Below are 144,179 nucleotides of genomic sequence, written 5' to 3'. Positions count from 1 at the left end.
CATATGCTCTTTGCTTGATAAGAAGTTTCCCGTATTTGGAATATCTCGAAATGCAGGTTTTTAGTGTTTTGACTCGTTTTTTCCTTAATTATTGGTTAGTTATCGTACTTGTGGGATCCTCAAAATCTGAGAATCGACTTCTTGTTATGTTTGTTATATTTTCGATGAAGATGATAGTGATTTGAACTCAAAAGTTTGTCGGTAATGACACTTTATTCCTGCCTTTTTGTTACATATTCTCTTTGTTTATAGAGTTCGACCTATAGAAAAAAATAACGAATATTTTCATCTAGTACCAATTTGCTATTACTAAAATATTTTTATTTTAACTAATAAAATAAATAAACATAAGAAATTTTATTTTCTAGATTTAGAACGTCAAATCAGCAATTTAACTAGTTTTAAAATTCAAAAATCCTAAGAAGCCTATGTAATTATAGCATAACTCTAATCGAAAAGAAAAAGTAATTTTTTTTAAAAAAAAGGTTAAGTAAATTTTGAATAACTTTTATTACTTTTTTAATCATCAGGCACTTTTTGGGTTGTTCAAGTCTTCAACCTTAATCAAGAATAAGCAATCTAGCCTTTTACTATTTAGAGGAATTTTAAAAATGATTTTATCCTTTTAAGAAAAGCAAACATGTTCTATACAGATATATCATGAAGAATTTTCAAGCAAGGATCCGAAACTAGCCAAATCAATCTCTCTTAAGTGTTCCTGAACATACTAACAGAGGAACTTAAAATTGATGTTAGATATCACAAAAATAATTTATTAAAAAACAATAGCATAAAAATCAAATTGAAAAGAACAAAAGGGGCAAACTTTAGGACAAAATTGTACATATATATACAGATTGACCTATAATTGAGGAATAGGGGAAAAAATTGAGCATATATATACAGATTTACCTATAATCGTGGAGAAATGGAGTAGAGTCCAGGAAGGCAGGAAGGACGAATTGACACTATTAGGATTCTTTAGAGTACTAACAATGAAGCCAAGAAAATGAATTTCAAGGAAGGATGGGGGGATTTTGTTTTTGTAAGGCTACTATGTGTATAGAGTTTCTTACTTTTTTTTGTGTTCTTTCTGTGTATATCCTACAATTTTACCTATGATGGATTATATATAGTCCATTCTTGCGTATATTTTACGCTCTTATTTTTTATTTGATAAATAACATTTAATTTTTTTGACCTTTGACTAGATGTATTTTTATTGTAATACGACTAATGATTTGCGTACATTCTACGCTTCATTCTTTGACAAAATATATATACATTTAACCCTTATTTAATCTTTGACTAAATATATTGTTGTTGTAATATAATTAATGGTAATTTTCCATTCAATTACCAAAATGCTAAGATATATTATTGTTCTAATACAATTAATGGTCATTTTCCATCCAATATAAAAAAGCTTTTTTCATTTTAATATGGTCATTTTCCATTCAATATAAAAAAGCTGTTTTCATTTAATTATTATGGTCATTTTCCATTCAATACCAACAACTATTTTTATTTTTGTCAATTAATATTTATGGGTTTTATCATTTAATATTCATATTGTTGTTGCAATATAATTAATGCTCAGTATTTTCCATTCAATACCGAAAATCTCTTTTCATTTTATTAATGGTCATTTTCCATTCAACGCCAAAAGCACTTTTTATTTGCATAAGTAATTTGTGTAAAAAAATCTTTATTCAAGAGAATTAAAACTATGACCTCCCTCTCTACATGACTATTCCTAAACTTTTCACTATGCTCGTGGTCAAACTCCAAATAAGCTTATAATTGTCCTTTGTAACACCTTAAGAACTGTTTCCAATTGTTTTGCCTCTATTCTCTTAATATTCAATAGTGCTACCCTATAAATGAATACCTTAATACAAACAAGACAACACCTGTAACAATTTGAATGTAATATCAATCAAGATCTTATCTTGGAACTTCTCCAGAAAAAAAAAATAGTCATCACAAACTTAAATATCCCTAAATAACCAAACTAAAATAATCAAACTTCACTGTAGTAATCTTGTTTGTTTCAACACATTTTTGACCTTTATAACGATTGGTTGTTTTACATCTATAACAATACTTGACAGTTAAACAATATAATTTCATTATTATAGCAACAATATTCAAAAAGCACTTTTTTTCATCTCTTAATGTTACAAAAAGATATTAATTATTTAAATCTTAAATATCTTAGATATGTTGTTAACCTGATTAAGATTTAATACAAATTCAATAAATTAACTAACTAAATGAAGTTCTCTAAGTGTTGTGTTAAATCTCCTTGAAAATTAAATTCTTACAAAATCGAAACTTTCTACGTAGAATACTTTAATTAAAAGTGTTGAAACATACATTTTATAGAATATCAATGTAACATCTCGTATCTAGAATTAACAAAGTTTAAGCTTAGAAAAACAAGAATAATCAAATTTGGAAATAACCAAGAAATGTTGAAAATTTTCCAGATTTCAAAAGTGAGTTTTTGGTCATTTTCAAACAACAATAACTTCCATCTCAAGAAGATTATGAGTGATTTATTTATATGGATTGAAATATCATCAGAAAATCTTTCCAAAGACACCAAGTTTGCAAAATTTCGAGATCGTATGAGGGAGATATGACTTTCGAAAGTTTGACTATTGGGCAGAGGAAATCCCGAAACCGAATTTGTTAAGGGTGTTTTGGTCTTTTCCTAAATCAATTAATAATTTCGCTTTAAGGGTAATAATTTGGGGTCTAATATTATCCCATTCAGTTTTCACAAATAGAAAATAAGATAGGGCTTTAAAAGAAAGGAGAAAAGAGGAGAAGGGAGAAGAAGATGCAAGAACGCCAAGAATTCGTTGCGTGAATTTCGTCGGGGGTGATCCCTTTGAAGTGTGTGGGATCTATTTGTGTTGGTTTACTTCACCCATACATCAATTTGTTTCAATTCAGCGAAATTGAGGATTTATTCATGTTAGGAGTTAAGTTCTCTGAAGAACGTTTGATTTCTTGTTGATTGGATTGTTGGTTTTCATTGTTGTTTAGATACCAGTGCACCAGAATCAGGCCTCAGTCAAATTAGGCTAGTGCGGCGCGCCACCAGTACCCGGCCTGATTTTTTTCGTCCAGTTTTCATAGTTTAGCCCTTTAAAGTTAACATCCTCCAATGAATTCCAATCACTTCAAATGATCTCTAAATACCTAGAAATCATCTAGGAACTCAAATTGAAACCTTGAATCTATAATCCATTCAAGGAAAGTTAAGATCACTGAGTTGATAGTCAAGTCTAAAGTTAAGTAAGTTAAAGTTAAGTCAGCATGTTTCAGTATTTCTTTATTTTGCATTTATTTTAATTGTGTATATTGAATAAGAGTTAGTAGATCATGAGTTGAACAGAGTCAAGATGAGTATTCAGTCTTACACCCTTTCAAGCCTAAGATTTGTATAGCTTTCAAACACAAATACTCGTACATTCAATTAACTGATGCTAGTTGGCCTGCATCGTTTTATGATGCAGATGCAGGTAACCAGGATCAGCACGCAGCGTTTCGTTGATCCAGATTGAGCTCCAGAGTCACTAGTGAGCTTCCTTACATTCCGGAGGACATCCATTTCTTTTAATCCGTAGTAGTTTAGTTTTAGGATGTTGTGGGGTCTGTCCAACATCCCTCTTCAGTTAGTTTAGAGGCTTCGTAGACACTAGTATTTCAGTTGAGAGTTTATTGTTTCTTGTTGATACTTGACTGACGTCATGGCCAGATATTATAAGAAGTACTTTCCTTTAAACATGTCTTAATTCTTGTTTAAGTTGAGTTTAGTCTTCCGCTGAGTTAAGTAAACCATGCCAAGGGTTCGCTTGAGGGCTAGCAATTGTCTTTGAGTGCCGGCCACGTCGAGGGTGTAGGCTCGGAGCGTGACAACCAAATGCTAACTTCTTCAAACTTTGTATACAAAGAAAAATCTTCATCAATCTCAATTGACAACTAAACTCAACTTTAAAATATGCATTTAAACCACCTAATTTGGGTTGACTTCATTAAACACTTCATCCTCGAGAATGCACATCTAGAATACACCCTCTAAAAGGAGTATATAGATGTGCATTTTAGTAATTATTCATAAAACACTCACAATAAATTGAAGTATCTTGACGATCTGTGGCGAAAACTACCTTTGGTCGAACACGCTTGCTCGGAAAATTACATTATACATAGGTCAAATCGTAATATATATATATATATATATATATATATATATATGTGTGTGTGTGTGTGTGTGTGTGTGTGTGTGTGTGTGTGTGTGTGTGTGTGTGTGTGTGTGTGTGTGTGTGTGTGTATGTATGTATGTATGTATGTATGTATGTATGTATGAATATATAAAAATATCAGCCACATTGGTAGTTGGCTTATGAAGACAACTTCACGAAAAAAAAACAGATCAATTAGAGAATTAACTTTAAAAAAAAAATTAAAAAAAATACACAAAAGTTCAAGGATAAAAGCATACATGTCCGAAAATAACATAATAAATGTACTTTCATTCCTAAATAAATAATTTTATACATTTTTGAATGAATGTAATATTACAAATTTAAGGTTTAAAACTAAAATAACTGGGCTCGATTGAATACGTAACTAACGCATGACTCAGTCCCTACTTATGGGATGAAGCGCAAATGTTAAGAATGACGACGTTAATTTAAGGTAATATTAAGTGTTCTTCAATTTATTAAGGAGAATATTGAAGTATCATCACATTTTGGAAGGTAACACTACTATATTTATTTAATTTGCTTATGGAATTTATGAAAATTTTATGATATAGTATTTGATTATGAACTCAAAACAACACCAAAAGTTTGTTCGATCGCGTATTTCAAAAATCTATACTATCCGATTAATTAGTAATAAATTCTTGAGTAGATATTAGATATCACTATAATCTATCATTCTTTTACAAAATTCAAATTTAAATTATATAATGTTGACATACCCCGTGTCAATACATTAATTTTCAATGTAAAATATCTAAATCTGTATAATATGTGCCATTATGACTGCTTTATGCATAGAAACACATGTAGAAGGTATTTTCATGTAGTTGTGTCACGATCCAAAACGAGCCGCGAGTGGCACCCACACTTATCCTACTATGTGAGCGAACCAACAAATCTAAACCCCAACATTTCAGTCATAATAAATAGAATATAATGCGGAAGACTCAAAATCTTATTAATATAACTAATAAATAAACATTCTAAAGTTTATCAACTTATTATCCCCAAAATCTGGAAGTCATCACACCAAGAACATCTATCCTCAAATTTCTAAGTCTAAGAGTATTCAAGAAACTAAACAAGTAAAAGAGATGACCCATGTACGAACTTCATGACATCAAGACGTGAAGGAGAGAGTCCAGTCTGAGCTAGAAACAGTAGCTCACCCTGAATTCTGATATACTGAAGACTGGCTAGAGTTGCGGACGAGTCGAAGTCGATGGTACGTTTACTGCACTCCACAAATAACAAAGAAGAAAATCACAAGTAGGGGTCAGTACAAGGCACAAGTACTGAGTAGGTATCATCGGCCAACTCACAATAGAAAGCAATATACATTGAGTAATAATATAAAATCAACTACAGTACTCAACAGGTGGCAACAACAAGTACAAGAACCATTGACTACAACACCAAGTACATCTATGAGGACTCAAGCCTCCACACCATACTCATTTGGGAAAAAGGTTCTTTAAGTTAAGTATGTTACCATAATTCAAGATTCATTCTCTTTATTCCTCTTGTGTCGGAACGTGACACTCCGATCCCCTAATACTACGTGTCGGTTCGTGACACCCGATCCCCTAATACTACGTGTCGGTTCGTGACACCCGATCCCCTAATACTACGTGTTGGTTTGTGACACCCGATCCCCTAATACTACGTGTCGGTTCGTGACACCCGATCACCTAATACTATGTGTCGGTTCGTGACACCCGATCCCATAATACTACGTGTCGGTTCGTGACACCCGATCAATTAACCTAATTCGTTTAGTTCATCAAGCCTTCTTTTATATCAAGGCATCATCATTAATAGAGTGGATTTAAGGTTTTTAAGATTCCACAGTATCATCATTGTAATCCATCACCATTTACATAATCACAACATGCAACAACACAATTAAGCATATAGAAGACTTTACAATACCACCCAATACATATCAATCGCTATTTAGAGTTTACTATGAAATAGCATAAACCATAACCTACCTCCACCAAAGAATCGTGATCAAGCAAGCTACTTCTCAAAGCCTTTGCTTCCCTCTTCGCTGCTCTCTTTCTCGCTCATTCTTCCCTCTCTTCTTTCTCTTTTTCTTTTTACCCTAATTATCATATAATTCATTATGATAAAAGTGCCCCATAATTTATTTCAAGGTTACCTCCTTTAACCCCCAAGTAAATAAGTTATTAAACTTACCCACTAATTTCATACAGTTTTTCATAAATAGTCCAAAACTCCCCTTAAAACTTTTAGCATCCGACCCAGTCGAGGTTACGCCGCTCGTGACGGACCGTCGTGCCTGCGATGGTCCATCCTGCAGGGTCGTCACAGAGTTCAGAGAGTCGAATTCATTAAAGAGGTCTGTGACGATCCGTCGTGCCTACGACGGTCCGTGCTGCAATTTCGTCGCAAAGTTCAAAGAGTTGATTCCCCGTACCCAAATTTCAGAGTTTAAGTGTTTTGGCACGAAGACACTCGACGGTCCGTCGTGACCATGATGGTCCGTCGTGTGCTCCGTCGACACAATCAGTTATTATCAAAAGTAATTCTACTGCTCGAAACGACTAATCAGGTCGTTACAAGTTGTAATTATGTAAGGAAGAATTTAGAATTAAATATATCCAATTAGAGCTATATTATCATTATTCATACAATATAGAAAAAATAACCACCAAAAGAGAAAGAAAACAAGGACAAAATTCATTTTACCTTCTCTTTTCCTTTATGCTCACATAAGTGACAAATTATTAGTCAGTTAAAATAAGACAATTACAAAGTAAGCGATGAGAGATCTATTATTCCACACATATATTTAGCTTTAGCATAGTCAAATTAAGAAATTGTCGATCTATTAGCATTCTCTCTAACACCGGACATTCTTACTATAAAATTTTCCTGCTTGACTTCCTCGTGGTGATGAAATGTCATGTCCGAAAACTTTCGAGTTCACGTAATTCTTCAGTAACACTATATACCATTTTCATTGAAAACCTAAGAAAGATAACACAAGGTCAACTCTCAAATTATTGAAATACCAAAAAAGTACGACAAATGAGCCCTATAAGGAAAAAAAGACTAAAAGCACTACAAACCTACATATCAAAATATTTCAAATATGGAAAGATTCTTATCAAGCAAAAAACACATGAACACTTATCATATTCCACCAACAAATGGTTAGGTAGGTAAAATCATTTGATACTATCAGGATGAAAGAGAAGCTTCGTTGGTGCTTCATATCCTTCTTCACTCTGAAGAAGAATATGAAGAACCCACAAGGTTTTCCTTTAATCCTAACAATGTCAAATAATTTTATGTTCCGGATATTTTTTTGGTGGAATCATATAAGCTTTCATATGCTCTTTGCTTGATACGAAGTTTCCCATATTTGAAATATCTCGAAATGCAGGTTTTTAGTGTTTTGACTCGTTTTTTCCTTAATAATTGGTTAGTTATCGTACTTGTGGGATCCTCAAAATCTGAGAGTCGACTTCTTGTTATGTTTTTTATATTTTCAATGAAGATGATAGTGATTTGAACTCAAAAGTTTGTCGGTAATGACACTTTATTCCTGCCTTTTGTTTCATATTCTCTTTGTTTATAGAGCTCGACCTATAGAAAAAAATAATGAATATTTTCATCTAGTACCAATTTTCTATAACTAAAATATTTTTATTTTAACTAATAAAATAAATAAACATAAGAAATTTTATTTTTTCTAGATTTAGAACGTCAAATCAAAAATTTTACTAGTTTTAATATTCAAAAATCCTAAGAAACCTATGTTTATTATAGCATAACTCTAAACGAAAAGAAAAAGTAATTTTTTTATAAAAAAAAAAGGTAAAGTAAACTTTTAATAACTTTTATTAGTGTTTTAATCATCATGCACTTTCTGGGTTGTTCAAGTCTTCAACCTTAATCAAGAATAAGCAATCTAGCCTTTTACTATTTAGAGGAATTTTAAAAATGATTTTATCCTTTCAATAAAAGCAAACATTTTCTATACAGATATATCATGAAGAATTTTCAAGCAAGGATTCGAAGCTAGCCAAATCAATCTCTCTTAAGTGTTCCTGAACATACTAAAAGATGAACTTAAAACTGATGTTAGATATCACAAAAACAATTTATTAAAAAACAATAGCATGAAAATCAAATGGAAAAGAACAAAAGGGGCAAACTTTAGGACAAAATTGAGCATATATATATATATATATATATATATATATATATATATATATATATATATATATATAGAGAGAGAGAGAGAGAGAGAGAGAGATTAGTTTCAGATTTACCTATAATCGTGGAGAAATGGAGTAGTGTCCAGGAAGGCAGGAAGGACAAATTGACACTATTAGGATTCTTTAGTGTACTAACAATGAAGCCAAGAAAATGAATTTCGAGGAAGGATGGGGGGATTTCGTTTTTTTAAGGCTACTATGTGTATAGAGTTTCTTACTTTTTTTAGTGCTCTTTCTCTGTATATCCTACAATTTTACCTATGATGGAATATATATAGTCCATTCTTGCGTATATTTTACGCTCTTATTTTTTATTAGACAAATAACATTTATTTTTTTTTTACCTTTGACTAGATGTATTTATATTGTAATACGACTAATAATTTGCGTACATTCTACGCTTCATTCTTTGACAAAATATATATACATTTACCCCTTATTTAATCTTTGACTAGATATATTGTTGTTATAATATAATTAATGGTCATTTTCCATTAAAGTAACTAAAGGCTAAGATATATTATTGTTCTAATACAGTTAATGGTCATTTTCCATTCAATATAAAAAAGTTTTTTCATTTTATTATGGTCATTTTCCATTCAATATAAAAAAAAGCTTTTTTCATTTAATTATTATGGTCATTTTCCATTCAATACCAACAACTCTTTTTATTTTTTGTCTTTAATGAATTAATATTTATGGGTTTTATCATTTAATATTCATATTGTTGTTGCAATATAATTAATGCTCAATATTTTCCATTCAATACAAAAAAATCTCTTTTCATTTTATTAAGGGCCATTTTCCATTAAACGCCAAAAAACACTTTTTATTTGCATAAGCAATTTGTGTGAAAAAATCTTTATTCAAGAGAATTAAAACTATGACCTCCCTCTCTACATGACTTTTCCTAAACTTTTCACTATGCTCGTGGTCAAACTCCAAATAAGTTTATAATTGTCCTTTATAACACCTTAAGAACTGTTTCCAACTGTTTTGCCTCTATTCTCTTAATATTCAATTGTGCTACCTTATAAATGAATACCTTAATATAAACAAGACAACACCTGTAACAATTTGAATGTAATATCAATCAAGATCTTATCTTGGAACTTCTCCAGAAAAAAAAATAGTCATCACAAACTTAAATAGCCCTAAATAACCAAACTACAATAATCAAACTTCACTGTAGCAATCTTGTTTGTTTCAACAAATTTTTTAACAGTATAACGATTGGTTGTTTTACACCTATAACAATACTTGACAGTTAAATAATATAATTTCACTATTATAGCAACAATATTCAGAAAGCACTTTTTTTCATCTCTTAATGTTACAAAAAGCTATTAAATTATTTAAATCTTAAATATCTTAGATATGTTGTTAACCTGATTAAGATTTAATACAAATTCAATAAATCAACTAACTAAATAAAGTTCTCTAAGAGTTGTGTTAAGTCTCCTTGAAAATTAAATTCTTACAAAACCAAAACTTTCTATGTATAATACTTTAATTTTAAGTGTTGATACATACATTTTATAGAATATCAATGTAACATCTCGTATCTAGAATTAACTAAGTTTAAGCTTAGAAAAACAAGAATAATCAAATTTGGAAATAAGCAAGGAAATCTTGAAAATTTTCCAGATTTCAAAAGTAAGTTTTTGGTCACTTCCACCTCATGAGAATTTTGAGTGAGTTATTTATATGGATTGAAATATCATCATAAAATCTTTCTAAAGATGTCAAGTTTGTAAAATTTCGAGGTCTTATGAGGGAGATATGACTTTCGGAAGTTAGACTGTTGGGCAGAGGAAATCCTGAATCCGAATTTGTTAAGGGTGTTTTGGTCTTTTCCTAAATCAATTAATAATTTCGTTTTAAGGGTAATAAGTAGGGGGTGTAATATGATCCCATTCAGTTTTCACAATTAGAAAATAAGATAGGGCTTTGAAAGAAAGGAGAAAAGAGGAGAAGGGAGAAGAAGATGCAAGAACGCCACGAATTCGTTGCGTGGATTTCATCGGGGGTGATCTCTTTGAAGTGTGGTGGGATCTATTTGTGTTGGTTTACTTCACCCATACATCAATTTGTTTCAGTTCAGCGAAATTGAGGATTTATTCATGTTAGGAGTTAAGTTCTCTAAAGAACGTTTGATTTCTTGTTGATTGAATTGTTGGTTGTCATTGTTGTTTAGATACCAGTGCGCCAGAAACAGGCCTCAGTCAACTTAGGCTGGTGCGGCGTGCCACCAGTACCCGGCCTGGTTTTTTCGTCCAGTTTTCATAGTTTAGCCCTTTAAAGTTAACATCCTCCAATGAATTCCAATCACTTGAAATGATCTCTAAATACCTAGAAATCATCCAGGAACTCAAATTGAAACCGTGAATCTATAATCCATTCAAGGAAAGTTAAGATCAATGAGTTGAGAGTTAAGTCTAAAGTTAAGAAGTAAGTTAAAGTTAAGTAAGCATGTTTCAGTATTTCTTTATATTGCATTTATTTTAATTGCGTATATTAAATAAGAGTTAGTAGATCATGAGTTGAACAGAGTCATGATGAGTATTCATTCTTACACCCTTTCAAGCATAAGATTTGTATAGCTTTCCAACACAAATACTCCTACATTCAATTAACTGATGCTAGTTGGCCTGCATCGTTTTATGATGCAGATGCAGGTAACCAGGATCAGCACGCAGCGTTTCGTTGATCCAGATTAAGCTCCAGAGTCAGTGGTGAGCTTTCTTGCATTCTGGAGGATATCCATTTCTTTTATCCGTAGTAGTTTAGTTTTAGGATGTTGTATGGTCTGTCAAACATCCCTCTTCAGTTAGTTTAGAGGCTTCGTAGACACTAGTATTTCAGTTGAGAGTTTATTGTTTCTTGTTGATACATGACTGACGTCATTGCCAGATATTATAAGAAGTATTTTCCTTTAAACATGTCTTATTTCTTGTTTAAGTTGAGTTTAGTCTTCCGCTGAGTTAAGTAAACCATGCCAAGGGTTCGCTTGAGGGCTAGCAATTGTCTTTGAGTGTCAGCCACGTCAAGGGTGTAGGCTCGGAGCGTGACAACCAAATGCTAACTTCTTCACACTTTGTATACAAAGAAAAATCTTGATCAATCTCAATTGACAACTAAACTCAACTTCAAAATATGCATTTAAACCTCGTAATTTGGGTTGACTTCATTAAACACTTCATCCTCGAGAATGCACATCTAGAATACACCCTCTAAAAGGAGTATATATATGTGAATTTTAGTAATTATTCATAAAACACACTCACAATAAATTGAAGTATCTTGACGATCAGTGGCGAAAACTACCTTCGGTCGAACACCCTTTCTCGTAAAATTACATTATACATAGGTCAAATCGTAATATATATATATATATATATATGTATGTATATATGTATGTATGTATGTATGTATGTATGTATGTATGTATGAATATATAAAAATATCAGCCACATTGGTAGTTGGCTTATGAAGACAACTTCACGAAACAAAAACAGATCAATTAGAGAATTAATTTTTAAAAAAAATTAAAAAAAAATACACACAAGTTCAAGGATAAAATCATACATGTCAGAAAATAACATAATAAATGTACTTTCATTCCTAAATAAATAATTTTATACATTTTGAATGAATTTAATATTACAAATTTAAGGTTTAAAACTAAAATAACTGGGCTCGATTGAATATGTAACTAACGCATTGACTCAGTCCCTACTTATGGGATGAAGCGCAAATGTTAAGAATGACGACGTTAATTTGAGGTAATATTAAGTGTTCTTTAATTTATTAAGGAAAATATTGAAGTATCATCACATTTTGGAAGGTAACACTACTATATTTATTTAATTTGCTTATGGAATTTATGAAATTTTATGATATAGTATTTGATTATAAACTCAAAACAACACCAAAAGTTTGTTGGATTGCGTATTTCAAAAATCTATATTTTTAGAAAAAACTATTCGATTAATTAGTAATAAATTCTTGAGTAGATATATAGATATCACTATAATCTATCATTCTTTTACAAAATTCAAATTTAAATTATATAATGTTGACATAACCCGTGTCAATACATTAATTTTTAATGTAAAATATCTATATCTGTATAATATGTGCCATTATGACTGCTTTATGCATAGAAACATATGTAGAAGGTATTTTCATGTAGTTGTAATTATGTAAGGAAGAATTTAGAATTAAATATATCCAATTAGAGCTATATTCTCATTATTCATACAATATAGAAAAAGTAACCACCAAAAGAGAAAGAAAACAAGGACAAAATTCATTTTACCTTCTCTTTTCCTTTATACTCACATAAATGACAAATTATTAGTCAGTTAAAATAAGACAATTACAAAGTAAGAGTTGAGAGATCTATTATTCCACACATATATTTAGCTTTAGCATAGTCAAATTAAGAAATTGTCGATCTATTAGCATTCTCCCCGACACCGGACATTCTTACTATAAAATTTTCCTGCTTGACTTCCTCGTGGTGATGAAATGTCATGTCCGAAAACTTTCGAGTTCACGTAATTCTTCAGTAACACTATATACCATTTTCATTGAAAACCTAAGAAAGATAACACAAAGTCAACTCTCAAATTATTGAAATACCAAAAAAGTACGACAAATGAGCCCTATAAGGAAAAAAAGACTAAAAGCACTACAAACCTACATATCAAAATATTTCAAATATGGAAAGATTCTTATCAAGCAGAAAACACATGAACACTTATCATATGCTCTTTGCTTGATACGAAGTTTCCCATATTTGGAATATCTCGAAATGCAGGTTTTTAGTGTTTTGACTCTTTTTTTCCTTAATTATTGGTTAGTTATCGTACTTGTGGGATCCTCAAAATCTGAGAGTCAACTTCTTTCTATGTTTGTTATATTTTCGATGAAGATGACAGTGATTTGAACTCAAAAGTTTGTCGGTAATGACACTTTATTCCTGCCTTTTGTTTCATATTCTCTTTGTTTTATAGAGCTCTACCTATAGAAAAAATAATGAATATTTTCATCTAGTACCAATTTTCTATTACTAAAATATTTTTATTTTAACTAATAAAATAAATAAATACAAAAAATTTTATTTTCTAGATTTAGAAAATTTTACTAGTTTTAAAATTCAAAAATCCTAAGAAATCTATGTAATTATAGCATAACTCTAATCGAAGTAATTTTTTTTTTTTAAAAAAAAAAGGTAAAGTAAATTTTGAATAACTTTTATTAGTTTTTTAATCATTAGGCACTTTCTGGGTTGTTTCCACACTACACTTGGCTCTACACATTTACAGAGCTAACCCCTGTCCAGTGCCTGGCAGAGCTAAGGGGAAAACCTCTCCCGACAATTGGAGAAGGAGAAAGTCATTCCTACGGGCCTGCAAGTTATGGAACAATTGAGCTTATTGCTGGGCTGGTTATTCAGAGCCAGCAATTGCTCCGCACCCCCCCCATCAGTTTACTAAAAAGATCCGCTAGGATCTCGGCACCCCTCCTCTGCACTTATTCCATCTATTTAGTCATTGACTCAGCCTTTAGTCTGCTTTGAATGAGAAGTCTTCAACCTTAATCAAGAATAAGCAATCTAGCCTTTTACTATTTAGAGGAAAATTAAAAATGATTTTATCCTTTTAAGAAAATCAAACATGTTCTATACAGATATACCATGAAGAATTTGCAAGCAAGGATCCGAAACTAGCCAAATCAATCACTCTTAAGTGTTCCTGAACATACTAAAAGATGAACTTAAAACTGATGTTAGATATCACAAAAACAATTTATTAAAAAACAATAGCATGAAAATCAAATTGAAAAGAACAAAAGGGGCAAACTTTAGGACAAAATTGAGCATATATATATATATATATATATATATATATAGATTAGTTACAGATTTACCTATAATCGTGGAGAAATGGAGTAGAGTCCAGGAAGGCAGGAAGGACGAATTGACACTATTAGGATGATTTAGTGTACTAACAATGAAGCCAAGAAAATGAATTTCAAGGAAGGATTGTTTTTTTAAGGCTACTATGTGTTTGGAGTTTCTTACTTTTTTTAGTGCTCTTTCTGTGTATATCCTACAATTTTACCTATGATGGAATATATATAGTCCATTGTTGCGTATATTTTACGCTCTTATTTTTTATTAGATAAATAATATTTAATTTTTTTTTACCTTTGACTAGATGTATTTTTATTGTAATACGACAAAGAATTTGTGCACATTCTACGCTTCATTCTTTGACGAAATATATATACATTTAACCCTTATTTAATCTTTGACTAGATATATTATTGTTGTAATATAATTAATGGTCATTTTCCATTCAAGTACCAAAAGTCTAAGATATATTATTGTTCTAATACAATTAATGGTCATTTTCCATTCAATAAAAAAAAGCTTTTTTCATTTTATTACGGTCATTTTCCATTAAATATAAAAAAGCTTTTTTCATTTAATTATGGTCATTTTCCATTCAATACCAACAACTCTTTTTATTTTTGTCTTTAACGAATTTATATTTATGGGTTTTATCATTTAATATTCATATTGTTGTTGCAATATAATTAATGCTCAATATTTTCCATTCAATACCAAAAATCTCTTTTCATTTTATTAATGGTCTTTTTCCATTCAACGCCAAAAAGCTCTTTTTATTTGCATAAGTAATTTGTGTGAAAAAATCTTTATTCAAGAAAATAAAAACTATGACCTATCTCTCTAAATGACTATTCCTAAACTTTTCACTATGCTCGAGGTCAAACTCTAAATAAGATTATAATTGTCCTTTGTAACACCTTAAGAACTGTTTCCAATTGTTTTGCCTCTATTCTCTTAATATTCAATAGTGCTACCTTATAAATGAATACCCAATATAAACAAGACAACACCTGTAACAATTTGAATGTAATATCAATCAAGATCTTATCTTGGAACTTCTCCAGAAAAAAAAATAGTCATCACAAACTTAAATAGCCCTAAATAACCAAACTACAATAATCAAACTTCACTGTAGCAATCTTGTTTGTTTCAACACATTTTTGAATTGTATAATGATTGGTTGTTTTACACCTATAACAATACTTGACAGTTAAATAATATAATTTCACTATTATAGCAACAATATTCAAAAAGCACTTTCTTTTCATTTCTTAATGTCATAAAAAGATATTAAATTATTTAAATCTTAAATATCTTAGATATGTTGTTAACCTGACTAAGTTTTAATACAAATTCAATAAATTAACTAACTAAATGAAGTTCTCTAAGAGTTGTGTTAAATCTCCTTGAAAATTAAATTCTTACAAAATCGAAACTTTCTACGTAGAATACTTTAATTATAAGTGTTGATACATACATTTTATAGAATATCAATGTAACATCTCGTATCTAGAATTAACTAAGTTTTAGCTTAGAAAAAAATGTATAATCAAATTTTGAAATAAGCAAGGAAATCTGGAAAATTTTCCATATTTCAAAAGTAATCTTACTTTAGTCATTTTCAAACGACCATAACTTCCATCTAAAGGACGATTTTGAGTGATTTCTTTATATGGATTGAAATCTCGTCTGAGCATCTTTCCAAAGACGCCAAGTTTGTGAAATTTCGAGGTCGTATGAAGGAGATATGACTTTCGGAAGTTGGACTGTTAGGCAGAGGAAATCCCAAAATCCAAATTTGTTAATGGTGTTTTGGACTTTTCCAAAATAAATTACTAATTTCGTGTTTAGGGTAATAATTTGGGGTCTGATATGATCCCATCCAGTTTTCACAATTAGAAAATAAGTTAGGGCTTTGAAAGAAAGGAGAAAAGAGGAGAAGGGAGAAGAAGACGCAAGAACGCCAAGAATTCGTTGCGTGGATTTCATCGGGGGTGGTCCCTTTGAGGTGTGTGGGATCTATTTGTGTTGGTTTACTTCACCCATGAATCAATTTGTTTCATTTCAGCGAAATAGAGGATTTATTCATGTTAGGAGTTAAGTTCTTGAAAGAACGTTTGATTTCTTGTTGATTGGATTGTTGGTTGTCATTGTTGTTTAGACACTTTTTAATTCGAGTTATTTTGAGTTGAATTTAGTAGTTATTGATAGTATCAATGGTCCCAATCGTTTAGTGAAAGATATAGGAAGTTTTGGAGAGTTCACAGATGAAAAATGAGTTGAAAAATTTGTAAGACACACCTGGGTAGCGGCCTACTGTGCGCCAGGAATTGGCTTCAGTCAACCACGGCGCGGCGCTCCACCTGTGCGCCAGAATCAGGCCTTAGTCAACTTAGGCTGGTGTTGCACGCCACCAGTACCCGACCTGGCATTTTTCGTCCAGTTTTCGTAGTTTAGCCCTTTAAAGTCCTTCAAGGTACATTAACATCCTCCAATGGATTATAATCACTTCAAATGATCTCTAAATACCTAGAAATCATCCATGATCTCAATTTGAAACCTTGAATCCATAATCCATTCAAAGAAAGTTAAGATCAATGAGTTGAGAGTCAAGTCTAAAGTTAAGAAGTAAGTTAAAGTTAAGTCAGCATGTTTCAGTATTTCTTTATATTGCATTTATTTTAATTGCGTATATTGAATAAGAGTTAGTACATCATGAGTTGAACAGAGTCAAGATGAGTATTCATTCTTACACCCTTTCAAGCCTAAGATTTGAATAGCTTTTCAACTCAAATACTCGTACATTGCCTCGTTTTATAATGCAGAAGCAGTTAACCAGGATCAGCACGCGGCGTTTCGTTGATCCAGATTGAGCTCCAAAGTCAGTGGTGAGCTTCCTTGCATTCCTAAGGAAATCCCTTTCTTTTACCCATAGTAGTTTAGTTTTAGGATGTTGTAGGGTCAGTCCCAACATCCCTCTTTAGTTAGTTTAGAGGCTTCGTAAACGCTAGTATTTCAGTTGAGAGTTTATTCTTGCTTGGTCAGACTTGACTGACTTCATGGACAGATATCATAAGAAGTACTTTCCTTTAAACATGTCTTATTTCTTATTTACGTTGAGTTTAGTCTTCCGTTGAGTTAAGTAAGACAGGTCAAGGGTTCGCTTGAGGGCCAGCAATGTCTTTGAGTGTCGGCCATGTCGAGGGTATAGGCTCGGGGCGTGACAACCAAATTCTAACTTCCTTACACTTTGTATACAAAGAAAAATCTTTGTCAATCTCAATTGACAACTAAACTCAACTTCAAAATATGCATTTAAACCTCTTAATTTGGGTTTACTTCATTAAACACTTGATCCTCGAGAATTCAAATCTAGAATACACCCTCTTAAAGGAGTATATAGGTATGCATTTTAGTTATTATTCGTAAAACACACTCGCATTAAATTGAAGTATCTTGAAGATCAGTGGCGAAAACTACCGTCGGTCGAACACCTTTCATCTGAAAATTACATTTATATAGGTCGAATCTTACTTCATATTGGTATATGTAAAATATGTTAAACACCAGCAAAATCAATGGAGACCTATAGCACAAAGAGTAGGGTAATCACTATATATATATATATATATATATATATATATATATATATATATATATATATATAGTACTCATGCCTCCAACTAAACCATTTAGAGAATTGAGTTCTTTGAGATTGAGTACATCCCATTAAATTCAAATCTTTTTCTATTAATGTTACTGTGTCGGAATGTGACACTCCGATCTAATTATATAGTGTCGAAACGTGACACTCCGATCCAATTATATGGTGTCGGAACGTGATATGTCAATCCAATTATATTGTGTCGGAACGTGAAACTCCGATCCAATTATACCGTGTCGGAACGTGACACTCCGATCCAGTTGTACCATTAATTTATTATTTATTATCAGCACATTCGATTCATTAATAATATTTCATCAAGCTTCTTTATTCAAGGCATTACTTTGATACAGAGGGTTCAAGAATAGAAATTTCACGGTCTCGGGATTTCAGATCAATCATAAAATACACAACCAAGCGACACAACCACAAAATCAAGTACATAGAAAACTTCACAATATCATTCAATACATATCAATCGCTATTAAGAGTTTAGTATCAAATAGCATAAAACATAACCTACCTCCACCGAAGAACCGAAGTGAACCAACTACTTCTCCAATGTTTTTCCTTTCCTCAATGCTTCCGAACCTTTCCAATCTAGCAAGTGTATATGCATAATTTGGCAATCCTATAAATACATGTTTATATGTCTAGAAACCTAAAAACTCTCCTGATTCTATAATCGATTTCCTAAAGTTCAAACCTAAGGGTAAGTTTCCATTAGCATAACTTTCATGTACTACACCTTATAATATACTACACCTTATATTTAATTACTATCTCAATATATCAAATTTTTGTTTATAAGATGGTAAAGCTACCATTGTCAAGATACCAGGGGCAGCCAACACATGAACCTACCAAATAAACTAACCAAGGAAAATCAATATCACACTAAAACCAATGAAATCCATTCCAAATCAATTTTGTAAATTTTTCACCAATACTCCACTTATTGTTTTAATAATAATTTACATTACTTTAATGATTCCCCTTCAACCAATCAATTTTAATATTTTCCCCACGTTCAATTATAACAATATATGTACCTACCTGTAACTACTATCTAATAAAATAACAATAAAATGCATTCTCGACTAAACAAATAATCAACATACAACTAGTTGATGTCCCACACTTTTATAGGGATAAAACACAATTGATTAGCTTATTACTTAATGTTCAAATAATATTTTCTTCTAACATATCAGTAATACACAAATTCAAGTATTGAAGTTTCTACCTGAGGAACTCGTCCACCTCCTGCCAATCATGTTGCCATTGCTAAGTTCCTTTTGAGTTTATGACTCAAGATAGGAACCCTGGTTATTATTATGAATAATTATAAAAGTGTGAATTATAGTGTTATTTTCTTTAATCATCAACTAAAAAAATTATTAAAAGTACCCCATTAGTTATATTATTGTAGTGATGAATAGTCCAAAATATTCATTTAGAATATATTGGAAGTATTTTATGAATTAAAATCTCTATTACTCAAAATGACCAAATGGGTCTATTCTCCAGTGTACAAAATATAGAAAGTCATGCAATTTAAGTCATCGAAGTATACTAAACCAAGTATGCAATTAAGTCATCAATGATCATGTTTAAGCACGTCAAAACATTTTTATATAAAACTAATATGTTTTCGCATAGATTTTCCAATTCAATTTCATAAAAAAATTATTAAACCTTAAGCATCTTGTGGCTTATTCTTACATGAACTCCTATTGTGATCTTCCATTCCACAAGTACTATATGTATTTTCCTCTTAGTTCTCGATAACTCTCTTGTTGTTTTTTTGCGAGGCTTATTCTTTCGCCTGCTAGAAGGTCGTTTAAATTTTAAAGGTAAGACTTCATCAGCACATACGCTTTCCGAAATCATTCATACAGTTATATCCGGTAAATGATGCATAGGCATATTATATGTATTCAACATAGTCTTCGATCTGTATAAATCAGAGCAATGGTCATCTGTGTTGGGTTATGGACTTTTTTCCCTTCCTATGTGGATAAATGAAAGCCCAATTTGGACCAACCCATTTTTGCTCATAGGCCCATTCTTATGAGGCAAATATAAGCCTATTTAGGTTTTATTTTCATATACATGGAGAGTTTTTTCAGCAGCCAAAAAGAGAGAAAGAGAGCAGTTTTCGCAGTCAAAATTCAGCCCTAACAGCCAACTTCAAATTGCGATTTCCGCTTCGTTTCTTGTCCGATTGAGCTGATTTTTGGACAGGTTATTATATTCATCTCAATCTTTGATTAGGAACTGACAGAGTTGGATTTGGTGGCCTGCAGCTTCAGTTTTGCTGTTATGAACAGTAGCTGCAAAATTGGTGATTTTGCTCCTTTAATTCTCTAGATTTGGTGCAATCTTATTTTGTTGTTGCTCTTTGTTTGGCACTTGTTTTGTGGCCAATTTGGAGAACAATATTGTAACTCTTGGTGATTATAGTGGAGCTTTTGGTCCCGTGGTTTTTTACTCTTCACATCGAAGGGTTTTCCACGTAAATCTTGGTGTCTTGTGTGATTGGTTTATTATTGTCTTGTTATATTTGTTTGGTTGAATTACTTGCTGCCTTACTATCATATTGCTTGTGGTTGTTTGTCTTCTCTTTGTTCAAATAGATAAGGGAAAGCATAGACTTGGGTATTCTTCCGCTGTTATCGTGTCAGGCATTCTTTGTTAGTGCCTTGTCTTTCCCAACAATCTGGTGGTAGGCTTTTTCACTTCAATACAGTCTAATGATGTTCACAAGGTATTTCCTCATATTGAAATCTTCTTTTCTTTGCGTTTTTTCTTTCTTTTTTATACCTTTCATAGATTCATAGAGGAATTCCATATATTTTCACATCTAGGATTTACATATACAACAGGTGCAAGTTTTTTTTTAAAGACAGACTACATAATATCTTCCATCATCATTAAGATTATGCGCATATTTAGTCGACGGCACAACTTGCTCAAGTATAAAGAAAATAAAAATAATCATTATATACTAATATGTAATGTACAATAAACTAGTTACACATTACTAATTATACAATTCTTTATAAATATTACTGTAATTCTTGTGCTCATTGCTTCATTGTCTGCTAGTATTTCATGATATTTTCCAATTAGTGGTGTAAATATGCATGTTGCCTCCTTCTTGTAGTCATGATTCCATCTTCCAAGCATTAGCCTTACCTCTTCGAGAATTTCAAAAATAGGCAATTCCCTCGCTGAAACAAGTATAACATTGATACTCTCAGCAATATTTGATGCCATGTGTCCTCTATGGACTTATGCATAACACATTACATCTACCTTTTCTACTATATCCATTAAAATATCAAATTAATTATGTGTGCAAGCCTTTGTCATTGTATAGAGTACACCAGATAACTTCTCGTGAGATTTTCTAAACTTTTTGTGAACATTATTCCATAAATGTCACACACACGCATAATGTGGTACATTATCATATACATTTGTAACATCCTTTGTAATGCTCTTATTTCTATCGGACACAACACACATGTACTTCTTTAAGCTGCTCAAAGAACCAAGTCCAAGCAGCATCATTCTCTGAATCAATACTATCATACACCAATGGAAAAATATGTCCTACAAGTAGAGAAATATACAATTTAATTTTCATAACAAAAACATATATTAAACTGTAAATATACAAAGGTTCACGTATATACAAATATAGTAGTTATGCATATACCTACGCCATCTGTCGTGCTTGCTGCAACAAAAGTCCCATTATATGGTCCTTTCAGATGACAACCATTCACCACAACTTCTGCTCTGCAGTGCATAAATCCCCGTATAATGCAACAAATAGATAGAGATCCTGGTAAGTGATATCCATCATATACAAATAAGCAGGTAATTTTGCATATAATCCAGCTGGTGTACCCCTCAAAGATTCCAAAGATTTCTCTTTGGCCGTCCAAGCCAACATATAGTTAACATCAACTCCAAAATCAATCTTAACATCTTTTTAATGTCAGATGGTGTATATTAACGCTTGTGATCTGCCAATTTAGGTTTTCCAATCCCTCTAATCAAATTGCTAGTTGCCTGTCGTTTTGAATAAACTCTATTTTTTAAAGGAAATGTATGCTTTGTGTTGAATGCTCTAATTCTGAACATTCCAGATTTGTTGATATTAGAGGCCTTCATGAACCATTCACATCCCTCAGAATAACATTCCAGTGTATAACTACATTATAGTTTCATCACATTTAATTAAATTATATAGTATACAAATTTATTTTATATTAATGCAATAAAATCATTCATACATTCTAAGAGACAACATTTGAAAGGTGCACTACCCGATTGAATTTGACCTTGTAGTTTTGTATTGAAACCTCTTTGCAATCGCATATTTTTCCATAACTGCTTTAAACATTGATTTGTCCTTGTATACTTGATCAACCTCAACATGTTTGTTAGATGTATCTAAAATCACCCCAGTTGTATCCATCGATACAAATGCAACATTTGTTTTCTCCAATTCAGCAACAGTCATACAATGTGAACCATTTTCTGCAGCAATTGCCAACACCCCAACTTTCCATCTGATAAACTTTGATATTGAGTTTTCTGTCTATCACATAAATCCAAAATAGTTATACAAATTGGAAATTTGTTAAAATCCATGTGATCCTTTTTGAGCATTATGTACACTCTAATACCCATGTCATTATGTATAACCATTGGTTTATTGCTTTCTCCAACCTTATACTAAATCTTCAATATCTTATTATTCATATCAACACCAATCTATGTGGCAATTTGTTGTATAAAACTCAAGAAACGTTGCTTGTTCTTTAAACATTATGCCCTCTATAGTATAATCACTGTAACTTTTTGTATCGTCTCAATTTCTAGAACGCATAACCAAAATAGCCGATGAATATATTATCTGTAGAATTTACAAACAAAACTTTATGTCAAATCATGCATAAATATCATATATACAATTGACATAACATTTTAATACAATCAATTTAATCAGTCATAACAAAATTACATTACACTGATCTTCGTATGCTCATATCCAAATGCTGCATCTAAAACAAAAATCTCATAAATGTATATAATTGTCTCATAAAGCTTTGTATATAATACACTTATATACATTTCAACATAAACATTACTGCAGTTTTTGTATATAAATATTAGAGAGAGAAAATGTACTTTATACAACTATATTATAGGTAACGAAACTAAGCAAAATACTCAAATTTCATAAATATATACAATTTTATCATACGCCTTCGTATACACAAAATTAATATACATTTGAAAATTCACATTATTGCAGTAATTTGTATATAAATGGAGTAGCTAGGGTTTAATTTAATTGTGCTCCATAGTAAACGTTTGCAAAAAATTGTCAGGCGCCTCTTTCCCAAATATCTCGCTCGCCAATCTCTCGCTCGCGTCCTCACTTTTTATACAAACACAAGTGTATAAAAATTGTTTCTAATTGTATAAAGCAGAGAAAATTGTATAAATACATATATTTTTGTTCCCCTCTATCCCCTCTTCCAAATCTCGCTCCCCACTCTCCCAAATATCGCTCGCCACCCTCGCCTTTCTCACTTATACAAATAGAAGCGAAATGTATAAATTGTGTTTCTGTTTGTATAAAACGTGAGAAAATTGTATACACACATGCAAGTACATATATTTTCATCCTATACACTTATAATTATATAATAAAAATACTCCTATCCCAGTTTCTTTTGCCTTTCTCTCTTTCTTGTTTTATACAATTTTCAAATTGTATCTAATTTCTCTCTTTCTCATTTAATACAATTCGATTCAATTGTATATTCCTTGTCAAGTCTCTTTTGTCTTTCTCTCTTTCTCATCTTATACAAATTCAAATTGTATATAATCGTTCTATAGACTTATTATAATACAATTCGTTTTATATACTTCGTTTTTATACAGTTCTCTGCCCAAGTGTTTTTTCTTTCTTGTTTTATACACTTCGTTTTATACAATTTTCTTCAAATGTACATGTATAGCGAATTATACAGTTTATATGTTTATTATGGATCGTAATTATACAAATTTTGCTATAGCATACAAATATGAATTTTTTATTTGCTATATGTAAAAGTTGTCCATACCAATACCCACACAGCGTATACCAGCCGACCCGACCCGACCCAACCCCCACCCGTGTATTCTTCTTCTTCATCACGATGAAACCCAGAACAGCGACCAAATCGCAAACCAGGCGACCCGAATCGCATTCCAATGAACACAAGCCCTAAATCCATCGTGCGTGGCTTCTGTTTCCCTTATTCTCTCCGTACCAAGATCGTTTTGAGAATTGTATAGATGTCAAAATCTCGCCTTCCTGGATCATCCTTGCTCAAAATCAACGCATATCCATTAAAATTCGTACGCTAACAAATTGAAAATCCCTATCTGTTGAGGGATTTTGAAAATTCTCAAAATTACACATCATTTCTTCTTAGAAATTTGGAGATTCTGGGTGTTATAAAAGCCGCTCTCTTCACTGTTCATGGGACGGACTTTTGAGGCTTGAGAGTACCCCTAATAGGTTTTGGGAAATCTCGGTTCAATAGTTCCTTTTTTGTGTGTGTGGTTGTTGAAGTGGTGGATTCGCAACTCGTCGTTTTAGTTCACTGCTCAGCGAAAAGTAATTCTTTGTTCCTTTAAATAAGTTTATTATTTTGTTGTGTGTTGAATGACTGGATTAGATCAGTTTAGTTGTTGTATCTGCTAGTAATTTTGGTTTTTGGTTTTGCTTGTTTGTCCAGATGTTGTTTAGTTCTTTGTCTATTTACCATTAAATCCATATTTTGTTGAAAATATTTTGGTTGCTAAGTTGCTTCATTCTTGTTTATGTGAGATAGCCCTTATTTTTAGCTTCTCTTGTATGTTAAAATGTTCGATAAACACTTTGAGTTATACGTGATTAGCCTTTTGGCAACCTTGTCTTCTGTTCGTTAGCCTTTTGGTTAACTCGCAATTCCATGCTTAGTTGTGGTCTTAGGCCTAACTCACACCCTAAAATCTAGCTCAAAGGGAGGAGGATTGTCCAAGCCTTATAAGGAGTTCACCCATCTCATTAATTACCGATGTGAGACTTTTGTCATTCTTTAACGCTCCACTTCACGCCCAGTGCTTAGCATCTGGTGTGTGCGCAATTTTAATTTTGGGAACCCCAACATTGGGTGAGACAGGCCCCGCTCTGATACCATGTGAAATTAGGTCTTAGGCCTAATTCACACCCCAAAAGCTAGCTCAAAGGGAGGAGGATTGCCCAAGCCTTATAAGGAGTCCACCCATCTCATTAATCACCGATGTGAGACTTTTTGTCATTCTTTAACATTAATTTTCTTTTGTGTCCTGCTATATCGAGAAGGTGATCTGAAGTAGTATGTTTATTTACACTGATTTTAGAGCTTCTATCTCCTGTATTGCAATAGTATGTCCTTGTTGTTGAAATGCCATCTCTGCTTGCCTCTTTGTGAAACTTGCTTTGGGTTTCAATGTTATCCGAGGGCCTGTTTGAGTGAGAAATTGCTTACGTTTGGGGCTGTTCTTTAGCATTTCCAAAAGAGTTAGGCCAGGATGATTGAAAGCTCTCAACCCTTATGCATCCTAATTTTTTTAACTCATTATCCTTGGAGACTCGTGTTTGAATTGGTTGAGATAGAATTTTTGTATTAACTTGTTGTTATGGCTGCCTGCTTGCTCGAATTATTGTCTGTTTTATTCATTTTTATTTCAAAAATCAAAACAGATTTATCTCTAAAGTGAATAATATGAGTAGTAGTCTCTTGCATTTTATAGTTGGTTGTGATTTCTTAAAGACCCTTTTGACATTCTGTTAGATGGGACATGTAATATCAATTGACCTTTTTTTCAAAGTTTTAATTATTCTATGTTTCACAAAGTTGGGTGCTTCAGTTCATTATGGACAAGATTGGTGTTAAATTAGTTAACAAGGAATAAGTTATTGTTAGATTATGAAATATTTGACCAATTTGCTGCATTGAGTTGTTTTATTTTACAAGTATCGGTCCTACTTATTTTTACTTCACTTGTGCTAATTATTTTCTTTATCTTTTTTGCATGAACCTTCTTATCTCTTGCATCTTTCTTTCCTTGAGTCAACCTTTATCGAAATGGTGAAAAGGGTGACATGTTATAATTGGGTTAAAATCCTATAAAAATAGCAGTAACAGTAGCTCCAAAGAGCTGAACTGAAAGAGCAAAAATTGGGTTTAAATCCAAACCAGTGGCAGCAGGGATAGTATCTGAAAATTGGACTTAAAATAAAAAGTCGAATTTCAGCTCAGCAGGAATCAGAAAGGGCCAAAATTCCCTTTTCATCCTAATAACAGATAGTATTAAATAAATAGTATTAAAATTCTCTTTTCATCCTATTAGGATTAGTACTCCTTCCTATATCTCCTATATATATCTCCCATTTATTCTCTTATTAGGTTAACAGTTCAATACAATCAATATTCCTTCATGGTATCAAGAGCCAGAAAACCTAGATCTTCTTTTCTCTAGGTTTTTTTCTCCCTTTAGGGCACCGATCGTTCCCTCTCTTCTCTTGGGCGGCGGCAGCCATGACAACCGAGGTGGATCCTCTCGATTCACTTCCTTCTGGCGTTAAAATCCTTCTCAGGCATCTTCATGCCCTGATTCCCGAAAAATTATCAGACATAAATTACCCTACATGGAAAATCACCGTTCTTACAGCCATTGAGGCCAATTACCTTCTCAAATACGTCGATGGAAGCATAGAATCGCCGCCGGCAGTCATCACCGCCACGGACAAATCAGAAAAAACCAATTCGGCCCATGCCGCCTGGAAAGCCGTGGATGGCCAGATCCGATCATGTTTGATTGCGGTCATCTCTCCCACGGTTCAGAAACATGTCCGATCCAACACAACTGCTTCAGCCCTGTGGACGGCCTCGCAACACGCTATGCATCAATTTCCCACTCTCATATTTTTAAATTGCGTAATCGTCTCCACACAATTACCAAATGCACGAAAACTATGGCGGAGTATTTAGACGAGGTCTCCACCATCATCACAGCCCTCGACACCGTGAACGAAATCATTCCCAAAAAAGATCTCGTCATGTGCGTCGTTCGGGGGCTCCCATCAGCTTACTCCTCCATTAAACAGGCGGTTCGCATAAGTCCAACGCCCGTTGACCTGGCTACTCTCTCCTCGTGGCTAAAAAGTGAAGAAATTAACGTGGATCTGGAGAGCAAACTTGTTCTCCGAGAAACCGTTGTTATGGAGCCGGCCACCGCCCTCACCGCAAGCCAGAACTATCGCGGGGGGCGTGGTGGCGGCCGGCAGGGGAGCCGCGGCAGCTACGGCAGAAACAGCGGAGGCCGCGGGCGCGGCGGTCGGCAGGGCAGTCGTCCGCCGTACGACGGTCAGCAGCACGGCAGCAACAACAGCCTACACTCCTTCGGCAGCGGCGGGCAGGGCACTTACGAGCGGGATCGTCCAACTTGTCAAATCTGTCAGAAAACAGGACACACCGCTGTTCGTTGCTGGTTTCGGTATGAGGAGAGCCGAAATAGTGATAACCGTGCCAATTATGCATCTCAAGCCGGCCCTTCCTCTGAATGGCTGTTGGATATTGGGGCCAACATGCACGTTACTTCTGATCTATCCAAGCTTAACGCTCCAAATACATATCATGGCTCCAATGGTATTACTGTTGGCAACGGTGAGTCCCTTAATATTTCTCACACTGGCACGGGTACCATTAACACCCCCACCGCTATCTTTCACCTAGGTAACCTTACCCACGTCCCTTCTATTAAAACCAATCTCCTTTCAGTTCACCAATTCACAAAAGACAATAATTGCTCACTCTTGTTCACCTCTAATGATTTTCAGATCCTAGACAATACTACCAAGAGGGTGATTTTTCAGGGCCCCTGTGAGCATGGTATGTACGTTCTTCCTGGCACAAGTTCGTCTGCCCACCCAGTTTCAGAAAGCGTTCCTGTGGCTCCGGTGGCTCTTTTGGCTGATGGCCACAGTCTGTTGTGGCACAGTCGTCTGGGTCACCCGTCTACTCAAATAATAAATTCTTTAATGTCTCAATTGGTTTTTCTTCCATTCATGTAAACAATTGTGACTCCTGTTCAATTGCTAAATCTCATAAATTACCTTTTACTTTATCTGAGAAGCGTACAACTGCACCTTTTCAACTTATTCATTCTGACCTATGGGGTCCTACTGCTGTTCCTTCATTTGCTGGTTTTCGCTATTATATTTGTTTTGTGGATGATTTTACAAAATACACTTGGTTGTACCCACTAAAACACAAATCACAGGCATACTCCACCTTTGTCACTTTTGAAAAAATGGTCAAAACACAATTCAATTCTCATGTTAAACTTTTTCGAAGTGACAATGGAAAGAAATATGTAAATAACATCTTTGGTCAGTTTCTGCAATCCCTGGGAATTATACATCAAACCTCCTGTCCATACACTCCCGAACAGAATGGGGTGGCTGAGCGTAAGCATCGCCATCTCATTGAAACGGTGGTTACTCTTCTACATCAATCTCATCTACCTGTCTCCTTTTGGGTAGAAGCTCTAGCCACCGCAAACTACCTCATTAACAGAATGCCCAGTCACACCCTCTCCAACAAATCACCCTATCAACTCCTTTACCAAGAACTTCCCAATTATACCAACCTCCGCGTCTTTGAGTGTCTTGCCTACCCTTGGCTACGCCCTCATATTACTCATAAATTACAACCCTGATCCCGTCCTTTTTATTTTTTTGGGCTATCATCCTACCTCCAAGGGTTATCGCTGTCTTAACCCACAAACTCATAAAGTCTACATATCTCGTCATGTCAAATTTGTCGAAAATGAGTTTCCTTACGAGTCTATTTCCTCCTCCACAAATACATCATTCATTGGCGTCCTTCCCCTTTTTCCAACATACTCACAGGGTCCCTCACCACCTTCCCTCACACCTCCACCCACTACCCAACCACCCCTCATCACCCCTTCGACCGTCACCCACAATACACCCGCAACCACCACCCACACTCACAACCAACCCGAACCATCCCATACCCACAACATCTCCAGCCCGATCCGTTTTGGGTCCTTCCCGGCCACCCCCGAATCACCACCACCCGTGCCACCCCCCAATACTCATCCCATGTTAACCCGTGGCAAAGCCGGTATCTTTAAACCCAAAACCTTTCAGGCTACCATACTACCAAATACATCCCTTCCCGATAGTGAACCAACAACCTACTCTGTTGCAACAAAAAATGCTTATTGGCGTCATGCTATGGATGATGAGTTTAAGGCTTTGACTGATCAGAAAACTTGGGTTCTTGTACCTAAGCCCCATGGGCGGCACCCAGTGGGCTGTAAATGGGTGTACAAAATTAAACATAATGCAGATGGCAGTATTTCTAGGTACAAGGCTCGTTTGGTTGCTAAAGGCTACAATCAGGAGTATGGGCTTGATTACTCCGAGACATTCAGTCCTGTTATTCGGCAGGAAACCATTCGCCTGGTACTGTCACTCGCCGTGCGCAACAATTGGCTCATCAATCAGTTGGATGTTTCCAATGCTTTTCTTCATGGCATGCTTGATGAAACAATCTACATGACGCAACCACCGGGCTATGTTGATCCCCGCTTCCCTCAACATGTTTGCAAACTCCAGAAGTCTCTGTATGGGCTCAAGCAAGCCCCCCGTGCTTGGTACGCACGTCTGAAAACGTTCCTCCAGGGACTCGGCTTCACGTGTGGCGTACACGACACGAGTCTGTTTACTCGACATTCAGCACACGGTACAGTCATTCTTCTTGTCTATGTAAATGATATCATTATTACAGGCTCTACTGCAGCTCTCATTCAGGATGTCACTCGAGCTATGCATACTACCTTCAAAATGAAGGACCTTGGCCCGTTACATTATTTTCTGGGAATGGAGGTTTCTCGGACAGGCAGCGGCTTTTTTCTTCATCAGTCAAAATATGCTCGAGATCTGTTGCAGAAAGCTGGACTGGAAAAATGCACCAGTCAACCAACACCGATGGCAGTCTCTTCGTCTACGAATGGAGCCGACACCCCCTTTGCCGATATCACCCACTTCCGCAGCCTCATTGGGGCTCTATAGTATCTGGTCATTACCCGTCCTGACATCCAGTTTGCTGTCAACCGAGTTGCTCAGCGTATGCATCAACCAAGTGAACATGATTACCATTGTCTAAAACGCATTCTCAGGTACATATTTGGCACTCTTGGTCGTGGTTTACTCATTCGACCCGGGGACTTGGAGCTTCGGGGTTTCTCAGATTCAGATTGGGCAAATGATAAAAATGACAGAAAATCTACATTGGGGTTTCTCATTTTTTTGGGGCCGAACTTGATCTCCTGGTGTACAAAAAAACAACCCAAGGTCTCTCGGTCCTCGACTTAAGCTGAATACCGCGCCCTTGCTCTTCTTGCTGCTAAGACCATGTGGGTCACATATATTCTTCGCGAACTCTGTGCCACTCACACTGTTCCTGCTCTCTATTGTGACAACAAATCAACCATCTGTGTGGCCAAGAATTCCGTCCTACACACCAGAATGAAGCATGTTGATACCGATTGTCTCTTTGTTCGCGATGAAGTTCAGGCCGGCACCATGACTGTGCAGTATGTACCCACTGAAGAACAACCGGCTGATATTCTCACCAAGCCTCTCCCGAGCGACAGCACGATTACCTCAGTTCCAAGCTTCCGCTCAGCTCACCTTGAGGGGGGATAGTAACAGATAGTATTAAGTAAATAGTATTAAATAATATTAGTATTTACTGTGTACTAATCCTAGTCCTATTAGGATTAGTACTCCTTAATCCTAGTCCTATTAGGATTAGTACTCCTTCCTATTTCTCCTATATATATCTCCCATGTATTCCCTTATTAGGTTAACACTTCAATACAATCAATATTCCTTCACATCCATTTATTTATTTTATTTAGTTCTTTACTCTACTTGTGAATATGGTTGATGATCGCTATCGTTTTAACGTTTTATTTTGTTAATTTAGATGAATCCTCTGAGAAATTTTCTATTCATTTTGCTTTAAGTATTTAAACTTTTCAAATTTCTTTTAAGTTAGGCAATCTAAGCTTTTAAAACTAAAACTTGACAATAATTCATATTCTTTCATAGTTAGTATTTAGCTTTCGAATTCACATTGAAGTTATTGTGTTGACTTTTCAAATCAAAACTTAACATGGATAAAAATGATAGGTTAAAATTATTATTTTGACATTTAACATTTGACTTATTTCATACTTGGAATAAGATGAGTGTTTAAGCATTAATAGATTTTTATTATTCTTTTTTTTAGAAAAAAAACAAGATTTTTCACAAATAAATCTTAAGTTTTCTTTAAAATTAGTCAAATGTTTAAATACATCGATAAACCGTGTGATTGTGGATTTTCTAAGATGTCTAAACCCTTCTTTAAAAAATAATTGAACCCTTACACAATGCTAGTTTTATTCAAAAAAATGTTTTCTTACAAAAATCAATTTTTTTTATGGTTTTCTTAATTTTTCCAAATAATCAATAAATTGTCAAAGTTGGGAAATTGATTTCGAAACCTTTTAGTTTTCATAATCGGGTCGTAACATCAACATCCTTAAGGAACATATTTAATTTGTTCTCATCTTAGAACATCGAGCATAGTTACTAGCTTATTGCGATCTAATTTTCTAATCAGCTTAGAATTGATATTATTGTTAGGGAACAAGTTGCATCTCCCTTATAAAATCTTACAGAAAAACTTGCGATTGTTGCTCTTAAACAATGAGGAGAGGGAGAAACTGTGATGATGGAATAAGAAAATCTGGTTTTTTACTTCTCAGTATGCAAATTTTTGTTTGATCAACACATGCACATAGATATATGCCTATGATTATTTGATTAATGTTGCAAGAACCTTTTTTTAAGCCGAAGGTCTATCGGAAATAACCTCTCTATTAATTTCTGCGAGGTAGGGATAAAATTTGCATACATACTTATTTGTATATTTTGGCGAATTATACATATACAAACGTGACTTACTATATAAACTCGAAGTCAACCCCCTCCCCCCTCCACACACACACACCGGCAGTCTCCCTTATAGCCCCCCCCCCCCCCCCCCCAAAAAAAAATAAGTTTGTTTTTTAAAAATATTTTCAGTTTCAAAAATTATTTTTTACTCCAGTAAAAAATAAAATATATTTTTCAAAAAAAAATTCATTTATAAATCAAACACTAAAAATATTTCTACTTACCAACCAAACATGAGAAAATAAGTCAAAAATCCTGCCAAACACACCCTTGATCTTGGATTCAGTGTAATGCTCATAGAAATTTTTGTAAAAATCTCACTTTCCAGCATTTCATTTTTTTTCCTTTCTATTCTTGGTTGTTAGGTGCAAAAATTCTTTGGTTTGGTTCTTTTGTTCATATTTCTTCCCTACATCATTGATTTAGGGGCCCTCATTGGAACAACTATATTAGTTCTAACTTGACCCTTACTTTCAGTATCAACAGATCTAATCTAATGGTTTTTAAGAGTTGTCGTTAATAGCTTGTTTTTAGATTAGATTTGTTCATGGTCCTCTTGTTTTTGTCTGGATGATATGATTTTTTATCTAGTTTGTTCATGTATTAAGTTATTGGAGTACTGAATTTTCGATAAGTGGTTGTTGCGGTTAAAATTTATTTCAGATTCGATTTCACATGAGTTTGGACGAATGGCGTTAGAGACTGCCTACTTCAGAGGCTGGCTCCTCATCATCACTGATATAACATTAATATGGAAAAAATGTGGCAGGATGTGTGAAGAAAGGTTGAGTTTATGGGCTTGGATAACAACCTTCCTCGTGTCGTCCATCACCATTGTTGTCTGGTGCTTTCACTTCTCAATCTTCGGAAGAAGTGGAAGCAATGTGAAGACAATTTTCTGAGCTTACAAAACGACTTCAAACATCTAAAGCTAACTTTGCTAAAGAGCAGAAGTTTATGGAGAAACATATGGATGAATCTGATGATAGTGAAGAAGGAACAGACTCTATCTGATGAAGATTAGATTGTTTTATGGTGGTTTACACGTTTTCTATGAGATTTAGATGTGTTTTGAACTATTTACTTCTGTTTTGATCAATAACCTAATGTTTATTCGACTTGATTATGATGATAGTTGAATTTTTAGACTCAATTGAATCGAATGCAATTTGAATCTTTAGGAATGTATTCGGTGCTTGAATTTATTGTTGAATTTTTATGGATGTTTGGTGTACCAAATAACAACGTTTTTGGGTAGTAATTGAAAATAGTTTTTTCGACTACAATAATATGAAGTATCATATAATGTTTTTTAGAAAATTAAAAATGTCAATTACAGTAATCGGAAGATCACCTAAATGGTGAATAAATTAATTATTTATACAAACTGTAGTGGTCGAAAGATACTAAAATGATCAATAAATAAAGGGAAATACATAATTACCACAAGACTATGACCGAAATCCCAGAGACACACCTTAACTAAAATAAGGCCCTATTACCCCTCACCCCTAAACTTATTTTTTTTTAATTTTCTGCACCTTGTTGACTTCCATGGCATCCTAATATCTTCCACGCACTTCAATTGCGTGGAGTCACAAAGTGTGCCACGTAAGACAAAACGTGCACAAAATTACAAAAAAAGAAAAATAAGTTCAGGGTGTAATAGTATCTTAGTATAGTTAAGGTGTCTCTGAAATTTTGATCATATTCTAGGGGGATACTTGTATATTTTCCCATAAATATATTATATATGCTGACTACACTAGTCGGCCATATAGATACTTAAATGGTCAGGTTTTGTATTATATTTTCTAACTATGGTAATCAAAAAACTCTGATTGCTGTAGTTGGTAAAGATTTTCCGACTCTCAATATATCGACTATTAAAAAGTAATCGTTAAGTCATCGGAAATCTTCATTTACCGACTACATTCTAAGTTATTTTGCAACCAGCTACCAACGAAATTCTAGTAGTGACTTACACAGCGATCAAATATGATTTCTTGATGTAATTTTTTAAAAACACCTAAATTTGACGTAAACTGATTGATCAACAGTAGCTTGATGACAATTAAGTCTATAAGTATACCACATATGTAAGATTGAATTTCAATAGATAGAGATACTTTTTTAAAAAAGATTTTTACTATCCAACTTTGACATCCTTGGTAAAATTTCTGATTACGTCACTATAGATGTCTAGAAACAGATCAATCAGAAAATTAATTAACTTTAGTTTTTTAGAAAAAAAAACATGCTAATAAGCATGGATTTAAGGATGAAACCATACATGTCAGAAAATAACAAAAAAAAACGTACTTTTATTTCTAAATAAATAATTTTGTACATATTAAGTAAATTTATTATTACAAATTCATAATTTAAAACAAAAATTATTGGGCTCGATCGAATACATAACTAAAGCATTGACTTAGTCCCTACTTATGGGATTTATCACAAATGTTAAGAAGGACGACTTTGATTCAAGGTAATATTAAGCGTTCTTTCAATAATACTTCCTAATGGAAATGCATTTATTACGAGTTAATTTCCTAAATGGTCACTCAAGTTTAGAGATTTGCTTTGAAATATCATTTGTGTTTCATTTAGGATCAAATATCACTCAACTACTAGCACTATTTTCCTTCAAATATATTTAACACTTCAAAAGTCTCACTCTCTCCTAATTGGCATGTCATGTCATTGAAATCTTTTTCCTAATTGTACCTATTCTTTTTCTTTATGCTCACATAAATGACAAATTATTAGTTAGTTCAAATAAGACAATTGTACGTAAGAGATGAGAGAACTCAATCATCAGTTATGCAATACATAAATTTAGCTTTAGCAAAGTCAAATTAAGAAACTGTCGATCTATTAGCATTCTTTCCAACACCGATGAGTTTGTTAATAAAAGCTTGATAAACTGCATCTCCGATATTTTTTTAATAAAAATTTTTTGCTTAACTTTCTCGAGGTGATCAAATGCCATGTCCGACAAACTTTCAAGTTCAAATAATTTTTCTGTATCACTCGATATCATCTTTATCGAAAACCTAAGAAAGATAATACAAAGTCAACTCTCGGATTATTGAGAAATCAAAAAAGTATGACCAATGACCTCTATAAAAAAAAACTAAAAGCAATACAAACCTACATATCGAAATATCTCAAAAATGGAAAGCTTCTTATCAAGCAAAGAATACATGAAAGCTTATCTGATTCTATCAACAAAAGGTCCAGTAGATAAAATTATTTGACACTGTTTGAATTAAAAGGAAGTTTTGTTGGTGATTCATATCCTTCTTCACTCTGAGGAAGAATATAAAGCAGCAAGAAGACTTCCCTTTAATCCTAACAATGTCAAACGATTTTATCTGCTCGATATTTTGATGGTGAAATCATATAAGCTATCATATATTATTTGCTTGACACAAAATTTCCCATACTTGGAATATCTCAAAATACAGGTTTATAGTGTTTTAACTCTTTTTTCTGTAATTATTGATTATTTATCATATTTTTAGGATCCTCAGAATTTGAGAGTCGGCTTCTTGTTATGTTTGTTAGATTTTCGATGAAGATGACAGTGATTTGAACTCAAAAGTTTGTCGAACATGACATCTTATTCACGCTTTTTATTTCAAATTTCTCTTTGTTTTATAGAGATCGTCTTACAAAAAAAATAATGAATATTTTCGTTTCTACCAGTTTGCTATTACTAAAATATTTTTATTTTAAGTAATGAAATAAATAAACATAACAAGTTGTTTCATTCTATAGATTTAGAACTTCAAATCAACAATTTTGCTAGTTTTAAATTCAAAATCCTAAGAAACCTGTGTAATTATAGCATAACGCTAATCGAAAAGAAAAGGTAATTTTTTTAAAAAAAAAGTAAATTTTGAATAACTTTTATTAGTGTTACAATCATAAGGCAATTTTTGGACTCTTTAAGTCTTCAACCATAATCAAGAATAAGCAACCTAGCCTATAACTATTTAGAGGAACTTAGAAAATGATTTTATAATTTTAAGAAAAGCAAACAGGTACTATACATGTATATCATCAAGAATTTGCAAACAAGGATCACAAACCAGCCAGATCATTGTCTAACAGACTAAAAGAGGAAAATAATACTGATGTTAGATTTCACAAAAACAGTTTATAGAAAAACAATAGCAAAGAAAATCAAATTGAGAAGAATAAAAGGGGAAAACTTTAGAACAAATTGAGCGCATATATATATATATATATATATATATATATATATATATATAAAACATTTTTTGGACTCTTCAAGTCTTCAACCTTAATAAAAAATAAGCAACCTAGCCTATAACTATTTAGAAAATAATTTTATAATTTTAAGAAAAGCAAACAGTTTTCTATACATGTATATACAAAATCAATATATTAGTTATAGATTTACCTATTATCACGGGGAAATGGAGTGGAGTCCTTGAAGGCAGGAAGGACGCATTGGCACTATTGGGATTTTTTTATTGTACTAACAATGAAGCCTAGAAAACAAATTTTGAGTTGAGTTGCCTACTTCACACATAGTACTCTTTCTGTGTATATTCTACACTTCTACTATGACAAGATATATATAGTCAAATTTTGCGTATATTATACGCTTCTATTTTTTATTAAATAAATAGCCATTTAATTCTTTTTTGACCTTTGACTAGATGCATTATTCTTGTAATGCGACTAATGATTTGCGTACTTTCTACGCTTCTATCGTTGACTAAATATATACACATTTAACCCTTCTTTGACCTTTAACTAGATATATTGATAATTAATGGTCATTTTCCATTCAAGTACTAAAAGGCTAAGATATATTGTTCTTGTAATATAATTAATGGTCATATTTTATTCAATATTTAAAAAACTCTTTTCATTTTATTAATGGTCATTTTTCATTTAATACCAAAAAGTTATTTTCATTTTATTTATTTTTATCTCTAACGAATTAATATTTATGGTTTTTCATTTAATATTTATATTGTTGTTGTAATATAATTAATGGTCATTTTCTATTCAATTCCAAAAAGCCCTTTTCATTTTATTTATGATCATTTTTCATTCAAAGGCAAAAAGCTCTTTTCATTTACATAAGTATTTTGTGTGAAAAAATCTTTATTCAAGAGAGTAAAAACTATCACCTATTTTTCTACTTTTTTTTTTGCATCATTTAATAAAAATTCTAACTCCGCTATTGTTGACCTCCCATATTTTATGATATTAGCTTACATTTCTTGGTTTGTGTCATTAATATTAAAATGATTAATTTATGCACAAAATATAAACTTATGCCCTTATTTAAAAAAAAAAATTGCAAGATTCATTTAGTAAATTTTATTCTATATAAATAAACTTCTTATTGTACAGTGAATTACACTCACATCATGTTTTCGATTTATAAATGATTTTTGGCAATTTTTCAAATTTTTGACTAAAGACATGAATAATATTTGTGCTTCCTTTCTCTATCAAACTTGGATAGTTGAATATCGAAAGTCCAAGTATGATTAACATTTTTAAAGAAACTTACATAAATATACTATAATAAAAAAATATTTATCATTTATAGCAATAAAAAAAATTTACTTGATCACTTTTAAGTCACTTATAATATAAGTTTAATATATATTACAAAGATAAATTTATTATTCAAATATAATACAAGTTTTAATGATGGATAATACATTTATCACACATTTTAATACACTTATAATACAATGTGACAATTTTTTACCAAACAAACATAATATATTTCAAAAATAATTATAATTCAAATATATTGCATACATAATTCACTTTTAATACATATTACAGATTTATCACAATATTACTATAAATGATAATAAACAAAAAGTATCACTAAAATCAATAATTATTTTTTAAAATTTATTTATTTATGTAATTTTTTCATCTTTTTATGTATATGTTAAACGCCTTAACTTCTTTATGGGTTTATAATTTTATATTTTGAACCCGTAATAACATTGTCTTATAATACTTTTGAACAAAGGAATAATGTAGTTTTCTCTAACACCTTTCAAAGGTTTAATTTGATTCTAAAGTATGTATACTGTATACATGTAGATTTGTTCATCGTTTGAAAAAATAGATCTCTTTTTCAATTAAAAAATAATAATTTCCACGAGCCCTTTGTTCCAAAACAAACTTTGTTAATTTTTATTTATTTCTTATTATTTGGAATACAAAGAGATGCAACTTGGTAGTACAATGCACTTCTAAAATAAATTTCATCAACCCGGGATCTCCAAGTGATTTGGATTTGGAACTTCCATGTTGGAAGTCTCAGGTTTTATATGATTTGCAAGCTATTGCATAGAAACAGAAATTTTACCATGTATACACCCAAAAGATAGCGAATGTGAATTTCTCTTATCATGATAAATAAAATATAAAAAAAAAATCATCTGCTCAAGCAAACCATTTTATGCAACCAATGAAGGACCTCTTAATGATTCTTTTGAACTTTGTTCCAAAATTAACTTCAGAAAAAACACAATCCATATAAAATGAAATTATAGCAAATTATAGCTAGATGAGTAATTAAATAGTATAAGTTTACTTAACTGCGTATTTTCCCTTCAATTTTTTATTTTTTTTATCCCCGTACCCTCGCTCCATCCCCTTCAAAAAAAATTAACTTTGTTTTTAAAAAATATTTTCTACTTCAAAATTTCATCCCTATCCTCCACCCCCCCCCCCCCCCAAAAAAAAAAAAAAGAAAATTAAGTTTGTTTTTAAAAAATATTTTCAACCTCAAAAAATTATTTTTCACCCCGATCCTCGACCCCCCCCCCCCTCCCCCCGGCAAGCCCCCCACCCCCAAAAAAGAATTTTTAATTTGTCGTTAAAAATATTTTCAACTTCAAAATTTCAAATTTCATTTTTTCACCCCTACGCTCGATCCCTCCACCCCACCCGGCAGCCTCCCTTTTAGCCCCCCACCCCACCCACCCCAAAAAAAATTTAGTTTGTTTTTTAAAAATATTTTCAGTTTCAAAAATTATTTTCTACTCCAGTAAAAATAAAAGATATTTCTCAAAAATATTTTTCATTTATAAATCAAACACTAAAAATATTTATAGTCACCAACCAAACATGAAAAAATAAGTCAAAAATCCTACCAAACACACCCTTGATCTTGGATTCAGTGTAATGCTCATAGAATTTTTTTTTAAAAATCTCACTTTCCAGCATTTCATGTTTGAGATTACTGTAGGCAAGTGTATTTGTGTAGCAACAACTGAAGTATTCTTAACTTAGCTTTACAGTTTTTTTTTCCTTTCTATTCTTGGTTGTTAGGTGCAAAAATTCTTTGGTTTGGTTCTTTTCTTCATATTTCTTCCCTACATCATTAATTTAGGGGCCCTCATTGGAATAACTATATTAGTTCTAACTTGACCTTACTTTCAGTATCAACAGATCTAATCTAATGGTTTTTTAAGAGTTGTAATTAATAGCTTGTTTATTTATTAGATTTGTTTTTGTCTGGATGATATGATTTTTTTATCTAGTTTGTTCATGTATCCAGGTATTGGAGTACTGGATTTTCGATAAGTGGTTGTTGTGGTTAAATTTATTTAAGATTCGATTTCACATGAGTTTGGACGCAATGTGAAGACAATTTTCTGAGCTTACAAAACGACTTCAAACATCTAAAGCTAACTTTGCTAAAGAGCAGATGTTTATGGAGAAACATATGGATGAATCTGATGATAGTGAAGAAGGGACAGACTCAATCTAACGAAGATTAAATTGTTTTATGGTGATTTACACGTTTTCTATATGATTTAGATGTGTTTTGAACTATTCACATCTGTTTTGACCGATAACCTAATGTTTATTCGACTTGATTATGATGATACTTGAACTTTTAGTCTCAATTGAATCGAATGCAATTTGAATCTTTAGAAATGTATTCGGTGCTTGAATTTATTGTTGAATTTTTATGGATGTTTGGTGCACCAAATAACAAAATTTTTGGGTAGTAATTGAATATAGTTTTTTCGACTACAATAATATGAAGTATCATATAATGTTTTTTAAAAAATCAAAAATGTCAATTACAGTATTCGGAAGATCACCTAAATGGTGAATAAATTAATTATTTATACCGACTGTAGTGGTTGAAAGAATACTAAAATGATCAATAAATAAAGGGAAATGCATAATTACCCCCAGACTATGACCGAAATCCCAAAGACACACCTTAACTAAACTAAGGTCCTATTACCCCCCACCCCTAAACTTTTTTTAAAAAAAAAAATTCTGCACCTTTTTTACTTCCATGGTATCCTAATATCTTCCACGCGCTTCAATTGCGTAGAGTCGCAAAGTGTGTCACGTAAGACAAAATGTGCACAAAATTACAAAAAAAAGAAAAATAAGTTCAGGGATAATAGAACCTTAGTTTAGTTAAGGTGTCTCTGAAATTTCGATCATATTCTAGGGGGATACTTGTGCATTTTTCCATAAATATATTATATATGTTGACTACACTAGTCAGCCACATAGATACTTAAATGGTCGGGTTTTGTATTATATTTTCTGACTATGGTAATCAAAAAACTTTGATTGTTGTAGTTAGTAAAGATTTTTCGACTCTCAATATACCTACTATTAAAAGTAGTCGTAAAGTCATCGTAAATCTTCATTTACCGACTACATTCTAAGTTATTTTGCTACGAGCTACCAACGAAATTCTAGTAGTGACTAACACAATGATCAGATTTGATTTCTTGATGTAATTTTTTTAAAAATACCTAAATTTGACGTAAATTGATTGATCAACAGTAGCTTGATGACAATTAAGTCTATAAGTGTCACGACCCAAAAATTGACGTGATGACACTTGTCTTATCCCACCAAGACAAGTCAGCCTAAAACTCAACTTATTACAATAAAATGCGGAAAATTTACTATCGACTTATATTATACCCCAAAACCTGGTTGTCACGTGTACAAGCCTCTAAATTATTACAATTGATTCAAAAGAAAACTCAAGTCTCAAATGAACTTGTTTCTAGAATAGAACAAGAACATAATTAAGGAGAAGAAAGTCTGTTGCGATGGAAACAGCTACCTGACAAATCTCCAAGAAGCCTCGGAAAAGAAGAGAATGACAAGTACAACAAAAATCCAGGCTCATAACCTACAAAAATTTGTAGAAGCAAGGGGTGAGTACCAAACCACACGGTACTCAGCAAGTAAACGTCTAAACACAAGATAAGGGGATGAAATACGGGTACTCCTACCACCCCAACCGAACCTCCACAATTACAAACTGCATAAAATTCAGTCTAACATAACAGTTCATATTTACATAGCACGTAACTCTACAACAACACTTAGACAAATTACAATATCCTCAATAACAACACTTCAACAAAGTACATACCCTCAACAACAACAATTCAACAAATTACATATCCTCAATAACAAGCTCAGTATTCATCAATCACAAATTTCGCAGAAAGTCAATCACAAGATCAGCAAAAGACAATATCAAGTTCACCAATGATAAGTATGTGTAATGCAATGTCAAGTATAATGATACATGTCTGACCTAGTGATACACACCCGCTGTCTCTCAGCCCGGGACCCATGGGGGACATATCTGTCCATGCATCTGTCGCGGCGCGCGACACGACCCTCGATAATAGTAACCATCGCGGCGCGTGATACGTCCCGAGAAATATAGTATCCATCGCGGCGCGCGATACGTCCCTCGAAATGGTACATCCTCTTTAAGTTCTCATTCTTTCTCAATGCACATAACACTTTTCACAATCATGTCATCAAAATAATGCAATGACATGTTCATACAAAAATAAAGAGGATATCACTATTTTAATAACATTGCACAATTCACAACAACATCAACAATGATTCAACAAGCCTTTCACATTGCCTTTTATTACCCTTTTGTTTTCCTCATTAGAATTAATCAATGTGGACAAGTCAACCCATCACCAAGTCCCATTACTCCCAAACATATAGCATAAGGAAATACACACATTCCATACACTTAACAAGAGTTTAGAAATTCACTTGCCTCAATTTATCGAACAGTTACTCCGGGACTTTAGTCTTCCCTTTTCGTTAGGCTTCCAAATCAATCCAATCTATTCAAATAAATAATCACAGTAAAATTTTGAAACTAACAACACACATTATTATGTGTCTAGCATTCACCCAAAAACTTGCTCATATGAACAGTAAAAATTTCTAAATCTTAATTCCAACCAATAGGTCAAATTCCATATTCCCTAAATTTCAAGTTTAAGATTAAGTTAATATTTCTCCAAACACTAACTCTAATAGTATTCCTATAATTTAATACCCTTATATCTAATTATCTATTTTTATTATAGCAAAACGGAATCATAATGTGATAAGCCTACGGGTAAAGAACAAAATATCAAAACGAATAAAATTTGTGAATGTTCAATTCATTCGCTACCTGTTGCAATATGAAATCTTGAATTCATCGCCAATATTCCTTCTAATTATTTAGGCCATTAGTACGTGATCAATAGACTAGGTGTTTCCAAACATTATTAACCAATATTTAATTATTAAAATATTGAATTCTATTTAATAAAATATATATACAGCACAATACTTTCCTGCAAACCCAATATCATATTCCATTGTTAACATCAAAGCAACAGGTTTGTTTTCTCGCCTAAGCCTACAATTTTTAAATTACTAAGTTTGTACAATTCTTACCTGACAGTTGTTTCTCCTACGCCGTGCAGCTGGTGAGTTTTTTCGTCCATCCTTTCATTCTTTTCTTTTCTAGATTAACTATATGTCAAAAGTAATAAACCCTAATAACTTATTTTTAGTATGGGTCAAATAGTATTTAATAAACTAAATAAATAAATTATTTAATATATATCTATTAATTAAATAATCATAGTTATCGAATGATTCAAATTTGTCAAATTAATTTCACCGACTAATCAAAATTTACTCTAGGACGATAATCAAGAGGAGTAAAATGATAATTTTTTTAAAAAATTACCAAAAATGAACTTATGGGTCGTCACAATAAGTATACCACATATGTAAGATTGAATCTCTATATATAGAGTTACTTTTTGAAAAAAGATTTTTACTATCCAACTTTTGACATCAAGAATGTTATATATTTCAGGAGCTAGATTAGTTGGTGATGAACAAGTAAGAATTGCCTCAACCAAAATTGATGGAATTGGCCTTAGGAAAAAAAAAAACATCCTAATAGGCATGGATTCAAGGATAAAACCATACATGTCAAAAAATAACAAAAAAAACGTACTTTTATTTCTAAATAGATAATTTTGTACATATTAAGTAAATTATTATTACAATTCATAATTTAAAACAAAAATTATTTTGGCTCGATCAAATACATAACTAAAGCATTGACTTAGTCCCTACTTATGGGATGAATCACAAATGTTAAGAAGGATGACTTTGATTCAAGGTAATATTAAGCGTTCTTTCAATAATATTTCCTAATGAAAACGCATTTATTAAGAGTTAATTTCCTAAATGGTCACCCAAGTTTAGAGATTTGCTTTGAGATATCATTTGTGTTTCATTTAGGACCAAAATATCACTCAACTACTAGCACTATTTTCCTTCAAATATATTTAACACTTCAAAAGTCTCACTTTCTCCTAATTGGCATGCGATGTCATTGAAATCTTTTTTTAATAAAAAAAATGAAAGACTTATTTAATTCATCAAACTCACTTAACTAAAATAATGTTCTTATTATTTTTTAAAAATATATATTAGTTTATTAAGAAGAAATTTTCATACTTAAAATTTTTTTATCATAATTATTTTTTTTATTTTTTTATGCTATGAAGAATAGTTTTTAAAAAGGGATAATGCTCAAGTAACCCCTCAACCTATGTCCGAAATCTCAGAGACACACTTATACTATGCTAAGGTCCTATTACCCCCCTGAACTTATTTTATTAATAATTTTTTACCCCTTTTCGGCCTACGTGGCACTATCTTGTGGGTCCAACAATGATTGACTTTTTTTTCCAAACCAGTGCCACGTAGGCTAAAAAGGGGTAGAAAATTACTTATAAAATAAGTTCAAGGGGGTAATAGGACCTTAGTATAGTATAAGTGTGTCTCTGGGATTTCGGGCATAGGTTGAGGGGGTACTTGTGCATTATCCCTTTTAAAAACTTACCATAGTATCATCAATTTTGAATAACACATAAAAAATATTGATATATGTATCACTTATAAATGTCAATTTACATCAATTAATCATATATTATATAACGGATTAATAATACTAAAGGCCAATTAATTATTAAAAAAAATTAGTTAGGTGCTTTGAAATTGTACATACTACAATGTTTTTTTAAAAAAAAAATAGAAAGTCAATATTTTAATTCCTGTAATGTCACGACCCAAATCCGGGCCGCGACTGGCACCCACACTTACCCTCTTATGTGAGCGAACCAACCAATCTAAACCTTAACATTTCAAGGTAATATCAACATAAAGTAATGCGGAAGACTTAAACACATTAATAAAATCAATAACTATTATTATTCCCAAAATCTGGAAGTCATCATCACAAGAACATCTATAATCAAATTACTAAACTAAGAGTATTCTAAGAAGCTAAAAATACATAAGAAGCTAGTCCATGCCGGAAGTTCAAGGCATCAAGACTTGAAGAAGAAGATCCAGTCCAAGCTAGAAGCATTAGCTCACCCTGAATTTCCGATGTAGTAAGACTGGCTTGAGTTACTGTTGAGTCGAAGATGACGGCACGTTTGCTGCACTCCACAAATAAACAAGAAGAAAACAATAAAAGTAGGGGTCAGTACAAAACACGGGTACTGAGTAGATATCATCGGCCAACTCAAAATAGAAAACAGTATGTATTAAGCAATATCATAAAATCAACTAATATCCTTAGCATGCAGCATTTACAGTTACCATAACCCTTGGTTACAACACCAAGCACATCAATGAGGACTCACACCTCCTCATCATACTCATTTGGGAATTTAGTTCATTAGATTGGATATATTAACATATTTCAAGATTCATTATCTTTATTCCCCTCGTGTCGGTACGTGACACTCCGCTCCTCAATATACTATCCTGGTGTCGGAACGTGACACTCCGATCCTCATTCTATCCTGGTACCGGAACGTGGCACCCGATCCATATTCTATCCTGGTGTCGGAACGTGACACTCCGATCCTCATATACTATCCTGGTACCGGAACGTGGCACCCGATCCATATTCTATCCTGGTGTCGGAATGTGACACCCGATCCATATTCTATCCTGGTACCGGAACGTGGCACCCGATCCATATTCTATCCTGGTGTCGGAACGTGACACCCGATCCATATTCTATCCTGGTACCGGAACGTGGCACCCGATCCATATTCTATCCTGGTGTCGGAACGTGACACCCGATCCATATTCTATCCTGGTACCGGAACGTGGCACCCGATCCCCTAATCTCACCACTTTCGTTCATCAAGCCTTCTTTTATACCAAGGCATCATCATTAACAAAGTAGATTAGGGTTTCTTTTCAAGATTTGGGATTCAATAGCTTCATCATGCTTATTTATTCACAATTACATAATCACATCATTCATGCAAGCATACAATTAAGCATATAGAAGGTTTACAATACTACTAACACATATCATTCGCTATTAAGAGTTTACTACGAATAGCATGAAAACCATAACCTACCTCCACCGAAGAATTGAAATCAAGCAAGTTAATCCTCAAAGCTTGGTGCTTTCCTCTTCTCTCGATCGTTTCTCTCTCTCCCTTCTTGTTCTTTCTGTTTTCTTATTCAAACCCTCTTTCTTTTACCCAAATTAGTATATAATTAAGAATAAAAGATGACAATAATACCCCACTAATTAACTTAAGGTTACCTCTTTTTAACCCCCAAGAATTTGAGTTATTAATATAAACCCACGAAATTATAATTATAGCACGAATAGTCCAAAACGCCCCTTTAAAACTTAACCAGAAATCCGACTCCAACTGGGATTACGCAAGCTGTGACAGGCCGTCGCGCCTGCGACGGTCCGTCCTGCTGTCCGTCGCATAGTTCAGAAACTTGATTTTGGGTGAAGGGCCTGTGACGGTCCGTCACACCTGTGACGGTCCGTCCTGCCACTCCGTTACGAAGTTCAGAGAGTCGATTTTCAGTACCCAATTTCAGATTTTCTAAGTGTTTTGAAACGAGACCCTGCGACGGTCCGTCGTGCCCATGACGGTCCGTCGTTGGGTTCGTCGCCTCAGCCTGTTTTTCCAGAAATAAAATCTGCTGCTCAAACGACTAAACAGGTCGTTACATGTAAAATGTATAGGCAATGCAATTAATTATTACTTATATTTCATAATTTGAAATGAGATAAAAATATATATCGGTGTTTGATTGTATGAGAAGTTAAAATATAATTTTATATATGATAAGATAATAAAAATAAAAATTTAATTTAAAAAGTTAAATAATATTTTTCTCTTTCTTACCTACCTATTTTTGTCAATATTACAAATTTATTTGAATACTTTTCTGAAAAATTGCATTAAATTTTTAAATAATTTACTTGAGAATATTAAAAATTATTAGGTAATAATTGTGCATAGAGATTTTTATTGAATTTTGTTTGGTAAAAATATATAAAAGAATTAGATTTTTTTATTTTTTTATAATCTTCGTAAATTCTCATGTAATTTATATATTTGTTTTGTTTTCGAGACATAAGTTTGATGAATTAGGCCTATTATTTTTTAAAATGATGATTTAATGACATGACATATTAACTAGAATAGAAGGAGACTTTTGAGGTATTTAATTTTTTTTTTCTTTTTGATAAAAAGTTAATATTATTCACTTTCTATTTTTTCAAAAAAAATTGTAAGCATGAATCTCAAAATACACAATTTATTATTATTGTAATAGTTAATTGACCTTTAATATTATTGATTCATTATACAATTTATGATTAATTAATGTAAGTTAGCATTCATGAGTGATTTGTATATCAGTTTTTTTTTTTAATGAATGTGTTTATAAGTATTTAAAATTGATGATATTATAGTACCTTTTAAAAACTTATTCTTCATAAAATAAAAAAATAAAAAGTTTAATTATGATTAAGAAATTCTTAAGTATGAAAATTTATTCTAAATAAACTAATTTATTTTATTTTTTAAAAATAATATGATCATTATTTTAGCTAAATAGATTTAATAAATTAAATTAGTCTATTATTAAGAAAATTAATGACATGTCATGCCAACTAGGAATGAGTGAGCCTTCTGAAGTGTCAAAGTATATTGGCGAAAAATAGTGATAGTTAAGTGATGTTTTGGTCCTAAACAAAACATAAATGATATTTCAAGACAATTTCCTTAAGATGGGTAACCATTTAGGGAATTGACTCATTTATTAAGGAGAATATTGAAGTATCATCACATTTGGGAAGTTAAGATTATAATATTTATTTAATTTGCTTATGGAATTCATGAAAATTTTAAAGTATTGTATTTGATTATGACTAAAGATAAACATCAAAAGTTTACTGGATCGAATATTTCAAATATCTATAATTATAGAAAAAAAATATTCAATCAATTAGTAATAAATTCTTGAGTAAATATAATGATATTACTCCAAACTATTATTATTTTGAAAAATTCAAATTTAAATTATTAAATATTGACATAACGTGTGTCAACATATTAACTTTTAATGTAACATATCTTTATTTGTAATATGATCCATTACCATTGTTTTGTGCATAGCAACATATAGAAAAGGTATTTTCATGTAGTTGTAATTAACTAAGGATGAATTTAAAATTAAATATATCCAATTAGAGTCGTATTCTCATTATTCATATAATATAGAAAAATAACCACCAAATTAAAGAGAAAAATGACAAAATTCATTGTACCTACTCTTTCTCTTTATGCTCACATAAATGACAAATTATAAGTTAGTTCAAATAAGACAATTGTACGTAAGAGATAAGAGAACTCAATCATCAGTTATGCAATACATAAATTTAGCGTTAGCAAAGTCAAATTAAGAAACTGTCGATCTATTAGCATTCTCTCCAACACCGATGAGTTTGTTAATAAAAGCTTGATAAACTGCATCTCAGATATTTTTTTTATAAAAATTTTCTGCTTAACTTTCTCGAGGTGATCAAATGCCATGTCCGACAAACATTCGAGTTCAAGTAATTTTTCAGTATTTTTATATATCATTTTTATCGAAAACCTAAGAAAGATAATACACAGTCAACTCTCGGATTATTGAGAAATCAAAAAAGTATGACCAATGACCTCTATAAAAAAAAAAAAAAAAAAGCAATACAAACCTACATATTGAAATATCTCAAATATGGAAAGCTTCCTATCAAGCAAAGAATACATGAACGCTTATCTGATTCTATCAATAAAAGGTCAGGTAGGTAAAATCATTTGACACTGTTCTGATTAAAAGGAAGTTTTGTTGGTGATTCATATCCTTCTTCACTCTGAGGAAGAATATAAAGCACCAAGAAAACTTCCCTTTAATCCTAACAATGTCAAACGATTTTATCTGCTCGATATTTTGATGGTGAAAATATATAAGCTATCATATATTATTTGCTTGATACAAAATTTCCCATACTTGGAATATCTCAAAATACAGGTTTGTAGTGTTTTAACTCTTTTTTCTGTAATTATTGGTTATTTATCATATTTTTAGGATCCTCGGAATTTGAGAGTCGGCTTCTTGTTATGTTTGTTAGATTTTCGATGAAGATGACAGTGATTTGAACTCAAAAGTTTGTCGAACATGACATCTTATTCACGCCTTTTATTTCAGATTTCTCTTTGTTTTATAGAGATCGGCTTACAAAGAAAAATAATGAATATTTTCAGTTCTATCAGTTTGCTATTACTAAACATTTTTATTTTAAGTAATGAAATAAATAAACATAACAAGTTGTTTCATTCTATAGATTTAGAACATCAAATCAACAATTTTGCTAGTTTTAAAATTCAAAATCCTAAGAAACCTGTGTAATTATAGCATAACGCTAATCGAAAAGAAAATGTATTTTTTAAAAAAAAAATGTAAATTTTGAATAACTTTTATTAGTGTTATAATCATAAGGTAGTTTTTGGACTCTTTGAAGTCTTTAACCTTAATAAAAAATAAGCAACCTAGTCTATAACTATTTAGAGGAATTTAGAAAATAATTTTATAATTTTAAGAAAAGCAAACAGGTTCTATACATGTATGTCATCAAGAATTTGCAAACAAGGGTCACAAACCAGCCAGATCATTGTCTCTTAAGGTGTTTCTGAACAGACTAAAAGAAGAAAATAATACTGATGTTAGATTTCACAAAAAAAGTTTATAGAAAAGTAATAGCAAAGAAAATCAAATTGAGAAGAACAAAGGGGGAAAACTTTAGAACAAATTGAGCGTGTATATATATATATATATATATATATATATATATATATATATATATATATATATATATTAGTGCTTTGATCATAAGGCACTTTTTGGAATCTTCAAGTCTTCAACCTTAATCAAAAATAAGCAACCTAGCCTATAACTATTTAGAGGAATTTAGAAAATGATTTTATAATTTTAAAAAAAAAAAAGCAAACAATTTTCTATACATATATATACAATATCAATAGATTAGTTATAGATTTACCTATGATCATGGGGAAATGGAGTGGAGTCCTTGAAGGCAGGAAGAACAAATTGGCACTATTGGGATTATTTTAATTGTACTAACAATGAAGCCAACAAAACGAATTTTGAGGAAGAATGGGGAAATTTTGTTCCTTTTTTTAAGACTACTATGTGTATTGAGTTGTCTACTTCACACATAGTACTCTTTGACCTTTAACTAGGTATATTGATAATTAATGGTCATTTTCCATTCAAGTACTAAAAGGCTAGGATATATTGTTCTTGTAATATAATTAATGGTCATTTTTTATTCAATATTAAAAAAACTCTTTTCATTTTATTAATGGTCATTTTCCATTCAATACCAAAAAGTCATTTTCATTTTATTTATTTTTATCTCTAATGAATTAATATTTATGGTTTTTCATTTAATATTTATATTGTTGTTGTAATATAATTAATGGTCATTTTCTATTCAATTCCAAAAAGCCCTTTTCATTTTATTTATGATCATTTATCATTCAATGGCAAAAAGCTCTTTTCATTTCCACAAGTATTTTGTGTAAAAAATCTTTATTCAAGAGAGTAAAAACTATCATCTATTTATCTACTCTCTTTTTTTGCATCATTTAATAAAAATTCTAACTCCGCTATTATTGACCTCCCATAATTTATGATATCAGCTTACATTTCTTGTTTTGTGTCATTAATATTAAAATGATTATTATTTATGCACAAAATGTAAACTTATGCCCTTATTTTTTTAAAAAAGAAATTGCAAGATTCATTTAGTAAATTTTATTCTATATAAATAAACTTCTTATTATACAATGAATTACAGTCACATCATGTTTTCGATCTATAAACATAATACAATGTGACAATTTTATACCAAATAAACATAATATATTTCAAAAATAATTATATTTCAAATATATTTGCATACATAATTCACTTTTAATACATATTACAAATTTATCACAATATTGCTATAAATGGTAATAAACAAAAAGTATTACTAAAATCAGTAATTATTTTTAAAAATGTATTTATTCATGTAGTTTTTTCATATTTTTATGTATTGTTAAACGCTTTAACTTCTTTATGGGTTTATAATTTTATATTTTGAACCCGTAATAACATTTTGTCATGTAATACTTTTGAACAAGGAATAATGTAGTTTTCTCTAACACCTTTCAAACGTTTAATTTGATTCTAAAGTACTAGATAGAGCATGGCCGTGCAAAGCACGGCCCAACATTAAAGGATCATAGGAGTACGATCCAAGGGCTCGAGCCTCGATGGATAGTAAGGGGAGGGTGGATCATTCAAAAAAAAAGTTGGGTCAAGTTAGACAAATTATTGCATGATCGATTTTAATTCAAGTAACTTTTGATTTTAATCCAATTTATTTTTATTAATCTAGTCTATTTGAACTTGTGCAATTCCAATCTAATCGGTCCATTTGAAACCTATCTACCTGTTTTGTAAATTGCTAGCTTGACTGCTTGATTAGGCTGCATACTTGAGTTACTTTTAAGTTGTTTATTTATGATATTTGATTACAAACTTATCTAATACAATATATATATTTAATTAAATGAATAACCACAAATACAATGCATTTTTATAATAAATATAGTATAATAAAAATATATTAAATGAAATATATTACGTTATAGAAATGTACATATCCTAATAATTACTTTAATTTGAGAAATGAATAGATAACTGTTTATAGATTTTTAGAATGCGTGACTCTTTTTGAATCATATTATTGCTAAATATTTCGTACATCAGATTATTTTTATTTTAATTAAACTTGAGTTTTGCAGGTTTAATCCATCATCCAACATGCCAAAACCAATGTTCTGATCTACTTTAAAAGCTACACGCCATCTCTTATGATTCTCAACAACTTTACGATAAAAAGACATCTGTTCTGGTGTTCGCTTTTCTGTTTCACTGTCACCAAACTGTAACCTATATGATTTACTTGCTTTGTAATTTTCAAAGAACTGGTTATACCATGTTTCAGGTAAATCATCAAGCTTCAACCTCTGAGACATTGTATCAGATTCTGACTCGCTATATCTCGATCCAACACCAAAACTTGACTTAGATTGGACCTGGAAAAAAGCAAGGAATGTGAGTCATGCTAAATATTAACAGAATCAAAGAATGCAACCAAACAAGATCATGGATTTTAGAGCAGTAGCCATCTCCATGGCTTCAACTTATTTTCTCCCACAGCAACCATACAAAATGAAACATTAATCTAAACTCCACTATCTAGCGAGATTTTAAGAGTTAAGAGAAAAGTGATACATGTAACAACAATAGTACCACCCTTTTCCTGTCTCCCTACCTTCATGAGTCAAAAAACTATTGATGGAATGTTCTCCAGTTCCCATTCATACTAACAGCAAGTCATCAATTTCAGAAAAAGTAATCCTGTTCCAGCTGTGGTTTTTCACCCCCAAGTATCGTGCTTTACATAGTTCTTTCAGCATCCAATAAACTAATATGACCACTAACTTCCTATCGTAGTTAGTGTTCTGCTACTATTTGTTGTTTTTGTTACTATCTACTCTATTTCATATATTACTTATTCCGGAATGCTTTGGACTAGTTTTCCCTTGAGCAGAAGGTCTATCAGAAACAAATTCTCTACGTAAGGTAGGAGTAAGGTCTATGTACACTCTGCTCTCCTCATATACCACTTTGTGGACCAAAGTGGATATGTTATTGATGTTGTTGTATGAACATTACCTACTAAAGTTAATAATTTCACATGAAAGCAAATATCTTTCACCTTAGATAACACAGTGCTTGTACCAGAGACACCTTCACGCTGTTGAGCCCCATCTTGCGAACAATTGTCAAGTGTAAAATACACATCATCACCATGTAATTGCAAATCTGCAATTGCAAAACAATTAACCTAAAAAACTAATTAAAACGCACATTGCGATTCAAATGCTTATGAAAGTGCTTACAATTTGGATTGAACTTCGGAATTACGGAAGCAGTGTGAATTGACGACGGCGGTTTATCGGATCAGAGGAAGAGAGAAACAGATGCTTTATCAAACAGGAGAGCATGAACACGCAGTTGTAGGTGAATCTGAACCCTAGTTTTTGCATCGTCTGTTCTTATGAAAGAATCCCAAGTAGAGGGAGAAGAAAGAAGGTGAATGAAACTGTTACACAGTGAATCGTCGAGCCATGAACGCCAGGGAAAAAGACCAAATTAATTACTGCACGTGAGAAAATACACAAAAATCTGAATCTGAACAATTTTTGACAATCCAAAGTAGAACATGAAAAGCATAATCACTCAACTAAAATTGAAAACACAACTGTTGAAATTATTGGTACTTCCAAATAATTCAACATCAATAACAAACCCAAATAAAAAAAAATAAACAAACATTCACACACACCCAGATCAATTTGGAACTTCAACTTTAAAGAAAAGGAAAATAGCACAAAAAAAAACTCAATTGAAATATGAAAGAATCTTACATGGAGAATGCTGAAGTGAAAGAACAGAACTTGTGCACACAAGGTGGAGCATGAATGAAGATTACAAACAACATACTGTATACATTGATAACATAGAAGTAAGACACGTGTGGAACTGAAAAGACAAATTGATAGCATGGGAAGAGACACGTAGTCACAATAGAGAATGAGAAAGACAAAAATACCCTGAGAGCAATGAAACAGGCATGTTGAAACAAGCCTTTTCTAATATAAGTATGTATACTGTATACATTTTGTTCTTCGTTTGAAAAAATAGATCTCTTTTTCAATTAAAAAAAAATAAGTTCCATGAGCCCTTTGTTCCAAAACAAACTTTGTTAATTTTTATTTATTTCTTATTATTTGGAATACAAAGAGATGCAACTTGGTAGTACAATGCACTTCTAAAATAAATTTCATCTACACGAGATCTTTCATGTTGGAAGTTTCAAGTTCTATATGATTTGCAAGCTATTGCATAAAAACGAAAATTTTATCATATGTACACCCAAAAGATAGCGAATGCGGATTTCTCTTATCATGATAAATAAAATTTAAAAAAAAAAACCATCTGCTCAAGCAAACCATTTTATGCAACCAATGAAGACCCTCTTAATGATTCTTTTGAACTTTGTTTCAAAATTAGAACTTCAGAAAAAACACAGTCCATATAAAATGAAATTATAGCAGACTATAGTTAGATGAGTAATTAAATAGTATAAGTTTGCATAACTGCGTATTTTTCCTTCAATTTTTTATTTTTTTAATCCCCCTACCCTCGCTCCATCCTCGTAAAAAGAAATTAACTTTGTTTTTAAAAAATATTTTCTACTTCAAAATTATATTTTTTTCATCCCTATCCCCCCCCCCCCCCCCCCCACCCACCAAAAAAAAAGAAAGAAAATTAAGTTTGTTTATAAAAAATATTTTGAACCTCAAAAATTTATTTTTCACCCCGATCCTCGACCCCCCCCCCCCTCCCTCCCCCCGGCAAGCCCCCCACCCAAATAAAGAATTTTTAATTTGTCGTTAAAAAATATTTTCAACTTCAAAATTTCAAATTTCATTTTTTAACCCCTACGCTCGATCCCCCCACCCCACCCCGGCAGCCTCCCTTCTAGCCCTCCACCCCACCCACCCCAAAAAAAATTAAGTTTGTTTTTTAAAAATATTTTTAGTTTCAAAAATTATTTTTTACTCCAATAAAAATAAAAGATATTTCTCAAAATATTTTTCATTTATAAATCAAATACTAAAAATATTTCACTCACCAACCAAACATGAGAAAATAAGTCAAAAATCCTACCAAACACACCTTGATCTTGGATTCAGTGTTTTTTTTTCCTTTCTATTCTTGGTTGTTAGGTGCAAAAATTCTTTGGTTTGCTTCTTTTCTTCATATTTCTTCCCTACATCATTGATTTAGAGGCCCTCATTGGAACAACTATATTAGTTCTAACTTGACCCTTTTAATTTCAGTATCAACAGATCTAATCTAATGATTTTTAAGAGTTGTAATTAATAGCTTGTTTTTAGATTAGATTTGTTTTTGTCTGGATGATATGATTTTTTTTATCTAGTTTGTTCATGTATTCAGGTATTGGAGTACTGGATTTTCGATAAGTGGTTGTTGTGGTTAAAATTTATTTCAGAGTCGATTTCACATGAGTTTGGACGCAATGTGAAGACAATTTTCTGAGCTTACAAAACGACTTCAAACATCTAAAGCTAACTTTGCTAAAGAGCAGAAGTTTATGGAGAAACATATGGATGAATCTAATGATAGTGAAGAAGGGACAGACTCAATCTAACGAAGATTAAATTGTTTTATGGTGGTTTACACGTTTTCTATAAGATTTAGATGTGTTTTCAACTATTTACTTCTGTTTTGACCAATAACCTAATGTTTATTCGACTTGATTATGATGATACTTTAACTTTTAGACTCAATTGAATCGAATGCAATCTGAATCTTTAGGAATGTATTCGGTGCTTGAATTTATTGTTGAATTTATATGGATGTTTGGTGTACCAAATAACAACATTTTTGGGTAGTAATTGAATATAGTTTTTTCGACTACAATAATATGAAGTATCATATAATTTTTTTTAGAAAATTAAAAATGTCAATTGCAGTATTCGGAAGATCACCTAAATGGTGAATAAATTAATTATTTATACCGACTGTAGTGGTTGAAAGAATACTAAAATGATCAATAAATAAAGGGAAATACATAATTACCCCCAGACTATGACCGAAATCCCAAAGACACACCTTAACTAAACTAAGGTCCTATTACCCCCCGCCCCTTAACTTTTTAAAAAAAAAATTCTGCACCTTTTTTACTTCCATGGTATCCTAATATATTCCACGCGCTTCAATTGCGTAGAGTCACAAAGTGTGTCACGTAAGACAAAATGTGCACAAAATTACAAAAAGAAAAAAGAAAAATAAGTTCAGGAGATAATAGGACCTTAGTTTAGTTAAGGTGTCTCTGAAATTTCGATCATATTCTAGGGGATACTTGTGCATTTTCACATAAATATATTATATATGCTGACTACACTAGTCGGCCATATAGATACTTAAATGGTCGGGTTTTGTATTATATTTTCTAACTATGGTAATCAAAAAAACTCTGATTGTTGTAGTCAGTAAAGATTTTCCGACTCTCAATATACCTACTATTAAAAAGTAGTCGTAGAGTCATCGAAAATCTTCATTTACCGACTACATTCTAAGTTATTTTGCAACCAGCTACCAACGAAATTCTAGTAGTGACTTACACAACGATCAGATTTGATTTCTTGATGTAATTTTTTTAAAAATACCTAAATTTGATGTAAATTGATTGATCAACATTAGCTTAATGACAATTAAGTCTATAAGTATACCACATATGTTAGATTGAATCTCTATATATAGAGTTACTTTTAAAAAAAAAAGATTTTTACTATCCAACTTTTGACATCAAGAATGTTATATATTTCAGGAGCTAGATTAGTTGGTGATGAACAAGTAAGAATTGCCTCAACCAAAATTGATGGAATTGGCCTTAGGAAAAAAAAACATCCTAATAGGCATGGATTCAAGGATAAAACCATACATGTCAAAAAATAACATAAAAAACGTACTTTTATTTCTAAATAGATAATTTTGTACATATTAAGTAAATTTATTATTACAAATTCATAATTTAAAACAAAAATTATTGGGCTCGATCGAATACATAACTAAAGCATTGACTTAGTCCCTACTTACGGGATGAATCACAAATGTTAAGAAGGATGACTTTGATTCAAGGTAATATTAAGTGTTCTTTCAATAATATTTCCTAATGAAAACGCATTTATTAAGAGTTAATTTCCTAAATGGTCACCCAAGTTTAGAGATTTGCTTTGAGATATCATTTCTGTTTCATTTAGGACCAAAATATCACTCAACTACTAGCACTATTTTCCTTCAAATATATTTAACACTTCAAAAGTCTCACTTTCTCCTAATTGGCATGTCATGTCATTGAAATCTTTTTTTTAATAAAAAAAATGAAAGACTTATTTAATTCATCAAACTCACTTAACTAAAATAATGATCTTATTATTTTTAAAAAATATATATTAGTTTATTAAGAAGAAATTTTCATACTTAAAATTTTTTTATCATAATTATTTTTTTTATTTTTTTATGCTATGAATAATAGTTTTTAAAAACTTACCATAGTATCATAAATTTTGAATAACACATAAAAAATATTGATATATGTATCACTTATAAATGTCAATTTACATCAATTAATCATATATTATATAACGGATTAATAATACTAAAGGCCAATTAATTATTAAAAAATAATGAGTTAGGTGCTTTGAAATTGTACATACTACAATGTCTTTTTTTTAAAAAAAATAGAAAGTCAATATTTTAATTCCTGTAAAATATATAGGCAGTGCAATTAATTATTACTTGTATTTCATAATTTGAAATGAGATAAAAATATATATCGGTTTTTGATTGTATGAGAAGTTAAAATATAATATTATATATGATAAGAGAATAAAAATAAAAATTTAATCTAAAAAGTTAAATAATAATTTTCTCTTTCTTACCTACCTTTTTTTGTCAATATTACAAATTTATTTGAATACTTTTGTGAAAAATTGCATTAAATTTTTAAATAATTTACTTAAGAATATTAAAAATTGCCAGGTAATAATTATGCATAGAGATTCTTTCATTGAATTTTGTTTGGTAAAAATATATAAAAGAATTAGATTTTTTATTTTTTTATAATCTTCGTAAATTCTCATGTAATTTATATATTTGTTTTGTTTTAGAGACATAAGTTTGATGAATTAGGCCTATTATTTTTTAAAATGATGATTTAATGACATGACATATTAACTAGAATAGAAGGAGACCTTTGAGGTATTTAATTTTTTTTTCTTTTTAATAAAAAGTTAATATTATTCACTTTCTATTTTTACAAAAAAAATTGTAAGCATGAATCTCAAAATACACAATTTATTATTATTGTAATAGTTAATTAACCTTTAATATTATTGATTCATTATACAATTTATGATTAATTAATGTAAGTTAGCATTCATGAGTGATTTGTATATTAGTTTGTTTTTTTTTAATTTATGTGTTTATAAGTATTTAAAATTGATGATATTATAGTACGTTTTAAAAACTTATTCTTCATAAAATAAAAAAATAAAAAGTTTAATTATGATTAAAAAATTCTTAAGTATGAAAATTTATTCTAAATAAACTAATTTATTTTATTTTTTAAAAATAATATGATCATTATTTTAGCTAAATAGATTTAATAAATTAAATTAGTCTATTATTAAGAAAATTAATGACATGTCATGCCAACTAGGAATGAGTGAGCCTTCTGAAGTGTAAAAGTATATTGGAGAAAAATAATGATAGTTGAGTGATGTTTTGGTCCTAAACAAAACATAAATGATATTTCAAGACAATTTCCTTAAGTTGGTGACCATTTAGGGAATCAACTCATTTATTAAGGAGAATATTGAAGTATCATCACATTTGGGAAGTTAAGATTATAATATTTATTTAATTTGCTTATGGAATTCATGAAAATTTTAAAGTATAGTATTTGATTATGAACTAAAGATAAACATCAAAAGTTTACTGGATCGAATATTTCAAATATCTATAATTTTAGGAAAAAAAATATTCAATCAATTAGTAATGAATTCTTTAGTAAATATAATGATATCACTCCAAACTATTATTATTTTGCAAAATTCAAATTTAAATTATTAAATATTGACATAACGCGTGTCAACATATTAACTTTTATGTAACATATGTTATTTGTAATATGATCCATTATCATTGTTTTGTGCATAGCAACATATATAAAAGGTATTTTCATGTAGTTGTAATTAACTAAGGATGAATTTAAAATTAAATATATCCAATTAGAGTCGTATTCTCATTATTCAAATAATATAGAAAAAAACCACCAAATTAAAGAAAAAAAAGGACAAAATTCATTGTACCTTCTCTTTTTCTTTATGCTCATATAAATGGCAAATTATTAATTAGTTCAAATAAGACAATTGTACATAAGAGATGAGAGAACTCAATCATCAGTTATGCGACACATAATTTAGCTTTAGCAAAGTCAAATTAAGAAATTATCGATCTATTAGCATTCTCTCCAATATCGATGAGTTTGCTAATAAAAGCTTGATAAACTGCATCTCAGATATTTTTTCGATAAAAATTTTCTGCTTAACTTCCTCGAGGTGATCAAATGCCATGTTCGACAAACTTTCGAGTTCAAATAATTTTTCAGTATCACTCTATATCATCTTTATCAAAAACCTAAGAAAGATAATACAAAGTCAACTCTCGAATTATTGAGAAATCAAAAAAGTATGACCAATGACCTCTATAAAAAAAAAACCAAAAGCAATACAAACCTACATATCGAAATATGTCAAATATGGAAAGCTTCTTATCAAGCAAAGAATACATGAAAGCTTATCTGATTCTATCAACAAAAGGTCCAGTAGGCAAAATTATTTGACACTGTTCGAATTAAAAGGAAGTTTTGTTGGTGATTCATATCCTTCTTCACTCTGAGGAAGAATATAAAGCACCAAGAAGACTTCCCTTTAATCCTAACAATGTCAAACGATTTTATCTGCTCGATATTTTGATGGTGAAATCATATAAGCTATCATATATTATTTGCTTGACACAAAATTTCCCATACTTGGAATATCTCAAAATACAGGTTTGTAGTGTTTTAACTCTTTTTTCTGTAATTATTGATTATTTATCATATTTTTAGGATCCTCAGAATTTGAGAGTCGGCTTCTTGTTATGTTTGTTAGATTTTCGATGAAGATGACAGTGATTTGAACTCAAAAGTTTGTCGAACATGACATCTTATTCACGCTTTTTATTTCAGATTTCTCTTTGTTTTATAAAGACCGTCTTACAAAAAAAAATAATGAATATTTTCGTTTCTATCAGTTTGCTATTACTAAAATATTTTATTTTAAGTAATGAAATAAATAAACATAACAAGTTGTTTCATTCTATAGATTTAGAACATCAAATCAACAATTTTGCTAGTTTTAAAATTCAAAATCCAAAGAAACCTGTATAATTATAGCATAACGCTAATCGAAAAAGAAAAGGTAATTTAAAAAAGAAAGTAAACTTTGAATAACTTTTATTAGTGTTATAATCATAAGGCAGTTTTTGGACTCTTTAAGTCTTCAACCTTAATCAAGAATAAGCAACCTAGCCTATAACTATTTAGAGGAATTTAGAAAATGATTTTATAATTTTAAGAAAAGCAAACAGGTACTATACATGTATATCATCAAGCAATTTGCAAACAAGGATCACAAACCAGCCAGATCATTGTCTCTTAAGGTGTTTCTGAACAGACTAAAAGAGGAAAATAATACTGATGTTAGATTTCACAAAAACAGTTTATAGAAAAACAATAGCAAAGAAAATCAAATTGAGAAGAACAAAAGGGAGAAACTTTAGAACAAATTGAGCGCGTATATATATATATATATATATATATATATATATATATATATATATATATTAGTATTTTGATCATAAGACATTTTTTGTCTCTTCAAGTCTTCAACCTTAATCAAAAATAAGCAACCTAGCCTATAACTATTTAGAGGAATTTAGAAAATGATTTTATAATTTTAATAAAAGCAAACAGTTTTCTATACATGTATATACAATATCAATAGATTAGTTATAGATTTACCTCTGATCATGGGGAAATGGAGTGGAGTCCTTGAAGGCAGGCAGAAGGACGAATTGGCACTATTGGGATTTTTTTATTGTACTAACAATGAAGCCTAGAAAATGAATTTTGAGGAAAAATGGGGAAATTCTGTTCCTTTTTTTTTTAAAGACTACTATGTGTATTGAGTCGCCTACTTCACACATAGTAATCTTTCTGTGTACATTCTACACTTCTACTATGACAAGATATATATAGTCAAATCTTGCGTATATTTTACGCTTCTATTTTTTATTAAATAAACTGACATTAAATTCTTTTTTTACCTTTGACTAGATGCATTGTTATTGTAATGCGACTAATGGTTTGCGTACATTCTACGCTTCTATCGTTGACTAAATATATACGCATTTAACCCTTCTTTGACCTTTAACTAGAGATATTGATAATTAATGGTCATTTTCCATTCAAGTACTAAAAGGCTAAGATATATTGTTCTTGTAATATAATTAATGGTCATTTTTATTCAATATTAAAAAAACTCTTTTCATTTTATTAATGGTCATTTTCCATTCAATACCAAAAAGTCATTTTCATTTTATTTATTTTTATCTCTAACGAATTAATATTTATGGTTTTTCATTTAATATTTATATTGTTGTTGTAATATAATTAATGGTTCATTTTCTATGCAATTCCAAAAAGCCATTTTCATTTTATTTATGATCATTTTTCATTCAATGGCAAAAAGCTCTTTTCATTTACATAAGCATTTTATGTGAAAAAATCTTTATTCAAGAGAGTAAAAACTATCTCCTATTTTTCTACTTTTTTTTTTGCATCATTTAATAAAAATTCTAACTCTGTTATTATTGACCTCCCATAATTTATGATATTAGCTTACATTTCTTGTTTTGTGTCATTAATATTAAAATGATTATTATTTATGCACAAAATGTAAACTTATGCCCTTATTTTTTAAAAAAAAAATTGCAAGATTCATTTAGTAAATTTTATTCTATATAAATAAACTTCTTATTATACAGTGAATTACAGTCACATCATGTTTTCGATTTATAAATGATTTTTGGCAATTCTTCAAATTTTTGACTAAAGACATGAATAATATTTGTGCTTTCTTTCTCTGTCAAACTTGGATAGTTGATTTTCGAAAGTCCAAGTATGATTAATATTTTTAAGGAAACTTACATAAATATGCTATAATAAAAAAATATTTACCATTTATAGCAATAATATTTTTTACTTGATCACTTTTAATTCACTTATAATGTAAGTTTAATAAATATTACAAAGATAAATTTATTATTCAAATATAATACAAGTTTTAATGATGGATAATATATTTATCACACATTTTAATGCACTTATAATACAATGTGACAATTTTTTACCAAACAAACATAATATATTTCAAAAATAATTATAATTCAAATATATTTGCATACATAATTCACTTTTAATACATATTACAGATTTATCACAATATTGCCATAAATGGTAATAAACAAAAAGTATCACTAAAATCAATAATTATTTTTAAAAATGTATTTATTCATGTAATTTTTCCATATTTTTATGTATATGTTAAACGCCTTAACTTCTTTATGGGTTTATAATTTTATATTTTGAACCCGTAATTAACATTTTGTCATGTAATACTTTTGAACAAGGAATAATGTAGTTTTCTCTAACACCTTTCTGTAACGACCTGTTTAGTCGTTTTGAGTAGCAGATTTCAATTCTGGAAAAACTGGCAGAAGCGACAGACCCCACGACGGACCGTCATGGGCACAACGGACCGTCGCAGGGTCTCGTTTCAAAACACTTAGAAAATCTGAAATTGGGTACTGAAAATCGACTCTCTGAACTTCGTAATGGAATGGCAGGACGGACCGTCACAGGCGTGACAGACCGTCACAGATTATTCAGTGGAAATTGAGTCTCTGACCCTTGCGACGACCTGCAGGACCGACCGTCGCAGGCACGACGGGCCGTCGCAGGTTGCGCAATCCCAGTCTGGGTCGGATTTCTTGATACGTTAAGGGACGTTTTTGACTATTCTTGCCTTAATTATAAAGTTAGTGGGTTAATGTTAATAAGTCTAATTACTTGGGGGTTAAAAGAGGTAATCTTAAGTTAATTAGTGGGGCATTATTGCCATCTTTTATTCTTAATTATATACTAATTAGGGTAAAAGAAAGAGGGTTGGAATAAGAAAAATAAGAAAGGACAAAGAGAGACAGAAAAAGAAAGAGAACGAGTAGAGAGAGAGAGAAACGAAGGGGATAGCAAGGATTTTGAGAAGATAGCTTGTTGATCGCAATTCTTCGGTGGAGGTAGGTTATGGTTTTCATGCTATTCGTAGTAAACTCTTAATAGCGAATGATATGTGTTAGTAGTATTGTAAACCTTCTATATGCTTAATTGTATGCTTGCATGAATGATGTGATTATGTAATTGTGAATAAATAAGCATGATGAAGCTATTGAATCCCAAATCTTGAAAAGAAACCCTAATCTACTTTGTTAATGATGATGCCTTGGTATAAAAGAAGGCTTGATGAACGAAAGTGGTGAGATTAGGGGATCGGGTGCCACGTTCCGGTACCAGGATAGAATATATGGATCGGGTGTCACGTTCCGACACCAGGATAGTATATGGATCGGGTGCCACGTTCCGGTACCAGGATAGTATATGAGGATCGGAGTGTCACGTTCCGACACCAGGATAGTATATGGATCGGGTGCCACGTTTCGGTACCAGGATAGTATATGAGGATCGAAGTGTCACGTTCCGACACCAGGATAGTATATGGATCGGGTGCCACGTTCCGGTACCAGGATAGTATATGAGGATCGGAGTGTCACGTTCCGACACCAGGATAGTATATGGATCGGGTGCCACGTTCCGGTACCAGGATAGAATATGGATCGGGTGTCACGTTCCGACACCAGGATAGTATATTGAGGAGCGGAGTGTCACGTACCGACACGAGGGGAATAAAGATAATGAGTCTTGAAAGATGATAATATATTCAAATCTAATGAACCTAATTCCCAAATGAGTATGATGAGGAGGTGTGAGTCCTCATTGATGTGCTTGGTGTTGTAACCAAGGGTTATGGTAACTGTAAATGCTGCATGCTAAGGATATTAGTTGATTTTATGATATTATCTGATATATACTGTTTTCTATTTTGAGTTGGCCGATGATATCTACTCAGTACCCGTGTTTTGTACTGACCCCTACTTTTATGTTTTCTTCTTGTTTATTTGTGGAGTGCAGCAAACGTGCCGTCGCCTTCGACTCAACAGTAATTCAAGCCAGTCTTACTACACCGGAAATTCAAGGTGAGCTAATGCTTCTAGCTTGGACTGGATCTTCTTCTTCAAGTCTTGATGCCTTGAACTTCCGGCATGGACTAGTTTCTTATGTATTTTTAGCTTTTAGAATACTCTTAGTTTAGTCATTTGATCGTAGATGTTCTTGTGGTGATGACTTCCAGATTTTGGGGATAATAATAGTTATTGATTTTATTAATGAGTTTAAGTCTTCCGCATTACTTTATGTTGATATTATATTGAAATGTTAAGGTTTAGATTGATTGGTTCGCTCACATAGGAGGGTAAGTATGGGTGCCAGTCGCGGCCCGGATTTGGGTCGTGACAAACTTGGTATCAGAGCATTAGGTTCGTTGGTCTCATCACACAAGAACGAGTCTAGTAGAGTCTTAAGGAACGGTAGGGGGACGCCTTTACTTTTCTTTGAGAGGCTACAAGACTTTAGGAAAATTCCATTCTTTCTTTCTTTCTTTCGTGCTATTACTTCGATCCAATTGGTATCTAGGTGATACAAATTGGTATCTGACCATCTTCACTCTATTTCGCGGATGGTTAGAACTAGAGCAACGACTGCGCCAACACCAACATCGGCAAGACAAGAAGCGTCTGAGCCAGCCACTGGGGCTGTAGCTCGAGGAAGAGTAGCGGCAAGAGGCCGTGGTAGAGGTCGTGGGAGGACGTCCTCTAGAGGAAGAGGACGAGCACCTAGCCCGTCTGATACTAGGGCGGTGACTCCTCCACCGACTGAGGAAGTGGTAAGAGAGGGTGAGGAAGGGGAGAATGAACAAGTGCAAAATGAGGAATTTCCACCCCAACCTACGCCAGAGATGATCAATCAGGTTCTCGCTTATCTTAGTGGGTTGTCTGATCAGGGTCAGGCCCCTCCAGTGTTTTCTGCACCAACACCTCCGGTTTCAGAGGTACAACATGCAGCCACTATGGCTCCTCGTATGGATGCCTCATTGGACATAGGCACGTTTCCACGTCTGACTACTGGGCCCATAATGACAAGTGATCAGCATGAACTTTTCAGTAAGTTCTTGAAATTGAAACCTCCAGTCTTCAAGGGTGCTGAATCTGAGGATGCTTACGATTTTCTGGTTGCCTGTTAGAGCTACTACACAAGATGGGTATAGTAGAACGGTTTGGTGTTGAGTTCGTGAGTTATCAGTTTCAAGGGAATGCCAAAATGTGGTGGCGGTCACATATTGAGTGTCAACCAACGGAGGCACCACCTATGACTTGGGCCTCATTCTCTAGCTTGTTTATGGAGAAGTATATCCCCCGGACTTTGAGGGATAGGAAAAGGGATGATTTCTTGAGCCTAGAGCAAGGTAGGATGTCGGTCAATGCATATGAGGCTAAGTTTCGTGCACTATCCAGATATGCCACTCAACTTTGTTTCAGTCCACGAGAGCGGATTCGTCGTTTTGTGAAAGGGTTGAGGTCAGAGTTGCGGATTTCAGCCTTACAGGTAGCGGCTACGGCAAAATCCTTTCAAGAAATGGTTGACTTCGATGTAATTCTGCGTATGACTTGGCTTTCTCCAAATTTTGCAATCTTGGATTGTAATGCTAAAACCGTGACGTTAGCCAAGCCTGGGACAGATCTGTTAGTGTGGGAGGGTGACTACACTTCCAATCCGGTGCGTATCATCTCCTTTCTTCGTGCTAAGAAAATGGTTAGTAAAGGGTGTTTAGCTTTCTTGGCATATCTCAAGGATGACATTACCCAAGTACCCTCGATTGAGTCGGTTTCGGTGGTCCGTGAGTTTCTAGATGTGTTTTCTGCAGACATTCCTGGCATGCCACCGGATAGAGATATTAACTTCTGCATTGATCTTGAACCGGGTACTCGCCCCATTTCTATACCCCCTTATAGAATGGCTCCCGCGGAGTTAAGAGAGTTAAAAGCACAACTTCAAGAGTTGTTGAGGAAAGGCTTCATTAGACCAAGTGCATCTACTTGGGGTGCTTCGGTTTTGTTTGTAAAGAAGAAGGATGGGAGTTTTCGGATGTGCATAGACTACCGACAGTTGAACAAGGTAACCATAAAGAACAAGTATCCTCTTCCTCGCATTGATGACTTGTTCGATCAGTTACAAGGTGCTTGTGTCTTCTCTAAGATTGACTTGAGATCCGGTTATCATCAATTGAAAATACGGGCAACAGATGTGCCAAAGACTGCTTTTCGAACGAGGTATGGGCATTACGAATTTGTAGTAATGTCTTTTGGTCTTACGAATGCCCCTGCTGCGTTCATGAGCTTGATGAACGGGATTTTTAAGCCATATTTGGATCTCTTTGTGATCGTATTTATTGATGACATACTGATATACTCTAAAAGTAAGGAGGAACATGAGGAGCATTTGAGGATGGTATTGGAAATGTTGAGGGAGAAAAAACTTTATGCCAAGTTCTCTAAGTGTGAGTTTTGGCTAGATGCAGTGTCCTTTTTGGGGCACGTGGTTTCTAAGGATGGAGTGATGGTGGATCCTTCTAAGATTGAGACAGTGAAGAATTGGGTAAGACCTACTAATGTGTCAGAAATAAGGAGCTTTGTTGGGTTAGCTAGCTACTACCACCGATTTGTCAAGGGATTCTCTTCTATTGCTTCCCAACTGACGAACTTGACTAAGCAAAATGTTCCGTTTGTATGGTCGGATGAGTGTGAGGAAAGCTTTCAGAAGCTCAAGACTTTGTTGACTACCGCACCCATTCTCACCTTGCCAGTGGAAGGTAAGAATTTCATTGTCTATTGTGATGCATCTTATTCGGGTTTGGGTGCAGTGCATTAGCAAGAGAAGAATGTGATTGCTTATGCTTCAAGATAATTAAAAGTGCATGAACGTAACTATCCAACTCATGATTTGGAATTGGCCGCGGTAGTGTTTGCATTAAAGCAATGGAGACACTATCTATATGGGGTTAAGTGTGAGGTCTATACGGATCATCGTAGCCTACAGTATGTCTTTACTCAGAAAGATTTGAACTTGAGACAGAGGAGATGGATGGAACTACTGAAGGACTACGACATCACTATTTTGTATCATCCGGGGAAGGCGAATGTTGTAGCGGATGCTTTAAGTAGAAAGGCGGGAAGCATGGGAAGTCTAGCTCACTTGCAAGCCTCTAGACGTCCATTGGCTAGAGAGGTTCAGACTCTGGCTAACGACTTGATGAGGTTAGAAGTAAATGAGAAGGGAGGATTGTTGGCTTGTGTGGAGGCAAGATCTTCTTTTCTTGACAAGATTAAGGGAAAACAGTTTGATGATGAGAAACTAAGCAGAATCCAAGATAAGGTGTTGCGATGAGAGGCTAAGGAAGCAACAATCGATGAGGAAGGTGTTTTGAGAATCAAGGGAAGGGTATGTGTACCCCGCGTCGATGATTTGATCAACACTATTCTGACAGAGGCTCATAGTTCAAGGTATTCTATACATCCGGGTGCAACCAAGATGTATCGTGACCTAAAACAACACTTTTGGTGGAGTAGAATGAAGCGTGATATTGTTGACTTTATTGCCAAGTGTCCAAACTGTCAACAAGTAAAGTATGAACACCAAAGGCCCGGAGGAACACTTCAGAGAATGCCCATTCCGGAATGGAAGTGGGAAAGAATTGCAATGGACTTTGTGGTTGGTCTTCCAAGGACAATGGGTAAGTATGACTCCATTTGGGTGATTGTTGATAGGTTAACTAAATCTGCTCATTTCATTCCGGTAAAGGTGACTTACAATGCAGAGAAGTTAGCCAAGATCTATATCTCAGAAATCGTTCGATTGCATGGGGTTCCACTATCCATCATATCAGATAGAGGTTCGCAGTTTACTTCTAAGTTTTGGAAAACATTGCATGCGGAATTGGGTACTAGGTTGGACCTTAGTACTGCGTTCCATCCTCAGACCGATGGTCAGTCTGAAAGGACGATTCAAGTGTTGGAGGATGTGCTTCGTGCATGTGTGATAGAGTTTGGTGGCCATTGGGATAGCTTCCTACCCTTAGCGGAGTTTTCATACAATAATAGCTATCACTCAAGTACTGATATGGCCCCATTTGAAGCATTGTATGGGAGGAGATTTAGGTCTCCCATTGGTTGGTTTGATGCATTCGAGGTTAGACCTTGGGGTACTGACCTTTTGAGGGATTCGATAGAGAAAGTGAAGTATATTCAAGAAAAGCTTCTAGCGGCGCAAAGTAGACAAAAAGAATATACAGATCGAAAGGTTAGAGACTTAGAGTTCATGGAAGGTGAACAAGTCTTGTTGAAGGTTTCGCCAATGAAAGGGGTGATGCGATTTGGTAAGCGAGGTAAACTTAGCCCAAGGTATATTGGTCCATTTGAAGTACTTAAGCGAGTAGGGGAGGTAGCTTATGAGTTAGCCTTGCCTCCAGGGCTGTCCGGAGTGCATCCGGTATTCCATGTGTCTATGTTGAAAAGATATCATGGGGATGGAAATTACATTATCCGTTGGGATTCAGTTTTGCTTGATGAGAACTTGTCTTATGAGGAGGAGCCTGTTGCTATTTTAGATAGAGAAGTTCGCAAGTTGAGGTCAAGAGAGATTGCATCCATCAAGGTGCAATGGAAGAATCGACCGGTTGAAGAAGCCACTTGGGAGAAGGAGGCAGATATGCAAGAAAGATACCCACATCTGTTTACAGATTCAGGTACTCCTTTTCGCTCTTGTTTTTCCTTCTTGTGATCGTTCGGGGACGAACGATGGGTAAATTGGTATCTATTGTAACGACCTGTTTAGTCGTTTTGAGTAGCAGACTTCAATTCTGGAAAAACTGGCAGAAGCGACAGACCCCACGACGGACCGTCATGGACACGACGGACCGTCGCAGGGTCTCGTTTCAAAACACTTAGAAAATCTGAAATTGGGTACTGAAAATCGACTCTCTGAACTTCGTAATGGAATGGCAGGACGGACCGTCACAGGCGTGACGGACCGTCACAGATTATTCAGTGGAAATTGAGTCTCTGACCCTTGCGACGACCTGCAGGACGGACCGTCGCAGGCACGATGGGCCGTCGCAGGTTGCGCAATCCCAGTCTGGGTCGGATTTCTTGATACGTTTTAAGGAACGTTTTTGACTATTCTTGCCTTAATTATAAAGTTAGTGGGTTAATGTTAATAAGTCTAATTACTTGGGGGTTAAAAGAGGTAACCTTAAGTTAATTAGTGGGGCATTATTGCCATCTTTTATTCTTAATTATATACTAATTAGGGTAAAAGAAAGAGGGTTGGAATAAGAAAAATAAGAAAGGACAAAGAGAGACAGAAAAAGAAAGAGAACGAGTAGAGAGAGAGAGAAACGAAGGGGATAGCAAGGATTTTGAGAAGATAGCTTGTTGATCGCAATTCTTCGGTGGAGGTAGGTTATGGTTTTCATGCTATTCGTAGTAAACTCTTAATAGCGAATGATATGTGTTAGTAGTATTGTAAACCTTCTATATGCTTAATTGTATGCTTGCATGAATGATGTGATTATGTAATTGTGAATAAATAAGCATGATGAAGCTATTGAATCCCAAATCTTGAAAAGAAACCCTAATCTACTTTGTTAATGATGATGCCTTGGTATAAAAGAAGGCTTGATGAACGAAAGTGGTGAGATTAGGGGATCGGGTGCCACGTTCCGGTACCAGGATAGAATATATGGATCGGGTGTCACGTTCCGACACCAGGATAGTATATGGATCGGGTGCCACGTTCCGGTACCAGGATAGTATATGAGGATCGGAGTGTCACGTTCCGACACCAGGATAGTATATGGATCGGGTGCCACGTTTCGGTACCAGGATAGTATATGAGGATCGAAGTGTCACGTTCCGACACCAGGATAGTATATGGATCGGGTGCCACGTTCCGGTACCAGGATAGTATATGAGGATCGGAGTGTCACGTTCCGACACCAGGATAGTATATGGATCGGGTGCCACGTTCCGGTACCAGGATAGAATATGGATCGGGTGTCACGTTCCGACACCAGGATAGTATATTGAGGAGCGGAGTGTCACGTACCGACACGAGGGGAATAAAGATAATGAGTCTTGAAAGATGATAATATATTCAAATCTAATGAACCTAATTCCCAAATGAGTATGATGAGGAGGTGTGAGTCCTCATTGATGTGCTTGGTGTTGTAACCAAGGGTTATGGTAACTGTAAATGCTGCATGCTAAGGATATTAGTTGATTTTATGATATTATCTGATATATACTGTTTTCTATTTTGAGTTGGCCGATGATATCTACTCAGTACCCGTGTTTTGTACTGACCCCTACTTTTATGTTTTCTTCTTGTTTATTTGTGGAGTGCAGCAAACGTGCCGTCGCCTTCGACTCAACAGTAATTCAAGCCAGTCTTACTACACCGGAAATTCAAGGTGAGCTAATGCTTCTAGCTTGGACTGGATCTTCTTCTTCAAGTCTTGATGCCTTGAACTTCCGGCATGGACTAGTTTCTTATGTATTTTTAGCTTTTAGAATACTCTTAGTTTAGTCATTTGATCGTAGATGTTCTTGTGGTGATGACTTCTAGATTTTGGGGATAATAATAGTTATTGATTTTATTAATGAGTTTAAGTCTTCCGCATTACTTTATGTTGATATTATATTGAAATGTTAAGGTTTAGATTGATTGGTTCGCTCACATAGGAGGGTAAGTATGGGTGCCAGTCGCAGCCCGGATTTGGGTCGTGACACTTTCAAACGTTTAATTTGATTCTATAGTATGTATACTGTATACATGTAGATTTGTTCTTCGTTTGAAAAACTAGATCTCTTTTTCAATTAAAAAAAATTAAGTTCCATGAGCCCTTTGTTCCAAAACAAACTTTCTTAATTTTTATTTATTTCTTATTATTTGGAATACAAAGAGATGCAACTTGGTAGTACAATGCACTTCTAAAATAAATTTCATCTACCCGGGATCGCCAAGTGATTTTAGGCTTGGAACTTTTATGTTGGAAGTCTCAAATTCTATATGATTAAGCTATTGCATAAAAACGAAAATTTTATCCTGTGTGCACCCAAAAAATAGCGAATGCGGATTTCTCTTATCATGATTAATAAAATTTAAAAAAAAAAACATCTGCTCAAGCAAACCATTTTATGCAACCAATGAAGGCCCTCTTAATGATTCTTTTGAACTTTGTTCCAAAACTAGAACTTCAGAAAAAACACGGTGCATATAAAATGAAATTTTTCTCTGACTTCTCAGGTATAGAAAAAATTTCTGAAGTCATGTTGAAGAATTTTGCAGCTTAAAAGTTTGATAAAATTGCCTCAACTCAACTCTATGGTGCAACTGAAAAATCAATGACCAATGAAAAAAAGCAGCTCAGCCCCAAAACCTACTAATGAAACCTTTCTTATCTTTCTTCATACGAGAGTCCAGTGATGGGAACTCAATAAGGTTATAGGCCAGGTCCAATACGATGGGATTACGAGCAACTGGTTGAAAGGCAGGTGGAAATGTTTCAATTCGAGGAACAACCTTCACGTTGGCTTCACCAACAGCTGATTCATATGTGTCCAATTTTTCCATGAGAAGTTTCTCCATCTGAAAGAAGTATAAAGCATGGGTTACACAAGTCGGGGGATCAGAAGAATACAAATGGAAATGGAAGCAGAAACTAGACAAACTAGAAAAGGAAGAACACGAAACAAAGTGCCTAAAAGAAACTCCGGAGTTCTTGGAATACAAAACAGATAGGCAATTGACTGTCATGGAATTAAATGAAAGTGAAGAAGCATCAAAACTTAGTTTCTACTACACATCAAATATCAAAAATTTATCAAGGCAGAACTATTTGTCATACTTGGTGCTTCAAACATTCAGGTGACCCTAATGTGTACCAAACTAAAACTAGAAGAGAATGGGAAAGGTTGAGCTAGCTTATGTAGAACTACCAGAAAACACGTCCAACAGTTGGGAGCATCTACGTAGTACTAAATGGATAAAAAACTGAAATGAACTGTGTAACTGAAAATTCTACTATGGGGGTGGAGGAAGGAGGGGGAATTTGCGTCAAACACAATGCTGAAGTGCTCCGCGAGAATTATCGATGAAGAAACACCATTTTACTTGTTCATGTTTGATTTTTTTTGGGACACAAGCAGAATTATAACACCAGAAGAAATTCCCTAACTGCGTTATCATTTCATTGAGTTGAAATCTTTTCCAGCACAAACACTTGAAAAACAACGGAATTTACAACTTCAGTCTTCACTTCACAATATGCCTATCAATTTGAGGAATTAAGCACACAAAATGCAGTATCCTCTGAGGGACACGGGAAGGAGAAAACTATTAATGCTTCTACTAAGATAAGCAAGAGGTTCATCTAATGTTAACTACATTTTGAATTACCAAGAATTCAAACCTCTTAGTTCAAACTTTTTTATTAACTCTCATGATTCTCGCAGTAGATATTTTATCTTCAGAAGAAATCCAAACTTCCTTTCTTCAATGTCATCAAATGCAATCAGAAAGATCATCAAAGAAGTTGGTTGGAAGTAGTTTTAACAATACAGAAAATCTCCATGGGTTTCTTCCTAGTTTCATATAGAAATATATGGAACTGGTTCAATTTGCACCAAAGAACATCAAAGAGAAGGTGAATACAACAGATTAGCTAATGGGAATGACTGCAAAAGTATAACAGACATATGGAAGGCCAGATCATACCTTCTTATCAGTTCCATTCAATGAGATATTAGATATCTTTTTCGAGAGATTTTCTGGAGCCTTTTCCTCCTCCATAATTCCTCTGGCATGCTCAGCACAGCTGTTAGATCTGCTCTCATTATACAGTGTTTTCAGTTCCTTGATCATGACCTGTTACACATAAAAAACAATGACAAAAGGAGAAACAAAGAAGAAAAATTATTCACTGATATTACTGATAGAAGCGACATAAGTAGAAAATATAAAGATACTATAATTATGCATCAGAACTTAATTAACTTATATATTAAGGTCAACATGGATGTTTAAAGCCATAAAATCCAATTCCATGGCATTGTGGTGGTTAGACCAACTATGATATATGGGGCAGAGTGCTGGCTAATTAAGAGCTCTCATGTTCAGAAGCTGCAAGTTGCGAAATAAGGATGTTGAGATGGACATATGGACATACTAGAAGAGAGAAGATTAGATGAGGAAAGCTGGGTAAGATGGTTTGGGCATGTGCACATAAGATGCGCTGATGCCTCCTCCACTCTAGTTCATGCCTATATAAAGGGTAATGTATTCCCTTGTAGATGCATCTCAAAAATTCTATAAAGTCATGGAATATAAACAAAGATAAGATGTGGTTGAACTCTCCTTGACAACCAAATACTTCAAGAAGATCCATAAAATCCTTTCATGGAGATCAAATAAATCTCAAGGAGGTCTACATCATTCTACATTAGAGAAATACGCTACTAATGGCCCTTGAATCACGAAGAAAATTCAAAGAGAAAAATCAAAAGGGAGGAACAGAAATGTACCCACATTCTTTATCAATAAAATTATGTTTCTTCATATTTGATTTACGATTGCAATTTATTTTTTTTCACTTTAAAATTTATTGCAAACACTATTATATTTGATTTTGTTAGTAACATATAAAAAACAAGTGTAAATATTTATGTGTATAAAGATACATTACTAGATTTAAAACCATAGAAGTTCCCATCATATTTTATCCTTCAGGAAAAATGTAATCAACTAAAGTTTAATATTGTAGTAACTGTAGTATTACTATTAAGTTAAAAGAAAGATCTTAAGATGAGATTTAAAGTTCTGAGGATGTTGGGAAAATTATGAATACGTAAAGATACAAATTTGAACATTTCGGAGTAGAACTCTTTTGGAGTTGGGCGTACAAAATCTAACACGGGCATCTTCATACTAGTTCTCCCTATAAGAAACAGCTAGGAAGCTCTATCAATGAAGATTTAGAGAATATGCACAACAAAATTTTAATATAATATAAGCAGGTAATTTGACTGATTAAGTGCTTACCTGATCAGCAGCATTCGCGGACTGCAGTTTCATAAGAGCTGCATCAGCTAAAGAACGAGCTCGAGAGTACAAGGCATAAGCTTCTGTCCTCTTTCCCGCCGAACTGTAGGATTTTGCTAAGTAGAAGCACCTGGAGGGAAATTGATAACAGAGCTTTTAATAGATTTCAAACAAGAAAATATTAATCCTAGGGACAACGTTACAGATTCGGGAAGTTGCAACCCCATAAACCAAGTAAGATCTAAGATGACTAGCGCTTCATGGGGAACAGAAGGAGGAAGGCAAGAGGACTTGATAACAAGACCTCATCACAGTGCACAAGCAAAATTATTTTTCAGAACAGGCTGAAAATAAGAGGATCGGTAGGACTCCTAATGTCTAGCCAGAAGTCGAAATTAGTGCACCAAACTACAGGCCTGCCACATCAAATTGAACAAAAATTTTGCACATGAAGAAATAAGTGCAGAATGAAACTCAGTCTAAGTCATGAAGTAACTAGCAGGAGGCAAATAGATTAATTGAATAATGTCCTTTATCTAAGACAATGAACATTTTATAATAGTTTAAATAGATACTAGCACACGAACCACAATTTCAAATTACACCTAAGTCCAAACAGGCAAAGTATAATCTTACATAGTATCGCTGACCCATAATTTAATTGATCACCGCTTAAGCATTTTGTACATTGAAATGGTACAACTTCCTTATCTAAGACACTAAAAGTTCCAGATCTTCATTTCATAAATTCACCAATAATATTAGTTTTAGATAGCCACAATAAATGCTAAAACCGTATGAAGATAGTTTTCTCAAACTCCTCTTCTCACCAGAAACTTTTTCAACTATCACATGATAAAAGAAAAAATACGAGAACATACTTATTATAGTCCCACAGGTGGGAGGGTAGTGTGTACACAAACCTTACCCCTACCTTGAGAGTTAGAGAGACCGTATCCGATAGACCCTTGGCTCAAAAAAAAACATTTCACTTAATAAAGTAATAATAGCCAACCTTTCTGCTCGGAAAACCATACTTTTCAGCTCACACTCTTCAGCTAACGCAACTTCTTCAATTTTTCTATCTCTTCCAGAACTAACTAGATCAGAAAGATCAGCAGTATTCTGCACCAGAGAAAGCAGTTAATACTTAACAGTGTAGTCCAACAGCCATATGAGTGAGCCTTGTCATATTGCCAATTCTAATCTAAATGCACTGATTAAGGATGTAATAAAAAAAATTGAGACTCGATAATTTTACCTGTAACAGTAGATCATACAGACGAACAAGCTCCTCTGGCTTCGTGACTTTTTCATTTTTATCATCACGGACCTTGTTGAGCTTGCTTTTAGCTATTTTAACTAGCAACTGGTTCCTCTCGATGGTTCGCTGACCTAAAATTGCACCAACGGCTTTATCCAGTCCACTTAACTCATCCTTCACATTTTCTGAATTAGCAGCCGTAACCTAAAAGACGAACCATGTGTATAAGATGAACAAATTCAGGACTTCAATTTGATTTATGCAATATATATCAAGATCAGCTTGAAATTTCCAAGAGCCAGCTAATAATGTAATATAAGGAGTAGTCACTCACCAGGTCATTCCGGATGCAGCTCCTGGCTTCGTGATATGCGGCAAATATTTTGTCATATAACACAAGTTTCTTCTCTGCTGGAAGAGAATCAGCAGCTGAACCATGGATATCTTTCTCCAGTTCCTGGGCTGATTGAATGGTACAGTGTATAATATAAGCTTGAAAATGATGTTTTAAAGGCAGATATGCGAATATGCAATTAGTTGACCAAAACACAAAGTGGTTAAAAGTTACTCCCTCCATTTCAATTTATGTGTCAGTGTTCGACTACGAACGAAGTATAAGAAAGAATATTTTTTTAGATCTTCTCGTTTTAATTTTAATACATGCAATGATATTTTTGTGGTTATAAATGCATGTCATTACGGGTAAAATGAGAAGTTTAAAGTCAACTTGTTTGCAAGTATAGAAAGGAGTCTGTTTTTGTTTGGAACAAACTAACAAGGAAAAAGTGTCACATAAATGAAACAAATGGAGAATTTCACTAGAGGTGCAAAAATGAGGAGAAATTTTAAACTAAATTACGAGCGTTCAAGTTGATGCCAGTGAAAATTAGCATTTCCCACTCAAGTTTGCAAAATCAACAATGTTGATGCAAACTTTTTTAGGTATAATACATTATAATACATGCATCTGTGTACTTTATTCATTGTAAGATTACTGACTTGTTGCATGGTATAACATGGCATTCCTAGTGGACAATTCCTTCAAGTTTTGGTTTGCCTCATTTTGTCACATATTTTATACTCTGTTATATTCCTCATGACTGTTGCAGGGACTAGACATGCAAATCTGTAACTGTGAACATCATTAACATTAGAAGACAACTCACAAGGGTCATAGAGAGTGCTCTGCAGCCTACAAGGATTTCAAGTACAGACATCCAAAAGCTAAGTGGAAAATATCAAGGAACTCCTAGAAATGCCCTGTTGAACAAAGAACACAAGTATGCAGACCAAAATCTAAAACAAGGTTGAAGGAACAAAATTTGGTTCAAAATAGTAGACTGGAACAATTCCAAACTCAAGAGACAAAAAAATTCCTAATGTTGAAGCTCCAGTAAGTTGACTATTGGTGCGTTTTTCAAAGTGCAACCTTTTGCATAAAGTAAACATACCTTTCAGGATGGACACACGTGTCTTTGCATTTGAAATTGGAAATCTATTTCCAAGCCAATGAAATTCTGTCATAGATGCAGCCTGCTGAGATCTTGCCTCTGCCATAGCAGCCTGTTAACAAAGAAAAAAGAGTAATAGATCAATTAGGAGCAAATCATCCTCCAAACTCATTCTTTAAAAAAAAAAAGATCTTGAGAAAGACAGCACCAAGAAGTACAATGGAAGCATTATTATACAAAAAAAAAATAGTGCCTGTAAACCATACACACTTTTATTTTATCGGATGAATTGTAGATACACTTAGAAATGACAGCTCACCTCCAACTTTGCTTTGAAAAGGTCCAGTGCAGGCCCTTCAATTTCACCGATGGAAACGAGTTCAGAAGTTTGTAAGTTAGACTCACCAATCTTGTGTAAGCAATATCTGATACTAGGTTCTAGTTCCTCAACTCGCTCACGGCACAATACTTGGTTCTCTAGATCCCCATATTTTCCAAGTTCCTCATACACAGCCCTATCCAAATAAGAGATAAGTGAGAATTCAGGACCTTGTTGAAACAATAGTATAATTCAAATAAGAGAAGCGGATATGGCGAGCAGAATGAAGAGATTATTCCAAAACTTCATCCGTGGATATTATTTGGAAACAAACTAGACACTCTGGCCATTATAATGTCAGCAATAGATTAGTATACATCTCCATAAAGACTATGGTACCTGGCACTTTTGAAACACTTTAGAGCAACGTCCCAATTTTGATCTTTTTCAAACAATAAACTCCCTTTCATGTATGCAGCATAAGCCTGCAGATCAGGAAACAAGATTGCTAAATTACACTACAAAGGCAAACTCTAGAAGATTTGTGCCAATAATTAAAAACTATATTGAGTCGCTTTAAGCATTGAAACACAAAATGAAACACCCCGTCTACACAAGAGAATGAAAGAAAATCATAACAATGCTAAAAGGATGTGATTAGAGAAGGAATGGGATGATCAGGGGGTTCAGATATTCAGATTAATTAACTATCGTCTATGTAAAATCTCCACAAAAAAAAACTATGTCGACAATTTGCAGATCTTCTAAGTTTGATTCAATATTTTTTTCACAAGGTAAATAATTTTACTAATCATCCAAAATTCACATAAAAGTAGTACATTAAAAAGTAGAGAGTCAAAAACATGATATGATTCTTTACATTTGATTCTCTGTTCTACCACCAACATATACAGGCAAGGTTCCAAAAGGCAAGGTGAAAGGCACTACCAATTATATAAACTTAAAACAGATTTTACATTGTAATAAGTTCTCATTAAGGAACAAAGTTGATATACTGGGTCAGGTAAATGATTAGACACACAAAAGGGCAGATAGATTAATGGAAATAGGCATTTTAGACCGTTTTAGAACCGGAATAATAGAAAAGGATCTACATTTTTTCATCAGCTGCGAGAGTAGCTAAATGTCACATCCTTGACCATAGCCAACATTAATGACTATACTCGAACTGATTCACTACTGTCCCGTGTACATCACAATTGACTAACAACCTTCCAATGTAGCTACAAGTGGACCAAGTTTTCTCTCGACTCTCGAGCATTTACACATATAACACCAGCTAATATAGTTATCTTTCTTTTCCTCAGAATTTCAGCAGCAAGTTTAACCCCCTAATTGTCATCCAAATGAAGCTCTTTTCTTTGCTTTTATCCTTTCTATCCAAGTAAGTCACTAGGATTAGTTTGTTTTATCCTTCCAAGAGTACAGCTACTACCTAGACAAGGATTCTTTTTTTTTTTAAGGTAACTTTACCTAGACAAAGATTCTAACACTTGGGAACTTACTCAATTTATGAAGTCATTAGCAAGTACAAGACAACTCCACTATGTAAGCTTCAAAGCCAGTTCCATTAAGAAATTAAAGATGATTGTGGTAAGTGCGGTCAGTATTTGAAAAATATTTATACTTTGATGAATTTTCATAGTAATAATATCTGTTTGGGTTTTATCCGCTTACAGGTGCACGACAAGGTAAAACTAAAACCACAAGAGGAAAGATTGTCTCAAAAGATCTACAATTTATAAGAATCACTGACGACTTAACTAAGAATAAAACAGAATAGAAGAAAAAAATCCATACAGGCAAAAACAACAGGAGAGAAAATCTGCGCTAGGCAGACCCGTGTGACAAGCTAGACCAAGAAAGAATGCAGGGAGTTTCGAACCTGATGCCCCTCATTTGGGAGATCCCATGCTCAACCAAATCGGTCACCCTTGCGAGTGAAGTAAATTCAGTTTTAGCACTGACAAAACCGAAGTTTGAAAGGAAAATAGAGAAATAAGTCGCACAAGAATCTGCTTCTTTCAGTATAATTTGAAGTCATAAGATACTAACATGTTAATCAAACTTATCAACCAAAATCTATAACATGGTTAATCTAAAGGACCCAATGACTTCCCTGCCACCACTACACATTAGTGGCATGAGTTCCCTTTCCCTTTTTTTATTGAAACTGGTAACATTGTATTCCTCAGCATTTAGGCCTATGCTGGCCACCTCCAAAAGTGTAAGTTACATAGAAAAAACAACAAAGAAAAAACAGGACTACTTACAAAGCTCCTACGCAATCCACAAGTTGAATTTCTTCTTCTATTTTCATTTCTTAACGCCAAAAACCTAAAGTGGTAATTACTTTCCACTTAATCTTCTCTATAGTGCATTCTTCCCTACAAAAATTATCTGACTTCTCTCCTTCCAAATGATCCACCAGATACAAGCAGGTACTGTTCTCCACCACCTCCTCTGGCTCTTACTACCTCCCCTTTTGACCCAACAACTTAGTAGGTCTGTTGTATGTTCTGGCATAATCCAATTTAGGCTCTTTATATTGGTGAATAGAGCCCATACTTGTGTTGTTATTTTACAGTGGAGAACCAGATGATTGCTGGTTTCTAGAGCCTCTTTACAAAGATAACATCTTGAGGCAATAATTTTTCCCCTCTTTTGAAGTTCAGTGTCAGGCAAGCTCTCCTATTTAACAACCAAGTGAAACACTTCACCTTAGTAGGGGCTAAACTCTTCCATATAGCAATCCATGGCCCTGATTTCTTCCCTGCACTTGTGGCTAGATCCCTTTTATACATTCTGTCCACATAGAATTGGCCATCAGTATGATGCCTCCATAGCAATTTATCTGTTTCCAGATTTGTGCCAGGAAAATTTCCAATCAAAGCTAGCATATCCAATACCCACTCTGTTTCCCAATCATTAAGAAATCTCCTTTAGAGCAAATTCCATCCTTTTAGGGACCAAACCTCTTGTATTTTGCTGTCAGGATTCAGGCAAATGGAAAACAACCCAGGGAACAAATTTTCCAAGGACCCTTGACCTGTCCAGTCTTCCTTCCAAAACAAGGCCTTATTTCCTCGACCAACCTTTATCCTTACATTGTCTTTGAAAGCCAGCCATAGGTTTCTTATAGTCCTCCATACTCCCACACCATATGTTTCCTCTCAACACCATTGATCTTTCTGACCATACTTCTGTTGAATGAGTTCCTTCCATAGAGCTTGATCATCCAAATTGTATCTCCACAACCATTTGGTAAGTCAGTTGTTGCTGTGTATTTTAAGGTTTCTTACTCCCAAACCCCCATATCTTTTGCTCTGTTGAACCGCCATCCATTTAACTAAGTTGTAGATCTTCTCAATCTTGTTACCTTGCCAAAGAATGTTTCTCCTCAATGAGTCTATAGCTTTGACTACTTTGCCGGGAATGGGAAAAAGTGACATCACACATGTTGGCAAAGAGTCTAAAACAGAATTAATCAAAGTTACTCTTCTCCCCAAGGATAGATATTGAGATTTCTAAAGTGTCAGTCTCCTCTCCGATTTTTCTAGTATACCATCCTAGATGCTAATCGCTTTATGCTTAGCACCCAATGGCAAACCTAGATAAACTGTAGGCAACCTCTCTATCTTTGCACTTCAATATATTGGACAAAGCTTGAATCTGTTGGACCTCTTCAATAGGAAAAATGCTACTTTTCTCCAATTCACCTTAAGTCCAGAGCATGCCTCAAAAAATACCAGAATAATTCTGTCATTCTGATGTGACAGGAGTTGTTCCTGCTCTTCTTCACAAAAAATTATTGTGTCATCTGCATACAATAAATGAGTCATATCCATCACCTCATTAACCCTGTTTTTTATTCTGAAACCCCTAATCCAGTTGTTTATAGAAGCTCTCCTCATCGAACTGTCCAACCCTTCCATGGCAGTGATAAACATGAGAGGGGACAAAGGGTCTCCTTGTCTAAGACCTCTTTCAACGGGAAAAAAACCTACAAGTTCCCTTTCCCTGACTCCATGTATTTCAGAAAGATCATCCTAATCAAAAGAAAAATGAACAAAGAGACTTCAAGTATAGAAAGGAAAAAGCATTTTGAGAAGATCAACAACTCAGCAACTTTGGCAGCACCTCAGGAGTCGAAATGAACGAAGGTTTGGGCTAATGAATAAACTCAAATGCTCTCATGAGCAAGCACATTGCCATGTATATGAGAATCATGACACAAGAAAAGCATACCTCAGCTTCTAAAGATGTTCTTGAATCTCCCTTGATGGAACATAATTCCTGGAAAAGACTAGCCCATTTAACCGCCTTTCTCAACCGACCAATCAGATAACTTCTTTGGCGTGCATTTGGTCCATCAGGCAATGTTTTCTTTTCCATAGCATGACTCCAAGCTCTTTCAGATGTATAGAGAACCAAGTGAAGAAACCTACAACAAGCGTAAATCAGTGAGATTGTTAAGCATTGATCAACTTTGTACGTTCAAGAGATAACAAAGAAATTATGACTCATATTAGGCAGAGTAGATTGTTCATAATTCAATAGACTGCAATATCCGCAGAAAGTATAGATCACACTACAAAAAGAAGTATAACACTTCTCTCTTTATACTTCTTCAAGGAACTAGATCTTTAACATGTCAACCGTTTAGAAATCAACTCAAGAAATGCACCCAAGTGCTCCAAAAAGGGCGTCATGATAGCTTCATCAAATTATTAGTTTAGACTTGCAAACATACAATTGTTAAATAAAATAACCCAATACAGCAGAAACTCTTCTACTTCCTCTCTTTTATCCCTTCTCTGAGTCTGACAAACCTTCACTAGGCAATGCCTGCATGAATTTTCAATTGATGCCTTTTTTAGTACGGTTAGATATATATCATTTTAGTAATAAGTGTAGTCTAGAGGTCAATGAAGTGGGATGAAAAAACATGTGAGACTTGGATTGAAATCTCAACAGAGAAACACTAGGTGATTTCTTTTCAATTGCCTAAACCCGAGTGGATAAAGTTAACAAGTAACTCTACTAGTGGGAGCTAGCAAGTATGTGGTGAAATAGTTTAGTGATGCACAAGCTGGCCTGGACGTCGCCATTAGAGGCGGAGCTAGTACGGGTCCAGGGGTTCATTTAAACCTTTCAGCAGAAAACAACACAATCTATACATGGTTCAAATTATTATATATGTAAGTATACAGTAGATGTTGAACCCCCTTCGACTTCTTCGTATTTTTTTTCTTCGTATTTTTTTTCTTCGTGTTTCGAACCCCCACAACGAAAATCCTGACTTTGCCCCTAGTCACTATTATCTAAAAAAGAAAAGAGTGAAATTTTGGACTGAACAAGAAGTAGAGAATTCATATAATCGACCCTAATTAGTTTGAGTGATGGGTAATTTTTGTTGCTGTATTAATAAAATACAATCTTTAAACACATTACCATATGTGCTGGCATGCTAGGGTCCCCTTGCTTAAAAGAACCAAAAAACTAAAAAGAACCCCTAAATTTTCAACAAATCTATGACTCAAATTATAAACAAAACAAATACTAGCCATACAAAACATGACAAACAAAATACAGATACACACACCTTACTTCGGTGACCGTAGTTACTGAAATTGAACGCTTAGTGTACTTCAAACGTCCGTGAGTAAACTTGAGTGATTTATACAATCTCCTTAATCGAGCCGTACAATACCTCCTGCAAATTCCAATTTTCTTAAACCTTTAACACCAAAATCACTCAAAAACAAATCACACCTAAATCAGATATTCATTGTTTGAGGAACATGGATGTGTCGGAATCACCTGTAACGAGCATAATCACCGAATCTCAATCCATGCTGCATTTGAGCAGATTTTAAAAGCTGTAACACTAGAAAAATGCACCTAAATTCAGTGAAATCTCCACAATTTTCAACGCAATTGAAGAAAGGAACCAGCGGATAAACCTTTGAGGAAGGAGAGAGAGAGTACCATTGACAGAGAACTTAAGGTTATTGATCTGGTCAGAAGGAATAGAACTCTGATCCTCGATTTCCATAGCAGTACTTTCCTTCTGCTTCCCCATTTCCAGCTAATGGCCGAGCGTTTTCTGATTCAATTTCATTTTTTTGGGTTAAAATGATTTTTTACTTTTTTTAACTAGTTAATCGCCATATCCCTCACTTTCTCATTTGATTTATTTTCTGTTTCTTCCAGGGAACACAACCTAGAAACATCAAATTCGTGCGAAATGAAAGTAAAACAAATAACGATAAGCACTATTTGTGAAGTTGCTCAAATAAATTCAGGTATGAAGGAATCAGATGGTCAAAGTTTTCAGATCTGTGGTTAAGAGATTGATATGAAGAACAGACAATTCAAGAGAAATGGAAGATACTAGAAAACTCTTACTATAATCTCAGCAATGGCAGAATCAATACCTGGGTGGTGTTGAGGATGGCCTTTGATTCTCGCCCTTTTTTGTGCACAGACGGAAGAACAAAGAAGACGACAGTAGAAAATGGCGTTAATTTTATAAAAGTAGATAATAAATGTACTCTAAATAAAAATATTAGTACCAGCTTCCTCTCTTTTTTACAAGCTTCTTGAAAAAAAATTAACAAAAAAAATATAATAACAATTAATTAATATTTTACCAATTTTAAAAAATTAAATATTATAAAATATAGTGGTAGTAAACTTCATTGAACTTTGCGAGATTATTAATATTAAATTTTTTTAAAAAAAATGTATACCCATTGTTATAAAATATAAACTTACAATAAAATATTAAGAAGACAAAAACAGAGAAACTTTTCTTCTATTCAAGAATATTTTGGTGAATGATATGTTTATTTATAATGTTGAGATATCACTTTCAAATGTCACTAAATTAATAGATACATGTTTATTCACAACGGATTATATCACCTTGAAAATATACATACATGAATTCAAGTAATTCATGAATTTATTCAATGAACATTTCACTTAGTTAAATCAATTTATAACGTTCCCCTTAGATGTCCATAGATAATGTATTTCGTTAAAACTTTGCTAGAACCCTATGGGAATAAAATTCTAGTTTTAAAAAAAAAAGTACACATCTTTTGATACGCATAATTTGTTGCCTCATTAAAAACCTTGCCAGGAAAACCAGTGGGACAAAACCTCGATCATGGAAAAAAGAGCGCAACGCGTATCATACTCCCCCTAATCAAAACATCACTTAATTTCTTATGATGATGTCATCCAATTTTATATACCAACTCCTAATATTAATAATGAAAGTGCCTTTGTGATCAAATTGCCTTCACGAACATCGTTGAACTCAACCTGATAGATCATTTTTTGATTTGGTGAATATGACGAGACTTTGAGATTAGCCGAATACATTATTGAATATCATTCTATTCGTCATGACCTCGTTGTTGCAAGTAAATTGGTTATTCAACTTGTTCACATCAATAATCATCTTGTGGACACTTTCATTTGCAGTTGATTATCTTCGTATATTGTGGTTGGTATATTCTTTTTTCAATGAAAAATCACACATTTTCTGAATATGGTGTGTCATTGATATATTCTTTTTTAATGAAAAATCACACATTTTCTGAATATGGTGTGTCATTGATCTCAACCAAACGCACTTTCAACTTGCTTCATGAAAGGTTATTATTTCTGCATGGGGGCTACAAATATCTGTTTCATTGATCGTCAAGAAATTTTTTGTGTCTCGGCATTTAAATAAATAGCGTGTTTGAGACTGAACTTTATAGAGATCAGATAAATATTTTGCATCTATGTAACCAGTCAGCTCTGACTTGAATTCCTCGAATAAAATAAACTCATGTCTATGGTCGAAGATATTCAAATGTGTACTCTAACACCATTTCAATGTCCTTTTGTGGAGAGGAACTGAATCTTGATATTTGATCGAGTATTATTAGCAAGATGCACTAGTGTCTTGATTGTGCACTAAGATATAGAGTTTCATCACCAAGAAGTTATTCATTCTTTTTTAGAGATCAGACTGAATCATCATTTATATCAAGCGATCTCATAGTCATTAGGGTACTCAATGAATGTAAATTACACATATAAAATCGCATCAAAAGATTTTTGTGTATGTTGACTGATGGACAAATATTTCATTCATCAAATTATCAATCTGTAGGTCAAAACATAATTCTTTTTTACCAAGACCTTTTCAAACACTCAACAACTTTTGAAAGCTTTTTAAGAGTGCTAATGATTCAAGTCATCAACATACACAACTATTATAACAGATTCAAATTCTGACCATTTCATAAAACTGCAAGGATAATTAGGGTCATTCTTTTGTACCCTTTTCTTACTTGACTATTTAAACTTATTTAAGGATTCTTGAAGCCTTATTGAAAAAGTTTCTTTCGAACTTTTATATGTTTCAGGCACCTCGATTACTTAAAGGATTTCTATACAACCTTCATTGTTGTCTAGCTAGACATGATAATTATCCATTATATGTATTCAAGTTTTTCATATATTGTCAAATCAAAAGAAATCTCATTGCATCCATCATAGGAGAAAACATCTCCAATAATGTCCGTATTTTTGCGATAAACCTTTATGCCCCAAGGCACAAGCCGTACTTGATATCTTACGGTTATAATATCTTATAATAATTTCTTTGTACCCTAATGACATTACATCTTGATTTATGGACTGTCAATCCAAAAGTCACTTTTTTAAGTAAAACAAAATATACTTGAATTGTGCAACTACTTTGCCAATCATTTATTTGTAGACACTCTATGACAGATTTAAATTCAAGTTCCTCGTTACAATTTATTTCATTGAACGCTACCTCATATCAAAGATACCATCGACGGTTATTTGATATCAATTCCAACATGACATAACTTATTGAGATATCTTCATTTTTCATCATTTTCAGGTACCTGAACTTTTTCCAAGGTTTTATGAAGTGTTATGTCATGGTGCTCTCTTATAGCACTTGTCTCATTATCATGACCATATTGATCATTTTCTCCTCTCCTTCTTCAAGAAATTTTACATTTGGAATCAATTGGTCTATTATGCTTTAAGTGTATCATACACTCTTTTCTTCAAGGACTTTTCGTTGTAGCATTTGCAGCTGAATTATAACATAGGGTCAGTAAATTCATCTGGCAATAAATTTGCAACATTATGCAAAAAAAATTATTCCTTTAACTTCACGTTCACATTTTCTTTTAACGAGGAATATAATATAAAGAGAAGAAAACAAAAGAAATAAGATGGAAGAGAGAAGACTTTTCCTCTATTCAAATATATCCTTCAAATGGTGAGTGATATCTCTATTTATAGTGATGAGATATCACTCCCAAAGGTCACCAAATTAATAGATACATGTTTATCCGCAGTAGATCATATCACCTTAAAAATATACATACATGAATTTAAGTAATTCATGAATATATTCAATGAACAATCCACTTAGTTAAATAGATTGATAACACCCTTCAATTTGTTGTTTAAGGGTAATATATCTTTGTTAAGAAATGACTTTGTATATACTACTAGATTAGTGCAACATGTGCTATGCATGAGCCCAACAAATTGATTAAGGAACATTTTAAATATATTTTACTTGAGAAAAATTAAATTATTACGAGATATTTGAAATAAAAATTATTTGTATACCAAAATTGCAAGGAATGCAAATATATATTTACAAATATACTAAAAAATTGCGCCTTAGTTAGGGAGGAATGTCAATAACCCTTTGTTGTTTGTATGAGAGTTTAAATAAAATAAGAAACTAAAAGTTCTTACAACATTTTATAAGAAAAAAAAAGTAAACAAACAATACAGATTTTTGACAAAATACAACTCTATTATTCAAGTTCTTAATGAGGGAAAAGAAGAGAGGAAAAAGAAAAGAATATTGGAGAGAAGTATACATCCCAAACATGGCTCTCAATTAAAAGAGATTCGTCTAATGCTCAAATTTACACGAGCTTCAGCTCACCAATGTTTGTTCCTAGAAACAGAAGACATGCACGGTTAAAAACTAATAAAATCATATTCCCTTGTCTTATTTTTTTAAATAAAGTCTCTTGTTTGTCACAAGAAAATGAAAAATCTCTCTTGTATATTCAAATGATGTTGTCTACTTTTCAGAACCAATGAATGGTACACACATCATTGTCCTCTCTGTGAGAAATAAGAAATGAATATAATTGTTCTGATTATAGCAAAAAAACATCTAGGATAATTTGCATGTGTTCAGGCTTTACCTCGGGATTGACTGATAGACAAAAGAGTAGTAAGCCAGACAATTTAATAAGCAAAATAAGTGCTCAGGCAATACAAACTAATTTATTTTTTTACAACAGAATCATTGTTGAACAAGAGGTTTTGCCTACGTCTCAAGTGTTTGATGCAGCAAGATAACTTGTTCAACAATGGTTATGTTGTCCACAAATTTGTAATTTAGCATGATTTAGAGTCCGTTTGGATGGGTTTTAAAAAAGTAGCTTTTGAAAAGTACTTTTAAAAGTGCTAGAACTTATTCACTTCATATGTAGAAGATGTTTCTAGAATTATTAATTATCTTTCTTAATAGATTTTTTTGTTAGTGTGAAATTACATTTTCGCCCTTGATCGTCCTCCCACTTCACTCTTAAATATAATAGAAATAATAATATTGTTAAACAAATCGCTATAAATACATTTCTTTCCAAAGAAAATAAAAGATATAAATTTTAAATTATTAAAAAATAAATTAATTCATATAAGTTATATTTGATCCTTCTCGCACATTTTCTTTTTTTACAATTTTTGATCATCAATCGATTATATTTTTGTATTTTGATGGTTAAATTTATTCTTTTCACTTATTTTTTTTTTGTAGAATGTATAATAGTTGCCCCAAATATATTTTTTACAAATATAAAACTAATAAATTATATGTAACTTTTTATTACTTTTTAATATGCTTTTATTCACACTTTTTTCTTTTTATTTTTCTTATTTTTACACTAAATAATAAAAGAAAAATAAAATGAGGATAAAAACTCAAATAATAATAATCAAAGAAGTCAGAAATTAAGTATTGTGTCAAAAATGTAGAATAGGTATTAAAAAAAAGTAGTGTGGTTTTTTACCCTGTGCGCACCCAAAAAGGGTAGCGGCTGCGGGTTTCCCTTGTCGTAAAAAAAAAAACAGTGTGTGAAAAAGATAAAAAATACATGATTTTTTTAATCATCAACAATTAGAGAAAAAAAATTACACGGTTAAGCAAAACATATACTAGTTAATTAGTCATTATAGCTATAGTTTTAGTTAATTACCACAAGCATCAATTTCAGTGATAATTATGTGGGTTAGAGTTTTAAATTTGTATAATTCGCACGATTGTATAATTCGAAATTGGTAAAACATGATATATATAAACTTTGTATCATATAATTTGTATAACTGTTTAAAGTTCAGATGTTTGTATTTGTATAAATTTGTTAGTTCGAGTTTATGCAAAAAAAAAAAATCAATTATACTAACATACATGCGAATTATACAAACTCATCTATGATTATGCACAGCCACAAAATTATATAAATCACGAATTATTACAAACGATGCAACATAAATTGTAGCTACAACCCGTAAATATGCAAACTATAGCTAAGGAGCATAATTGAGTTTATTATAGGGATTATTTGCGAAGATTCCCCTTAAAAAATAATTTCAATTAGTTTTTCCACTTTTGTAATGGTATGGTATATGCGAGTCATTTTTGTAACGAGAGATACAGAAGTTCTAAATGATAAAATTGAGGGGTATATCAAACTTTATTTCGCATATACCTACTAAAAAAATTAATTACGGTTCATAGTTATAATTTGCTAATTACGATTCGTAACTACTTGTTATAGGATGGAGAGTGACCAGCGAGATTGAGTGAGGGGGGGAGAGAGACGAGCGAGAAAGGATAGAGAGTAACAGAGAGGTGAATTGTATATGTATAATTTATGAATACATTTATATAATTCGCGTGTTTTTGTATAATTGAGTAAAATAAAATCTAAAAATATACAAATATAATAAAATTCAAAATAACAAATTGATACAAATATAATACTAAGAAGTTTACTCTATTTTGTATAAAAAAAATGTATACTTTTATAAATATCAATCAAACCATAAGTAATAGGAAGTTTCTCATATTTTTCTTACACCTTGTTAGGAAAACATTTGGGGCAATTCAATGGTCATATTTTTCTATTTTAATGCGTATATTGACGAACAAAAAGTTGAGGTAGTATTATTGTGTTATTTTCCTGTTAAGTTTTTTCAAAGTATGTAATGTTAAACTTGAATTAAGACGTGTTCTTAAATAAGCCTATATTGACCAAATAAGGAAATATAGACAAGAAATTTGTTTCCTTTCATTGTCATATTGATCGGTTCGAAAACATACATGCACTTGTCGTATACTATAAACTATATAAAGAGTTGTATCAATGGACTGAAGGAGAATTTCGGTGTATTGATAAAGTTACTTATCAGAATTTACGAGGTTAAAAGTTTAAGCAAATGTCGAATAAGATTATACAGAGAGTAATAAATTTCGGTGATATTGTTCTTTCAGAATATTTTATATATAGTTAACGTTTTAATGCACTAGACTGTCCTTTTAATTATATCAATGAATTATATTTAACTTGTATTTGAACATACGATTTCAAATTAACATTTCGATATGTAATTTGAGATAATGATTTCAAATTTCATTTGCTTTAGAAAAAAGATGATTTTGAATTTCAAATATTGATTATAATTTTTAAAAAATATAAAACTTAATTTTATTAAAGAAAACTCTATTTTATCTTACCAAAATAATTACTAATTTTTAAATTTCAAATTTTCACTTTCAAAAAAAACATCTTAATAAACTAGTAGTAAATTTGTGTACATTCATCATATATCCTTTAATGTATTTAGTGTAAATAAATATAAATTAGTTATTTTTTTGGTAACCCCTCTAATCTTTTTAGGAAAAAAGGTGCCTATTTTTCAAGCTAAGAGATTTCCATTTCTTTTCATATTTAGAAAAAAAATAAAATGTAATAGTAGAAAATTCTTAGGAAAAAACCAAACGGAGACTTGACTTAAAAATGAGGACGGGAGTGAACCCAATAAATATCTGCCACGTTACCCCCTCCCCCCCCCCCCCCCGCGCAAAACAACACAAGAATTTCCTCATTATTGCCGAAGATTGTATTTCTTCATGAGTCTCCTACTCTCCTTCACCATTTTTGAACTCATCACTCTCAAACCCCAAAAATTAAAAATTAAAAAAAAAAAAAAAGTTTCTCTGAACCAAAAATCTCAAACTTCATCATCAATTTCTCAAGTTTCATTCTCCGGAGTTGATTTGTTTGTTGATCAGAAAACGGCTAACTCCGCCATCTCTGTGAGTTTTTTGTTTTTTTTTCTTCTATAGTACCGATCATGTTTTTAGTTGTGATTTCATCTTTGATTCTGTTTTGAGATTTTGTTTTTTCGCAACCAGAGTTATTGATTTCTTTTTTTATTTTTTTTCGTTTTGTGTTTGTGTATTCCGATTATATGGCATCTGTTTTGATACATTTGATAACTTTTTCAAATTTCGGTAATAAAATCAGAACTTTCATTAGGCAAATCATGCTATTTACATGATTCAACTAAACCTCTTCAGAAAAAGCTAGAATCTCAGTAGCAATTGAAATTTCATTTAGGTAGAGCTCAAAGGGTTCAGCCTCAATTTAAATAATGTAAAAACGGACTAATTTTCCGTCGATAAAGTTTCTCGGGCTTTTTGCTAGCTTCGCCCTGATTTGAGCACAAATCGATACAATTTTTTTTTGATGGGCTAAATAAATGATTGAACCATTCAATAAATTCAAAACTAAATTAAATGCAAATTTTACCAATTCTAAATTATTAGATCTTAGTTGCTGTTGTTGCATGAAATTATATGAACACTAGGAATTTAACACATATGTAATAATTCATGTATCTAATAGATTCTATGTTCACCATTTTCTTACGGACTTTTTTCTTTTTCGTTTTACTTATATTGTGCGTGTGTGACTCAGCGAGAATAAATTGGTGGTTTTCTAATATATTAAGACTCGAGAGTCAAGTTGGCTAGGACATGACGTGTTATTCATGTGTCATAGTGTTAAAAAAAAATTTGTTTTAATTTATTTATTTTATTTTAATATGTTATGTAATTTAAAAAATAATTTGAATTTTGTGATTTTTAATTTGACATGGTGTTTATATCATATATTTTCTAATAATTGATAGTGTTATGTCTTTGTTGCATTAGGAAAAATAATACATACATTATTTTGTGTTATTAATGTTTTGTTTGTGTACATTTTTCAACATATCTCTTAGTGGGATGTTTAGATTGATTTTTTAAAATGACTTACTCTGTATTTCAAATTCATGTGATTTACTGTTTTTTTTTAGTTAATTCCAAAAAGAATCCTATATTTTTATATTAATTTTAATTATAAAATATCTATTTTACTCTTAATAAAATAATTTATAACTATATGAATTTCTATTATTCATTTGAATTACAAATTTTAAAAAATTTCGTCTTTCTTAAATTCTGTATTGAGTCAAATACCCTACCTAAAACGAGACAGAAGGATTATAAAATAAAAGTTACTCTATAAATTGGTAATACCTAACTTTTGACTTTTTGTTTTTTTGTTTGTACTCTCTCAGCTTTATAAAATTACTTAAAAGCACTTTTGAAGCCATACGAACACTTTCAAAACAAAACAAAAAAATGTATTAAAGCCAAAGTCATCAAAAATAAGTTAATTTAAACACCCACTTAGTTATACACTTTATTTGGTATCAAGACACGAATAACTATAATACAAGGAGTAGTGCATTCATTAGCGTGATTAAAAATATATTTACCCCTTAAAATATTTTTAATATCCTTTCCATCATATTTGAGTAGAGTATTTTTGCATATAAATATTTATTTCTTATAAATTGTGCAATACGTGTTATTTTTTATGAATCAAATCAAACAGTGCATATAAATTACAATCTGCATAACTAATACAAATATTACTAATACGCCTTATTCAACATTATTCTTATGTACACTAAGTTTTAAATTTGTCTTTTTAAATTTTCCCTCCCTATCATGCAAAACTTGACCCCCAAGTAATTTGGTACATTCCTATCAACTACAGCCAAGTGGGAATAGACTCCACATAGTGATGATTTCAATTCTTTGTTACAAAGTCTCAGTCAAATTTGCATGCGTTGACAAAACATAGCATGAATTATTTGCCAATCATCCTATTTCATTTAGTTTCACTAATTTTCTACATGAAATTAGTATACCTAATAATTTAGTTTTATCATTTTATTGTATGATTTGTAGTAAGATAAAGTTTTGCATAAGAATGATGATATTAGTAATAATTGGATAGTACTTAAGGATGTAATTAATGAAGTGGATTAAGAATGCAGAGGTCTCAGATTTAAATTAAATATCCACTAGTGATTTGAAATTTAAATATATACTTTTCAAACTTATTATAATATTAAGAAATGAAAAATATAGTAGGCTTAGAGAATTGTTTTGCTGAGATTAGTAAATGTTGCAATTATGTTTCGTTGCCAGGAGGCTGCTGGGGCATGATGTCCAGCAATACTCCTTTTTTGTTTAATGATTATATTGATCATTTGGTAATGAAAATAATAATATTATTTTTTTGTTTTTTGCTGGCCAAATATTATTTAAACATCAAATGTTGTTATAGGTGTATATATATTTTTTTGGGTTATAGGTGTGTGTAAGTGAACTTATAACAATCAAAAGATGTTGGAACAAGGATTTTGTTGCAGAAAAGGTTGAAAGTATTTGGTAGTTGGAATGATGGAATTCTGGTTTTGATATTTCGTTGGTGAGTGAAAAAATTTTTAGGAGAAAAATATATATTAAATATTAATAATCAAATTGAATAGTATTTTGAGTATTAGAAATGAACAATAATGTACAAGTGTTAGATGAAGATGAAACAAATTAGTTGAGATAGTTCTCTCTGTTTTTATCTACAACTTTTTTGCAGAGAAAAAGACTAGACATTGCTCTGTGATTGTGATTCCATGGGTCGTTTTCCCTATCAATACTTTCACTCTTTTGTCTTTTCCTTTCTGTTTCTCTTTTCTGTAAATACATATAATATGTTGACAGGAAATTATATCACCAATAATTAGTGTTCCTGCTATGCAAGTGAGCCGTATGAGAGCTTTTTGTAAATCTTGGTAACATGATCCCAATGTGTGATTACAGGATATCGATTTCAAATTCTTAGTTGTGAGGGGGGTTGACCATTAGTCTTGGATAGTAATAGTTTTCTTTGTTTATATTTGGTAATGTACAATATTTGACTGTCGGAGTGACTATTTTCTAAAAACGCAGAAAAATGGAATTCTCTCGAGTAGACTACATGAATGATGACTCTGACTATAATTCTCCCTATATCTTCAAGGGATCTTCCTCAGCAACTACATCTCAGAGGCCCGGTATTCACCGGGTATGTTTAAGTTCTTTATGAAACATTCATCGTTTTAGTAGTTAGCAACTGTTTTCTATATTTATTGTTTTAAGACCTTCTCTTTTTAACAATTATTGTGCTGTATGCATTTCCTTTGTGACTTAAGACAGAAGTCAAAAAGGACATTTTGTTAGTTTTGGGTCATGTTTTGCAAAAATATTGAATATAAGTTCGAAACGTTCTTCTGTTGATTAGTGGTGTAGCCTAGTTCTCTTGTATTGCCACCTGCTTCCCCATATTCTTTTATTTTTGACGATAAATGCACTTGACTAACAATTCATGCAATATACAAGCTTCAATTAATTGAATGTCCATTGTGTTTCATGATGAGCCAATCTTTAGTCCCTGTTTCCTTTATAGCGTCATCTTTTAGATAAAGAAACAAGGGAAAGAGTCTATGAGAGCAACATCTCTTGATTTTGAGAAGTTACCTCTCTTGCACTGCAGCTTGCAGGATATGACTTTAAGGCTGAGGCTTATCAGAAGGTAGATGAATTTCCTGCACACATTATAAGAGAAGGGGATAAGAAGATAAAAGATGTGGTCAAGGAGCATGTACTCCCTTTCCTTCCTGCTAAGTCGCTTATGAAGTTTAAGGCCGTGTCTAAAGATTGGGATAAATGGATCGCTAGTCCCTTATTAATCCACCAACAAAGTTTTTCTTGCCAGAGTTTTTCGGGCTACATTTATCAAAATATGAGTGCATGGGATATGAATACTATGTTTTTATCTCTGGACCCTTCTACAATTGGAGTTCCCAGCCCAGCCCTTGATTTCTTGCCTGAAGTTGTCAAAATTCTAAGCTCGTGCAGCGGGTTGCTCCTTTGTCAGGGGTCAGAGAAGTATTATGTTTGCAATCCTGCAACTCAAGACTGGAAAACTCTCCCTCCTCCCCGGTACTATCATGGTGATGAACCGGCAGTTGTTCTTGCATTTGAACCTTCTCTCCGTAACATTGAGGCATATTATCATGTTATCTGTGCATTTCCTATGCTTGATCAGCCAATCATCGGATTTGAGATTTACTCTTCAGAATCAAATACTTGGAGCTGCTCTTCTGCATACTGTTCTGATCTAGAAAATTCGTGTCTTGATGGTGGGAGTTTGTTTATGAAGGGGGTTGCTTACTTCGAGACAAAATCAAACGAAGTATTGGCCTTTGATGTGAAAGAAGAGATCCCTGCAATTATATCTTTACCTGCTCAAGTTGGGAGGCATGGATCCTTAACACAGATGGATGGTGAGCTGAGCTACGTTACTGCTTTTAATGAATGTGAAAATGTCTTCTTAATAGATATCTACCAAGGCATGGAAATGAGCCTGAAGCGCAGTGTTAGCATCAATCTTGGACCTGAGAGGGGTCTTACTTGTGCGTGCAAGGTACTACCCTGTGTTAACAGTGATGCTGTGGCTATTCAGGTTCGCGAACACATATACTTGTATCACATCAGGGAGCAGAAAGTCGAGTCTATAGCAAGTCCAAACGCTATCGGTCCAGCCAAAAGGTTCCTGCCCTACATAAACAGCCTTGCTAATGCTACAATTCAGTTGAAGCCTTAATTCACTCTCTGTCCATGAGTGAAAAATCACTGATTTTACAGCTCTTTTGAATCTTTGCTTACATTATGACTTAGATGGTGTATAAAACTAAGTTGACATTCTGTTTTTTGTGAACAATGGATTTCGTCTAAGTAGCTTTCATTTGGATAGTGACATTTTTATTATCTTTGGCCATCAACATAAGTATTTATTTATTAATTTTTGTGGTTTATTTTTCAACTATAGTTTACTGTAAATTATGGTATGTTCTGTTCTGTATTATACTGAAATTCTGTATGCTCCTGTTCTGTATTTATGAGATTCAAATTCGGAGATTTTATGAGTTCCCAGCCCAACTCTTGATTTCTTGCCTGAACTTGTCAATATTCTAAGCTCTTGCAGCTGGTCAGGGGTTGGAGAATTATTATGTTTGTAATCCTGCAACCCCAGACTGGAAAATGCTTCAGTATTATCATGGGGAAGAACCCGCGGTTGTTCTTGCATTTGAGCCTTCTCTTCTTAACATTCAGGGGATATAAAATCACTGATTGAGTGAGCCCTTGGAATGTAATGTCTTTTGAGTCACCATTTGTTTTATAATAATAAATAAATGAGGAGGAGGGGGTGTGTTTATTATTTTGTTTTCATGGTAATATGGGGAGAGGAGAATTGTGGGGTAATGAGGAACTATAATTCTGGAAATAAGAATAACAAACTAATTATGTTTGATGAAATTAGAGGTATTAAATGGCAACCCCTCTAAAGATTTGGCAAGAGAGAGAGGCCCCCTTCTTTTCAGGAACACACCAAGTATTGTTTTTTGGGGGGGGTTGGGGCTGGGGAAAAACTGCTACACTAAGATGAAAATTTTACCATGTTAACATTTCTCTCTCTGTTCCATTTGACAGCAATTTCTTGTTCTTCATTGAGGTAAAACATCTTTTATTTATTTGCACTCTTTCTTCTTTGTTCGTATATGACATGCAAAATATCGTTTTGTTTTGTAGGGACATTGAAGAATCGTTGAGAAGAAAGAGCAGTTAACGGGAGATAGATATATAGATTGGGAATCTTTTTTATCATTTTGTCAAAGATATGGATTCATCTCCTGGAACTGCTTCCTCCAATGATACTGATTCTAAAGGAACCCCTTCTTCAAATGGAACTCCGCCTTCATCTTCATCTTCAGATTCAAAAAATGATTCTCCTTCCTCTTCGTCTTCATCTCCATCGCCAAAAAATGAATCTCCACCTTCATCATCACCGCCACCTCAATCTCCTCCTCCGTCTTCTAATGCATCACCACCTCCAAAAAATGATTCTCCTCCGCCTTCTTCACCACCACCATCCTCTCCTGGTTCTGATGCATCACCATCAAAAGATAACAATAACGATAATAATAATAATAATGATAATAATAATAACAACAACAATAATAATAATACTAATAATCAATCCCCAAATCCTTCGTCTAATACACCATCACAATCACCACCACCATCATCAACGTCCAATAATCCATCAACCCCAAATAGTCCTAAAAATCCTCCATCATTTCTGTCATTTTCCCCACCACCACCTGTTCTCACGCCTGCACCTCCTCATGCACATTTGTCTCCTCCTCCGCGCTCAGGATCTAATGAACCATCGCCTGCAAACAATGATTCCTCAAGTACTGTTGGTATAGTAGCTGGAATTGCTGTCGGAGGCATAGTCATAGTCGCGTTGATCATTCTATGTGTATGGTGTAGTAGAAGGAAGAAGAAGCAGAGATACTATATGGCTCCTGGACCTAAAGGTATGTATGTTACAAAATTATTAATTATAAATCATATTACTTTCGATTAATATGTTTTTTGATTAGGTGGTGATCCATACTACAATAACAACAATCAATGGAATAGACGTCAGTCGATGGATCATGTAATGAAGGTACCACAAAGTGAAATGGGGACTCAGAGTGGTTGGGCTGGAGCTACTCCACATCAGCAGGGAGCAAATTCAAGCGGCGAATTTGGATCAGGTTATTCAGGCCAAGCAGCGCCATTGCCTTCTCAATCACCTAACATGGGACTTGGTGGTTTCTCCCAGAGCCAATTCACTTATGAGGAGCTAGCTAAGGCCACAGATGGATTTTCTCAGGCCAATCTGTTAGGACAAGGTGGTTTCGGATACGTGCATAAAGGTGTTTTGAATGATGGAAGAGTGGTTGCTATCAAGAGTTTGAAAGCAGGAAGTGGACAAGGAGAACGAGAATTTCAAGCTGAAGTTGAGATCATTAGCAGAGTTCATCATCGTCATCTTGTGTCCCTCGTTGGATATTGCATTGCTAATGGACAACGCATGTTGGTCTATGAATATGTTGACAACAAAACCTTGGAGTTTCACCTTCATGGTACATTCTTTGCCTATTCAATACTCTCTATTATGAAATAAGAGAATTCTTTTTCCTAGTTGATTCCCGAATTTCGATCTAGTCTTGATAAGGGTGAAATCAAATTCAATATTGCAGGAAAAGGTCAACCTGTCATGGATTGGGAGACCAGACTTAAAATTGCTTTGGGATCAGCTAAAGGACTTGCTTATCTCCATGAAGATTGTATGAACATTCTAATCTACACTTTCACCTCTCTCTGTCTCTCTTTATCTCTCTTCCTCTCTCATTTCTTGCTATATACATGCAGGCCAACATAGAATTATCCACCGCGACATCAAGGCTGCAAATATTCTACTTGACCTCAATTATGAAGCCTTGGTAATTTAATGATCAACCACATTTAAGTTTTATGTTAAAACCTCGCGTTTTTGTTTAAGAAAGGTTTATTAAAGGAAAAAATTTGGTTCATTAGGTGGCAGATTTTGGATTGGCTAAGCTTACTTCGGATAACAACACTCATGTATCAACTCGTGTTATGGGAACATTCGGGTGAGTCAAGCATAACTACTTAATCGTATAAAACTTGTATCAACAATCAGAACCAATTATGCATTTTAACATACTTCAGATGTATCTAAGCAAGAAAGTTACTTGCAGGTACTTAGCTCCTGAATATGCATCAAGTGGCAAACTAACAGAGAAGTCCGATGTGTTTTCATATGGAGTCATGCTGTTGGAACTCATAACCGCGAAAAAACCAGTTGATCCTAGCAATATGATGGAGGACAGTTTAGTGGATTGGGTTTGTTCTAGATCCTCACTTCACATTTGATAGCGCCAAGACGTGCTTAGACTTTCAACTTTTAATTCAGGTATTGATCTAATATATGAATGTATACAGGCTAGGCCCCTTCTTACAAGAGCACTTGAAGAGGAAAAATATGATGGATTGGTAGACGCACGTCTTGAAGGGAACTATGATACAGATGAGCTACATCGCATGATAGGTTGTGCTGCATCTAGCATTCGCCATTCTGCTAAAAGACGTCCCAAAATGAGTCAGGTATGATTACCCTCTCCACAAGATAATTAACAAATATGTTGCAGCATATTTTGGTGGTTTACTTATATGGACTCTAGAATTCAGGTTCATCTCCTATTGGACAAAATGACTAGTTTCACTTATGTATGATGAACAGATTGTACGTGCATTGGAAGGCAATTCATCGTTGGAGGACTTGAACGATAATCCAAAACCAAGCAAGGTTGCTAGCTTCGCGGGGGCACCCACTCAGAGCTATGATACTGGTATGTATAATGCTGACATGATGAAGTTCAGGAAAATGATTATGCCAACACAAGAATTCAGCAGCAGTCCAAGTGAGTAATGAATCAACCATTCTTACTCCTCCTCAAGCAACGACTCAACTCGCGAAGCAAGAGTAAAAAAGAATGTACCTAAAGCTTGAGATATTTTTTCAAAACATATTCTTGGCTGGAACTGATGATAACAAAGATTTGGGATTACAAAAATTAATGTTTATGATGTACATTCATTACTCATATCTTGATTTGAATAACAAAGATTATAGGATCAGAATACAATTATACCTTTTTTGTTTCAATATGTACAGCAGTTCACATACAATTTATTCCTACAAAAATGTTGAAAATCTTTATGTTTACCATATTTCTATTTCTATTCATCTCCATTTTAAGTACCAAAATCTTGTTGTTTTTTTTAAATAATTTATTCTTAACTTTTATCATAAGTCTGCTTTAAAAGGTTTCATTCTGCTCTCACAGACACAGACACAACTCCTGTTTGTTAAAATAAAAATTAAAAAAAAATACAATCAACAGTTTTCTGTTATTAGTGTATCTAAATAATTTAACTTCAATATTTCATTTTGTCCGGATAAAATTAGTTATAATCACATAAATATTTTAGATTGTAAATTTCAAAAGTATTTTTAGGAATAAGTGATGAGTAAATTTGAATGGAGAGAATAATATTGTACATAGGATGATGCAATACTCATCTCATATATATATAGAGAGAGTATTATAAGTAGGAAGATTCAAAAGTCAAAATTGCATTACTATTTTACCGTTATATTAAAAGAATTAAAATAAAGATTATAAAATATAATTAAATAGTATATATATATATATATATAGTAAAAAGTTGCTCCTAAAATATAATAAATATTGAATTACGTATCCTTTCAAAAAGTTGTCTTCTGTATTATATATATCAATTTTTTAATAAAAAACGTGGGACTCAAAATAGTAATTACTATAATGAAAGGTCGTTTTTCGCGTTAATGTAATAAAAGTCGTTTTTCGTGTTAATGCAATATTGCACAAGAAAACCAAGAGATTTAGCATCAATCAACATTTTTCCATTAAAATTTAAAAGAAAGATTTGTATTGAATAATTTAATAAGTAACTCATTCAAATCGATACATGAATCAAATTCACATTAATTTTCTTTTATTTTTATTCACTCCTTTTTATCCAGCCTAAATATTTTATATGTCCTTTTTTATATTTTGATATACCTTCTTATGATTTTGTTTTTCTATTAAAATATCTTGTGTCCTAAGTGAAGAAATTAGTGATATACAATTCATGTTCTACTAATAATTGGTGAAAGATTAATTAGTCAATTTGATATGCTTATTTGGCTCTCGATATTTTTTAGTTTATTATTTATGAGTAGAAAGAGAAATAACTAAATGAGAATTTAACCCTAAAATAAAATGGGCCACTGAATTGCTAGATAAATGATGGATCATAGTATGTGATTTTAAGGCTATATTTTTATTTAACTTTTTGTTTATAATCTATTGACCTTATTAATTTATTATTCATGTGTTAGAAATATTCATTTTTCAAATTGACCCCATATATTATATACCTAGAATAAGTCATTTTGAAATATTTGTGTTGCTTAATTTATATTAATTATTCAAACGTTTATTTGTTGTGATGAGAAACTATTTATCGTTGATGTAAAATTTTAATTATGGGTGAAAAATTATCAAACTCCGGACTTCAGATTATTGGTTGGACCCATAAGTAGTTAAGTAATAATTGTCCAAATTAAAATGTCTACTTTTGCCTTACCGATATTATTTATAAAAATGTGATATATTCTTTTAATTGATTATTGAATGTTAATTAATACTCATACCTATAATTTTTTAATATCAAATGATTTAATCCTTTATATATATTATAATTATAATTACTTACTAAAAGTGAAAACTCGAAACTGTATAATTAAATTACATTTTACCTCTACACTGAATCAAATGATAAATAAAATATTATATATCATTAACATACACATTAATGATTCAATAAGTGTTAGATTAAAAAAAAAAAAAACTAGATCTGCATTTGAATAGTAATTGTCCATTATGTTCAAAATATAAAGTTGAAAATGAAAGAGTCATTCTCAACAATTATGTAAAAAATACTTTCAGAATTAAAATTTTAATTTGCTTTTTAAGAATTGTAAAAGAGTTAAACAATTGTATTGATGTACATTAAAGATATATTGAAGTGTATAGTATATTATGGTAAAGTTTACATATTAGATTATAGTTAGAAAGAATTAGTTACAAGTTAGTTACAAGTTGTTAGTGAGTAGGTTGTATATAAGTGATGTATTGTGTGACATTGAGGCTTAATGAAGTAAGTTTTTCTCTTCCAATTGCTCTGCATTTCCCATACGTGTTCTTGAGCTCCAGCTGAGCTTTGGGTATGGATTCTTGCCAGAATCCATAAGCTTCACAAGAATCAATTTACAAAAATTGATGTTATCATACGAAGTAAATTGTACAATTCAAATTTCAACACGAGAAGAAAAGAGAGTGAAACTACAAAAAAATGATAACAAAAAATGCTTAAGTATGTCATCTATTTAATGTTCTTCTTCATAGTATATTTTTTTATTATTTAGTGAATAAAAAATAAATGGTAAAACTACTATTGTTAATTTCAACATATCCTATTTTATAACTCAACTTTTTAGTATATTAGAAATTTAATTATAATAAAGGTCAAACGTTAAACGCACGTTCTCATAAATTGGTTATACAAATGTACTCATGAATTATACAAATAAGGTGTGAATCATAAATATGCAAACTATAACTAAGGAGCTTAATTAAATTTATTATAATAACTATTTGTGAAAAAAAATTCTATTTTTTCATTGTAAATATCCTTACTATTGAAGCCCATAAACATTTAACCTTAAATACCCCAACTTTTGAAGAATCCACAATGAGAAAGGAAAAGTTGAGATTTGTACCTATTGCTTCGTTATCATTCGAAGATTTGGTTACTAAAGATTACCTAGAGAGGAACAAAGATTAACTTAAAAATTTTCAAGTACTTAGCATGATTTGTGCATATCACAGTGAATGAGTAATATTATATGAACTTGTTGAGTCTTTTCATTCTTTAAATCAATCATTTGAGTCTATAATTTAATAACTAGTGTAATAAATAATTAGTATGTAGAAGGTCATGTAGAAGGTCCTTCAATTTCTTTTCGTTTTGAGTGGCCATTGAAAGTCTTCTTTCATGATTTCAATGGGTGGAGGGATCAACTAATAAATTGTAAAGAATAGGTTCAAACAATTTAGTGTATTTATTACCCTATATGAAAAGTTGCATGAATTTATGAAGCTATCAAAAGTTTAATTTTTAGAGTCCACACAAATCAACATTTGATTTTTGGGTTAGTAAAAAGGTGGTGTTGTGAGACTAACATTTTTATGTTACAATGGGGTGAAACTGCTGTTATTCTTGAAAATATGATATATTGGAAGGGATTTTTGTTTTCAGTGACTCTATCCCTCCACCCATCAAACCTCCAAATTGATTGAAGAAAATCTTGAAAATGTGCAAATGAATCTTACCAGATTGAAGATTAATAATTAACGTCGATGATTGATTATCAAGATTTGTTTTTTCTGGATAAAATAGGTGTTCATATTTTCTCAATAACTATTAATTTGGCAAGAGAGATGCGACTAACACTAGTTGCATACCTCTTGGAAGATTAACAACTATTGAGAAAATAAGAGTACCTATTTTGCCTGAAAGCACAAATCTTGATAACCAAAGAGAAACAAAAACTTCATACACAAATTTCCTATCACTGTTCACGGAAACATTAAACCATCTACTTTGATTATTAGTTTTCTATCCGATAAGCTTTCTTCGCGCATTTTTAAGATATTCTTCAATCTCCACCAATTCAGGAAATTGAAGGGGTACAAAACAGATACTCAAAACAGAGATGCCTCTCGAAATCATCATATCTTCAAGAGTAATAGTAGCTTAACCCTACGAAAAGACAAAAATGTTAGTCTCACAACACCACCTTTCTACCAACCCAAAAATTAAGTTTTGATCCATTAATCTGGTCTCTATAAATTGAACTCTTGATAGTTTCATAAATCCCACAACTTTTTATATAAGATGGTGGATAGACTCAATCATTTGAATATATTTTTTCTATTTTATTTGTTGATCCCTACATCCATTGCAACCATGAAAGAAGACTTTCAATGGCCACTCAAATTCAGATAGAAGAGAAATTTAAGGATTTATACAAATATCACTCGTTCACTGTGATATACACAAATCGTTCCAACTACTTGAAAAAATTTGGGTTATTTTTGTCCCTCTTCAGATTAATTCTAGTATTTTTAAAAGGGCTTAAGTCATCCACGATCCCTTAAAGTTATCCGCATATTTCGTTTAATGTCACGATTCGATTTTTTAAGTCATGATGACACCTACTATAACCCATCAGTAGGTAAGTCAACTCGTAACTGGAACATCAAGTAATGGGTCTGAGGGTAGAAACTAAAAAAAGTAGGCAAAATTTAAGATAAAAATAAAAATAGGTGAAAGCAAACCAAAACATATATACAAAGAAAGATCCTTCCCAGAACCTGAAAGTCAATGTATAGAGCTACCAACAAAACAAGTATGAGTCCCAAAAGTGGATCACAAAAGGTAGACTGTCTCGAAAGGCAAAAGACAAGTCTAATATATATACATATGGAGACTAAAATATTACAAAATGAGTATGCTCACCCCCGCCTTTGAATCAGAATGCTCCAAACTCGATCAACACTGGCTACTAGTACTCGAACATGCATCACAAAAATAAATACAGAGCATAGCATGAGTGCTAAACAACAGGTACCCAGTAGGCATCACGGGCTCATTGAACTTGAAAGTAAAAAAAATATGAAAAGAAGAAATAGCACAACCAGAGGTCAGGAACGGAAGTCTAAGTAACAACGGAATGCACATGATTGTAGGAAGAACTAACTAAAGTGATATATAAGCTATCTATACCTAACTGGACTCCCATAAGTTGAGAAGGTACACTCGTGCACAAGTTTAAATAAAAATCCGCATGGGTCCCCATAAGTGAGACGAGTGCGCATAATAACTATAACTAAAGGGTGAGAACTCAAGACCACAGAACATCGAACAAGAACCTTAACCCCAATTACTAGAATCTGACGATACGGAGGCTGTACCACGAATTGGATGCTCACCAAAGGTACACAAGAATTCAATCACAAGTATCAAGTATCTGGATGCTTTACATAAGTATGCGGGTGGTCGAGGTCGGACCTTGAACAAGATGCTCTACATAAGTATGTGGGTAATAGAGGTCGAATCTTGAACCAGATGATCCTCAAAAATTATCAATGAGGTCAAGGCCGGACCTTGAATCTGGATGTTTTTCGAGAATATCAATGAGGTCGAGGCCGAACCTCGAATCTGGATGCCCGACAAAGGTGCCAATATAGCGGATGAGAGAGTCTCTATTGATCCATAATCATAAATATCCATGGAATGCCATCCACACGCAACCAATTAATGTAAGTCCTTGGAATCGAATCAAAAACCAACATAAAATGTGGAGTAGAACTTAGATTCGCCGACGTAACACATGAAGTCGTAGCATAAAAAAAGCAAGGATAACTATTTTGGGAGCAAGCGTATCGCCTAACTAAGGGTCAAACTATCAGACTCAAGTCTGCTACACTAGTCTATATGGATCTAAGTCGGCCGAGCGATGTCAGGGGAAAACTAAGTCCTATCAATTCTGAGTCATGCATTTATAAGACAAGCTCTAGTCAAACCTAAACTAAGGCCCAACATGCTTCAAATAAACAATAATTAAGCATACAAGTACTCCACATAAAAAAGAGGGTCAATTAATAACACAAAACATGCTCAGAGTTACCCGATAATTCCTGAAATAGGCCGAAAACATAATTTCTAAACAACTATGCGTGATTCAATAGCTACCTAACCCAAATCCCAACTAATCAACATGCATTCACATACTCGAGCTCAATCTAAGAGAGGGAAGCTGTAGCCTAACCGTAGACCGATCACGCACGTTCCAAAAACATTTCTCCAGAGCTTTTCCTTTCCAAATGGCCTCAAAGCGCTGCTACACTATCAAAAATACAGTCACAACGTTATTACGATAAACAATGTCGGGCCAATTTCGGGCTCAAAATGAAGAAAATGGGATCCGCGATGAAAATTTCAGAATCAACTCTACATATATGTCCTAAACATCTCTCTGAACTTGTGTTTCAAATTGTAACACAATTCGAAGCTTGAAACAATCCCGACATGAACATGCAGTCAAAAACCCAATATTACGCTTAAGAAAACAACAATGACAACAATATTTACAAAAATTTATCAAAAACGAGGATTCAACTACTGAAACCAATGACACCACAAAGATTTTCACAGAAACCCCCACAATTTGGACTCGTGAATCACTAGATTCAGACTTAAAATAGCCAAGAAATCATCTTCTAAAATTTTCCAAAAGTTGAGCTCAAAAATGAGCTACGACAGCAGCTAAAACACAATTTTTACCTTCAACAAAACTTCAAATACGAACTCCAACCACGCCAACACGTTCTCCTTGAAAAACCACTCAAGATAGCCTCAAGAATCACTGAAATCGGACCTAAAATGGCTGAGAAAACAAGTCAAAAAAAATTCACAATAAAGCTCACAAAAAGGGGGCCGTGACAACATGTATTTTACGAATTTTACCTTAAACAAGAACCCCACAAGATGAACCTTTGAATCACTGAATTTGGACATGAATTAAGAAACTTAAGCCCTTTTAAAATTTTTTAGAACAAGTGTTGAACTTTCTGCATAAATGCACCAGATTTTCAGCATTTTTCGGAAACTTAAAAACATCGATGGGGCGCTCCAAACTCGTTCGGAACCCCGTGCATACAAATTAGATACGAAAACATACCAAAATTGATATTCAGGACCCAATGATACAGTCAAAATTTTCATACGAGGTCATCTCGATAAAACTGGATCCGACTTTCAAAGGTCATTTCAAACCAAAATCCACGGAGGAGCTCATAATGAGTCCGGAGGTCTCAGGAGTCGAAGAAAAGGTCATTCTAGACCAAACTCGATATTTCAGGGCTAAATGTGCTGACGGAATTTTTATTAGAGCGCGTTTTCCAACAATATAGACTAAAGTCAACCTTAGGCCAAATTTCAAAGGCTAAAACGCCCAATGGTCCAAACGCGCACCGAAGGCCTCGGTACATGTGCCGATTATGCTACTAGCCTAATTTGTCCATTCCGAAGCTGATGGAAATCTAATAATTCCATTTTGAGGTCATTTAACTGACAAACTGGCTAAAAGTCACTTTTCGAGTTTCAAGGCCTCTAAACACGGAAAGCTACACAAAATCCGAACGAATAACCAGGTGACCGAACTGTCAGTGCCAACACGTCATAGATAACTTGGGGTTGCTATAGAAATGTTCTAAACGACAGAAAGGAGGCATTAAGGGGAAAAAATGACATGAAAGGTCATTACATTTAAATACTTCAACGAAAGCTTGTACCTATTGAATACATATATACACCTTATAATTGATACATATTTGCCACTTTTTTTAACAATTAGCTTAAAATATGAGATATGTGTAGTACACTTGTTGTGACATGACAGTGACATGACAAATTGATAAATTAAATGATGCCATATGTAATTTAAATCTAAAAATGTATTTTAAAAATGAAATTCTAAAAAATAACATTTTTAGTCTATTTGAATTATTTTTAAAAAAAACTAACTACAAGAAGTTAAAAACGTCTATTCTGAAAAAAGCCACATACACACCCACGCCACCAGTCCTCTTCGTTAAATCACGTACTATCAGTTTCCCCGCTGGTATCGTGATCGTAGTGAGTAAGCCTTGCCTCTTCGCCCCGAATAATATGACATGGTTGCGCACCCAAGCTAAAAATTAATTCCCCTTTTAATCGAATAACATCAAAAGTTTTCACTCATTTCATTGATTTTCTTTCCTTTACTAATCATTTATTTCAATTATATGAGAAACTTTTGCCGGAAAAAAAATGTTATCTTCATCGGGAAAATGAAATTATGCCGAAAAACATGAAACTTAGATATATATAATAACTAAAAAAATGAAAGAACGAAAAAAATCAAAAAGAGTTGGAGAGAGTAAGAGAAAGAAAGAGAGAGGTGGAAGGGGTGTGGGTGAGGACGACTTTTCTTCTTTCTTTTTCATTTCCTTTTGTTAATTTTAAAAAATATTAGCACTATAAGTTGGAAAATAAATAATAAATAAAAAATCAACTGTTTAACGCGTTTAAGGAGGGTGGAACACACATCTTTAGTCATGTCAGCATTTTGTATATAATAAAAATAATTTTTTAACGAATGAGGTGTTCAATAGATACAAATCTTAATTGAAGTATTTAAGTAAAATATGCAGACAACTTTAAATAACAGTAAATGACGCCTTTCAATAGCTATGTATATTTGAAATTTTTTCTATTCTTTCATCCACATTCAATATTTATCAAACTTATGAAAACAATGTGCCTATATATGATACTTTTTTATGGCATACTTTACATATCATGATAAATTAATGAGTTTTGATATAATCTTAATTGTTGAAGCACATAAATCACTAACTTAAATTTTAACAAATCAAAATCAAACCATAGTTAGACTTTTCATAATTCACATTTCAAACTACACCATATTGAAATAAATAAAAAATATGAGGTGATTCAGTTATATCTCATTTGAAATTGAATATTGTCAAGTTACACGATTATCTTGATTGACTTTTTAAAATAAATTATAGATTAAAAATCAAAAAGCAAAATTAATAACACCTCATATAAAACTTTTTAAAGAGTTTTAAGAATATTCATAACACTTTCAAAACAAAAATACAACTTAAAAGCTAAAATTCATTTAAAATAGAGATAATTGTATAGAATGACAAATTAATAATATAAAATAAATATAGTAGTTACTCTTTGATATATTTGTATCAGTCCCTCTCTCCCTCATATTCTCGCTCGCCACTCTCCCTCTCTCGGTTTATTTCCGTCGCTCGCCTCTCTCGTTTTATACAATAGAAATGTAAAAATTGTGTTTCTAATTGTATAAAGCGAACGAAAATTATATATATGCATGCAAATACATATATTTTCGTCCTTTACAATTATAATTATACAATACAAATATTTTCCTACCCAAATCTCTTTTGCCTTTTTCGTTTTATACAAATTTAAATTGTATATAATTTATCTCTTTCTCGTTTTATACAATTCAATTATGTTTTTCTCGTTTTGTACAATTCAAATTGTATATAATTTATCTCTTTCTCGTTTTATACAATTCACTTCAATTGTATATGTATAGCGAATTATACGTATATAAATTTACTACGGAGCGCAATTATGCAAATTTTTCTATAATATACAAATATAAATTTTATATTTGCTATATGTGAAAATTGTCCAAATATATCAATGTAAACAACACTAACTTCAAATAGAAATATCAGTTTTAAATTAATTTTAAAGCGTTTAAATTTAAAATATATCAATTCGTTCACCAGTCCCAATTTCGTTATTACATCCAACTCCAGGGGCAATTTTACGAGATCGATTTCCCGCCCTTTTTGGTCTCTCTTACACCGGCAAGGTAATAAAATATTAAACCTACACGCTCATACCCACGCGCGCTCACATCCCGGTTATTCGCAGCCCATTTTCTTTCAATCTCTTCCATTGATTCCGGTTACTCGTTGCCGGAGTTGAGTAGGTATGTTCGGTTGTTTCAATCTCATTTTCGCTTCAAATTTTTATGATTTTGCCCTATTTTCTGACTACTTGTTGGATTTCGGTTTCCGTACATTTTTTTGTTGGACTTATTTTTTGGAGAGATAGAACAATGATAAGTTTGTTTCTCTAGTTGATGAAGCTTTTGTATTGTGCATTTTGTGAAAAAATCTTTTCTTTTTGGAGGTTAGGGTTTTGATACACTGAGATGGTTGCTAACGCCGATACCGGAGTGAATGGACACACTGATATTGTTGCTAACGTCGATACCGGAGTTAACGGAGTGAAGGATGTTGTTACTAAAGCGGATTCTCCTGTTTCCGTTCTTGCAGAGGAGGTATTGCTTATGTATAATTAGTTTTTTGTTATCTCATGGAGTATTGGAACGAAATGAAATGAACCAAAATAGAGTGGAATGGTGGATATAGAAGGTTCATATAACTAGAGTCTCATTAGTTTGGGTTTAGGCGTAATAGTAATTGTTGATTCTTGCTGATGTTGCTTTCTCCTTTAGGTACTCTGTCTAGTACTTGCGTTCTTTTAGGCTTTTGAATTTTTTACTAATTATTGTTGTGTCTTCATTCTGTGTATCAGTCCCATATGAGGAAAGAAGTAAGTACTGGAAAATGGAAAAAAAACTTGCCTTGTCTGTTACTGTTGATTGTTGCTTAAAAGCCTATGATATTTCATGTTTGGGGTGGTGGGTTAAGAAACTTTAAGCTAGTTTGGAAGGAATCTAGCATTTTTTTTTCTGGGCGGGTGGGGGAAATAGAGTTGTATGGCTGTGAGATGTACCAAAATGTGTATGGTGTGACATTGCACTTAATTGTCATTAGTATTGGTCTTGTGGTTAGTTGGCGTACTTCTAAAAAATCAAGGTAATTGGATGAGATAAGAGCGACAACGTATTGTTTCTTGAAATGTGTCTAAACTATGACAATTAATTTATCTTGATTTGAGTTTATGTGTTTGAGTCACATGCCAGCTTCTTGTATTATTTACCAGTTATTTCCTGTTGACGTACACGTTAGAGTTAGGAAGGTAAAAGTAAATATGATCTGTATGGTTTGGAATTAGTTTGAACGAAAATCAGAATGTTCTTCAATTTTGTTGGTTTTCAAGTTAGATGCCCTCTTCTAAGTTTCGAATTGCTAATTCCTTTGTTCCTTGTCCGAATGCCAGTTGCTGGCTCGGAGGGATGTTTAGCAATATATTTGCTTATGCAATACACTTGTGTATTCTCAACTTGAAGGATACATGCAAAGAGAAGCTTACTGTCAAATTGGAGGATGAAGTATTTCTTGATGCAAAAAATGGGGATGTCTCTCTTTTATCTGAATCCATGAAGAAAGAAGAGGAGAACTTGATAAAGGCACGTGTAAAGGAGGAAGAAGTAAATAATCCCAAAGAGGCCCCGAACTTGAATGACCTTCAATTTAGTAAGTTGGACGAGCTTCTTACACAAACCCAGCTTTACTCAGAGTTCCTGCTGGAGAAGATAATTAACATCACAGTGGTATATCCTTTATTTTGTGAAGAATCTTGACTGCTGCGTGCGAAAAGCTATCTCTATTTTGCTAATCCAATTCATTTCTGCATTTTTCATTTGCAGACTGGAGTGAAAGATGAAGAGAAAGGCAGTGAAGACAAGAAGAGGGGCCGTGGCAGAAAAAGAAAGGGAGAGACAAGTTATAATAATGTATTTCTTCTCTTGTCCTCCTTAGAAAATAGGTCTACATTGAGTTTTTCTTCATCTTGTGAATCATTATGCACAACACCTTGGTTAATTGTTAGTGTATATTTACATGTTGTGTATGCGGCACTTGATTAGGTGAGTTCTACTAATACCGTCCAACAACCAGTTATGTTTTCCTTTTTGTCTCGCATGAATTGTAAAATAGCACTTGGTATTGCTTTGTGTAGCACTTGCCTGATTCTGGAGGTCATTAGTTTTTGATTTTTCAAGTCTCAAAGGTAATTTGAGAGCTTTATTGGAGCTAGTTTTTCTTGTTGTTGGACGGGTCAGTCATTTAGTTTCTATGCATTTTGTCAGTTGTTGCCCGTCTTCCATTCTGTGAAATAGTTTTAAATGTCTATGCAGAAAAAGGCGAAGAGAGCTGTTGCTGCCATGCTTTCAAGATCTAAAGAAGGTGGTTCTGTTGAGGATTCAACCCTCACGGAGGAGGAGAGAGCTGATAAGGAGCAGGCTGAACTTGTGCCCTTGCTGACTGGTGGAAAGTTGAAGTCTTATCAACTGAAAGGTGTCAAGTGGTTGATTTCATTATGGCAAAATGGGTTGAACGGGATTCTAGCAGATCAAATGGGACTTGGAAAGACCATTCAAACTATTTCTTTTCTTGCACATTTGAAGGGAAATGGGTTAGATGGACCTTATTTGGTCATTGCTCCCCTGTCAACTCTTTCTAATTGGATGAATGAGATAGAAAGGTACATTAATATCCTTTTGTGAAATTAGTAGAAGTGCTATCCGTGTTTAGTTGATGCAGGTGCTTATATTGTTGATAGGTTTGTCCCATCCATTAATGCAATCATCTACCATGGAAACAAGAAACAAAGAGATGAGATAAGGAGGAAGCATATGCCAAGGACCATAGGTCCCAAATTTCCAATTGTACTTACCTCTTATGAGATTGCAATGGTTGATGCAAAGAAATTCTTGAGGCATTATACTTGGAAGTATCTCGTGGTAGATGAGGTACCTCTCGCTTACATATTCTTAACTTGTCATACTTATACTGTTTTATTCTACAAATTTTGTGCTTTAATTTAGGGAAAATACACCCCCCCCCCCCCACACACACAAAACTTGTCTGCACAACTTAGCAATGCAATGCAACTTTACGGACGCTATTTAACCCCCTAACGTAGTTCCACTGCAATTAAATTACCCCCTAAAAATGACATGGCAAGATTTGTATCATCAAGTTTCTACATGCGCGTGAAGATGGATAAAAGCAAAAAGCTGTTTCAAACTATGCACGTGTCATCTTCTCATTGGATGAGAAAATAAATTAATTGCTTCATATTACTACTTCTAAAATATTTTCTTTTTAATTCAAAATTTCTAATACATTTTTTCCTACTTTTTCTACCTTCCTCTTTCTTTCATCTTTTTCAGTCCATCACACCCAGTTGCAACAGAGCATTTTCCCCAAATGTCAATATTTTTCTTTTCGTTTCGTTTCTCCTTTTAATTTTTTTCTTTGTTTTTGTGTTCTTTGACAAGAAATTTGATGTTCAGTTTCTCGACACGATTTCTGTTGACTTATTTTTGACATCAAGGAAGTGTCAAATCATCTGTTAAAGAAGTCAACAAAAAATAGATCGAGAATCTTAAAAAAAAAACTAAAACTCTTATGGAATAATATTTCGATCCTCAAAAGAGGGGTTGAGGAGGAGTAGCTGAAATCAGAAGTGAAATTGAAATAGGAATTGAAGAAAAGTTTTTATAGACTTTGTTGTTAGTTCATGCAAGAAGAAAAGTTGACAAAAAATTTGTTACATCTTAGAGTTGCGAAGGTTGTTTGGATTTCTCTTTGAAAATGAGAAAATGAGAAGGAGGTGAACTTGAGGACAACAATGGGGAAAATTTAGTTATTTAGGGGATTTTAATAATTAATAAAAATTTATTTACGAAACTATAATTAATAAAAAAAACTAACAATAATTAAGAAGGAAAAAAATTAAATTTAGTATAATTCCAAATTAAATTTGATTTTCCTTTATAATTTTTTCAAAATATTATTTCTTACATGGATCTGATGTGGCCCTGATGAGGCGTATGTAGTGCACTTCCCAGTGTGAGACTGGTATTGTACTGTTAGGGTGGGATTATATTCACTTCAAAGATGTTAAGGGGGTGTTTAAACACCCGTGTAGTTTAAGTACTAAAGTAAGTTATCGTGCCAAGTTCAGGTTTTTTTTTATATGTATTTTTGCTTTAATTTGAAAGGCAACTTGTTCTGCATTTCATGCTGTTATTGTGTTTCTTTCTTGGTTCTTCCCAAGGGGCACAGGTTGAAAAACTCAAAGTGCAAACTGTTCAAGGAACTCAAGCTGTTACCAATTGAAAACAAGCTTCTATTAACTGGAACACCTCTACAGAACAACTTAGCTGAGTTATGGTCATTGTTAAATTTCATTTTACCAGATATATTTTCATCCCTAGAAGAATTTGAGTCATGGTAAACAGCTGATTAGACATTCTACCATTTTTCTTGAAGTGCTTGTTTCATTAGCTAAATATTTGTTAATTCTAAATGATGTTTGTCTTATTATTTTCTTTAATGAGCCTACCGTGCTAGCATTTTTTTCTATCTTTATCCTGCATATAATATGGTTCTCTCTTGAACCGGTTATTTACTGCCCTGAATTGCAAACTTTTGGCTAGCATATTGACATAGTTTTCAGATGTAATGTAGTGCATATATGATGAAACCAAATTGTAAATATGGCCGATCAAGTGCTTTAGTTTGTGATATCAGAAAGTTCTATCTTAGAACACTGATGTGTAACACACAGGTTAGACTAGTCATGAGTATCTGGTTAATTGTCCTGGTTCTTATTAGAGCTTATAGCAGATATATTGCGTTGCACTTCCCTTGTTTAGAGTACATTGTATCATTTGAAACACGTGACTCACTCTTCTTCTCAAATGGTCATGTAAAGATTTTAATGTAGGTCAAATGATATCATGAGAAGTCAAAAGGGTTGAATGATGACCTTGTTTTTATTTGCTTATCAGGTTTGATCTATCTGGGAGATGTGGCAATGAAGCCCAAAAGGAAGAAATGGAAGAGAAAAGGAGGACACAAGTATGATTATTGTTCAGTATTCCGTTTTTCCATTTTAAAGCAGATGATGTTTGTTTATGAGTGTCATAATTGCAGGTTGTTGCGAAACTCCATGCTATTTTACGTCCTTTTCTTCTTCGGAGATTGAAAGTAGATGTTGAGCAAATGCTTCCCCGAAAGAAAGAAATAATTTTATATGCTACCATGACTGAGCACCAGAAGAAGTTCCAGGACCATCTAATTAACCGGACGTTGGAGGGTTATTTGACCGAGAACGTGTCCCTCGGTAATTATCTCACTTATATAAATATCTTAAATATTCTCGGTCCATCGGCAATAATTTCACTTGTATAAATATTTTAAATATCTACTTACGAGAGAAAATGAGTGTCTTTTGTTTTTCCTCATTTTTGAGTTAACATTGCAGTCCATATCCTCTATACACAATTGCACTTCCTTAACTATTCTCTTTCTCTAAGTTGCTACTGAAGTATTGACGGATCCAATGTTCCATCCTCCAACAAATAAGTTCTTAAAAGGGAATTAGCTGAATGGAAAATTTAAGTATAGTTTGTATAAAAATTTCAATGTTTTCTCAATTGGCAAGCGTATGTAGATTGTACTCAAATTTATATATGATTATACATACAGAACATATATCCAGATTAGCTTTATTATGTCATCTGTAATTAGCTTGAATGCGTTATGGGTTTCTTTGGTGAAGCAAACAATTCCTTTTTATTGCCGTTTTCTAAGTGCACGATACCCCTCATGATACTTCAGTGTTTGCAGTATCAAAGTTCATATTCTGAATGTGCAGGGAATCATTTTAGAGGAAAGCTCACTAACTTGATGATTCAACTCCGCAAAAATTGCAATCATCCTGATCTCTTGGAGTCAGCATTTGATGGTTCTTGTAAGTGACTATGGTTTATTTAACTGATTGCATTGAGGTGTGTTGACATTGCTCTTACATTATTTTATCTTGTTGACAGATCATTATCCACCTATAGAACAAATAGTTGGGCAATGTGGCAAGTTCCGTTTACTGGAAAGGCTTTTGTCAGAATTGTTTGCTCGCAAGCACAAAGTATGTGCTTCATTGTGCTTTTTTGTGTGCCCACCTTGCTGAAACTTTTCTATTAATTTTACTTGTTTTCTGTACAGGTTCTGATATTCTCTCAGTGGACTAGAGTACTGGACATAATGGATTACTATTTTAGTGAAAGGGGCTTTGATGTTTGTAAAATTGATGGCCGTGTGAAATTGGATGAAAGGAGAAGACAGGTGATTGGTACTCTAATTGTGATACAGATTGAGTAGTTTATAAGCATTTGATGACATTTCAAACTATGATTGCCGCTTATTGATGACGCCAATTGTTAAATGAATCTTAGGCTGTGTAATTTTTCTTGCTCAAGAAAAATTTAAGCAAGTCATGATAACATGATCAACATAGGCTACAAACATATTCTTGAACACCTCTGTCTATTAACTTCTGGTACTCCAGAACTCTACTTGCGTGTAGAACTTCATTGTGGCTAAGGAAGAAACCTGATGATACTGCACTATCAATGGATAGATCTGTCATCTAGATTTCTGCCAACATCTTTGTTATTGGATGTTGAATTGCCATTTTATATTAATCAAGTATGCACAGCGTCAGTATCAGAGGTGTTCTTAGTTACGTTGCTTATGTATTCCACCTAGACTCAAAGTTGTTTCTTTCTTCTTTATCGTATTTAGATCTCTCTCCATGCCCCTCCTTGCAATTTACTTGCTCTCCCTTTTAATCCTTTGTCCTGAAGTGGCAAGGTTTAATCTTTATGATTTCACATGATAATACCTATTTAAAGAAGATTAAAAAAAGGTATTCTTCTTGATAACAAATAATATTATTTGAACAGATTGAGTAAAATGTAAATTGGCCCAGCGGGAACATGAAATTATTGGGTTATCTGGAAGTTTTTTATTAAGTTGATCTAATTATACTCCTTTTGTAATAATGTAAAAGATCTTATTATACTCACTTGTTGCTCTGAACAGATCAAGGAGTTCAATGATGTTAACAGTGAGTGCAGGGTATTTCTGCTGAGCACCAGGGCTGGTGGCCTTGGCATTAATCTTACTGCTGCAGACACCTGCATTTTATACGACAGTGACTGGGTGGGTACCTTCTTGCACCCCTCTTTTTTTATTTTTTGTGGCTAAATGATGCTCTCACACTTGATCAATATGAAAAAGGTTGATGTGACAGGCTATTTAACGAGCATTGCAAAATCAATGTATTTTAGGATAAAGAATAACTTATACCAATGATGGTTTAGAGAGTAAAGGTTTTAGGATTAATTATAAGCAAGGATTGTACGTGTTGTAAGTTTTTGCTAGCATAAGAAAGAAATTGAGTTGAGATTAAGGGTGTGTTTGGTATGAAGGAAAATATTTTCCTGGAAAATAAGTAGATTTTGGACTTATTTTCTCATGTTTGGTTGGTGAATAGAAAATATTTTTCGGAAATGATTGTGTTTAATTTATGTAAGAAAAATGTTTTTGAGGAATATCTTTTATTTTTACTAGAGTCGAAAATAATTTATGAAATTGAAAATATTTTTTAAAAATAATTTTTTTTGGGTGTGGTGGGGGTGGGGGTGGGTGGGTGGGTGGGAGGGTAGTGGGGATGGGGCCGGGAAGGGGGTGGGAGTGAGAAAATAAAAATTTGAAGTTGATAGTATTTTTGAAAAGCAAAATTAATTTTTTAGGGGGTGGGGGGGCTAGTATGGGTGGGTAGGGGGAGGTAGGAGTTTAAAAATAAAAATTTGAAGTTGAAAATATTTTTAAAAAGCAAAATTAATTTTTTGGGTAGGGGGTTGGGGGGAGGGTGGTCAGGGATGAAAAAATATAACTTTGAAATTGAAAATATTTTTTTTTAAATTGATGTTTTTTCCAAAAAAAAATGTAATTTGAAATTGGAGGAGAGCTTTGGAAAATGTTTTCCTTAATTTTTGAAGGGAAGTCATTTTCCTTAATTTTGAGGAAAATGAGTTGATTTGGAAAACATTTTCCAGAACTTTTGTCCCAACCAAACATGAGAAAATTGGAAAACATTTTCACACTAAACACACTCTAGATTGTGATGACTAATGCAGACAATCAATGACATGATGGGCTAGATGTAACGTATCACACTAAATAAGATTAGCTGAAAGAGAGGATGACTACATTAATATTATGTGCTAGCTTACAGGGGGTCAGGGAATACTTTAATGAGTGAAAGATAACTTTGATAGGATGGTTCAGGACTAGTAATGCTAAATGGAAGTAAATGTTGGGCCTTAAAGACCCAATACATCAACAAGATAGTCATAGAAAATAGAACATATGTGAAGATCGATACGTAATTGTACGCGACTAGATGTGCATTCTACAGAAGGTGCAAGCCTGCAAGGGGTACAATTAGAAGGGAAAAAGAGAGTAGTTCACCTTAGATGGTTTGGTCACATTCTATGTTGACCTCCAAGTGCACTGGGTGACATCATATTTTTGAAGATGTCTAAGGGAACGAGATAGACGTAAATCTCATGGAGGGAAGCCCTTGAAATTCATTTGAACTTGGTGAAATCAGAACACAATGGAAGTATCATTATAGGCAGTACCAATAAGTCAAGATTAACGTTTTCTTGCTTAGTCATTTTTGGTACCTTCCATGAGGACTCATGTTTGACAGGAATCTTTAGTTCGTTAGAGTGTTAAGTGAAGAAGAAAGTGGTGATATCTATAAAATCCGTAATTGTTGAGTGTATGATCCCAAATAGAGTGGAACCGATATTGTAGATTTACATTGCCAAACCCTACTAGTTTGGTATTGAAGCGTAATTGTTATTATGATTTTTTGATATTAGTAAACTGAAAATACATGCATTACTTAGGACTGAAGGACAGCTTCCATAAAATGGTATTATTTTAGCATGAAGAAGCAATAATTTAGGTTTCAAGCATGTATTAGCTCTCAACTTGTGTTTGCGGGTGGGGTGGTTTGGGAACTACTGGATTTATGACCCATTCCATCCTTTTATTGATATGATATACTGTGGTGATGTGCCAATTGAATAGATTCTGTTTGAAACATAGTAATCACACGCTTTTACTGCATGTTGAATTGTCTCTTCATATAGCATCACTGTATTGATATCCCATGCTTGAGTCCTCACTTCAGAAGCAATAATTCCACTTATTTATTTTCTATGTTCTTTTACTAACTATATTTGGTACTTCATACTATGGTCAGTTAGATAAATCAGTAACTTGCACTTCTGCTTTCAGAATCCACAAATGGATCTACAGGCTATGGATCGGTGTCATAGAATTGGCCAGACAAAACCTGTTCATGTTTACAGGCTTGCAACTGCTCTGTCTGTGGAGGTACTAAACAGCTTTTGTAAAGATACATTTTAGCTGCTCTTTGAGTTCTACTCTTTTCTAAAGAGTTAAATGTGTGCTTCAGGGTCGAATGCTGAAAAGAGCTTTCAGTAAGTTGAAGCTTGAGCATGTGGTGATTGGAAAAGGACAGTTTAAGCAAGAAAGAAGTACTACAGATACTATGGAGGTTTGTGTTTCTAACCCCTGCAAGATACATATTCCGTTGTATGGTGGGTGCTTGTTTTGAGATGCTTTTGTGTTTCGACTGTATTGTAATTGAATTTTGACATCCTTTAAATAGTATATCATGTTGAAACCTCTGCCACCTTGGATGACTGATCTTTCAGGAAGAGGACTTGTTAACACTGTTGAGAGATGATGATACCGAAGAGGACAGGTTGACGCAGACAGATATCAGCGATGAGGATCTACAGAGGATTTTAGACCGAAGTGACTTGGTTGTTGGTTCCGCAAGTGAAGATGAATCGAAGGTAAATGTGGTTCCACTTAAAGGACCCGGCTGGGATGTTGTTGTTCCAACCGCAAGCGGAGGCATGCTTTCTACTCTCAACAGCTGATAAGGAAGGGAAGGGACTCATGGGCATGGTTCATATGCACAAAATTAGATGTTTTTGGGAGCTAAGCAACGTTGATGTTATCTACTTTTTGCAAATTTATGGTCTTGTTGACAATCCCTATTTATCACTGCAATGTCTTTTTGATAACATTAGCAGCATTTTGTAAATCATTTATGATATTTTCAGATTATTAATCTTAAATTGACCATAACTATACTCCATGTGTTTTTTCCTAGTTAAAAGTTTTGGTTCGTAAATCTTATTTTGGGTCAGCAATCGCTCCTCTTAACTTTCTTTTTTCTTCTTCCCATTCTGCCCCTACAGACTTATCCTGGCATTTTTACTTTGTTTATTTAGTTAAGTTCCACAAGTTTAAATAATAAATAATTCTTTCCACTTAATTGGTCAACTTTTTTTTGAAAATGTCATTTAAGGAATTATATTTCTTAAAAATTATGGAAAATAACTCTTTAATGGGCAAATAAATTTCACAAATCATGTTTCAAATGATGGTATCTTTTTTACGTTTTCATTCCCACTGCTCCACTTCATGATGTCTTTATTACATTAAAAATCTGTTTTTAGAATAATATCTTTTTACACTATGTTTGGATCATTGTTACCTATTGTATTGTATCATTAATATATCTACAAACGTAAAAAAGTAAAATAAATAAGAAGTCTTCCCCTTTATTTTAAAAAAAACGAAGAATTTTCCTTTGTGAAAAAAGGATAGAAGAAAAAAGGTTATTCCGTTACCGGGAATCGAACCCGGGTCTCCTGGGTGAAAGCCAGATATCCTAACCGCTGGACGATAACGGATTGTTGTTTTATTAATGACAAAATATAATATTTATTTCTTATAGATGAATGTACAAATGGCTAATACAAAATGCAGAAAATGTCTAACATAACTTGCTGGCCATAAAAAAGGAAGCCCTCATTTTAAAATTTTTAGAATTATAATTGGATTCATTATAAAATCAAAATAATATTTCGAATTTGTATGTACTTCTCTACATATAATTTATATCCTTTCAAAAACTAATAAAATTATTTGATTTGACTAATTTAAACATATAATCAATATTTTGTTTAAAAAAAAAAATCTCTGAAAATAGACAGTCACATAATATCATAAATTAAATCCCATACAAGCTACTAAATACAAATAAATATGTTTTCATTATAATTTGGAATTTTTGAAGTTCGAGTTAAAATTGTGTTCGACTATTGAACTTATAGGCAAATAAATTGTTATGCTAGAAAAATTAATAGAACATATATTAGCTAAAAATTTACCAATAAATTAGTAGTGCTTGCTCTTTCACAATTGCAAGAAAATTAAATTGAATATTGATTCAAGATTCGAATTATTGAAGAATTTTTTAAGATGATTGAGAAACAAATTGAATGATACTCAAACAAGATATAGTTATAATGAAGCAAACCAGTTTTCATTACAAGTTCTGAATATATTTATATCACTGAACTCTAATTACAACTTAGAATTCTAAAAAGGTAACAAAAACGTAATTAAAAATAAAATACATAATAAAAAGATAATTAAAAGGGATGAGATATTAGAAATAAGATAATTAAGAATCAAAGCTTCTACAGAATTTACATAATCATTCTTTTTAATCCTTAAATCATTAATTAATTGAATCTAAACTTCCAAATAAAACTCTATCGTATACTATAATTCGATATTATCAACTGAATCAGTCATATTTACAGTCTAGGCCATAATAAATAATCTATCTCGAACCCCATTATAAAATAAAATAATAGAGTATAAACCGTAAAATAATAGAGTATTAACCACCTGTATGCATTATTAAAAGTAATATAAAATGACCAATATGAATTATGATCGTTTAGACCTCATTATATAAAATGATTTATCAAAATAATATATTTTTTAAAATTTTTATAGAATTAGTATAAACGTATTTTACAGTAACGTTTTAGGGTATATTTTATTTTTTAAAAGCTGACGGCATTAGTTCATATACGTTACTCATAGTAACATTTTATTACTAAAACGTTACTGCTATTAACATTTTACTCCTAAAACGCGTTATTCACAATAACATTTTACTTCTAAAACGTTATTCAACGTTTTAGAAGTAAAACGTTACTATGAGTAACGTATATCAACCTAACGCCGTCAGTTTTTTAAAAATAAAATATACCATAAAATATTACTGTGAAATACGTTTATACTAATTTTTTTAAAATGTATTATTTTGATAAATTGCTTTATATAATGACTTAATTTGATAAAAAGTTTGATAGACATGTTTCACTCTTAACCACAGATTTTTAACACAAATCTTATACATGAAGAAAATTTTATTAAGAACATCACCATTAAATAAACTATACGGAGCACCATTATTTAAATTTACTTGAAGCTTCAACGTGAGCTAGTAAATAAAAAAGAAAGTAGTAATATAAAATGAGAATGATTTTAAATCCTTTAACGTGTCACATAGGAGAGAAGAAATAAACCTGTGTGGCTATTTTTAAGGCATAGCACTTGTCTTAAAGAGACAACAATAAGTGTATTTTGATGACATTATTTCATCATCTTGTTGATTGTTTATTTATTTCACATGATGATACAACTCCTTATCCATAAAATCGAATGATCAAAGACAACAAAGTTTTAAGAATGATTAACACAATAAAATTAGCAAACAGAGCACAAATACCACCCTCTGTTCTGTCAAATCCTTTGCCATACCATATTGCTAGAAACAATTCAGACATCAGATTTCGACAATTTGTAACCTCTGCTGGACAACCAGACAACAACAACATGGATCAAACTAATAACAAACCTCAACAAGACAAAGCTGCGTAAGTTCCCCTTTTTTTTTTACACTTAATTACTTGTTAGTTATGATTAGATTCAGTGAGTGCACGTGCATCTTTTAACTTTAAAAAATTATGTATAGATATTTGAGAAAAAATTATGTATAGATATTGAGAAACTGACTGAAATTAATATATAATTAATAATATACTCATAAAAAGCATTACTAGTTAATTCTGATTAGATTCAGTTAGTTAGTGCACGTGCATTACTAGTTAATTCTGATTAGATTCAGTTAGTTAGTGCACGTGCATCTTTTAACTTTAAAAAATTATATTTTTTAACTTCAAAAATTATGTATATATATTGAAAAATTGACAGAAATTAGTATATAATTAACTATACTCATAAAAAGCATTATTAGTTAATTCTAATTAGATAATTCTAATTAGATTCAACGAGTGCACGTGCATCTTTTAACTTTAAAAAATTATGTTCATATATTGAGAAACTAACAGAAATTAATATATAATTAACAATATACTCATAAAAAGCAAAGGAGTGTCACTGTTGTGCTACTTTACGAGCTAGAGAATCTACCATCAAGATTTGGGTGGATCTGAGTAGCTAGACTTTTTTATTTTAATATTTTATATATTTGAGCTGAGGTAATATTGATGCATTTAAAATTTTTGAATTATTTTGGATTTGCGTCTTGATTAGATTCAATATTGATATAGGTTTAGAGATATTTACAAAGAGTTGTAACCAATTCAGCGATAATTAAACTATTATCTTTGACTTATTTGTTCTAATTCTAGAACAATATTATATTGTTAATTTTTATTTTTTTGTTGAGTAGTGATGATATTAATAATAATATGTATGTAATTTGATTGAAGGGATACGATGTCAAGTAGCTATGGAGATGCATATGCAACAAGATCAGATGAAGAAGGTTTTGGAGGGATTTATGGTGGAAACAAAGAGGATGAAGAAAATATTGAACATGGCAAAGCTCCTGGTATTGTTACTTATTAATTAAAAATACAGGTTTACTCTCTTTTAAAGTGTTGATATATATAATTTTCTGATTAATTTTATTGTTATAAAAAATAGAGTATGAAACTAAACAAGGAAGTGAAGTCAAAGAGAAGGAGAAGGCTCGTAATCAGCCTCAAGCAGATTGATTTTTTTTTTTTTTATCATAACGCATCTTAAATACATGTGTATTTATTAATAAGGTTTACTAAGAGATAGTTTAGTTTCGTTGTAATATTATTAAGGAACGTTTAATGTTTCATTACTATGTTTTTTTTTTTTTGACTTTCGACTTTTTGTCATTCTTTTTAACACTCTATTTCACGCTTGATGCCTAACATGAGTGTCACATTGTGATGTGTACAATTTTTTATTCTGGAGTTCCAATATTGGGTGAGATGTTTAGTGCTTATAATGTATGAACGAACGTTTCATATTTCATTATGTTTTTCTTTATTGGAGTTTTGGTTATTCTTTGAACATCTCCAGCTCATGTCACGGTTAGTGCTCATGTCACGGTTAGTACTTAACCTCTGTTACAGGGATAACTGATTGGTGAGCAGAGCCAAGGAAAGAGGAAAGTCAATTATAGATATCCTTGTCATTTTTTAATTCATCTCATATCAAGTGTTTATTCAGTGCTTGGCATTTGGAAGTCGAGGGAAGCTGGTTATAGATATTCTTGTCATTCTTTAATTCATCTCATATCAAGTGTTTATCTGGTGTTTAGCATCTGGAAGTCCGTTATGAATATTCTTGTCATTTTTCAATTCATCTCATATCAAGTGGAAGCCCGTTATTAGATATTCTTGACATTCTTTAATTCATCTCATATCAAGTGCTTATCCGGTGCTTAGCATCAAGCCCGTTATAGATATCTTTGTCATTTTTTAATTTATTTCATATTCTTAGCACCTGTCGCATGAATAATTTTTGATTTTTTTGATTTTGGGGTTCTAAGATCGGAACGAATTTTGTTCTGATATCATGTTAAATTATGTCTTATGTCTGATTTAAGCTTCAAAAGGTACCTCACTTTGAGGAGGATTGCTTATACTTTGTCAAAAGTATAGCTAAGCCATCTTATTAATCATTGATGTGGATATTTTGTTATTTTTTAATAAAAGAAAAATAAAGAAAACCTCTTTTCTTTGTCTTGATTTTGTTTGAAAGGATCCTCATGTCACGGCTAGTGCTTAACATCTGTTGCATAGATAACTGATTGAGTGAGCCGAGCCAAGGAAAGAGGGAAGCCCGTTATACATGTCCTTGTCATTCTTTAATTCATCTCATATCAAAGTGCTTAGCATCTGGAAGTTCGTTATAGATATCTTTGTCATTTTTTAATTCATCTCATATCCTTACCATCTGTTGCATGAATAATTTTTATTTTTTTTTATTTTGGGGTTTTAAGATCGGGTCGAGCTCTGTTCTGATATCATGTTAAACTATGTCCTTATGTCTGATTTAAGCTTCAAAAGGTATTTCACTTTGAAGAGGATTGCTTATATTTTGTCAAGGGTACAGCTAAGCCATCTTATTTATCGTTGATATGAATTTTTTGTTATTTTTTAACAAATTTAAACAAACATTTAATAATTCTTTTCTTAACAGAACTCTCAAATCCCTTTAAGGTGGGCTATATTGTGAATTTTGATTAAGTAGAAGAGATCTCTTATTAATTTGGTTGCGCAAGTATTGTAAGAGTTAGTGTTTCAATTAATTTTGAAACAAATCCGTTTTGAAATAACAAATTCATGAATGTGAGTTGTAACATTCATTCATTTTAATTCTTTGTTATTAACTTTTGCATTTGTTATTAACTTTTGTAATAAGTTTTTTTTTTTAATTCTACGTTATGGGTTTTTGAAAGACAAATTTTTTGTTTTCAATTCATGAACCTAATAAATTCTATTAATTAAAAATCTTTTCTTGCAAAACTTTTTATCCTATAAATTGAGTTTCCTTTGGTTGAAAAAGATAAGCATTCAAACAAAAAATACTTTCCCTTGAAAACACTTGTGAGACATTGATCAAAAGGTGAAATCACCAATTCAAGAATAGAAGAGCAACATTCTTGAATGCTACTTGTTTTGTGGCTTAGTTGAATCCCGAAGATAGAGTTGTTATTTATTCTTCCGATTGCTCATGGGAGAAACTCCAACTATCTTCAAGAAACGTATTAACATGCCTCTAAGCCAAGCAAGTTTTATTTTGTATTCCTTGTAATTTTATAATTCTTGTTCATTTGTTCTAACAATTTGAAGATAGTTGTCTCTATGGCATCCACATCAATAACGAATAGTGTTCCATCTTTGCCTAATCCTAATTTTGAAATATTTGATGGAAAAGACTTTTCTAGATGGCGTGGAAAGATGGAATTCTTTTTAAGACGATTAAAGTTAGCGTATGTTTTTGAGAAACCTTGTCCTGAGGCTCCTAGTTCTGAGGTAGCAACGGACGAGGCTACTTTAATTAAAGAACAAACTGTCAAATGGCAAGATGATGATTACTTATGCAAGAATTATATTCTTGGAGGAATGTCCAATAAATATTATGATCAATATTATATTAAGTGTAAATTTGCTAAGGAGATTTGGGATACTCTTAATTCTATTCATTTAGCAGAAGAGGCGAGTTCAAAGAAATTTCTTGTTTCAAATTATATGGAGTTTAAAATGGTTGATGACAAGTCAATCACTGAACAAGTATAAGAATTTCAACTTATAACTAATAAAATTGTTATAACTGGAATTGCTCTTTGATGAAAACTTTCATGTTGGTGCGATTGTCTCAAAACTTCCTCCATCTTGGAAAGAGTACAGAAGCAAACTCTTATACAAGAAGGAAGATTTAACTCTTGAACAATTATTGCAACACTTGCAAATTGAACAAGAGACACGATACCGCGACAATAACATCTTGAGGGAGCCTATCATAAAAGCTCATGTTGTTGAAGAAAAGATCAAAAAGGAACCTGCCAACAATAAATTTTTGAAGGCAAAGAAGAGTAAAAATTTCAAGCGTACTAATTCTAATTCTAAATCGATTGAATGTTATCATTGTCATAAAATTGGTCATTATGCACGTGATTGTAAAATTCTAAAAGCTGAAAAGAAGAAGGAAAAGGCAAATAACAATACAAAAAATGAACTGGTGGCAATGGTCACAGAAGCATTTGTAGCGGGAGATCAAGTGGAATGGTGGATAGACACTGGTGCAACTCGTCATATATCAGGTAATCGAAATTCTTTCACGATATATGAATTAGTGGGGGGGCGATAAAGTTTTGCATATGGGAAACTCATCCTCTGCTAAGGTTGTGGGAAAGGGAACTGTTGAACTAAAATTCACTTCCGGAAAGATGGTCACATTGATAGACGTATTGCATGTTTCTGATATTCGAAAGAACTTGGTGTCACGTGCGCTTCTTTCGAAACATGGTTTTAAAATGATTTTTGAGGCAGATAAATTTATTTTGTCTAAACAAGGCATGTTTGTTGGAAAAGGTTATGCTACAAATGGCATGTTCAAACTCAATATTGAAAATGAAAATATTTCTGCTTATATTGTGGAGTCTTTAGATTTATGGCATGAATGTCTTGGTCACGTGAATTTTAGATCCATTCAACTTATGATGAAAAATGGATTAATTAAAGACTGTGGAAAGGATCATGTTGCTAAGTGTATTACCTGTAGTAAATGTAAAATAACAAAGAAACCTTTTAAGTCTGTTGAAAGGATATCCACACTTTTGAAAATAAATCCACATTGATATTTGTGAGATGGATTGTTTATCACGTCATGGAAAGAGATATTTTATCACTTTCATTGACGATTACTCAAGGTATACATATGTCTTTCCATTAAAAACAAAAGATGAGGCATTTGAGACTTTTAAAACATGTAAAGCAGAAGTTGAAAATAAATTGAGTTTGAAGATTAAATCAATTAAATCTGATAGAGGTGGAGAATATTTAAAATCAAAATTTTTTGATTATTGTGAAAAAGAAGGCATTGAGAAACAATTGACTATGTCTTATACACCACACAAAAATGGTGTAGAAGAAAGAAAAAATAGAACTCTCATTGAAATGGTTAACTCTATGCTTTATGGATCTGGTATCATTGAAAATTTGTGGACTGAAGCCTTATTTTCTGCATGTCATATTTTGAATTGAATTCATTCCAAGAAACATGATTCATCTGCGTATGAACTTTGGATGAATCGAAAGCCAAATATAAACTATTTTAAAGTATGGGGTTGTTTGGCTCATGTTAGATTACCAGATCAACAATTGACTAAGATTATAGAGGAGTAGATTGTGTATTTATTGGTTATTCACAAACCAGTAAGGCTTATAGATTTTTGAATCTTGAGACTCCAAGCCCTCATACAATTATTGAATCGTTGCATGCTAACTTTTTTGAGCATATATTTCCTAAGAAAAAAGAGTCTTTGGAACAAAATACAAGTTCTTCTATATCTACTCTTAAAAGAAAAATAGTTGAACCTTTGGAAGAAAGTCAACCAAGACGTAGTGCAAGATCAGCCAAACCAAGAGACTTTGGACCAAATTTTCAAGTCTATTTAGTTGAAAGGGATCCTGAAAGTTATGCTGAAGCAATGGCTTCACATGATGCTCCTTTCTGGCGTGAAGCTATTGATGATGAAATGCACTCCATTATGTCAAACAATACATGGATTTTATCAGATCTCCCTCCTGGATGTAAGTCTATTGATTGTAGATGGATCTTTAGAAAGAAATTAAAATCTGATGGAACCTTAGATAAGTACAAAGCTTGTTTGGTGGCAAAAGGTTTTATTCAATTGAAAGATATTGATTATTTTGATACATTTGCTCCTGTAGCTCGAATGACTTCTATTCGACTCTTGATTACTTTAGCCGCAATTCATAGCCTGGTAATACATCAAATGGATGTGAAGACTGCATTTCTGAATGGAGATCTAGATGAAGAGGTTTACATGAAACAACCAGAAGGATTTGTTGTTCCTGATCAAGAATACAAAATTTGTAAGTTTCTTAAATCTCTTTATGGATTAAAACAAGCTCCAAAACAATGGAATGAGAAATTTAGAAGAGTAATGATTTCTAATGGCTACTCAATCAATGATGGTGATATTTGTATATTTAGCAAATTTCAAGAAAAATCTGGTGTTATAATATGTCTTTATATAGATGATATGCTGATCTTTGGAACTGATATTGAAAGAGTCAAAGAAACAAAATTTTTTCTAGCTTCTCAATTTGAAATGAAAGATCTTGGAGAAGCTGATGTAATTCTGGGTATTAAAATTATAAGATCAGCGAATGACTTGACTCTTACTCAATCAAGTTATATTGAGAAAGTTCTAAAGAGGTTTGGTCACTTTGATGACAAATCTGCTCCTACACCATTTGATCCTAGCATCAAACTAACGCGGAACTCTAGTGATGTTCTCGATCAGTTGACATATTCTCAGATTGTTGGGAGTCTTATGTATGCTATGCATTGTACCAGACCGGATATTGGTTACACAGTAGGAACTTTGAGCAAGTTTACTAGTGATCCCGGAGTTGAACATTGGAATGCCTTAATTCGTGTTTTAAGATACCTGAAGGGTACAATTAATGTTTGGCCTGCATTATTCTACATTTCCCATTGTTCTTGAAGGCTATAGTGATGCTACTTGGAATTCTGATCCGAATGACTCTAAATCTATTACTGCTTGGATTTTCACTTTAGCTGGAGCAGCGATCTCTTGGAAATCAAAGAAGCAAACATGTATTACTCATTCAACCATGGAGTCAGAATTTATAGCTATGTCTTCTGCTGGAGAAGAAGCTGATTGATTGCGATCAATGCTGATAGATAGAGTAAGCCAATACCACCTTTAACTATCTATTGTGATAATTAAGCTGCTATATTTCGTGCTTTAAGTGACTGCTATGATGGCAAGTCGAGACAAGTTCGTCTCAAACATAATCATGTCAGGAGATTATTGGAGGAAGGCGTGATATCACTTCAATATGTGAAGTCCAGATTTAATTTAGCGGATCCTTTGTTTAAAGGGTTAGGCAAAGAGTTAGTGGTGGAAACTTGTAATGAGATGGGAATAAAGCCTGTTGTAAATTAATTGTACTTTATGGTAACCCTACCTAATGATGTAATCTTGGGTTCAAAGGGAAAAACAAGTAAAGTTACAATAGTGAAGCACATCAATAAAATTCTCATTTTCAAAATAAAATGAAATAAGTAGATGTGCATGATTGAGATTCGTTTCTCTTCATAAATTTATAAGACCGATCTCGGTTGGAGTTAGTAAGAAAACTCTTGATAAATTTTTTTTCGATATTCCTACTGAAGAGAAGGATGAGATTATGTTCTCTTAATAAGTCTATAAATCGATTTTGATAGGATGGTGTAGGAATACTCTTGATAGATTTACCGATACTTTGTGTAAAGGAGGATGAGATTAATTTCTCTTAATGAAGTTCATAGACTATTTGGTCGGAGTATGCAAAGTTACTCTTGATGAATTCACCGCACTAAGTGCGAAGTGGAGGCCGCTTCAATAAGATTTTAACAGGAAATCTTAAAGCACTTGGCTAAAAAGAATTTAGGACACATGGCCGTAAGGTGTCAAAGGATTTCGATTTTCACCGGAACATAGTGATATGCGTGGAGTATTTTTATAACTTCATTCAATGATACACTTAGCTCAAGATTTGTTCACTAAGTAGTCAATGATTTAGAAAAACCTTCACTAGCTAATGGTTCAAGTCCCAAAAGACACCATTATTGATGCATGTTGCTAGATTAATGTCTCAAAATATTTTTTGGATTTTTTAAAGATAAAATTTCTTGAAACAAGTGGGGGATTGTAAGAGTTAGTGTTTCAATTAATTTTGAAACAAATTCATCCGTTTTGAAATAACAAATTCATGAATGTGAGTTGTACCATTCATTTATTTTAATTCTTTGTTATAAACTTTTGTAATAAGTTTTTTTTAATTCTACGTTATGAATTTTTGAAAGACAAATTTTTTGTTTTCAATTCATGAACCTAATAAATTCTATTAATTAAAAATCTTTTCTTGCAAAACTTTTTATCCTATAAATTGAGTTTCCTTTGGTTGAAAAAGATAAGCATTCAAACAAAAAATACTTTCCCTTGAAAACACTTGTGAGACATTGATCAAAAGGTGAAATCACCAATTCAAGAATAGAAGAGCAACATTCTTGAATGCTACTTGTTTTGTGACTTAGTTGAATCTCGAAGATAGAGTTGTTATTTATTCTTCCGATTGCTCGTGGAAGAGACTCCAACTATCTTCAAGGAACGTATTAACGTGCCTCTAGGCCAAGCAAGTTTTATTTTGTATTCCTTGTAACTTTATCATTCTTGTTCATTTGTTCTAACAAGTATGACACTGTTGTGTCAGCTGCATACAAGAAAAAAGAGAAAAAAAAGTGTGGGTAGAGAGAGTAATAATCTGCTCTAAGATGAAATAACTTATGAATGGAGCAGCAGCTTTAGCTAGCCAATTATTTGATCATTTCATACATAAGAAGTTGTACAGTAAATAGTATATAGAACCAAATAAAGTGAAGTGGTGGATCATCATATTCAAGAAAGAATTTCTTCAATAATAATAACTATTACTGTTGGTAACATCATAATATATAGTTTATTTGTTTTCTACTTTTTGGTCAAAATGTTGCTAGCATTAACTATATGACATTGCATTTATCAAAGAAACACAATTTTCCTAACAAAAAGTTGGACAGGATGTTCCTTACATGTTTGGCACTAATTTGTGAGTGGGTAACAGGCTTTGATTTATACAAAGGCAAATGTACCCTTTCAACAATAGATTGGTTCAATGTTGAAAAGTTTGATTTCGTTTGATTTAAAATTCTCAATTCGCCTCTCGAGGGATGTAGATAATGAGATTTAGATAAGATATTGGAGATTTATGTATCCAACAGAAAAAGGTCAAGTAATGACATTTGTTGGTGAATCATTATATGAATGTTGCATACCAATACCATTTTATCTTACTGATCAAAGGTTTTGAATTAGAGTTTTGAGTATATTTTGAGTAAAAGAAAATATTTTGCTTTGTAATATTTTCTTCTTAAATGGGGCTTACACAAAAACCACTTATTCGTTTAATGCATTTGAGTTATATATTAATGTATGTGATTCGATATTTTACATTACTCCTCACTAGTTTTTCTGTCACAACACTGAACAGAAGGATTTTGATTGATCCATCATACCATATTGTGCACAGTGTTATGTTCAGCTGTAAACAAAGTAACAGAAAGAGAAAACACTGTAGCTAGAGAGAATATTATTTTTCCAATGAAAACTAAAGCATCAACATAATTTTGATGAAGTGTCACACAGAGAATGAAACAAGCTATATTATAACACCAAACTTTCAGTTGATAAAGTGAATTAGTGTATCATCATATTCAAGAAAGTATACATATATATATATATATTGTACAATTGTATCAATTAGGATTATCGTGAAATGACAAGTATTTAATTAAAAGCAGTGAGCTCGAGCCTTGTAAGGTAAAATATGATATGTTATACTGAATTGAAATTTTCTAACACAAATTTAAATTTAATGAAGTATCGAAGGTTAATGGTAAAATAAAAGAAAAGAAAATATATGTACATTGTGATTTGTGAAGCAGTCTTATTAACAGAAAAAAGGAATGTTAAGAGTACTTTTTAGTCAATCTATTTGACTGATCATCAAAAGAGAAATTAAAGTTAAAGTAAGTAAGTAGTAGTGTTGTGCTACTAAAAGAAGGAAAAGCTACTCAGCAAAAACATAGAATGAACTCATTTTTGACTCCAACTCTTTGAAAAATAAAAGGACCAAAAAGAAAACCAACTGATTAAAAGAAAAACAATTTGTTGTAGGACAATAACTATCATATCACTAACATAACATCATTAAGTATGTTTTACTTTCACTTAATTAAAATGCATACTTTTCATCCCTTACAAAGAAATATGTTTAATATTTCGATTTTAGTAAAATAACATACCTAGTGTATCTCATAATTTGTAAGTCGGGTTTGAAAACGTGACGTATATCTAATTTTATTCTTGTCTTGTTGAACGGTGACGAATTTAAGATTTATAATTTTTTGAATATGAGTGTGTCATTAAAAAAAGTGTAAAGTGATTTCTAATTTTCTAGATAAATAACTCAATCTTCAATTGAATTCACCATTTAATCTTTTTGTATTATAAGTGTCAATATACAACATAATGCTAAATTTAGAATATATATATACATCATTTTTACATAAATGTTCACGGGGTTGACTATAAATTTATTCATTTTCTATTCAATCCTTAATTTTCAAATAATACTGAAAAATGTTTCGTGACTATTTTTTAACAATATTTTGATTGGTACATTGAGAAATTTAAAATAAATACAGTATTTTCATATTATAAATTAATAACTTTTTTATTATTTCGGCGAAAATTTATTTTTCGCTATATTTGCATTGGAAATTAGAAGGCCTCTATTTCTTGAAGTAATCCTGCTTGTAAAGGATTTTTTATAACTATCAACTCAAATAAAATATATTAAAATCAAATAACGAAAAATAACAATAACATAGATGATTAGACAATATTTAGTAAGAAGTAGCATATATTAATTAATCTGAAACGACAAGGTAGATACAATGTAACACATCAATAATTAAATAGTTTAGCATTTGAGTCGTTAAAAATCATAAGTAGAAGGGATCAAAAAAGCGCACATTTCAAAGTATTAAATGTGCTTAACTATATATCATAACGATCAAAAAAACAAAATCAAAAACCAAAAAAAAAAAAAAAGCAAAATTCTCTTTTCCTTTGCTTGAATTTTTTTTAAAAAACTTTTAAAATGAATAATGTTGCCTCCATCATCATATCATAATCTTCTTTTCCTTTTTTCCTTGTCAAAATCAACAATGCTGAGATGCTAAAAATGGCCAAAATGAGATTGCATTATCAGAATCACGATCATCATGATCTTCAATAAACCTAAACTCATGATTTCCATATGCTGATGTATAACATGGCATTTTCTGTCCTTGTGAATGATGAACCCACGATCCATTGATCGTATGTTGGGTACTGCTCTCACTTCCAATTCCAATTCCATTAGCCGCAGCTGCTGCACTAGCTCTCCTCTCTTCTTTTTTGAATCGTATCCCACACGCGTTACATAGTGACTACACACAATTCAGTAATAATATCAAAATAAGTGAAATTACGTTTTATAAATAACCATATAAATGTATATATTATTTACCTTAGGTCCTCTAGGACCATTTCTCCATAAAGGTGTAGAAGTAGTGTCGCAATTAGCACAACGCCGGGCAACAAGTGGGTCAGCGATGTTGTTGCTGCTGCTTGAATTGACGTTGTTGTTGCTGCTACCGCGACCGGATTTGTGATGATGAGTTGATGAAGTATGATTGTTTTTGTTCTGTAGAAGATTCCAACATTTTGACATGTAAGAAGAAGAGCGACGCTGTGGTTCATGAGACGAATCGTGGAGTCGTCGTTCGTCGTTACTGAGACGAGTGGAAGGTGTACCTAAGGAGAGAGTACAATCAACAGAAGACGAAGAAGAAGAAGGAGAAGAAGCAAAGGAATACATGTTCTCTGAATGGTTTTCGTCTTTTTGATGATACTCATGATACAACATTGAGTATGCAGAAGAAGCGTTGTTATTCTCATGATTGTAGTACAAATTGCAAGTGCAAGGACCACCATGACAATAAGCGTTTCCACAACTATTCATTGTCTTTGTGTTTTGTTTTGTTAAAAATAAAAATGAAATGACAAGAATCAAAGGAGAGAGTTGTGGGCTTTTGTAGCGTACAAGATATGGAGTAAGTGAGGTAGTTTATTAGCTTTATATAAGCTTATAAACTTTAGCGTATAATATAATTAAAATAAATACACGTCAGCAAATACAGGAGTCCACGTTGTCGTCAAATGTGGTCTACAATTAAAATAATTTTTTTTTTTTTTTGGATTCTTTGTTTGCAGATGAATGAAGAGGTGGGGACCCAGATTAATGTGTTATTTAGTGAACAAGTCAGAGAAAAGAAAAAAGAGATAGGGATAGATGAAGAAATTAAAAGCAAAAACTCAAAGTGATACTTCTACTGAAGAAGAGTAAGGAAGAGACTTAAGTTCTAGTAGATAGTTTTCTTACGTTTTAATTTATTTATCTAATTTTAGATTTTTGAAATATCGAGATATTAAAAAAAAAATAAAACAGAATAATTGAAAAAGAGATAACATAATTGCATAGTTAAGTGGCAGTGGTCTTTATATTTAGCAATACCTGAGTAATACTGGCAAATCTATCGTAGCAGAAATCTGCAAATTTGATTTATATGTTTAGGTTTTAACTTTTTAAGTGTAGTGATTAGTGTACTGTTTACTTATAATATCAGATTAATACATAATTAATAAGCTATATATGTACAACTAACTGGGGTTACTATTTGTGTTCTATACTTATGTATTATACAAATTAAACACAACTAGTATAAATGTAGGGGTAAATCTATTATACATAACTGAATAGGTAACTTTAACTTAAATACTAATATATTTTGAAAATTGGACTACATATAATTAATAAGAATACATAAAGTTAATATTTTTGATGTTACCAAATAAAGAGAAGAGATAAATTGGTCAAAAGAAAGACACGTGACAATGAGGAACAGTCTTCCATGGATCTGCCTTCTCCGATCACGAGGCCACCCAATATCTGTCGGTATCCATATCTCCGCCCCGACCCAACTCCCGTCTCGAGGAGCGATTCTCCTAGCTTGTACCAGCAACACAAAAATACTGTGATACACTTTATGGATGTATTGATGATTATATCCTAATTTTTATTAATTTCTCAAGATATATATTTCATGATTTTTTTCAAAGTTAATAGGTGTATGTGCACCCTCAACTATATAGGTGGGTCCATGTTTGCTACAAGCAGGGGCATATCCAACATATAGTTAGAGGTTCATCCGAATTTCCTTCGGTAGAAAATATTACTCTTTCTGTTTTACAAAGATTGGTCTCCTTTTTTTTAGTCTGTTTAAACCTCTTTTTTTTTTTATAACAATTTTCTACATGACATGTTTAAGGCCACAAGATTAAAGCGTAATTTGTACATTTAACATAACTCTAATTTAGGGGCACATGATTAAAAGTTTTCTTTATTTTCTAATCTCGTGTCAAGTCAAACTAGATCATTCGTTGTGAAACGGAGAGAGTACTATATATATATATATATAATTGACATTATATATTTTATATATATATATATGATGAATGTCGAACCCTCTTTAATTAGTTTGTGTGTTTATTCTTCAGATTCTAAACGTTCTTATTGAAAATTAGGACTTCACCCCCCTGAATACAAGGTTCTTTTGAAGATTATCCTTCCAACAAATAAAATATATACTCAGAAATCAAACGCGAGATTTTCGTAATCGATGTAAAGTTTATGTGATGCAAAGTTGTAGCATAGATTTTGTTCCATTCCGAGGTAGGTAGGTAGATAATTGAAGAAATATAAAAGTAGATATGGAAATGATACTTATGAGAGTAAGTTTACTAACACTGAATTGCACCATTCCTCCTATCAACAAAATTAGGTACACATCACAAGAACAATCAGTTTCTGGCATTGCATGTCCATTACTCAGTAACCGTACCCTCAATTCACGTGATCAACTCATTTTCAAATATGTATACCTAATCTTATTCTTAATTACATATCCATCCAACTAATATAAGTTATAAATTTATTAATTTTTCCAAAGTAAAAATACTATCCTTTCGTCTCATATTGATTAATAATTTTTCTTTTACACCTCTTTTAAAAAAACCATAAATAGAATTTACTTTTAATATATCTTTCGTTAAAAAATTATATTTTATTTGAGAACAAGCTAATAATCATATTTCAAGAACGTTTAATACAAAGAGCAAAATGAAATAATAAAATAATTAATTTGATCTTGATTTTATAAAATAACAAGTAAATTAAGATAAATATTTTCTTAGTAACTTCGACAACTAATATGGTACACATGTCGACAAAGTCATATGATCAACTTATTTCTTTTTTTAAAAAAACATTCCCATTCGGTGTTTGATGTCTACATTGGAGCCCTGACCAATCCACATACGGCAGGGCTAATCATTAGGAGGTGGTGCTTCTAATAAAATTTTCTGAATATCATATCCATTCGAATTTGAGAGTTTTGATTAAAGGGGTGTGGAGCAATCATACAACGCAACCAATTATGTTGTGATTAGAATTTATTAATTTCAATTAATGATACAATTAAGTTAAAATATAAAATGCATTGGCAATTGTGGATGGTGGACAACAAAAAAAAAAAAGAAAGAAAAGGGAAGGGATACTCTGGCAATCATCAAAGCAACATGTTTCTTTCATCAGAACTAAGAGAGAGCAAAATCTTTGACTCAGAAGATGCAAACTTAGAATGGTAAAAAAGGGAGGAAAACAAAAAAGAAAAGGTGTACCACCCACCCTCTCTCTTTTATTATATAATATATATAAAAAAACTATATGTTATAATAATAATAATTTGGTATTGTAACCCCACAAAATGTAATGATGAAATGGGGTCCAACGAAGAAACAAAAAACTTCCCTCAAGAATATGAATAACAAGATTCAAAAAAGTTGAAAGAGAATAAAATGATCTTGAGATTGGCGTCCCCTTTGCTCGACAAACAACAAGACCAGACCAGACTTGCCATTCACTTTCCAAAATATGCTCTATCAACTATATATTATATTATATTATATTATATTATATTCATTTACCCAATAATTATTTATATCATCATCACTACCATACATTATAAACTTTGCATGGAATAACCCCCACCCCCTACCCCCACATCCCCTATTCTAAACTATTTTATCATATCGAGAGAGTTTGAGTTATATATACTGTTAACTTAATTATATATATTTAAGAATATCATTATCGACTTATTTTAAAGATATTTATCTGTTATTTTCTTCGAAATATGAAATTTGTAATCTTAAAAATAATATAGATTACATCCTACCACATGTAAAAATGATTTAATATTATATATCAAATATATAAACAGATTTCTAAATTTGTTGGGTTTTTCACCTCAGGTATCTCAATTATGCTATTTTTCTAGTGAATCAACCATCCATATTTTGTTCCTTTTAAACACTATTGGTTGACGTGAGATCAGATTTTGTGAGGGGTATTGATAGAGGATACATATGTTGTTCCAAAGCTCATTAGTCCAATTGATAGTGAAATTGTTCGAGAATAATTGTGTTTTACTTCGAGTCATTTAATTTGAATACATTAGAAATCAAATGAGATTAACACACAATTTGTTTTCATTCTTTCAAACAAAATCATACCAATACAAATATAATTGAAGACATTTACAATAGAAAAGTCGATCAAGATCAACCAACAATATTCAAAAGAAACAAATTATGAGTGGTTCAATGATTTAATTGGAAAAATGACATAATTGTTATACCTGAAAAGAAAAACCCAATAAATTTAAAAATCTGTTTATGAGTTCGACCTATAATAAAGATTTTTTTTAAAAAAATGCATATAATTGGAACTCTTATATACCATACCTACAATTTCTATTCCACACATAAAATGCACAATTTAGTAGCATGGAAAATGGGAGTAACATATATACTTTGTGGTGTCGTTCTATTTTTCTCGTTCAGATTGGTACATCTTTTAAGAAATAATAATTGATATTAATATTTTATTATATGAATATTTATATTATTTAATACTTAATATTAGATCTTAAAAAATAATTAATATTAAAAATAGTACATTATTTTTTTATTTTTTTTGAAAAAAATACTAAATATGACACGTAAAATTTAACACATAGATAAAGATAGGGTCAATGCAAATGAGTCAATAGAAATGAAATCTAATAATACGGTTTTTAATGTAACTCTGGGATTTGATTAATCATGGAAGCCAATTACCCCCCACGAACGCCTCCATAATTCTCACATTTTTTGAGGCTAACAAATATGCTCACGCTTCCTCATAAATCATCATACATTACAAATCTACCATAATAAAACTATATATTATAACATTATACTATAAAAATAAATATGACACAATGATCATCATCTTACGTGGCACCTTCGATTTTGTGGGTCCCATCTAGTCCTAATTATAATCCTAAACATTAAATATAAAATATCTCCCTAATTATAGTCCTAAATTATCCAACTTTGCTCCTTCATTATATCACCGACCAGTTTAAGGTTAAATCATTTTTACTATCACATCATCTAAAAGATACCATTTCTTAAAATGTGAATTTAAAAAATATTAATATAGTATTTACTACATCAAACATTTTTTTATGATTATACCTTTTTTTTCTTTTTATACGACAATATATTACTTAAACTCGTGAAAAGAAATATTTTAATCAATGAATTTTTCAAGAGCGAATCTAGGAGGAGGCGACGTTATTCATCTCAATCCCTTCGATAAGAAATTACATTACATATATATAAGGTATTAATTGCTTTTAGTATATATACAAAAGATTTTGAATTACCTAAACACAAAAGTAAATGTTGACTTAATGGTTTAGGAGTTTCGTTGATCACTATACTTTTTATTTAATTTGTTAGGAACAATTATTGATGGTTACTTTCTTTGATCTGTTCATGTTTACTTGTTTTGACATATCCCTTTAAAACAATAAATAAAAAATAAATATAATTTTGTTATATTGTCTGTAATTATTATACGTTTGAAAAATGAATTAAAAACAATTATGAGTATAAAAAATACAAAATGTTAAATAATCTTTTAGATGGACGGAGGACCTTATTATAACATGTTAATTTTTCTTTTAAATAAATAATATTAAGTGTATCTATAAAGATAAAGGTTTAATTTCATGATTACACATTAAACCCGTGCCATACGTAAATAATAATTATCCCCCGTTACACTTTGTGAGTATTTGCATGCATGAACTTATAATTATCCAACTATCCAATCCATGCAAATAAACTAAGAGAAAAACAAAATCTGAATACTAAAAAGATTTTGAATACCAAGATTCAAATCTAGATTGATTACTACATATACTACTTTTTATATGCTACAAAAGACGAAAAGAACAGTGTATTATTCTATAAATTCTAAAAAAAGAAGAGAACTATATTATAAAAAAAATAAAAATAAAAAGGAAAAGGTAACGTACATTCCTCAAAAGCAACAAGATACAACTGGAATGAATCTCACTTGTCCAGTTTATTTTTAGCTTTTTATGTCTTATAGGACTAAGTTTTCGATTGGTCAATTGGTTAGAGTAAAGAGAAAAAAAGTGATCGATAACAACTTCATAAAAAAAAAAAGATGTAAATTAATAATAAAGAGAGTAACACTTGATAAGATAACCTATATAGAAAGTTATTTAGTAAGTTTCTGATCTGGTCTGGTCAACAATATAAATGTGTTATATTTATTATTATTATTATTACTTTTCTCTAAAGAATAAATACTGTAGCCTCTTATTGTCTCCTATGAAGGGTTCTAGTCTTGAACCCAAAGAAAACTTAGATTTACCTTTTTTTTTTCTTCTATCCACTCATTATATACGTTTTGTCTGCCTTGTCACTACCCCTAATTCCACCTTTTTGCTTGCTTATTTTTTATTATTTCTTTAACAAGTGATTAATATTTATATTGTAATGATCTATTTAATTGTTTTGAGTATTAGTTATGATATTAAATTTGTTATTAACTATTTGTTTTCAATGACAAAATTTATTTTTCGTATTTAAACATATGAGATATATATTTTCACTGACGAAATATAAAAATTCGTAGTAAATTTTTGTTCACTAAAATTTCTCACCAAAAAATTAATTGGCGTCATTTTGTTAAGTAGTGTTAGTCACGAATTTAAAGTTATCGGTGACACTTTATTTCGTTACTATAGTATATGTAATTCATGACAAATTACGATATCAAATTTGTCACTGGTTATTCGCTTTTACTGACAAAATTTATTTTTCGTGCTTAAATATGGGAGACACATACTTTTAGTGACGAAACATAAAAATTCGCAGCAAAATTTTGTCCACTAAAATTTTCCACTAAAAATGCATCATTTGTTAAGTATTGTTAGTGATGAATTTAAAGTTACCGGTGATACATTATTTCATCACATCAAATTTTTAGTGACGAAATATGATTTATAAATAACAAAATTATTTATCCCTGATAATCAAATTTGTTATAATGATACGTCGCTAGAAGATCTCTGATCGATAATTTGAGTGCTTCAACAAATTATTACGTTATTTTGGGGAGTGATTTACATATTTAATTTGCAGAGTTTGGACACTTAAATGAATCAAGTGATGGCACCAATTTTTTGGTTGGTTCATAGTGCCAGTCATTATATCCTTATCTTTGGTCGTGAGCTTGGGTGTCACGATCGAGAGGTGACAGGGTGATCGCGAATATTCATATATATTTGATGATATTATATTATTTAAATTTTTTTATGCGTTATCGATATATCTTCATGATATAAATTTATATTTGATCTCGTAAACATAATTAATCGGTTATTTATTTATGTAATTTATGACAAATGAGATCTAATTTTGGATGGATGATAATATTTTATATTTTTCCCAAGTGAAATTTAAGCCCAAACATAACTTTTATTTTTTTTAATATTTTCATAATTTTAAACTTTAATTTCCCCCCCAAATATAATGTTTTCCAAATACTTGTACGTATGAACTATTACTTCACTTACAAGAGAACCATACTTGACCTTTTATCTATAAGAGAAAACATAGATTAGTCATATTCGTGCCATAATTTTGTAGGCAAAAGAGTTTGAAATAGAGGTATGCAATAGTTTTTATTAAGAAACGTTTTATCTTCATATCTAAAAGTTTTCGAAATCAAATATTTAATTAGTTGAGTCTTAATACGACTATCAGACATTAAATAAAAATTTTAAAAAAAATTTAAAAGAGGAAAAGCAAAGAAACAAGGGTTAGCACTAAATTTCTTTGTCTTATTTTTTCTAATAAATAAAAATTTATAGTAAAGTGTGGCCGACAATCGGCATTTAGGTGGTAATATATATTTATTTAATAAAATAAAAGAAATGGTGATAATCACTATAAAAATCCTCTGGAAGACATAATAATATAATAAAGAGGCAACATCCTGAGTATATTCTTGTGGTCTCTTCTTGTTAAATGTGTAAGATTTGTTTCTTTTTGATCTATGAATTAATTTACCTTGAAGTAATTAAAATATTAAACGATCGTCTGCCCTACTTAATAGAATAATACTTGTGTAATTAAACTAATTAATCTGGCTAGTCTAACACTTTACGTTTTCTTAATTCATGTAATATGCCACATGATTTTGTTGATTTTCAATATTAAATTTACTTTATATTTGCCTATATAGTGGCACTCTCTCAGAATTTCATTTTGATCAAAATCATTTTTTTAATACACGAAGGGCACTACTAAATAAACATAGGTTGGGCTTTATTAATAATCTATGGTTATGATATAGGTATTTATCATTTATAGCAAAGTGTTTGGGGGGTTAGGAAAAAAAGTGAAAAATTGTATATAATAGCAAATTAATAATCTAAAATAAATGGAGTAACTAGGGTTTGATTTAATTGTGTTCCATAGCAAAAGTTTGCAAAAAAATTGTCAGGCGCCTCTCTCCCAAATATCTCGCTCGCCACTCTCCTCCAATCTCTCGCTCGCTTCCTCACTTTTTATACAAACACAAGTGTATTAAATTGTTTCTAATTGTATAAAACAAAGAAAATTGTAAAAATACATATATTTTTGTTCTCCTCTCTCCCCTCTTCCAGATCTCGTTCGCCACTCTCCCAAATCTCGCTCGCCACCCTCGCCTTTCTCACTTATACAAGCAGAAACGAAATGTATAAATTGCGATTCTGTTTGTATAAAACGTGAGAAAATTGTATATACACATGCAAGTACATACATTTTCGTCCTATACACTTACAATTATACAATAAAAAATACTCCCCTGCCCAATTTCTTTTGCCTTTCTCTCTTTCTCGTTTTATACAATTTTCAAATTGTATCTAATTTCTCTCTTTCTCGTTTTATACAATTCGATTCAATTGTATATTCCTTGTCAAGTCTCTTTTGTCTTTCTCTCTTTCTCATTTTATACAAATTCAAATTGAATATAATCGTTCTATACACTTATGACAATACAATTCGTTTTATACACTTCGTTTTTATACAGTTCTTTGTCAAGTGTCTTTCTCTTTCTTGTTTTATACACTTCGTTTTATATCATTTGCTTCAACTGTATATGTATAACGAATTATACAGTTTCTATGTTTGCTATGGAGAGCAATTATGCAAATTTTGCTATAGCATACAAATATAAATTTTTTATTTGCTATATGTGAAAGTTACCCAAAAAAAAAAGAAGGTTTGAGGTATCAGATGATTATGTATATGTGTTGTATTCATATGCATATTTAGATTGTATCGACGAATACAATCCAGATGTATATAAGAATACAAACAAAAACAAAATACTATGCTTGTGTGCATTTGCTTCAATTTGCCTTCGTATTCATTTGCTCTATTATATCAATTTTTACCAATTTGTATCATGCGTGTTCATTCGCTCTAATGGATGTATATATCAACACACACAATCTTTATGGATATAGCCACAATTGATTGTATATATTCACTCAATTTCACTTAAGGCCAAATATAGAAAAACAAGAGTGAAATACATGGGTGTATACAAGGAAAAATGTAGCGATTGTTAAAAATTTCTCCTTTATAATACAGAAATACAAATGAATTACAAAAATACATCAAGGATTAGAGGTGAAAATATAGAAATTTGCCAAAAAAATATCCTTCAAAATACAATATACAAGTGAAATACAGCGAGAGGCAAGTAAGAGAAAGCCGAGAAAAAATATGCTATAAAAAACATAAAATATTATTTAAGAATTATGATTTTATATAAGTGTACTTATTATGAATTATTATAAATATAATGTATATATTAGCTTATATACCATGTTCTTAATGGATTCATTTACCCAAGTGTTCTCTTGAGGCGCAAGAGTAGCCTAACTAATGGGCAAAATAAGGCTTGTAGCCCATAAAAAAAAAAAAGGGGGGGGGGGGGGGGGGGGGGGGTTAAACGGGTCATTTGCATATTTTTCCTATTTTGTGTTGATTTTTATTTTTTGTATCTCAAGGTAAATAATTTTTTTGACAGATATAAATTTGTCTTTTTGTATCACAGTATCATTCAAGTTATTTCTTTTCATGTGATTAAATGATTTGTCCCCATATGCATAAGATTGATCTTTAAGGGCAAAAATTAAATATAAGTAGCATTTGAAAGGCAAACTTGCAATGAATCATTTTTATAGAAGGGAAAGTTACAACAAATGCATTTGGGTGATCTAGTTTACAAAATATATACACAAAGTATATAGGCCTATACAATATGTACATACACAATATACATTACTAGTGTATATATTATGTACACTTCTGTCATTTTTATTTGTATTTTGTAAACTAGTTGATCAAACGATATATATTAGTAGGTATCCCTTTAAACACATGTACCAACCATAATACTTTTCAATGGCGGTATCGTAAATATAAAACAAAATACGATAAAAATTACTCCAACCTTGAAAAGTGGTCATTTTGAATATGCTTGTTCAAAAGTCAAATTTGAAAGTCACCAGTTAAACAAGCGCAATCAAAAGTTCAAGACCATTCATTTCCAAAGTTACTTCATTTCCTCTGCTACTTCAAAGTCGACAACAAATAATGTTGTGAATTTACAGAGTGAATTCAGTAACCATACGTGAAATTAACCCCTCGTTCTATTTGATTGCATAGAATTGGTTTGCATCATCTGAAAAAACGTTGAATTTCTTCAAGTGTTTTCCCTTTGGTTTCAGGTAACCAAAGCCTAACAAAAACAACTGTTGATGCTGATACCATTGTATAGATGATGAATGTTCCTGCCAATATGACCAATTTTTCTCGACTTGTTCATAGCATTCTTATATACAAACAATGTACAGTAGGAGAGATCAAGTCTAATAAAACGCGCACCTCCTTCACTCCAACTCAAAAGCAAGTTAGCTGTCATTGTAACAACCCATGATGTTAGCCAGTTTGCCAATGTCGCAACACTGCCACCAAGACTCTTAATGTCCACTGGCAATATCTGCACAAA

The 144,179-nt window shown here is 32.4% G+C and overlaps 7 protein-coding genes, 3 long non-coding RNA genes and 1 other non-coding gene across 14 annotated transcripts in view; 5 read left to right on the top strand and 6 right to left on the bottom strand.

Annotated features, from left to right (window-relative positions):
* Positions 1-5,220: 5,220 nt before the first annotated feature.
* LOC138341731 (uncharacterized) lies at positions 5,221-8,782 on the bottom strand. Its single transcript, XR_011214606.1, has 2 exons — positions 8,594-8,782; positions 5,221-5,520 (listed from the first exon to the last, which is right to left on the bottom strand). It is a non-coding gene; the product is annotated as an uncharacterized lncRNA (long non-coding RNA).
* A 15,099-nt stretch (positions 8,783-23,881) lies between these two features.
* On the top strand, positions 23,882-33,457 carry LOC138341730 (uncharacterized). Its single transcript, XR_011214605.1, has 2 exons — positions 23,882-24,820; positions 32,933-33,457. It is a non-coding gene; the product is annotated as an uncharacterized lncRNA (long non-coding RNA).
* Positions 33,458-51,234: 17,777 nt separating this feature from the next.
* Positions 51,235-54,421, bottom strand: LOC138341729 (uncharacterized). Its single transcript, XR_011214604.1, has 3 exons — positions 53,047-54,421; positions 52,863-52,969; positions 51,235-52,176 (listed from the first exon to the last, which is right to left on the bottom strand). It is a non-coding gene; the product is annotated as an uncharacterized lncRNA (long non-coding RNA).
* A 16,904-nt stretch (positions 54,422-71,325) lies between these two features.
* Positions 71,326-83,850, bottom strand: LOC101264998 (uncharacterized). Of its 2 annotated transcripts, none has more exons than XM_004233467.5 (14): positions 83,727-83,850; positions 83,278-83,395; positions 83,110-83,176; positions 82,892-83,002; positions 81,535-81,730; positions 77,665-77,750; positions 77,266-77,461; positions 76,947-77,058; positions 75,830-75,957; positions 75,493-75,699; positions 75,247-75,356; positions 74,232-74,361; positions 72,909-73,058; positions 71,326-71,780 (listed from the first exon to the last, which is right to left on the bottom strand). In XM_004233467.5, exons 2-14 carry the CDS (start codon positions 83,369-83,371, stop codon positions 71,559-71,561), a joined length of 1,809 nt encoding a protein of 602 aa, XP_004233515.2. In that variant the 5' UTR covers positions 83,372-83,395; positions 83,727-83,850; the 3' UTR covers positions 71,326-71,558. The 2 variants fall into 2 exon arrangements, with proteins under 2 accessions (XP_004233515.2, XP_010317210.2); XM_010318908.4 differs by having other exon boundaries at positions 83,278-83,512; positions 83,727-83,832.
* Positions 83,851-90,386: 6,536 nt separating this feature from the next.
* On the top strand, positions 90,387-95,696 carry LOC101265303 (F-box protein At5g49610). 2 transcript variants are annotated; one of them, XM_004233468.5, is made up of 3 exons: positions 90,387-90,748; positions 93,782-93,896; positions 94,365-95,696. In XM_004233468.5, exons 2-3 carry the CDS (start codon positions 93,786-93,788, stop codon positions 95,475-95,477), a joined length of 1,224 nt encoding a protein of 407 aa, XP_004233516.2. In that variant the 5' UTR covers positions 90,387-90,748; positions 93,782-93,785; the 3' UTR covers positions 95,478-95,696. The 2 variants fall into 2 exon arrangements, with proteins under 2 accessions (XP_004233516.2, XP_069149467.1); XM_069293366.1 differs by lacking the exon at positions 93,782-93,896 and having other exon boundaries at positions 90,394-90,748.
* Positions 95,697-96,247: 551 nt separating this feature from the next.
* LOC101265796 (proline-rich receptor-like protein kinase PERK4) lies at positions 96,248-99,506 on the top strand. Its single transcript, XM_019212182.3, has 9 exons — positions 96,248-96,386; positions 96,464-97,254; positions 97,321-97,851; positions 97,969-98,055; positions 98,141-98,211; positions 98,306-98,382; positions 98,491-98,635; positions 98,735-98,896; positions 99,033-99,506. Exons 2-9 carry the CDS (start codon positions 96,552-96,554, stop codon positions 99,219-99,221), a joined length of 1,965 nt encoding a protein of 654 aa, XP_019067727.1. The 5' UTR covers positions 96,248-96,386; positions 96,464-96,551; the 3' UTR covers positions 99,222-99,506.
* A 9,382-nt stretch (positions 99,507-108,888) lies between these two features.
* Positions 108,889-119,091, top strand: LOC101248358 (ATP-dependent DNA helicase DDM1). Of its 2 annotated transcripts, none has more exons than XM_004233921.5 (16): positions 108,889-109,052; positions 109,261-109,406; positions 110,322-110,585; positions 110,682-110,768; positions 111,171-111,517; positions 111,596-111,785; positions 113,099-113,274; positions 113,835-113,904; positions 113,980-114,169; positions 114,704-114,799; positions 114,879-114,973; positions 115,051-115,170; positions 115,930-116,049; positions 118,204-118,302; positions 118,385-118,486; positions 118,647-119,091. In XM_004233921.5, the coding sequence occupies exons 2-16, from the start codon at positions 109,278-109,280 to the stop codon at positions 118,875-118,877; spliced, it is 2,316 nt and encodes a 771-aa protein (XP_004233969.2). In that variant the 5' UTR covers positions 108,889-109,052; positions 109,261-109,277; the 3' UTR covers positions 118,878-119,091. The 2 variants fall into 2 exon arrangements, with proteins under 2 accessions (XP_004233969.2, XP_010317212.2); XM_010318910.4 differs by having other exon boundaries at positions 108,938-109,052; positions 109,256-109,406.
* A 536-nt stretch (positions 119,092-119,627) lies between these two features.
* TRNAE-UUC (transfer RNA glutamic acid (anticodon UUC)) lies at positions 119,628-119,699 on the bottom strand. The gene has a single exon. It is a non-coding gene; the product is annotated as a tRNA-Glu (tRNA).
* Positions 119,700-121,496: 1,797 nt separating this feature from the next.
* Positions 121,497-123,027, top strand: LOC104645973 (uncharacterized). Its single transcript, XM_010318912.4, has 3 exons — positions 121,497-121,745; positions 122,604-122,725; positions 122,821-123,027. The coding sequence occupies exons 1-3, from the start codon at positions 121,531-121,533 to the stop codon at positions 122,889-122,891; spliced, it is 408 nt and encodes a 135-aa protein (XP_010317214.1). The 5' UTR covers positions 121,497-121,530; the 3' UTR covers positions 122,892-123,027.
* A 9,395-nt stretch (positions 123,028-132,422) lies between these two features.
* Positions 132,423-133,688, bottom strand: LOC101248643 (GATA transcription factor 18-like). The gene is made up of 2 exons (XM_004233922.5): positions 133,092-133,688; positions 132,423-133,011 (listed from the first exon to the last, which is right to left on the bottom strand). Exons 1-2 carry the CDS (start codon positions 133,584-133,586, stop codon positions 132,742-132,744), a joined length of 765 nt encoding a protein of 254 aa, XP_004233970.1. The 5' UTR covers positions 133,587-133,688; the 3' UTR covers positions 132,423-132,741.
* A 9,727-nt stretch (positions 133,689-143,415) lies between these two features.
* LOC101248943 (sugar transporter ERD6-like 6) overlaps positions 143,416-144,179 on the bottom strand; it is a 4,424-nt gene continuing 3,660 nt past the window's right edge. Inside the window, exons 17-18 of the mRNA XM_004233923.5 lie at positions 144,056-144,170; positions 143,416-143,961 (exon numbers count right to left, since the gene is read on the bottom strand). Coding sequence (XP_004233971.2) covers positions 143,849-143,961; positions 144,056-144,170 — 228 coding nt within the window. The 3' untranslated portion in view covers positions 143,416-143,848. The remainder of the gene's footprint in view (positions 143,962-144,055; positions 144,171-144,179) is intronic.

This window comes from Solanum lycopersicum, chromosome 2, assembly GCF_036512215.1.
Source record: "Solanum lycopersicum chromosome 2, SLM_r2.1".
Classification (NCBI taxonomy): domain Eukaryota; kingdom Viridiplantae; phylum Streptophyta; class Magnoliopsida; order Solanales; family Solanaceae; genus Solanum; species Solanum lycopersicum.
The sequence above is the reverse complement of the archived record's forward strand: the minus strand, read 5'-3'. Positions and strand labels throughout refer to the sequence as shown.

Excerpts from the sequence above, each read along its gene's own strand:
- LOC101248358 (XM_004233921.5), top strand. The coding sequence starts at position 109,278 with ATGGTTGCTAACGCCGATACCGGAGTGAATGGACACACTGATATTGTT. Across the intron at positions 110,586-110,681 it reads AGATAATTAACATCACAGTG|ACTGGAGTGAAAGATGAAGA; the intron begins GTATATCCTTTA and ends TTTCATTTGCAG. Across the intron at positions 113,905-113,979 it reads AAGAGAAAAGGAGGACACAA|GTTGTTGCGAAACTCCATGC; the intron begins GTATGATTATTG and ends TCATAATTGCAG.
- LOC101265796 (XM_019212182.3), top strand. The coding sequence starts at position 96,552 with ATGGATTCATCTCCTGGAACTGCTTCCTCCAATGATACTGATTCTAAA. Across the intron at positions 98,383-98,490 it reads CGTGTTATGGGAACATTCGG|GTACTTAGCTCCTGAATATG; the intron begins GTGAGTCAAGCA and ends AGTTACTTGCAG. Across the intron at positions 98,636-98,734 it reads AGGACAGTTTAGTGGATTGG|GCTAGGCCCCTTCTTACAAG; the intron begins GTTTGTTCTAGA and ends GAATGTATACAG.
- LOC101248643 (XM_004233922.5), bottom strand. The coding sequence starts at position 133,586 with ATGAATAGTTGTGGAAACGCTTATTGTCATGGTGGTCCTTGCACTTGC. Across the intron at positions 133,012-133,091 it reads ATGGTCCTAGAGGACCTAAG|TCACTATGTAACGCGTGTGG; the intron begins GTAAATAATATA and ends AATTGTGTGTAG.
- LOC104645973 (XM_010318912.4), top strand. The coding sequence starts at position 121,531 with ATGATCAAAGACAACAAAGTTTTAAGAATGATTAACACAATAAAATTA. Across the intron at positions 121,746-122,603 it reads CCTCAACAAGACAAAGCTGC|GGATACGATGTCAAGTAGCT; the intron begins GTAAGTTCCCCT and ends ATTTGATTGAAG. Across the intron at positions 122,726-122,820 it reads TGAACATGGCAAAGCTCCTG|AGTATGAAACTAAACAAGGA; the intron begins GTATTGTTACTT and ends TATAAAAAATAG.
- LOC101265303 (XM_069293366.1), top strand. The coding sequence starts at position 90,563 with ATGAGTCTCCTACTCTCCTTCACCATTTTTGAACTCATCACTCTCAAA. Across the intron at positions 90,749-94,364 it reads CGGCTAACTCCGCCATCTCT|CTTGCAGGATATGACTTTAA; the intron begins GTGAGTTTTTTG and ends CTTGCACTGCAG.
- LOC101264998 (XM_004233467.5), bottom strand. The coding sequence starts at position 83,371 with ATGGGGAAGCAGAAGGAAAGTACTGCTATGGAAATCGAGGATCAGAGT. Across the intron at positions 83,177-83,277 it reads CCTTAAGTTCTCTGTCAATG|TGTTACAGCTTTTAAAATCT; the intron begins GTACTCTCTCTC and ends GCATTTTTCTAG. Across the intron at positions 75,958-76,946 it reads ACGTGTGTCCATCCTGAAAG|CCCAGGAACTGGAGAAAGAT; the intron begins GTATGTTTACTT and ends CCATTCAATCAG.